A 144,179-nucleotide genomic window follows, 5' to 3' on the forward strand; every position below is an offset into this window, starting at 1 on the left:
AAGTCGACTTCTGAATACATGAGTCATTGGCGTTAAATTAATAGCATTCGTTTTGACAATATAACAGATTTTTTAAATCTTCCATATAATGCCATAATAAATAAAAATGACCAAACTAGGTTCTCCCGGGACCACCTTAAAGTGATATTTGACCTAAAAATGAAAATTCTGTCATTATTTACTCTTGTCATTTCAAACCTGTTTGACTTTCTTTCTTCGGCAGAACACAAAAAGAAGATACTTTGAAGAAAGTTTTAACTGGCCCCATTCACTTGCATTGGTTTTGTGTTCATTCAATAGAAATGAGCGGTTGCCGGCACAGTTAGGTTACCCACTGAATATCTTCTTCTGCGATCTGCACTTAGTCATACAGGTTTGAAATGACAAGAGGGTGATGAGTAAATGATGACAGAATTTTAAATTTTGGCTGAACTATCACTTTAATGTCATTTGTTTAATTGTTAAACCATGCTTGATCAACAATCTCTTGATCAATGGACCATCTCCAGAAATAACACCCCATGTTGGCCAGTGATCGCACTGATTCTAGGCTGCTGCAGTCTTTCTCATATTAAAGTCGTGTCACATCACAGACAGATGGCAGAGGGAATTGCGTTTGTGATCGGAAGGTCCGGAGTGAAAACATCAGCCCATGGACTGATGATGTGGCTCTGAGTCTATTGTGAATCGCTGCGATGTCAGGTGTGCATGATGAATTTTAAAGTCCAGGGTCAACGGCAGCAGATGAGAGATGCATCACAGCGTGAATGTCTGAAGCAGAGACACATCCGCCCACCGTGAGCTGGTGAAAATTCAATAGCCAAACACGGGCGCGCTCGTGCTGTGCCTGTAAGAGACTGTTGAACTCACCTCCTGCAGGAGCGACATTGATTCCAATGATGATGAACATTAGAGCAGAGGTTAACTCTCCTGCTGGAGCTAACAAACATCACGCTTGCCTGGCCGAGAAGGATTTCAAGTGTTCCTGCCTGCATGACACTTAAATGCACATGGAAAAAAAAGAAGAAGATGGATTTTGGACTTTATAGGATGGTACTCTTCCTTTCTGAGTCAAAGAGATATAAATAAATCACAAGAACTGGTATGTTTTACATTCTGCCTCAGGCGACACATAAAAACACACAGTTACCATAATGTTTCTCAGTAGGGATGTTCATACACAAAGAAACATCCCACAGTGCTTTTATTAAACATTTCTCTTGTTGATATAAACAATATATATATGTGTATATATGTTTTTATAAACACAGCATGCTGGACCACAGTGATAATTTACAAATGTTAAATACATATTGTAAAAAATTCTAAAAGGTCCAGTGTGAAGTTTTTTGGATGATCTGCTGACAGAAATGCAATATAATATATGTTTATTATATATAAAGACCTTATTTATTGAAGCGTTATGTTTTTATAGCCTTAGCCTGAGCTATTTCTATCTACATACACCACGCGTCCCCTTGCTTTCGTCATGTTGTTTCTACAGTTTCCCTAAATGGACAATTTGCTCTACAGAAAGCATTTCGTAAATACATTTTCTCCTTCGGCAATGAAGCGAGAATGTGATGACGTGTTTGTCATGTGTCAGCCACCGTAGTGATTTGAAAGGGAGGGGGAGTGAGTCGTTGGTTGCAAGTCACAACCTCACCACTAGATGCCGCTAAATGTCATACACTGGACCTTTAATGTTTTTATTTGTGCCTTCCTTTTGTTTTAAGGACATCGAGAGTGGATGCTTGATGCAAAATTCAGCAGTTCCAATCTTGTCTTGCGCGGCCGGATTTATAATGAATATAATGAAACAATGTCATTTTTACAAGCTATTGGATTAATACAACGAACACCTCACTCTGTTTGATATTATCAGGGACTTCAAATCCTCTTTAAACCTCCGAGTGTGACACTCAGTAGCAAGTGACGTAGACACGCACATATGATGTATCTTTAGTTTCACATTTTTCGGCACACCTAGTCAGTTTTTCTAAACTACTCCTACGTCCAAAAAAACTGCTGCGTATACCCTCATTCACTCTTCTGCACGATCCACTTGGTGGAGGGAATGAAAACGTGTGAGTGAATTCTGACACTGAGTGCACCAGAAGGGCTGCAAGTGCCATCTTCTGTCGAGATGTGGCAGTTCATTCTGTGTGACCCTCACAGTGGATGGGTAGCATCTATCTGTTGAGTGTATTATGTGTACACTTGTTATTCTAGTACATCATGTGATCAGATAAGTGCACTCCATAATGTCCACTATGATTTCAGACAGTCTGTCCTCTGAATAGTGCTCATATCAGGGGTTATTTTGGACACAGCAATTAAGATCAGTCACATTTTGTAACATAGTGATGAGGGCAGGGTTGCAACAGCCATTCGTAAGTTCTTTCTTAAATATGAACGTAAATTACTCACTATGGTACTCTAGTACACTTGTAATGAACTCTGTGCGTTATTTGGTTGCACCATTTTTGTCTTAAGGGAAAATGTGGATAGGAGTTCGTAAGCTCTCCTTAAAGTAATGCATAGTCGCATAATATGATGTTTACCTTCAGTAGTCCAACAGGCCCTTTCACATGACGTCGTCACGCATGTGTCTTTACTTCTGCTAGCGCCTCAGAATGGACTGTACCAAGTGCTTTGCACAACTGCCACAAATTCATCAAGATGATGTACAATTTGCTGACAAATTTTCATTATCGACAAAGTCAGAGCTCGATAAAGGATACAAATCGTTCGTTGAACAGTACGTGTTTGATTATGAAGTGTTTTGTTTTATTTTCGTGTTAGCGAAGGTGCTAGAATAAGTACTTGAATAACTGGTCTGTCGTTTTTCTCACTGTTGTTAAATTCCAGTGCCACAGCAAAACAGAAGTTCTTCTTCTTCTCCTTGTTTGTTGCAAGACGGATGTTATGATACACTGCTTTGTGAAAAGGCGGAAGTTACATCATTGTAAAAAGGGCGTAGGGCAGCCTTTAAATTTGTGAGATAACGCTGTGATTTTAAAAACCTTCTTGATTTAAATTTATTTAACATCACATAATAACGGTAAAAATATGTTTTTATTAAATAGAATACTACCTAATCATGAATAACATACTTGGTATTTTATTAAATATTTCATTCAACAAGATTAATAAACAAATGCAGATTAAAAACAATACACCCTAATAAAATCATAGTAAATGACATATAATACGGATTATTTCCTGCCGACAGCTAATGAAATATCAAGAAGATGATTGTTTTTTAGATGCACAACACAGGCAGACACACACACACACACACACACACACACACACACATGGAGGCGCAAGGACTGGTTCTTCTAAGAGCCGCTATAATGTTATGTCATCACATAATGTTCTCTGTTTTAAAAGGTGACTGTAAAAGTCAACATTATCATATGTGTTAAGTATTGAAGAATATAGAGTAAAACAAGATCTAATTCGGTAAATTCAGTGAGTGCTATTTTATTCCTACAGTAACTCCTGAGAGGAGGCTTCCTTAAATATTTATTTTTCACATAACGCTACGCTTCAACTTAGTTGAAATGTGCAACTCAAAAATATTTAGTAGTTTGGAACTTGGAGCCCTTTTAAGTTTGATTGTCAAGTATGTCTTAAAACATTTTGACACTAAATTGACAAATGCATTAATTGTTTTCAGTTTGAGATCAAAGCTGGATGCCACACACAGAACTAAACATGGCTCATGCCACAATATAAACTGTTTATTAGTACACTGTTAAAAAAAATCAGGTCGGCTGAACAAAATTTAGCAGTGACTTAAATCTACATTTTTCACTTTTGCACAATATTAATAAACCGCTAAAGTAATATCAGGCATTGAGGTCAAATGAAATGACCGTTAATGTTTAAAAAGTCTCTGGAATGTTAGCAAAATTTGTTCAAATGGAACTTCGCCAAGACATCCTCAGAACGTGTTCACAAAGTAATGTCACAGTGACCAAATGAAGACGAACTGGCGATGTCGTCAGAACGTACGGTGTTAGCTCGGTTGGCATAAACAGTAGGCTTTTATTCTATAGTTGCCGTTTACTGTTGGGTAGAAGACTAACTTATGAATCATATGACAGTAACTGTAAATCCCTGTAACAAAAGGTGCAATCCTGAGATTGCTAGTAATCATGTCATCACTTCTCCTCAGGTTTTTGTTTTCAGGGTTAGCACACACAAAGAGCTGAGACAGAGGGCGAGAGAGGGACGTTTTACCAAGATTTCTGGGAAAATCGATTTCAGGGTTTGACATGCAAAGGACATGTCCCACAAAGATGCTGTCTGCACTCACGTCGGACCTGTTGAAATATGGCTAGAAGCTTTTAGCGACCACAGATTCTGCAGAATTACACAAGCACGCTTTGGACTGCTGAGTAAATGTGTTTTTGACAGGAATGAAAAGTGTGCGTAGGGTCATTCTGTTGAAACAGACGCCACCTTTTGTCATGTTTTGGATGCTGGCTCATACAATAGCATCAAACCGGTTGAGCATTGTGTTAACAGCACAACTGCAGCGGGTGCAAACCTAGGGAACACACAAGTAGTTTAATCAAGTGTGCTATTAGTATACTTTTAGTATGCCGAAACTAAATAAGAAAGTACTGTGCTCTTCTTTGTGTATATCTGAGTGTCTAAATCAAGCGTCAAATGATTTTACCGCTTGTGGCCACTAGGGGGCCCCCAAGCTTGCAGGGCCCTATGCATTTGCGTGGTGGTTAACAACGCTACTGCCAGCACTGAAGTAAACACTTTCTGATCTCCAGCTGTGATCTATCAAGGTATAATTAATAGAGAAGAAAGTGGAAGCTACCTTACAAGACACTTTGACAAATGGAAATATTCTGGGCAGCGTGACTATAAATACCCAGAAGAAATCATTACGGTTTATCTAGTGTCCTGTGTTTCATTCACGACAGCGTGAAGCATTTACCTCAAGGGTTCACAGAGGACACACAGTATCCCACATTCTAGAACTATTTTTAAAGGTGATGTTCAGTTAACATAAAACTGACACCATCGCATGTACTGCACAACAATAAATGTCACGGTAACATACTGTTACGAGGCACAAAACAAAGCGTGTTTCTGTTGATTTTTCGATTTTAATGCCGATAAAAAGACAAATAACTGCAAGCGGGAGCACAGATTCGGCTCATCTTTACGGTTGTATAAGAGAATAAAAATGTTGGATAACATGCAACCATTATGGCGAGCTGCAGTTTAAAGCATCTGGCAGAGCTTGTGTACGTGGCATTGGCCACGTTGAGACCGTGTGTCCAGATCGAGTGGGCTGGCAGTGGAATAGTTCACAAGGTCAATGAGATAAAACACAAACAAGAAAACTCAATACAGTCTCTTGACCTCAATGAGTGCGATTCTCAATAAATGCTTTATGGTGTTTCACTGTCCGAATGCATCATGATGTTACAGCGCTGTGGGTGGTTGGCGTGAAATTGCCAAGTGTCTTTCACACATCACTATGCATTTGCGAGGTTGTTGTGGGAGGTTGCATTTAAAGAGCCCAAGTCCTCATGATATTATGGTCGCTTAAAATTCCATCTCTTAGTTTACGTTTAAATTTAAGGTAGTTGTGTCTCAAAGAAGATACTATATATACAATATATCATCCTCAGGTTGTTCAGCATTGACTCCCATAGTAATTCAAATAAATGCTATTAGAATATCTTCGTTTGTGTTTAACAGAACAAAGAAATGGAAACAGGTTCTTTAAAGGGACCTTTTTCCCTGTTTCGAAGCTTTGAGTGTGTTTTTTGGGTGTTTAATAAGGGATATTCATGTTTCTAGTTTAAAAAAAACCTTTGTATTCAACATATTTCAAGTCCACCGCTCTCTCTTCTCTCGCAACGACTGGATTTCTTCCGGTTTCTTTCTTCCTTCAGAAGCGCTCTGATTGGTAAAGCTGAGTCCTCTTCCCTAAGGAAGGTCTCACCCATTATTTGCCGTATTCCTTTGGGCGGAGGTTATTAAAAGTACTCGGAATACTGACATCATGTACCCGTGAAGTAGAAGGCTGTAGTCCGATCCAGCCATTCTCTGTAGTCCTTGAAAGGCAAATTCAGACAATATCTCACATGAAACTGAACTTTGAGCGTTATCGTTTTGCAGGTATGATTTATGCTCTAACAGCAACATTACACACTAGCTAAAGGTTGAAAAAAGGGATTGCATCGAACATGTCCTTTAAAAGTACCATCTCTTTCCTACATTTTTAGAATCTGACAAACCTTTTTTTGCCCCAAAGAACCTTTTATGAAACAGAAAGGTTCTTCATACGTTAAAGGATTTTTATTGAAGGAAAAGGTTCCTCTACACTCTGAAAAATAAAGGTGCTTCAGAAGGTTCTTCGATGCCATAGCTATAATGACTAAAAACTCACGCACTGGTGCTTATTTAATAGAAAAACAATATAAATATAGTTTTCACAAAAATCTTTGCAATAAAGCACATGTGTTTTGTATAGTTGACAGGACATGTGTGTTTGTTTTCTATTATCTTTCTGCATTTCAGTTGCAACCCAAACTCTTTTTAAATACAGTAAAATGTGGGTTGACCTTTATGAGATGAAGTCTGAGGGGATGTCAGCTTTTCAGACGACGTCCTAAAGCTCTGCAGTGGAAGTGAGTGGCGGACAGGTAAATAGGCTGGAAAAAGCTGATGCGACAGTCTGTTGTGATTTTAACTCCAAAACATGATTGTTCATTCGCTGCTGGGATTGTTCCAGACATTATCACGAGTCTAGAACGCTGTAAGAGCCTTGACCCTACATTGATTGCATGAACTTTGACCTCCTCTTCTCAAGGGTCGAGAACTCATTCCCACAACCACGTTATACATGAGAGTTTTTCAGTGGACGCTTTTGGTTATGTGGATATTTCGAAAATACAATTTCTTTAGAAAACTTCTCACTGGTTTAATTTGTGTCCTAACAATCTCTAACACTATATATACACGCAATACAATCATCGCAGGAGAATATGCATTTCAGGAGAAATACAAAATTGAAACTATCACATTTGAAATGTCAGAATACAAATATTTTAGGTGATATTTCATCCCTTACAGTTTTATATTAAGAATCTCTTCACTCATACGCTCGTTTCCTTTGTATTCAATTGCAAGTTAAAACTTTGCGCAATGCTCCACCTGGTGGACACTGTTGTTATTACAAAACAAATGATACATCACAGAAAATCATTTTCATCAATATATTGTTTGTTTAAATAAAATGGAAAAGCTGGATGAAAGTCATATACGTGAAATAAGATGAATGTTAATAAGTAACAAAAATATGAATAGCAACAGCCATTACAAATTTGTGCAGACAGTAGGGATTAAACAATATCAACATACCACAGCACGATAATACCTCGGTATACACGCAACACTTCGCAATATTTAAAATGACAAATGACATGGAAACGTGCAATAAGCATCATCTTTTCTTTACCCTCTAATCATAACCGTTTCTTTCAGGTGAGTTATAGTATGAGATGGGTCAAATGACTTCAAAAATACCTTTTATAAAATTGCACTTGTTGGTCCTGAAAAAAGGTTACAACTATTATTTTTTTGTAACAATCTGTCAGGTCCGGAAAACCTTTCGTTTCATAAAGTCACGTGAACACAATCTTAATCTTTTTATTGCGATTATAGCAATAATTCTGACATCCCTTGTAGAAAGTACGTGATGTATGAATTTAAACTAGTTTGTTCCTCATTCCTAAAACACAAATCGCTTATGTGAATAGCTTCTAAAGCACGAAGTGATGTAAAACTGACTTGACAATTTCAATTCTGCAGTCCTCCGCACTGGTGGCATGTCAGGAATGAGACCTTACAGGAAATAAAGGATTTATAATTATGTATTCAGTAAATCACATTGACCCAAAGCCCCAAAGGTTCAGTGATGAAAGTTTTTGTTGTGGCACATTTATAACCTGTACACTAGGGGGAGACAATCCATACTATAGTCATTCTGACAGAGTCTGAAACTTGTTTAATTTTCATCAGGCGTGTTTTCCACAGTCAAGTTATTTTTCTCAAATGAGAAATTTTAATAGTGATGCGTGTAACTGTCAACAGATTGAAATCAGGATTCCTTTAACGTGCATAATCCACAAAAAGCTTTAAGCGTTTTAACAGATTTGTTTTTATTGACAAGTGCATTACTTTCATGTAAAGGCAGTATTTTGACTGATTCAACTACAGTCAAGAGCTTACAGCAGAAAAGCAAGAGCTCAACAAACAAAACTTGCATCACACATATGATTCCCTAACAGATAATGAACACTTTAATAACAGTTACAGCTGCACAGGACAATAGATGATCATTTTGCAAAGTCATGAGCAATCCAATAAAGGGGTGAGGGACGATATAACTGGCCAACAATGGAAAAAAAAAAACACATCTTTGCATATATAAAAAAACCCACGTGAACCCCTGGTCATCGTCACTATCAGTTGTCAGTGTCACAGTTGACCTCTTTGGTTTCCCGATTTTTTCTAACCTCTTCCAGCTTCTTGTCCTAAAAATAAAAGGAGACGTTTTAGCCGTCTAAAAATCAAATAAACACATTTAGACACAGGACCATCTCAATTACCTTCTCTTTGAACTTCTCATTCATTGCTGCCATTCTTGCGGAGCGGTTCTCCTTGTTTGCCTCCATTTTCTGGTTCAGCTTCTCCTCTGCCATCTTACTGAAATTGTTGTTTTCTTCCAGAGCTTTCTGAAGCACCTCCTTCTCGTGCTCACGCTTTTCAGCCAAGTGCTTCAGAACCTCCGCTTCATGAGACTGGAGGTGAAACGGATATCTTTAGCGTTACATCAATAGACAAAACAAAATACCATTCCTCACAGAACTTTAAGTGAATTATCTACAGAAAAGGATTCAGATATGCGTTACCTCACATTGATTACAACAATGCGAAGAAGAATTTACGAGAGTAACAAGACGGAACCCAGTATGCATTGCAGGATGGGAAATGTTAAGCGGTAATCATAAGGTTTCACCAGCTTGATTTGTGCTAATGTTTTTGTCAGTTATCCGTTTAGCGATGTGAAAAGCTGATGATTATAATTATTCCAGTGATGATCAAATCTTTATTATTCTGACATCCGTGTGCGTCTCAAATTATTTCATGTCTTTTTGCAAATTAGAGAAAGAAAACATGCAATGCCTTATTAAAATAGAAATGCAAGACAGCACAAGTAAAATTGTCTTGTTAATGCAATTTATAAATTAAATTACAACAAGTTACTTAATGAACTAGTTTTTTTTAAGGTAACACTCCATCACCTTGCAAGTCAAAGAAATGCATCAGTTTAACACGCACACTTAACCCACAAACCTGAGATCTAAATATGACCACATGCCAGTATAACAATTGCTTTACACGGACCACATCATTTATTCAGGCTGCAATGCATGCTGGGAACAAGAAAACCTGTAAATCAGCATCATCTTCCTATACAAAATGACTGTCAGACTAGTTATTATCTGTGACTCAAAGGATTGAAGTTACAGGCAGACATATGCTTGTGAAAAAGATGAAGGGATGCACCTTGCGTCTCTCCTCTGCAGCCTCTAGTTTCCTCTTGATCTCCTCCAGGGAAAGATCCTTCTTCTTAGGAGAAGCAAGAGGGAACTCGATCTTGGCATCCGGGGCGGGATTGGAAAGGATGACCTCAAACGCTTGACCTGAGGCCCGCTTGTCCAGCTCCTTAACCAGGATATCTGAAAATGAGAGATTTCGCCGTTTATCTCTGACATCAAACGTTATTAACTTGATTTTGCACAAACACAGAATGCTTTCTTACCATCTAAAGCAGCCATTGGCACAGAAGACTACTGGGTCAGTATGTCTGAAAGAAAAAAACACTTTAAAAACAAGGGAACCAAAGAAACACATGAAGCCCTAGCAAGAATCAAATTGAGGCATAAGGTAGCAAACACAAAAGTAAAGCCGGACCGGATCTGACGTTACGCAACCCCACATGCAGTACAGCACACATCTGTGTGCGCGCGCACCTGTGTTGACATGTTCTTAATTTGGCGCGAAGGTTTAGAGGTTCGCGGGTAACCAAACAAAAAACAGGCGCGTATTCTTCAAACACTAAACGTCGCGTGCACGCCTGAAATCAAACATACGATATCCATGTGCAAAACATTTGATTCGGATGAAATGAACCCGATGTCATTTCAATCCGAATCTGCGTCTTGACGCTTTTGTTACAATCAAAACATCGCTGTTGGTTTAGATGCAAAAACAAAGTGAGTCAGAAACTGCCTCGTGCACAGAACCGCCGTGCTCGGACTACATCTGATGTTATCTACACTTCACGATCACAACAACAATCCACACTCACTGAAATAAGATCAATAAGTAGAATCTACTCAAGCATTCAGACAATGTACATATTTTAGTCAACGTCTCGCTAACAACAGACGCATTAACGTAACGTTAACTTACATTCGTGAACAACACTTACGTTACATAACGAATGGAAACATGTCAAACGCGAGCAAAGTTTACGTCATTAAAAACAACGTTTCAAGAGATTAACACGATTTTTCCAAACTATTTCTGCACACTATCAATGGGACTCTGACACGATTAATCTCTTTAACTAGTCACGACAAACAGATAAAAGTCTGTTATTCACCGTAATAGTGAACTCGAGCAGATGCACCGAAAAGGTGAAAACGTAACGCGACAACTGCGCTTTAATAACAATAAACATAAACCCCATAAACAATGACACGCACACAATAAAGTTCCACAACACCTGCGTACAGAAAATCCATCACACATCTCGAACAACAGAGTCTATAACTTCACGTTAAACACAACATTACACGTTAAACACAACATTACACGTTAAACACAACATTACACGTTAAACACAACATTACACGTTAAACACAACATTACACGCAAACCCACCTTACAACAAAAAGTAGAGATCCGATGATCGCCGCGCGCTAGTTCAGTTCGCGGATAAAAGGATCGAATGAATAACGCACGTCACGTTCTCGGCTTTTATTGGCTGGCGTCACAGACCCGCGCGCGCTTCTGGGTAATGTATTGCAAAACAACACCACGTTGACTCGTTTTATATCCATCTTTGTTAAACCTTGCGTAGAGGGCAACGTTAATAGATCGTCTTTATATTTTATTATAGTTAAAGTTAGACATGAATATCGGATGCCATTTCTATAGTTTTTTTATATATAAAAAGAATATTATACGTGGTTATAATATGCTTACGGTACAGTTGGATAATTGTAAATTTGTGGGTACAAGAATGGTTCGTTTTCATAAAAGGTGTTTTTAAGTTTCTGATGGTAATTTATTGCTGTCATAGTGTTTTTTCTTCACAAAACAATAGTTGACAAATAAAACGGGCAGATTATTTTTAAGGTGACGTGTTGCTTCTCTGATGTGTCGTGAGATCCACCAGTTTGTGCAAAAGCTCAATTATCCCGCCAGCATGATGCCAGAGAATGTTCTGAGGAGTGTCTTTCACCTTTTATTGGACAAAGGAGATCATTTTCAATATTAAGATTTGACGTTGATGGCGAGCCATGACATGTTACAAACCTCAAGATTGGAGGTTTTATTTTTCACATACACGGTTATAGAATGTACAACCAGCAGTGAAATGCAGGTCAGATCCGCTCCAAAGACAGTGGCATTATCATAAAATACAAACACAATTGAAAAATATAATAGTCTATTTTTAACAGTCAAACAAAGCAGGCAATGCTTGTACTGTCCGTGACTCATTTCTGTTGGTCAGATATCAAACGTGTGTGTGTGTGTCTGTGGACTTGGTTTTTATATGTTAGTGGGGACCTAAACCTGAATGCACACCAACTGATGGGGACTCTTGTCACTGTGAGGACCAAAATTGAGGTCCCCATGGTCCCCAAAATGTTTTCTACGATCTTTAGGTTTGGGTTAGGGGATAAAATCTACAGCTTGTACAGTATACAACTCATTACGCCTATGGACTGTCCCCACAGAGATAAGAAAACATACATGTGTGTGTGTGTGTGTGTGTGAGTCACTGTTGGCAGATGATCTAAGAACCTCAAGCAGAATAAATGTTGAGTTTTCTGATACGTTTGCCGTGTATTTTAATATCCATATAATGCATTTAACACACTAAGAGACACACTAGAGATTTGGGTCCCTTTTTGTTTTGATGCTGACTGTAAGGAAAGTTGCACCTACTAACTTTGATGAGTAGATGTTAGTAGACTGTTTGTGTAATATCTGCTGTCCTCTAAAGACATCCTTTCTATTCTGCTGAACCTGTCCTAAACCCTGACCTTAACCTACAGTAACAATCTCCTAATACTGAAATCAGCGTTAGCATGTAGTTGCAGAGTTCCTTCAAGAGGACCGTCAAAATCAAGTGAGGCTGGGAGGAGGAAACTCTTTCTGTTGATGGTTCATTCACAATATCTCTTGAACAGCAGTTTATCTTACAAAACACCACAGCTGATTCTGAATATTTGCTGAAGAATTCTGAATAAATGTTATAGAGCTGATAAAAGGTAGTGATCCGAAAGAAAATCAATCTAGCATTGCTTTAATGTGAGTGATTGAAAACACATTGGTTTTCAAAATTTCAGGAATACACAAGGGATTGGTGTGTTCTGAATGCCCTATCAATCACTTGTCTGCATGTAAGTCAATGTCATAGTTTACTTTAGTTTACCAAACAAACTTTAAATGAATACAAAGCAAATAATATTGCATGAAGTTGTGGTTGGGTGGAGGGCTAGGCGGAACTAAAGCATGTGCGTACCAATAAGGGACTAAGAAAAGTTGTTACAAAGTGGATTTTCATGTTCGAAAAAAACTTTCTGAAACCTACAATATACAAACACTGGGGGAGTGTATCCAGAACAGAAATACTAAGTCATATGCCCATCTCGATTTTTGACAAGTTGACAAGTTAAAAGAGTCATATGATGCGATTTTGTGTTTTCCTGTATCTTTGGTGTGTTTTTCATGCATATATTAGACACGTAAAATTGCAAAAAATAAGCTCTCTAACCAAAGGAGGTGTTCTATTTAAAACAAGAGGCTCATCCAAATCTGCCTTAAACGCCTCGTTTTGACACGCCCCTACATTCATCAGTTCGTGAGAAGAGTTGAAGAGCACCGCCCAAAATGTATACGCAAAGAAAAAAGTCGTGTCTATTGCCTCTGGGGTTTTTTTTTTTCTTGCTCCCACCATGTCTTGGAGACGCTGTGTGTTTTGATAAAAAAAAAAAACTTAGTTAGGTTTCACTTGACATTTCATTTCATCTTTAAATACGGTTTTAAGAATTTTCTACGGACTATTCAAACGTAAACTTTTTGTCGCTCCTTTGATCACAAAAGCAGAAATGGTTTTATATTCACGAGGCTGAATCCATCTGGAGCTGGATTTAGCCTCGTATCCTCTGGCTGTTCTCTCCTGCGTGATGTAACACCAGAAAAGTTAAAATGTTCAGTTACTATGTCCCCACTGGATGCAACAAATGCCTCGTTATAATGTATTTCATTGACTTTATCGTGTTGCGTCGAGAGACACAGCGTCAAAGGCAGCTCAAGGAGTTAGCTATAGTTAGCTAATTGTTAAACCTAATAGTTTTTAAGAATAAAACCTTACCGATCTGTTACGCTCTGCTGGCAAAATTTATTAATCCGCTTGGTCAAATGCATTTTCTGGATCACATTCAGGCTTGAATTCACTCAGTACTGTTTTTTAAATAAATTTGAATGGTAATGGGCGTTACATTTCCGCCACATGCTTGAGATATTCGGCCAATCACAAAGGAGCAACAGTAAGGCACGGTATGTGAAAACTATTGTGTTTTTTCAATGTAAACGGCGCAAACACACTGTATTTCACCAAATACACACAATAGTGTTAGTATGAGACATCCAATATGACCCCTTTAAGAATGAGAAGCCACATTTTCAACATCGTAAAGAATTCAGAATGCATGAAACACAGTTGCATCCCTCCTTTAATAGTCAATTTTAAAGTTATCAGTTCTCCGGTTCTATGAGTTCTCAGACATCACATTCACTTCCCAAAGCAAACCTTCCTAATCTTTTGGAAATGAAAAGTCAAGTGGAATATTCCAAAACATTATGTTTTGAACAGACTTTATTACTGTAAATAAAAGACACATTTTAATTTCACACACCCATTCGGATAGTGTCATTTACACAATGTATTTATTAAGTGCTTGTGATTTAAAAAATAGGCTATACACTGATTTAATAAAATGCAAAGTGACAGATGTTTTACACAATGAAAAAATGATGGGTCATATCAACTAATGCTTGGGTCTCATATGGACAGGTTTGTCCATTTCAAGTGGGTTAAAAACAAACCAGCGCTTTTAAGTGTGAAGTTCAAAGAACCCTTGAACTATGAATCCATCTAAACTGAGTCACTTTAGCTTTTCAAACTGTAACAGATAAGTTGACACTATGGGTTTAAAGCATTTTACCTGCTCGGTTACTGTAATGTGCGCTCAATGTATTTGACAATATTTTTCTTCACGTTAGAAGAAGTACAGACAGGTCACAATAATGACTACGTTTAATAAAAGAGAGTTTTATGAATGGATAAATACCCTTCATTCTCAGCCAATCATTCTTTAAAAGCACATCACACAAAATTCACTAAAGGGTTTGAAAAAAACAGGTTGTTTCCTGAATGAATCACTAGCTGAACATTAATTCTTCTGCATAAATTGGCAGAATTCAATGTTATTGACAACATCTTTAACAGTCATTTTTAACATTTACTGTGAAGAATTAACAAAAAACAGCAAAATCGATAATATATGAAATTATTAACCCGCAAATGCCGAACATCCCAACCTAATTTTACACTTTTTACAAAAACGAGTTGCATCTTTAGACTTTGGATTGCAGATCGTCCCAGCGAGCTCAGTCTCGTATCCAGATCTCCACGTCTGTCATTTCTGAAGCTGTTGTCTCACTAATGTTATAATAGCTGTGAGCAGACGTCCATCTCAAGCTGCTGAGAGGCAGAAGGTGACATTGAAAGCTGTGTGTTTTTCAGACTGTGTTAGCAACACTACTGACGGTGCCAGATTCCCCAGCAGCATATCTGCGGATGACACGCGCTTACACTGCTTACTGTCAATAAACATATCACATACTGTATATGAGCTCATGCACACAAGACTCCTTCAGAAGTTTGTAAAGATGATAGAAGGAATCGGCCTCTATCAGTCAACAGCTGAACTGTCTTGCCCGTCCCTTTTATTTATAGACGCATACATTTTTTCTGTATACACACACACTTAACACATGTGTGTCCATATCAAGTGAGAGACAGGGGACTGGACAGTATGTGTGTTCTCAGAGTGTGTCGAGGGATGAGGAGTCATCAGTTCTCTAGCGTCTGCAGATGACGGGACGTCCTGTGAAGATGGAGACTGAGGCCCTCCAGGACCATCTGCAGAAACAGAGACGGAGTTCAACACATGACAGTCTAACTCATTATGCAAGTGTGTTTTGGGGTTGTGCATGTGTTAGTGAACCTCCCAGACCCGTGAGGGAGAGCTCAGCGAGTTTGAGCGGCAGGTCGCAGGGGCTGACACCTGCCGGAGAGCCCAGGATGTCAGGAAGAGCATTACGTCGACCCGACCGACCTGACGACGCAAAGTCCAGCACCGGCTCCACCTCCGTCATCTCACCCCTGCCCTGAGAGAGAGAGAAGAAATAAAACAGTGCTGATCTTAAAAATACTCACTTGTAGATCCTAACACACACGTGAATAATGATGTATTGAGAATAACGTATAATGTTATGTGTTCAATTTTGGATGTTACTTTCTGATTCTGTGTTTGCTCTAATCTCAAGGGACGAAATGCATTTTTCACTCGACCATCGCAACAGTGGTGTTTCTATGGTAATGGGTAAAAAAAACCTCTGCTAGACAAACAATTTGATCATCCTGTTCTTTCCTGGCATCCTGTCTGGATCTTCTTATTAACCCTCCGCCCGCTGCTCTTACATCTAAACTCTTTACACTCCTGACCGTGTCTCAGACATCCTCTGTGTCACACACAACCCTGATGTTACCGTATATGCAAAAGTATCACTTCTGGATGAACGGTTCCATAAAGGAGCTTTAACATCCAAATAACTTTTCTGCTTCACAGAAGTGAAACTGTGGTGGAAAAGGTCCTTTAGATTATAAAAAGTAAGAAAGGGATGGTTCTTAAAAATGTTCAGTCTATTGGAGCAAACAGGGCTCTTGAATGGAGAGCGCAGTCATTGATATACACGCTCACTCAAAGACCAAATCCATGAAGAGAAAAGGTCTTAACAACAAACTGAACTGAAACATAAAGGATCTGGTTTTATATCAAACCCTGCAAAGGTAAAATGCTGGAACACTTTTCACATGTACTTACTATAGTAACAGAAGATTATGTAATATTACGAGCAAACCAACATTAAACAAACTCTTTCCTATGTACATTTTGTTCATTAATATCACTCACATGGGTTTGAGGTCAATTCAGGGATGTTAGCATACAGAAAATGACAAAATAATTTGTCCAATTAGTGAGCATAGCACAGTGTATTTTTATTATTTTACAACAACGTAACATTGTGTCTTTATGGTGTTCAAACGATGTTTAAGACTTCCCAAGGCCTGGAGAAGTGAAGACTTATATTTAAATAAATACCTAAATAAATACCTAAATTCGGCAACACGGAGACATGAGTAATGCTGATCTATGTATCAGTGTGTAACTACTTTAACAAAGTGTAAGTTATTCAGGCTTTCACAATCATGTTATGTTAATGTGATTCATTAAAAGATCTTTGATGACTGTGTCTCTATTAATAGAGTATTACAGCATGTGACCCAACCCCTCCTTCTGCTTCCATGACAACCGCCTCATTATCTTCATGCGGGTGGGGAAAAGTAAAGTAGCTTTTAACTGTTCATTTACACAGAAATGGTCTTTCTTCGGATAAATGTCAACTTAGTCTTTTCAAGCTAGCATATATTGTTGGAGTCTAATTCAGAAAATATTCATATTTGACCCAAAAATGGGTAAAAGCAATCCAGCTGTTTTGGTTGTAACAACCATTGTATATTCAGCTCCACTGTTGCTGTGGCAATGCACACAAGATTTTCACTTCATATACACTCATTGGACGTGACAATAAAAGTGAATTAAATTGACTCAGTAGTAACCCAGATTTTAGCAGTGAATTTGCTGGTCAATTATGCACAGTTATTGTATAAGTTGAACTGCCTTCATACTGATTTCAATCATGGTTATTCAGAAAGTGGTTTGTAAGGAATACTAATAACATGTGATTTATCAAACAGATAATCAATGATAATTGGCTGATATTTTGAGATCTTTGAGACACTTATCAAACTCTATCTCGCCTGTCACCAGCACAGCTTCATCTAGTATAATACATTAAAAGGGTCTCATTGATCTCCGGATAGATGTTTAGTGAATTAAAAACAGCTCTTTCTCTCTCTATGGACAGACTCAGGAAAGGAATGAGCCACTGAAAACCCTTAAACAGTTTGTGATTAATACACGATAACTGATTATATGCTGACGTATATGATTGTGTATAACCCTTAATTTGATCAAATGCAAGTTCCCGATTTTATATTAACACAATATTTTGAGCAGAATTTTAAACATAATCGAAATTCAAATAACCATTAACAAATTTTACACTGTAAAAAAATTACTTGAGTCAACTTAAAATAATAAGGCAACCTATCACAAGCACGATTTTGAGTTTACTCAACAGAGAAGTCCACCCAACTGAAACAAATTATGTTTAAGTCATAAGTAGTCAAGTTTACCTAATGAACAACTGAACAAAATATTTTTTGTTGGCTGAACATAAATAGAGAATAAAGATTAGTTATTTATTAACAAACAAATGTATTCGTCTTTTACTACAAAATGTGTGTGTCTTCTGCCTTAGACAGACCACAACTTTGATCTAACCAATGTTTAAACAGTTCAAGTTATGTACATTTAAATCTGCAGGGAGGTGGGTCATGCACTTAAACCTCAACCTTGGCACCAATCAAAACCATCATTCATTAACAAAACTCTAAACTCCACAGATAACTAGTAACAACGATATATTAAAGCATAAATGAAGCCAGTAAGAACTTAAACACTAATCTTTAAAAGCAAAACAAATTAGAAACACAGAATTGAACATGCTGCAATGCATCTCGGGAACTTTCAAACTCTTGCAATACTATTTGTTCAGAATACACTCTTTAGTAAGTTGGGAAAACTTCTGACACATTTGGTTAAAAAATTTAAAATCAATGTCCAGTCAACAAAATAATCTTAGTTTGAAACACGTTTAGTCTTATTTTGTTCAGTATATGCAAAACAATAATTTGACTCCTTCAACTCAAAATTCTATGTTCACCTTTTAATTTTCATGTTTGTAGGGAGAATTTTAAACATACATTCCTTTATGTAAATTGATACAAATGGAATGTGTTTGTCATTGAAAAATAAAACATAATTTCAAAATAAAGACTTCAACCCCAACAAAGTGTCCTAATCGAATGTAATGTGACGGACTAAAACTCTTAATAACTTGGACATAATGTGTTATGGCTTCCTAAACAGTTAAAATACAAATAAAAAAACTGTATTTATCTTTTATTACATCATTTGTTGGAAACTCAACCAATAGAATGAAAGAGATGTCATATTATAAAAAATCAGCATAGCTCTAAGATTTATATATTTTTTTATTGTGATGAATCGTTCCACAAGACCCTGGTGCGTTGTCAAAACATTGCTCATATGGAGGGTTAGGGTTTTTTAAAAACCCTCAACCTAAAATACAAACATTGACCTTGCAGTGTTTGAGCAAGATGAGGCGGACTATTATAAATTCTTCATAACTCGTGATTTTTAACTCGTCTGGCAGACAAAGCAACAGATAAACAAATCTTAAAGGCTTACATTGATTAAAAGACCCAGACATTTGTATTAATCAGATAACATAAGATTAGTGGGGTTCTTTTTTGAGGTGTGAGCCCCTAACAACCGATCTTAATGCACTTCAGACCACTCAGAACATCTTAACCACCACACAGCAACACAATAGCAACCGCCCACTACACCCATAGCATCATAGTGACTCTTGTATAAAAACCTTAATGGCTGAATATGATTTTTGAGCCTCACTTAAAAAAATGGAAGACACAAAGGAAGATATTTGGAAGAATGTCAGAAACCAAACAGATCTCATCCCCCATTGACTCCCATAATTATCTTCCCTGTGGCAGTGAATGTGGGATGAGATCTGTTTGCTTACTGACATTCTTCCAAATATTTTCCTTTGTTTTCAGCAGAACAAAGAAATGTATACAGTTATGACAGAATTTCAGTTTTTGTGTGTAGTCTGATAGCTGAAAGGTCATTAATAGCTAGCATACCAAACTGAAAGAGGGAGACAGAGAATGGTTTAAAGATGATTCAATGTCTTGTCAAGGTGACCGCTGAGACAGTAAACACAGAGACACTCTGAGCGTCTAACAAGGCAATGAAACGGCGTGGGCTGACTGTTACCCATAATACCAAACTTAGACATATTACACAACAACCACATGTTGCTGAATCAAAAGTGCACGCATATGCCTGTTCTCTTCTGCAGAGCATGATAACTACATGTCCAGATCACCGGCCGCTGCCGGGAGGATAGAGACCAAACCAAAACATGAGGAGATATCAACTTATTTGCTCTGTGGTGACTTCATTTAAAGAGATTATTCCAGAAAGATATTAAGATCTGAATGCTTAAAGGAGTAGTTCACCCAAAAATTATTATTTATTATATATTTTTTTTCTTTCTTGATTTCTACAAATGGAGGTGCAGTCATTCTTTACTAAAAAATTCTGTCAGCTGCAGTAAATTAATTTGCATAAGAATTTGTCATGATCATGACGAGATGAGAATCGTTGATGTTTGTCATCACTGACATCAAAATGAGCGTGACATGTGTGGATGAGACAAATGTGATTTTACAGACCATGAATCGCTCATTCTGCTCCTCACACGATCATATAAGAGTTATCCAAAACAAAACTGCATGTGCGTTTCGTCATTATTAAAGACATTTTTGAGCATGAGAGCTTGGTTCTCATGCTATAGTGATGATTATTGGATAGAATAAATGTACAGTTTAACAACGCGCAAGAAACACTGCATAACATTATTAATGTTTATATAATATCTAAATTGTTCTGATCTGTCATCATAGCTGAATCTTAATGTATACATGTAATATGTATACTTAATGTAATATATCCTTGTGGTTTTGGTCTGCTTACTTGTTTGCATCAGCTGTCATTGTAATTTTATTCGGAGGACAGTATTCACATACAGTACTGTACTATATACTCATTTTAAATCAGAAGTTTGGAACAAACATAAAAATGAACTAACACTAATCATTATACAATTAGATTTACAGTATATTATATATTTGTATTAATAGTTTCACTCACCAGTAATGAGGAGCCCTAAGAAGAGATGAGTTTCACTTCTCTATTCATTGTGTTTCTCTCAGACAGAACAGGTTTGTCTCAGGGCATCTTCAGTGTGTGTGTGTGTGTGTGTGTGTGTGTCATTGAGTGTGTGGAAACAGACCATACCATCTTTACCACTTCAAAGGGGAAGACAGAATAAAATCTGATTGTTTTTTGCCCACAGAGCTCCTCCTTGATCTATTGCACTGCAACTTTAATAGCTATGTCTATAATTAATGCACACTTAAGTCACTGCACTATTGTATAGTCTATATTCTTATCTGTTCATAACCACCTGTACATTAATGTTCACAGTATATATCCTTCTGTATATATTGTTCATAGTACATATCGACTGTCATATTTTCATAGAACATTCCTTCTGTAAAGTTTTTTTTTTCATAGTACATGCCCATTGTATAGTATTTTCCTAATATTGTATTCTGTATTTATTCACACTGTATATCTGCACTTGCTAATTTTACTTCTGGTTAGACCTAAACTACATTTCGTTACACTGTACTTGTATATGTGTAATGACAATAAAGTTGAATCTAATCATCTAATCTAAAGTGCAACCAGCATCCAATCAAAGAACAGCTGAAAATGAGATACAGTTTAGTGAGGATAATGAAAGTTAGAGCTCAGACACATCTAAAAAGAGTGTGATTTTACAGTTTTTCACGATTACTAAAACACCTTTTTCTCCCAACTGTAAACATTCTCGTAACTATACATCAACTTGCTAACCCACACAACGTCCTCATTTTGCAAAGGTTTGACTATGTTCTCATTCAGAAAACACAAACTCTATATAATAACTATAATATAATAAACTATAATATAATGAACTGAAGCGTTAATGTAAACTCAAATAGCACACATTTATCCATCAGTGACACACCAATCAGAATCTCAGGATAATATCAATAAGTGCTCAAGAAATAGTGCTATGTATTTGCATCCTAGAATCATCTACAGGGCTTTATTGTAAACATTCCATATAATTACAGCACACAGTAACATAAATTTACAATAATATCAATAGGCTCATATCAATAGGAACACAGGTAATTGTGCATCCCAGAATCATCTACACATACAGTATAATTACAGTACACACTTTATAAGAGAGAAATATTAATATTCTGTATCCAGTAAACTCAAGCACACATACACCCTAAAGTTTGTGATTATCAAGTTTATTAGAAGCATTTTTTATATGTTCTGTATTTTTGCAGAACTTAGAGACGACTACTTTTTTAAAAACTTTATTGGTCTTTAAAACGGCGGTTAACAGGTTGCTAAATCAGACTTCCGACGTTAGATGTCATCGAGCATATAAATGCTCACATGCGTGCAAATGTCTAAAATCATTGTTGGGGATTCATTCAATGAGTCATTACTTACCAGGGAACACTTTTTTAATAAAGTTTGAAAGATTGTCGGAGGCTAGTTGATGTTGACTGATGTTGACAGTGTCGAGAGTTATTACAGTTTTGATTTTAGTTTATTTAGTTTTATTAATATTTTCAAAATATTTTTAGATGCTTAGTTTTGTGTTAATTTAAGTTAAAGTTTTATCAATTTTGGTATATGCTTTGTTCAGTTTATCTTTAAAGATGAATTATTTTTGGTTTTTGTTTAATATAATAATTGTACTGTTTTAAACTTAATTCCTGTTTATTTTTGAGGCAACATTAAACATTTTCCTTGAGTTGAGTTTTTCCAATCATTTTTAAGTCAGTGTTTTATTTGATTTCAATGAACAGGAACATTTTCAAAGTTTGAGTTTTAGTAAACACCAAATCGTTCATATTTTTAACTTTTTTAGCGATTGTTCCGGCATATATGGCATGACGGTGAATGGCATGACGCTGAATAAGTAAATGTGTAATTTTTATGTGAACTTATCCTTTAAAATACTCCACAAGTCACTTTAATCTTGATCAGAATAATGTGTGTCACTTATATACTTTAAAATATAGTCCACTGATGTTTATCCACTTAAAGGTGACCTATAATGGAAAATTACTGATCATAAATGTGATGTCACAATCTGCAAAAACTCTGCCCACTGGACGTCAGCATAGACCTCATCCCATGTGTCACTAGAACATAAAAAAATATTTAAATGTTGACTGTAACCGTGTGAATAAAGAGGGTCACCCACAGGACACAGCGCACATCTATGCATGAGCTTAAGTTCAAAGTCTACTGCTTGTGCAAGATTTTAGTGTGATGTTTTGTTTCATTTTTATTGAACAAATACAGTTTGGTAAGTCGTGCCAATCTTGATATCTTTGCAATGCCTCTGCAGCTGTATCCATCAAGACTCAAGACTACAGTCCTTTAAATAATTGAAGACAGATATTTCTGACATTACTTGCAAAATCACAATTCAAACTGACATTTGCTTTAATATATATATATACATGTATAGTTAAAAGGAAAAAGTTTGTTAGTTTTGTTAATGCTCTGATTGGCCTAAAAGAAAACACAGAGAATACAATAACTAATATTTAAGCGCATATATATGGAAGCAAATAAGAGACATAATGTTTTGAAATTTAACAGCCTATGAATACTTGATTTTGAATTATTTTACTTTGGAAACCATGTATCTGAATTTATTTGTTTCGAATTTCCCTTTATGAAATTTAAATATTAAAATTCTTGATTTCCAATTTAAAAACCTGAATTTAATACTCACAAATTCAGATACAAAAAAAAAAAACTTACAGAATTTCAGATAAAATACATTCAGATTGATCAAATTTGATTGCTCTTATTAAGATCTCAAATTTCAAGTTAATACTTTTCAAAGAAAACATCTGTCTAATTCCACTGCTCAAATTCAGATCAAAAAATTCAAGTTAAATATTCACATGGTAACATCCGGGCTCCGGTAAGTTTGCTGTTTATGTACAATCAGACTCTACAGAACAAAAGTATGTTGTTGCTAATTATTTTTTGGAACTATTATTATTATTATTTTCCGACGTCGGTTCGGTTCATTGGTTCGGTTCATTGGTTCGGTTCAATTGTTCGGTTCAATGGTTCGGTTCAATTGCAGACAGGCTCTGGGCTCAACTGTTTTTCCTATCCTGGGTAGCCCGGATGTTACCATGTGAATATTTAACTTGAATTTTTCGATCTGGTTTTTAAATTGGAAATCAAGAATTTTCATATTTAAATTTCGTAGAGGTAAATTCGAAACAAATAAATTCAGATTCATGGTTTCCAAAGTAAAATAATTCAAAATCAAGTATTCATAGACTGTTAAATTTCAAAACATTATGTCTCTTATTTGCTTCCATACATATACTGATAAAAAATACTTATTTTTAAAAACACTGTTAATAAAATCTTTGCAATTGTTTTGTAAAATCTGTCATTGAGGTGGCCTGGCGTCTCATTGCCTTTACAATGTTTTACCAGAGGAGGGCGCCAGCACGCGCTCACCAGCTGTGCTCTTGTCCATCTGGAAAAAGCCCTCATTTGCGTTAGGGTTGCCAAGTCTGTCGTTACTACACTTCATCGAGTTAAAGTTGGAAGATTTATCAGTGGTCAGTGATGGGAAGTTATTTATGAAAACAAACTGTGTTTATAATTACAGCGGTAATTTCAATAATAAATGATGTGTACTTAATAACAGTTACATTAGTTTAGCTATAGCACTTATGATATTTGGATGGGGCTGTATGACTACATTATTAGCCCACATTGGTCTTATTTTGTTACGAAGACCTGGCAACCCTGTTGTCACGCTTGACTCGCTATGTAAGAGCCACAAATGTAGAACCTCAAAAGTAGGATAAAATATTCGACTAATAGCATTAGTTCCGAGTTAAACTTCTTCTTCTCCTGCGGCTTTTGGTTTCGTCGGCGGTTGAGTTTAAACTGCTGAATGAATCACATCACAAAATAAAAAACGAGTGAAAGATGATATCTCGCGACATCTATACTTTAATTGGTCAATATTTATGTCAATCGTAAATGGTGGCTGCTTCTCGGTCGTTACTGGCTCCTGTAGCTGTCACGCAAAATATTTGCGCTGATTGGACGGTAATCCCTTTTCCTGTTCTGAAGCCGAATGATTTGTCCATCGCGCGTCCAATAGTATTTAATCTAGTAGTCGAGAGGCGGGACTCTTTTACACTCTACATTCAGACTGGCAGCGCACTCCAAAAAGGGGCGGGTCATGTTAAGGAAATTAGCTTCCTAGTTTTTTGTTAACGAAACGGCGGTGCAGATGGCGACTAAAATCACTCAATAAAACGAATATTTTGAACACAACTAACTTAGTTCCATGGTTACAGATACCCCGTTAACGGATGGACGTGTCTGTGGATTTAACACGAATTCGCTGGATCTAAATTTCGATTTCCTGGTGTCTCGGTGTGGAGGAGACCTGCGCTAGTGTGATGATGACTGCCGAGCTGCTGCTGTCGGACCTGGACAGTCGCTTCTGCGCTGATAACCTGCTAACCAGCGAGGACTGGGGTGAGTACTGCGTTAAAACAGCAGTCAGTGCTGGATGACTAACGTTAACTTTACCGGATCACATATATTCCCCCCCTCCCCCCTGCATGATGTCGATCAGTGTCTGGCTTCATGGTTGAAGTTTGGATCTGTGGTTACAGATTTGTGCTGGAAACTTAAACGTTGTGGGTTTAAACAACACGTAGATTCATTGTTAAACTGACATGAATGTATAAACGTATCTGGATGAAGATGCTGTTCTTCTAGACGAAAGAGAGAGAGAGAGAGACTGAGAGAGAGAGAGAGAGAGAGAGAGAGACAGAGACTGGAGCGCTCCCGGATGTAGTTGTTTACTCGTATTAAACGCACATTGCCTGACTAACAGTTCACACATTTTCTGAAAGACCAGTTTAATGCACACTGTAATCTTACACTGTAACATAAGTGGTGTTTTTTGACCAGTCAGTGTCGTTTGAGGTGTAAATATCAAAAATATAATTCCTGCTGAAAACACAACAAACCATAGAAAAAACAACCGATTTATTTGTTGATTGGAACATTTAATGCTGTCTGCTGGTCTTTTCTGGGTTCTGTTGGTGGGACGTTATCTGGCAGATGAGAAGCCATATAACACCATTATCTTACTGGAATACATTTCAGAACACACCATGTAAAATAGGTTTGGTTTTAAGAATACACGTCTGATGATTCATATAGTGCTGTATGTATATGTGTAACGTGTTAGTGTATTTGGTTGGTTGTGGCAGCTGTATCCATTGATAAAGCAGGTGGCGTCTTCAGATACGTGTGGGTCTGTCAGACTCCACAGACCTCAGGACTAGGGCTGTCACAATTATTAAATGGCTCATATGGTGCGAACACGTCTTTTTGTCTGTGTTGTGTTATAAGTTGCCCATGCACGTATAAGACACGTAAAATTGCAAAAATGAAAGTGTGGGAACAAAAGATTCATTCTATCTAAAAGAGAATGCTCACCCAGACCTGCCTGAAACGCCTCGTGTAACCACACCCCCACAAATCAGTTGGTGGTATGATTTGACTAAGACCACCCAAATGTATACGCAAGAAGTAAGGTTGGCGTACCTGTCAGTAGAATTGAAGAGGTTTATGTTTATGAATAGAACAGTTTTATGTTTTTGTGTTGATGAGTTTTATTAAAGTGACCTATTTGCTGCATCTAGACAGCAAGACCACACCATCTTCACATTTCAGAGGTTTTATATGATCTTTTTATAGTGAATGTTATTTAAAGGATTTCTACTTTTCTAAGGGATATATTTTCTTCATTGTATAAATTAGTTGTAATTAATCATTTTAATTGTCACAGCCATAAAATAGACAATTATTCGCCATAATTGCAATGATTTAATAGGCAAGTAATCGTCCGAGAAATTAAATAATTGTGACAGCCCTACTCGTGACTTGGGGGTAAGCCACAAAATAAAATAAAAATGATTGAATTTTGCCGCCCATCAGAAAAAACAATACCTGTTCTTTGGCCTGGGGGGTTCTAGCACACTATTGTGTTCTGTAACTGCTTTTCATCGTTCTACTCCCACTATTATGCCTGTAAAATGATCTCCTTCTCTGGAGTCACAGTGTCTGTAAATATTCACCTGTCCTTGGACAGCGGATGCGACATGAAAGCCGCAGCACCTGCACCTGAAGCTCCGGATGTTACTGTGTCTTCTCCATTGTTCCCTCTTTCCCTGCACTTTTTTTATTAAATGTTTATAGTATTGTTAATAAATGACTTTAAATGTTGGTTGTAATATTTTCTGTTTCAGATGCATGCCTGTATCAGTATGAGGATATGGAGGAGGGTGAAGAGTCTCGTTTCATCAGAGAACTGAGTTATGATGCATCGGTATGTTCATATTACACACACACAGTCGACTTCACAAAAACAATTAAGGCATTTAGAAATGAAAACCATCCTTCATTTTAGGAAAGATGGCAGGCACGTAGTGTTTCTTGACAGCGCCCTCCACTGGTCTGATATGCATAATAAAGCGTTATTATTCGTTTGCCCGGATCCTTGTAAATGCAGATCATTTTGATAACGCTGTCGTGTGTACATGAAACTTTTGTGAAACTTTTCAAAAACACAAAGGAAAAATGTTTCCGTTCTTTATTGTGTAAACATACTCTTAAGTTTATTGTCTTTTTTTATGAATGTTGTACGCTTGTCTCTTAGGCCTGGTTTGCACAAGGTATAAGATCACATTAATCTTTCAGTTCCATTTTGTACTGAGCATGTTTTCCATGTTTCTCTCAGATGGACAGTGATCTTGTTCTTACTCTGGACCCTGATAACCCCACGTCACCCTGGAAAAACCTGGACAACAACCACACAGGTATGAACTTGTACTGATGTTGATCAGGCTCTTTTTTATCAAACCTGACTAGTTTGCTGCTGCATGTGAGCAATAAGTGGTGCTTATAAAGATGCACAGAAAACAGCTCCAGACACATGATGATGGCACATGTCCACTCAACTGTTTTGATTCAAAGTAATCCTCTCTTTCAAAGTCCTCCCGTGTGTCAATGAGTTCAGTCATGAGCTGCATGTTTTTAAGATGTGGATTGTGAAGAGGATATATTGGCTGTTCATTCCAAAGGACTATGACCTGCAAACATTCCTGTTTGATGATGAAAAGTTGCTTGTTTAATGAGTAACAGCTGGGGGATACTTCTAGTGATGGGCCAGTAGTCGGTGTTGCAAGTGTTTGATGATGGGCAGTTATCCATCGATTACATTACTCGGCCATCCTTGTTTTTCATTTTTATGTAAACAAAACACGCTTCATGTGCACAGCGGATGCAACAGTTTGTGAAGCGCGTCAGCTTGTTGCAATCGCGGCACAGAAAGCAGCAGGAGTCATGTGATGTCAGTCAGGCGTCACCGATTGACAGGTCATAAACGCTGACGAGACCTTCAGTTTAACGTTTCATTTCTTTGTTTGATGCAAGAGAATTTGTACTCCTTTTATATCAAATATAATACTAAAGCAGGAAATAGGCACTCGTTTTAAAGTATGGGGAAAATCTGAAGATTCAATGGGAATGTTATGTCGCCATAATTCAGTCAATGCTGAACGTCATTGGGTAGATGGGTAGTTGACAAATAAACCTCACACGTGTCCTATGGTGCTAAATGGTAAAAAGATTGAATTGTTTTACTAATATCGTGATGCAATCGTAACCGTAAACTTAATACCGTGTTCTGTATTGAGCGTATCGTTACACCCCGAGTCACATCTCTATATCTGTGTTCATGACATCCTCTGCTCTGTCGCATGTTATATCTCGTGTTTATTCGTAGGTGAACCATCAGTAATGAGGGATGATATGACAATAACACAGCCTCTCCCTGTAGACCTGTGTAAGTCACAGTCGGCTCGTTTCATCACCTGTCATACGTGTGTCCAGCTATTAACATCTGCCTACAAACAATGTCATTTTGTGAGAATTATTGTTCATACCGTTATAACAACATTATTTAAATGTGATAATATAAGAAACTTTTTTCATGAGAGAGGTGATATTGTCAAATTACCAGTGTAGTAATAGTTTAGTGAAGATTATTACTGATGTGTAATGGTCTCTATATGTGTGTACATTGCAGTTTTCCAGGTGAAGACAGAACCTCCATCACCCTCGTCGTCTCTGACCTCCGACAGTTCCATAGCGTCCTTACCTGAACCTCAGGTACACACAGCTGTGCATGAATGGTCACTCCTTCACACACCGCCATTTAAACTACTAATGCATTGTGGTCACATGCGGATTATGTTCGGTCAATGCAGCTGAAGTGATCGTAGCACCAAATATGTAGGAGCCTGTTTATACCTGTATTGCATTAACTCAAGGTCTCATTCGTGTTTCTCTCAGATGACGGTGAAAAGCGAGAACCCCCCCACTCCTCCGTACATGTATGGAGACGTTCTGTCGCCGCCACTGGCCGGCGTGGAGGTGACGGTAGCAAGCATCACGCCACAGCATCAGGCTCCACAGGGCTGTATGTTAACCTTTTATATACATTGATTTTTAGTAATCATGATTAAATGACACGCACAGCGTGTGATGTTCTATTTTACATGTGGTAAGGGAACACTCAGCACATCATGCTGTCTATAATGTGGAATACACAGAAAACATCAACACGGGCATCAGGTCACACACACAAAGCTCCTGTAGTCATTCATTCACACGCAGACTGACTCTTTTATAGCACGTGCACATTGATCTCACACAGTACAGCCTGCTTCACTTCCTGTCCACGGTTAAACTCGTCAACTTTAACACCCTTGTGTCTTCACTCACTGTTGCTAAAACACAACACAAATACACGTTTCTCAGAGATGTTTATTTTTAGTAGCGGGCGAATGAGCCGTCCGAGCATGTGTCAGCATCAGTTTTGCTCTTTAGCTATATACGTTTCAAAATTGACAGCCATGTTAGGTGGTGTGAGAAGTACGCTACACTCTGGTTTGGACACACATGCAATCTTAAGTGCTGATCACGTGTGAAGTGGGCAGACAGGACAAGCCACTCTTTCCAGTATGAACGACTTTTACTTTCCTGAGTAACATGATACAGAAAGCTCTTCCTGTACACACTGATGTGTGTGTCTGTCATATGTGTGTCCTGCTGTGATCCAGCTGTCTGCTCTTGTGCAGGATATCTCAATAATCAATCACTGTTGTCATTATATGACTTTATTTCTTTTGGAACACAAAATAAGGTGTTTTGAGAAATGTCTGGGTGGTTTTGTGTTCATACATTGGAAGTCAGCGGGGTCAGTGTTGTTTGGATTCCAACGTTCTTTAAAATATCTTCTTTCGCTTTCTGGAGAAGAATGAAAGTCATACAGTTTGAAATGACACTCTCTGGTAGTTGTTCCTGATGAGGAAATAAACAAATACATGCTAAATTGGGATAATGGTGGTTGCCTAGTTCGCAAATAGTGAATGTAAATGATGTGATAAACAAGTCTCGCATTCATGAATTGCATGTCAATGGAACAATTTACATAAGAGTTTACACAAAATCGTTAAATTTTTACATCACAAGTGTGATCATTGACTCGCTTGACCTTTTTCTCTGTCTTAGACGGTGTTCAGTGTGTTTTTCTTTATAAACGCATAACTCTTGCTACGGACACACCTGGCGTTTACACTACTCACGAGTTTTCAACCCCCCAAAATGGAGACTTTTGGAAACATTTTAGTTTGAAAACTCCCGGGTTGCGTTTCTGTGTAAACGGACAAAAATGGAGAGTTTAGAATACGCAGGCGTGGTTTCCCACAATCACTTACGTTTTTGTACTACAACAGGGTTATGTATACACCACCTTGTTCCTTATGTGATGCCTGAGGTAAAAAACTCCCAAAAGCTCCAAATAAATTTGTGTAAATATTGGAAACATGTACAATATCTCACAGAAGTAAGTCAACCCTTCACATTTTTGTCATATTTTATTGTATCTTTTTCAACACTGAAGAAATGACACTAGTAGTGAGTGTACAGCTTGTATAACAGTTTACATTTGCTGTCCCCTCAAAATAACTCAATTATTGATCAATTGAATCAAAATGAACACAGACATTAATGTCTAAACCGCTGGCAACAAAAATTGAGTACACCCCTATGTCAAAACGCTAAATTGGGCCCAATTAGCCATTTCCCCTCCCCGGTGTCATGTGATTTGTTTGTGTGTCAAGGTCTCAGGTGTAAATGGGGATCAGGTGTGTTATATTTGGTGTTATCGGCAACCAGGTGATGAGTACAAAGATAAGTGTCAATTCTTTCAGTGTTGTCGCAAGAAAAGATATAATAAAATCTTTACAAAAATGTGAGGGGTGTACTCGCTTCTGTGAGATATTGTATATCTGGACTATTACACGATCAACCTTGTTCTATCAGGTATGGCAGGATTGTTTTTATTGGAGATTAATTCAATTTTTATTTCATTGTCTTGTCAGTTCTTTCATCATCAGCGACTTTAAAGGCCAGCAGCATTTTGAGCAGCAAACCTCGATCCAGCCCAAACCTGTATGTGTGACCCAGAGCCCGAGTCCAGCTAAAGCTCTCATCCTACAGAGTGTCTCTGTACCGCCCATCGACCAGAACACAACACCTGGTGAGCAACGTTCTCAAACTCCTGTTAAACCTTCATAACGGAGGTGCTAAGAGGGTCTCCCTTGGATCCATTTTAAGACTCACAAACACTGTTGAAAAAAATTAAAATATGAAAAGTATTATAAATATTTGAAATGTGAACGCTTTTGTCGTTCTCTGCAATTTGATTGGATGTATAAAAACAGCCGTTGCATTTGGCAATGAAACTAGCAGAATTTGAAAAGAGAATGACCCACATTGATAAACTCTGCAGTACTTCATGAAAAAAATATGCTTTGTAATTTATTACTTCACTGGGAATTTAACAAAAATTTGACTATTTAACAAACTAGGACGTAAGAATTGAATGTTCATGCACACAACTGCATAAATGCACACATTTAGTACACGTTTACAAAGGTGTTCTGAACATGCTGTGTGTCTCCCGCAGTGGTTCTGTCTCAGTCGGTTTGTTTGGGTTCTGCTCCGGCTATGGTTAAAGTGGAGCCGTTACCTGCCAGCATTCCTCACTGCACCAGTCCTTCAACACAACAACCCAGCATACCCATTATCCCAGCATCCACCCTGCCTGCCAACAGCTGCAATGAATTTGATGTAAGTGTGCATTTCTCTCACGTGGTCCTCACATTAAAGGAGCAGTTCAATCATCATTTATTTACCGTCATGCCAACCTGCGCGTATATGACTTCCTGTAGCTAAACACAAACCGTTTTTGTAACCCCAAACAACACAAACATCCATAATCTAAGTAATACATACACTTCAGTGGGTTAATAGATGTGTCCTGCAAAGAAACTATGGGTTTGTGTAAGAAAAATATTTATACGAATATTCAAATTTTGGTGTGAGCTTTATGATGCGCTTGAGTTATGCGATGTTATGGTTATGATGGGAATTGTATTGGTTGTAATGGAAACAAAAAGTCTCTACTGGTGTATGTGTTGGGTTCTGTGGACGAGAATGTTAAATCATACTGAAATAATCTACAAAACACACTACAAAAAAATAGGTTTTTAAAAAAACCTTATGGTTTCAAATGGTGTTTTTTTCAGCGGGGTAGTCAAAGTAACGTAGAAGTTGTGTAACGCATGTATATAACAAATTACTTTGTAATGACAGTAACTAGTAAGTAAAAAATTGAGCTAACCTGCCCAACACTGTCTAGTAGTAAACTGACAAACTACATAACACTAAAATATACTTACTGTTATTGACCAAACTAATTTTTGCTATAGTGAGGTTCCAAAACACTATTGAATCTGCAAAAGGAGGAATCTAACTGAATTTTACCATAGTAAATAATAAAGTAGTATACTACTGTACGTGGACAAATATACAGTATAATTATTGTATAGTAAAAGAATGGAAATCACAGAACTAAGAAAAATTTATATTAAATGATATGGCCCTAATATGCCCAAGTGTAACATAAATGTCCTTCATCAGTAACCCAACAAATAAATTGAAATTAAAAAATTAAAAACACATTTTGAGTAATCGCTGAAAATACATGGTATGGGTATAAATTAAAAATGTTCTTTTCTGCAAAAAATCCTTAGGATGTTAAGTAAAGATCATGTGCCATGAAGATATTTTATAAATGTACTACTTTAAATTAAGGTGATTTTCTCAATATTCTGCTTTTTTTGCACCCTCAGAATCCATCTTTGTAAAAAACAGATAGTGTCCTATCCTTACAAACCATATCTCAATAGCAAGCTCATTTCTTCAGCCTTCAGATGATGTAAAAATCTCGATTTCGAAAAATTGACCCTTAAGACTGTTTTTTCGTCCAGGGTCAAATATCAAAGACGATTTATACTTGTGCCATAACTGTATGGCCTGTCTTATAAAGCTTGAAACCTCTGTAGCTCTGTAGTGCTACTTGCAAAAAAAGTAAACGTACCGCCCTGACTAGCCCTGGAAATGATTTTCATATTCTGGGTTTTGTATTAGAATGTGAAGATGCTTGAAAACGTAATGTTTCCATCTCAGGTGAAGGTCCTGAAGAGACAGCAGCGAATGATCAAGAACCGTGAATCAGCCTGTCAGAGCCGGAAGAAGAAGAAAGAGTACCTGCAGAATCTGGAGGCTCAGCTCAGAGAGGCGCAGATGGACAACGAGCGGCTGCGGACAGAAAATCAAGCCCTGCGGCTGCGGCTCGCTTCCAAAGAGGTGAGAGAAAAACTTCTGCCACATCCATCAGCCACTTCTACGGGATTATAAACTGTGTCTCCGATTGTGATGTTGTGCGTTTTGTGTGACAGGCGAGTGAATCTGGCAACAATAAGAGAGCGGTGTGTGTAATGGGTTTGTTTCTCTTTATCACCTTCACCTTCGGCCCCGTCAGGTAAACGCTACAGCCACCAACACACATACAGGCCTGCTATACGAAAAGTGTGTGAACAAGATGTTGACGGATACAGAAGTACTGATTTGGTTTGTGTTACAGTCTCAAAGACAGAAGTCTGGACACTGGCTTAGAAGACACAGCTGTTCCGCTAACAGGAAGACACCTGTTAGATTTCCAGAATCATCAAGAGTTGAACATGAAGCTCGTGAGTGAGAGATCAGAGAAGACGGAGGGAGAAGATCAAGAAGAACTGGACAAAGAGTCTGCAGAGTCGTATCAGTTCAGGTACGTGACTTCACACGCACTCGCTCTCATTTGTGTGGGATCAGCCCGAGCGACCGTCTGTTCTCACTGCAGGAATCAGAGCGGTGTGTTCAGCGATGTGAAAGATCTGCTTCTGCAGGATTTAGATCGATACTTCTCTTCACCCGACTGCAGACAGTTCAATCGCTCCGAGTCGCTCAGGTGAGCACAGGTTATCCTCCGCATCACTTCCACATGCCACGCTATGGTTTTCCTCTTGACGTCTTCATCCTGTTGATGTATTTCACAAACGCATCATGTTTCTTCTGGGTTGTGCTCACGGTGTCAGGTTGGTGGATGAGTTGCGCGGATGGGTCCACAGACATCAGATCAACCGCAAGTCTGGCAGAAAACCGAAGATCGCCAAGAAGACTAAAATCGCTCAGGTGTGTTGACGCGAGCAAAAGCACATTTCGGACACAACCATTTAATGACTCCATGTTGTAGAAGAATCAGAACGTCATGAAAACTATGAAGTTACAATTTTCTTTATTACATCATTCTTATGAATGTTAAAGGGATACTTCACCCAAAAATGAAAATTCTGTCATCATTCGAGGTGTTCCAAATGTGTATAAATGTCTTTCTTCTGATGAACACAGAAATATATTTAAAAGAATGCTTGTAACGCAACAGACCTTGACCCCCATTGAGTTGAGTTGAAGTCAAAAGAAGATATTTTGAAGAATGTAGGACAGCAAACAGTTCTTGGACACTCTTGACTACTGTTGTATTTATCCTACTATGGGAGTCAACGGGGGTCAAAATCTGTCTGGTTAAAAGCATTCTTCCAAATATCTTTCTCTGACATTTATACAGATTTGGAACAACGCAAAGGTGAGGAAATGATGACCGAATTTTCATTTTTGGGTGACGTATCCCTTCAATTGTATCAAAACCAGGTCAGCACACTCTGGACATCTCATGAGTTCTTAACTGTTCTCATTTATGATGGACAATCATTGGCTTTGGCCTCACTATCCAATATAACCCTTGTTGATTTTTTACACATTTTTATAATGCACATTTGTCCATTCACTTTCAAATATGTCAAGGGCTCAAATGTCAGAATATCATTTTTGTAATGGTTCTGATAATAGACTACATACTTACAAAAACTTAGGTTTTTATATAGCCACAGACAGAAATAAACTGAAATGTGTTATTACAGGAAGCTGGTGTCACCTGTACTCTGTTATTGTTGAGTTACATGCAGCTACAAAAATAATCTAACATAATGTGTTTTTCCCTTTCATCAGCAGAAAGCTCAGCAGAGGAAGACAAACATTTCCAGGTACCTTCCCGTTCAGGCTCATCGTTCAATCGAAAGGTAACTATCAACTTCCAGCAGCCTTTGAGCAAACCCATTCTGAAGAGACGTCACAGAACCGATGGAGAAATGTTGTTTGTTTGGGCTTTTAGTCAGTTGCAGGTGTTGCCGGGACCAGAGATCAGCTACAGTGATTTTCTGGATGCTATTGATCGGCGTGAGGACACTTTCTATGTGGTTTCATTCAGACGGGTAAGTCCACCGATGAGTGTTTGTATTGAAACTGTAACCGAACAATATGAAACATGTCTTTGGCTTTTGTAGGATCACCTGCTGCTGCCGGCCATCAGCCACAATAAAACAACAAGACCCAAAATGTCTCTGGTCATGCCTGCCATGGCCATCAACGGTGAGTGATGTACTTGAGTTTAGTTTAAAGGGCTCTGTCATCACCCTTGTGTTTGTGACGTCATACCTGAACGCAAGTGATATTGATTCTACTGTAGCTAAATGACCGATTATGAAACCTCATCATTTTTTATACTTATGATTTGTTTGTCTGTGTGCAGATTCTGTGTATAACTCATCTCAAGGCGGTTATGAGATGATGATGCAGGTGGACTGTGAGGTCATGGACACCAGGATTATCCCAATCAAATCCTCGGTAGTCCCGCCCTCTCTCCGAGACCCTCCCCCATCCCCGCCTCCTCACCACAGCAACCACACCTCCCTCCGCAGCAGAAACCCCCATTCCCATGGTAATGTGCCGGCGAGGCGGAGGGGAATGGGTTATTTCATCAGTCAGGGCGGATCTGTTTGACAGGGTACAATAATGGAGGATATACTCTGTTAAAAGCTGAGAAAACTGGGGATTTATTTTTAGGATACATGCACATTCTTGATATTACAGTTACAAAAAAATGTTATGAATGTACCCTCTTAAAATCTGATCTCAATACACTTGAAAAGAGTTCACAATACAGCACTGAGACAAAAAACTTTCTCCAGACCATCAAAACCAATTCATTGCACTTAATGCGGCGAGCACAGCATCTTTGGGATGCATACGGAAGTTTAGCCCCAGCCTCGTTCATACTTTTATCCCCTATGTGATTCATCATCTACTGTCTTTTTTATACGTTCTATATTTTTTACAGATTTTTATTAAGATTATTTAAAAGAATGAAATTGAGTTAGATGTGTCTACTAAATTCATTTGGATATCATTTTGTGTCTTTTCTCGCCCATCACAGGCAGTCACAAACCTACTGTATATACCGTACTCTGCTTTCCTCCGTTTCCTTGTTTGCAAACATCAAATCTCTGTGCGTGCTGTCCTGTTGTCAGATCTAAATTATTTCAACACTGTCACATGAATTGTTAGATATTCAGGAGCAGATTTGTGAATGAAGGAGCTTGTGTTTGTGTGTGTGAAGGAGCTTGTCATTGGACAGGCTGTAAGAATATTCCCTCTTTTTGCATGTTGTGTTGTTTTTAGGATTTTATGTTTTGAATCTTGAACGACACTCGAATGTGTCGCTACTTGACACAAACCACTATCATTTTAGTTCCCTTTATTAGGGCTTACAGCTAAAGTTTTCAATCTGAATGAGAAATGTAAAAAGATTAAATAGCAGATGTCATATGTCATCTATTGCTTCAGTATTGGTCAATTTTTTACATCACTGATTTTGTTTCATTTATCATGCATCATTCGATGAAGTCAATTTTTACCAATCCAATACTATTTATGTTTGCGACTGATTTTAGATTTTGCTAAAGCTGGAAGAATTTGTTAACAAAGTGGTTTCGGTGATCCAAATAACATACTGTAGTACTCTTTCCATCAGCTCTTTTATTGAAATGCTTTCATAAGTAAAGGGACATGATGTTTGATGTTCATTTAGCGTTTCGAGAATTTTCTGTACAATTATGATGGGATGTTTTCATATTCATCCGAAACATTCCCAAGATGCTCTCGTACTTCTGTTTTCTGTGATGGAGCAATGGTGTATGGACATTTAGACCTGCTTTTTTACTTTTTTATTTAAATGAGCTTTACAATAAAAACAGGTTTGTTTTCTCTTCCTGACTGTATAAAACGTTTGAGCTTCATTTGTAGAGAAGATAATAAATTTGTTAAACACACAGTGTATTGTGTTGTATATATAGTTATCTGAAAAACTCTTTCAGCTGTGATGTGGTTTTGAACTGAATATACATGCATGTTATTTTGAGAAGTTTAAGATGAAGTTTTCTATTTACACATCTGATTGAGAATAACAAACGGGTTTAGTTCAGACTTTATCAGTTAATGAAATGCAAAGGCCGCTCAGTTTTTTGAGTTTTTATAAATACACTCCGCATTCATTTAGTCGGAATCTGTACCAGATATCATCCCACCAATAGAACCCAACACACGCTTCCATTAAAACCAATACAATTCCCCATTCAATCCAATGCGGCTTGACTGACCGCATTGTTATTCCATATTTTGCATTATTAATAACTTCAAATATTATTTAAATATGAATGACATTATGAATGAGATTGTTGAAAGGACTCCATAGATAACATGTTGTGAAGTAGCTGATGTCCAGCAGAGGGCGTTCAGCAGAAGGGAGGCAGACTGTCTTAGTAGCTTAAAAAAGATGTTATAGCCAGAGGAAACAGAAGAATATTTTCCTTTCTCTCACTTCATGTAGAACTATTCTTTTAAGGTTGGTATACTTCTGGATGTTGAAATAACTGTGAGTGTCACCAACATCATGCAATTCCTGATTTCAACTCTGAACCCGTGGTTCATACCTGACTGATGAATTTGCACATGGTTTATCTTAAAGCATATTAGAACACCGCATATAAATATTAAAAACTTGCACCACATGCATGCATTATCACTCCGTAGACTGACGTGGAAGTCAGGAAATAGTTTCTTAAAAATGTTTTTTGTTTCATTGTGTACAAAAGTATCATTGTTAAACAAGTGGGAGCATATTTTATACGATGTCTTTCTGCGCTTTGAATCTTAGTTGTGTTCCAAAGATGAACAGAGGTTGTGGAACGACTCAAAGATGAGTAAATTATGACAGATTTGTTCTGCAGATGGTCCCTTAAAGTCATCAAGCTCCAAAACAGTCCATCATATGATTTTGGGATTTGGGATGGGCAATCCCATCACCTCCTTGGCCTGCAACCTCATCTCCTCTACTGGCGTCATCTCTGAAGTCTCCATACCCATCTACCCCGTGGTCTTCAGTTCCACTGTGTCCGTCCTGGTTTTAACCCCGCTGAGTCCAGTCTCCAGTCCTGTCTACGCCCTCTTGGTCACCTGATCTGCCAGATCCATGGTGATCGGTGTGTCCTTACTCCTCTTCTCCATGGTCCTGATCTCCCCTCTCCTTTTAAACGGCTTTGAGTGCTGCCTATTATTATTTAAGCGCATGTGTAGCTACCACGGCAACAGCGTTTCACAAAACCAGTCAGAAACTGCACATCTTGTCCAAAGACCGTTTGGGCTTTTTGTCAACAGAGTTTCACGAGGACTCTTGCAGCTGGCAGGTGCACATTTTGGCTTGGATAGTCTGAGTGATGGAATAAGAGACAAGGACACACAAGAAAAGATGTGTGCCGGAGAAACCCTATAAAGTTTGTTATGATCAGAGATTATAAATGACAGTCATGAGGCTCAAAGTGAAGCCTGCAATGTAGATTAATACAAAAACACACAAAAACACACAAAAACGTGAATGTGTCTAGTTAGGGTGGAACAGAAACAGATAATAAAGTAAAACGGCACAGTGGAGCTTTGCGTTTGCAAAAACAGGCTGTCTAAAAACAGATCAATGCTGTACTTCTTACTGAAAATTGTGTGGATTATCTCATCGGTTTGTTCTAGTTAATGCCTCTCTCATTCAAATAAACCATAGTTGTATTGAAGTAAAAATCCAGTAACCGTGGCTTTAAGTAAGTCATTAAGCCTGGTTACACTTTATTCAAAATAACAACATAACAGAATGAGGTGTTGTCAGTACAACAAACAAATATATATGAAAAATACTAAATACAGATTATATTCAAGACAAAAAATATAGGAGCCAAGGATCTGTTTCAATAAACAGAACACAACTTCACTGGCTTGCCCAAATCACTTGTGTCTGACGTCTGTGCTGTTCTTTAATAGCTCTATAACCCCAAGAAGGGAAATAATCATGCTTCACTTCACAAGACCATGAAAGACGGTCCAGCACTGCTGTAATCCATTAACACTTTCTCACAACCATGGCTTTATGTGTCACCTATTGACCTCTGATATAAAGAACAGTGGCAGTGCACAGAATCTTTAGAACCTGTAAAATCATATGGCCCAGGCTCAACAAGTTACGCATACTGTGTTCAAATGGTGAGAAATTGTAACCCACATTCATGTCATTCTCATAACGCTGAATAGTACAAACTGGGAAATGTTACTAATTGGCAAAACAGCTAGTAGGAATGTATGAGTTTTACTCTCACTGAGCCAAATCAATCACCCAACTAGCACATTTGACATAATCACAGTCAAAAAAATGGGCCTCATCATCTAAGCACTTAAAGCACTTACGAGGTAAATGACCTGGGGCAGGATTCACAAAGCATTCTTAACAACTGCCATGTTATTACTTAACTGTCAGAGCCCTTTTTGAGCCTACACATGAAAACGCATGTTGGAATTAAAATGGCGGTAACTCATGAATTCTTTTGAATACAGACTTAAGGTTGGTCTCATTTGAAAAAAAGAAAAGTAGCTGATTTTTGCAAAAAAAAACCACACACACACACACAAAAAAATTAAAGGTATGTTGTTAGGTTCATTGTAAATTATATATAAAAAAAGTTTTATTTTATTTTAAAAATACATTCAAAATATACAGGTCGCAAAAGGATAATAAAAAATCTAAGCACACTCTTCATAAAAAGTTATCAATAACTCTCCCTACATAAATTATAAAAAAACACCAAAGACATCTGTATTTAAGAGTCTTAAACCTTTCCAATGATATATAGTTAGTCATGATTCGATTAGAATTACATGCACAATATTGATGCAAACTTAGGTGTCCCGTATACGGAACGTGTGACAGTTAACAGGCTACATTCTAATTTAAGAAAAAAGTGAGGAATGGTATTGTAACAAGATTCAGTCTTGCGGAAGAAAGGAGGCGGAGTCGGCGTCGCTGGGAAAGCGTAAGAATCGTTTTTATTTACTACAATACTTCCGGGTTGTAGACCCGCTCACTCAATAACACAATCTCTCTGGTTGTGACGAATCTTTCCTTTGGGCTCGGACACTCCTAGACACCTTGTCTCTCTCGGTCCGTCGATGTGCGCTTTCCCAGCCTGGTTTCTCTCTCTCCACTCTTCTCCTTTGTCGTGCCTTAAATGCGTCTCCTCGCCAATTACTAGAACAAGAAGCAGGTGATTTCACTCTAGCGTTGATCTGCTTACTCACCGTCATACTCCCGACACGCCCCTCTGCCGCAGACCGCGCTAGACCACGCCCCCCTTTCCACATACCCCCACCGCCCGACTCAGGCCGAGGCCCCATCCGGCCTGTAGCCTCGTCCCCCCCCCTCCGGGAGAGAAAGTCGGCCACCGCCATCTGAGTCCCCGGCCTGTGGATCACCTGGAACTTGAATGGTTGCAAAGCAAGGTACCAACGAGTGATCCGCGCGTTGGTGTCCTTCATACGGTGGAGCCATTGGAGGGGCGCGTGGTCCGAACAGAGCGTGAACTCCCTCCCCAGGAGATAATACCGGAGGGTGAGGACCGCCCAGCGGATCGCCAAACACTCCTTCTCTATGGTGCTGTACCTCATCTCCGCCCGTGACAGTTTGCGGCTGATGTACAGCACCGGACGATCCTCCCCCTCTATCTCCTGGGACAGGACAGCGCCCACGCCCCTGTCCGAAGCATCAGTCTGCAACAGAAAAGGGAGTGAAAAATCGGGAGCGTGCAATAACGGTCCGCCACACAGAGCAGCCTTCACTTGGGTAAACCCCTGCTGACACTGCTCCGTCCATTGGATGGTATCTGGTTCCCCCTTTTTAGTGAGGTCAGTCAGCGGGTCGAAATTGGCCAACCGTCTATAATATCCGCCAGCCCCAGGAACTGCCTCACCTCCTTTTTGGTCTTGGGTCTCGGGGCGGTGGCAATAGCTGCTGTCTTATCAATTTGGGGACGCACCTCCCCGTGACCCAAGTGGAAGCCCAGATACCTTACCTCTACTCGCCCAACCGCACACTTCTTCGGGTTAGCCGTCAGCCCCGCCCTCCTCAGCGAACTCAGGACCGCTCTCAAGTGCTGCATATGCCGCTGCCAATCATTACTGTATATGATGATGTCATCGAGATAGGCTGCGGCATATGCCGCGTGAGGTCTGAGGATACGATCCATGAGACGCTGAAATGTTGCCGGGGCTCCGAATAAGCCGAACGGAAGCGTGACGAATTGGTGTAAACCGAACGGCGTAGTAAAGGCTGTTTTCTCTTTGGATAATGGAGATAGGGGGATCTGCCAATATCCTTTCGTCAGATCCAATGTCGAATAAAAACGAGCCGTACCTAGCCGGTCAAGTAATTCGTCAATTCGAGGCATTGGATAGGCGTCGAACTTCGACACCGCATTCACCTTGCGATAGTCCACACAGAACCGGACCGAGCCGTCGGTCTTTGGTACTAAAACTATCGGGCTCGCCCAGTCACTTTTGGACTCTTCTATTACCCCCATGTCCAGCATAGCCTCTAATTCCTTCTGAACCACAATTTTTTTGTGTTCAGGTAACCTATATGGGCGACTGCGTACTACGGCACCCGGTGTTGTCTCAATATGGTGCTCTATGAGATTCGTGCGGCCGGGCAGGGGCGAAAAAACATCTGAAAACTCCGTTTGCAACTTCGCAACATCCGTGAGCTGGGAGGACGAGAGATGATCTCCGCCTGGTGCCAGAGCGAGTGATTGCACCTTGGTGTTCGTCTCTGGCCCGAGATCATCTACTCTAGTTACTGTCGTCGCCAGCATCACGTCATTTTTTTAGGAGGTTGAGGTGATAAATTTGATGTGCCCCGCTCCTGTCCGACCGTACTACCTCATAATTGAGATATCCTATTCGTCGTGTGACCTCAAACGGCCCTTGCCACTTGGCGAGTAGTTTAGAACTGGACGTGGGGAGTAATACAAGCACTTTCTCTCCCGGTAAAAATTTACGTAGTCTGGCTCCCCTGTTATAATGCCGGCTTTGTCGTTCCTGTGCCTGTAACAAATTCTCCATAGAGAGCCGCCCCAGTGTATGGAGTTTTGTTCGCAGGTCCAGGACATACTGAATTTGATTTTTGCTCGCGGAAGGTCCGTCCTCCCAAGCCTCTCTTAGGACGTCTAAAACCCCGCGGGGTTGACGACCATAGAGAAGCTCAAAGGGGGAAAACCCCGTGGAGGCTTGGGGAACCTCGCGGACGGCAAATAACAGGGGTTCCAGCCACTTATCCCAATTTTTGGCGTCTTCGTGTACGAATTTCTGGATCATGGATTTTAATGTGCGATTAAAACGTTCGACCAGCCCGTCCGTTTGTGGGTGATAGACGCTGGTCCGAATCGTCTTAATGCCCAATAATCCGTACAATTCGCGGAGTGTCCGTGACATAAACGCCGTGCCTTGATCTGTGAGAATCTCCTTAGGGATCCCCACACGGGAGATTAAACGAAACAGGGCGTCCGCAACACTGATTGCTGAGATATTGCGTAACGCCACTGCCTCAGGGTATCGGGTTGCATAATCGACGATGACCAATGCAAATCGATGCCGGATCGCTCTAATGGCCCGATCAGGTCCATACCAATTCTTTCGAAGGGGACCTGAATAAGTGGAAGTGGGCATAATGGCGCCCTGGGAGTGGCCGGTGGGTTTACCAGCTGGTATTCAGGACAAGACGCGCACCACCTACGCACGTTCTCATGAATGCCCGGCCAAAAAAAACGGGTCGTTAGGCGATTTACAGTTGCAGCTTGACCTAGGTGCCCTGCCATCGGATTACAATGAGCCGCCTGGAAAAGCATTTCACGACAGCTTTTGGGTATGACTAATTGGGTTGTATCTTGTTTTGACTGAGTGTCCTGGGTCACTCGATACAACCTGTCTTTCAAAATAGCGAAATACGGGTAGGATAGGGTCTGCGCAGGTTGGAGAAGCTGTCCGTCGATTGTACGGACCTGTTCAAACGCATGTTTGAGCGTCTCATCCTGAGACTGTTCCAGAGGAAAATCATCGCCCTGAGAGAGGTTTCTCCTGTCCACCGGGCTCCGTTCCTCTGAAACTGTCATCAGAGGTCCCGGTTCAACTTCTCCGACCTGAGCGACCGCTCCTCCCCGCCGCACTTGGTTACGCCCAGAAACATCCGCACATAAATGTCCCATTAATATTGAAAACAATGGCCAATTCGTCCCCAAAATTAGCGGATGTCGGAGGTGCTCATTAACAGCCACCTCTATCCTATGTTTTTGTCCCCGAAATTTTATGGTCAGCGGCACCAAAGGATAGTTCACGATATCCCCATGTACACACCTTACCTTAACCCCGCGGCTCGTATCCATTGCCCCGAATTGCATCAGGCTTTGGTGGATTGAGGTTTGGTTGCATCCTGAATCAACCAAAGCCTGATATGTACCCCCCCTTATACTCACAGGTATCTGGTACAACCCGTCCTGACCGAGGGCAGCCTGACCTAGGAAAGGGAACAGGTCTCGTAGAGAGAGAAGGGAGAGAGGGAGAGTTCGATGGTAAGGCTACGCCGGCCCCGGGGCACGCCACCAGCTGGTCCTCCGCCAATTGGATCGCCTGGGCCAGCATGGTCGGGCGGTGACATTGGACCCATTGGGAGGTTTTCCTGGGTAACCTCGCCACAAACTGCTCCAACGTCACCTGGTCGATGATGGTCTCGACGGTGCTAGCGTCGGTCATCAGCCATCTGCGGCAGGCATCCCGGAGCTGGTGAGCAAAGGAAAAAGGCTGTGTCCGATCCCCGAACTCCAGAGACCGGAACCGCTGCCGATGCTGCTCAGGACTCCGACCCACTCGCTCGAGAATAGCCTTTTTGAGGTCCGCATACCTCAGCAGGTTCTCGATGGGGAGTTGCTGGGCGGCCATCTGGGCTTCTCCGGACAGCAGCGGGATGAGACGGGCAGCCCATGCGTCCTGCTGCCAACCTGACAGCTCTGCGGACCTCTCGAACAACTCGAGGATGGCTTCCGGCTCGTCCTGGGCTCCCATCTTGTGCAGCGGTATCGTCGGGGATCCAGTTGGTAGGGGACTGCCTTGCTCCTGGCCCAACCAGCTCCGGAACGCATCACGGTCCTCCTGTTGGGTTTTTACGAGAGACTGGAACCGTCTCTCTTGGTCTTCTCGAAGTGCCAACAGGGCCTGATGATGTTCCTGATGGAGGCCGGCAAGAGAGCTGATGACCTCCGCGAACGGCGATCCTGAGGGGGGACTCTGCATTTTGGAGGCGGTCCTTCCTTTCTCCCGGGTTTCGGCACCACTGTAACAAGATTCAGTCTTGCGGAAGAAAGGAGGCGGAGTCGGAGTCGCTGGGAAAGCGTAAGAATCGTTTTTATTTACTACAATACTTCCGGGTTGTAGACCCGCTCACTCAATAACACAATCTCTCTGGTTGTGACGAATCTTTCCTTTGGGCTCGGACACTCCTAGACACCTTGTCTCTCTCGGTCCGTCGATGTGCGCTTTCCCAGCCTGGTTTCTCTCTCTCCACTCTTCTCCTTTGTCGTGCCTTAAATGCGTCTCCTCGCCAATTACTAGAACAGAGCAGGTGATTTCACTCTAGCGTTGATCTGCTTACTCACCGTCATACTCCCGACACGCCCCTCTGCCGCAGACCGCGCTAGACCACGCCCCCCTTTCCACAGGTATGTATTCCCTGAAAAAAACTTCTTAAGATTGATCTTAGGACAAAAATGAAGAGGAATCCAAATTCTCACAAAACAAGCTGTCGTAAATATCATCTTAAAATTAAGACCGCCTCAAGGTTGTGAGCCTTAGCCAACGGTTTGACGGGTTTGGTTGTTTTACATGTGACGTGTATTGTATTGTGTCAGAATTATAATTTTGATGTTTTCTTGCCATTAAGAAATATTTATTTTGATATAATATGATAAGGTCTAGCTCCTTTCTTTAGCTTTCATTATTAAGAACTGAGTGCGTTTTACATTATTCTGAGACAAAGTGACTCGAAAGTGTAACAAGTATTATGCCGTTGGAACGCAAAAAAAGTATTATAATAAGTATTTTTTTAAATGCAATCGTAAATGCCGTTTAGAATATCACATACTGATAAATACTGGCTATATAAGAATGTGATGTGCTTGTTACACATGTAACGTTTATTGTGTAGATAAACATATAGTTACCACACAAGGAAGCGAGTGTAATTATTTTATTCTTTCAACAAAAATTAAGATGTTCTTAAGATTTTTTTTTGATAGTTTAAAGAAATGTTTGAGAATACCAACATTCTTATTTATCTTAAGAACAATCTTATATTTTGTCTTGAGAGCAGTTTCGTGAATCCGGCCCCTGGTCAACACATTCGTTTGTTGCAGTGTAATACATCATGCCATTCTTCGAGATCTATTTGTCAGCATCATTAGTCATAAGTTAGTAGGGGTGGGATTCGATACGCGATACAGGGTTCACAGTACCGATAATCACAATGCGCCGATTCTGCGATAATCGATATATTGCTTGGCAATTCTATAACAGTACATCACGACATCTGTAAATGAAGCGAAAAAAGGATCTATTAGATGAGCATCTTTAGTGTGTAGCTTTACAAAAAAATCTGACTTCTGAAATACGTGTAAATTAGCTTTTTTAATATGCACGCGCAGATACCTGCACGAGGACTGTGGGTGAGAGAGAAATCGAGAGTATCGAGTTTTGAAAACGTCTCGCGGGCTGAAATGTTGCAATAAATCGTCATATCGTTTTTTTTTCTCACCGCTAGAAGTTAGTATCGTTTAGGTCCTATTAGCCCAGCCATTGTCGCTTTATGTAGATCAAGAAACTATTTATAAATAGTTGAGTGCCACAAAGATCAGTTCTAGACCCTCCTCCCTTTCCATCCTTTTCCCATGCACATAACAAAAAACTGGAATAACAAATCCAACTCTGTAACTTTACAGACTGTATTAATGACTGTATCAAAGATTGAACTCCAACAACACGGCAAACATTGCCAGTGAAGAAATCCAGACTCCATGCTCCAAAGTGAAGACCATGACGAGCACATGGCACCAATAGAAATAAAAGGCCATGTGCTCACCATAAAACAAAGGACAAGACCCAGAGCTTGAGTTCAGATCCTGACACCAAAGACAGAACCCAATCTGATAACTAACTGCATTGTCCCTGGACATTAGTGTGATTTAAACATCATGTAATTGAATCTGTTGTATTGGAATGTATGTGTGCATGTGTACTTTTGTTGCATACAGAATCAGCACTTATAGCACTGAAAGGTGCTGCTGATTATGGAGTTTGTAGTGGAAACAAGCGGATTGAGGATGTGCGTGCTACAGGCTTGCTGTGTGCTTGCACATTGAGCTTAGTGGTTTTATCTCTTAGCTTGTGGGAAATAGCTTTTTCCTAAATTGTTTTTTCCTAAACTTCCAGCGGGAAGGGAATTTTAGGAGCTGATTGATCGGACTTGGTCCGATCAATATATATTCAGCACCCAGAATAAGACAGACATTCACCTGGAATCCATTAACCTGACAGTTGTGTTTTGGGGTCTTTGTACAGTCATGTGTCCACTATAAAATGGGGTTCCCTTCAGGACCAGATGTTCTGCAGTGATGTCTTTTACAGCTGTTCTGAAATATGAATTTATAATCTAACTCAGGCAGACACCCACATCAGAAAGAGGTTACAGATTTATACACACACTGAGACACACACATCAACTTTGCCATTGCCATAATCAATGACATAAAACATTGTCTGTGTATGATCAATAATTTGAAAATATTCAAAAAAATAATATTCCGTGACATTTTAAAGTTTAATACACATCATGTACAGCATACTTACATATGTCATTTGATAACTCCACATTCTTTACATATTTAAGATATTCTACTTAATCAAATGCAAAATTGATGAAAAATGGTGGACATTAGGTCAAATGTCTCTCATTTCAGTAAATGAGAGACACACAGATTGGTGAAACTGAATCATTATTATTCTCATTGGTTCTTCAATATTTCATGACAATTTGTCAAATGTGTGTGTGTCAGGATCCTTCCTTCCTGTCCTGAGTTTTCGAGGCTTGTGGACAGGGTTGTGACAGTACCAAGTCTTGTGTGTGTGTGTTCTGTCTTGTGTGTGTGTGTTCTGTCTTGTGTGTGTGTGTTCTGTCTTGTGTGTGTGTGTTCTGTCTTGTGTGGAGACACATATCGGTATGTTTTGACATTTTTGCGCGTGCGGTCCTGTCTTTCATTTAGCTCCGCCCCCTTGCTTCTCCGTTAGTGTCCCTTTAGTGTTTCATCTCTCTCACCTGTCCCATTACCATGCCACCAGTCTCCTTTAATGTTAAGCCTTGTCACCTGTCCTTCATCGTCCCTGTATCATTATCCCTCATCAGTGGTTCCCTTTATATAGTCCTGTTCTTTCCCCGGTCTTTGTCAGTTCATTTCTCTATTGTAGATTCCCTTGTGCTTCCCCGCTCATATTCTTATGGATTACGTGTTTTCCTTAGACTACTATTTCGTGTTTGGATTTATTATTTTGGATTATTCTTCGTGTTTATTTTATCCCCCTTGCTGGAAGTATTTTAGTTTGATTTCTTGTTTTGTTTTGTACTGTTTTCCCCATCGTTGGTTTTCGTTTCGGTTATTAATAAACGTCTTTTTGTTTAACCCTTCACCTGCCTGCATTTGGGTTCTGTCCACTGACCCTGACGGTGTGGTGACCAAAATCGCAATATAAAATGTTAGGTTATATCAACCCAACGTTGGATCAAAAATGCACAAACTCAACCGTTGGGTTATAAATGAACCTATGCTGGGTTGTTTTAACACGTATGGTCAAATATAAACATTTTGTTTTTTAACTTAACTCAACTAATGGGTGTGTACATTTTTCACTCAATTATGGATTAAAATAACACAATAATTTAGTTGTTTGTTTACATTTCTATATGTCATGTACTGATCACTAAATAAATCTCTCAATATTATTGGGCTTCTCTCAAAAGCGTGGGCTTTTGCTTCAGAAGACATTTATAAAAGGCACAGTATGTAACTACTAGACGTCACATATTCAAAACAATGACAAATGCATAACATTGTGCTAGTGGTACTACAGATACGTTTTATGATGTTTGTTTGTATTTTTTGGAGCTTCAAGAACCTGAAATACTTAAAAATGTAATACACCCCTGGGTTGGCATCAGAGTAAATTATGTTCTATTATGCAAGGGGGCGCAGAGTTACTGCAGGTGGGATCAGCAAAACTAGAGAAAGGGCACTGCTGGAAGGAGAAACGTTCGAGAATAACAACTTCAAACTCAATATTCAATCTTTTAGTTGTAAAGACGTCCACAATATGACATCCCTCTATGTCCAAACCTGTGAAAATAAGGAGCCGTTATTTTCAGGTCGCTGAAACACGTCCTAAATATGACGTCCCTCTATGTCTAGATTGGTTGAAAAGCGAAGGGTGAAAAGCTCTCCTTTCAACAAACTGAATTTAACCTTGTATGTATTCATTTTATTATCCGATTCATGTAACAATTACTGTCAAAATAAGACAACTGGCAAAATGAACCAAAAACATTTATTTGTTGTCTGTCAGAACAGAATATCTTGTTCTTGGTCAGGTCTCCACAATCCAGGTGTTTGTACCTGTCTTTCAGGAAGACATTTTTAAAGACATGTTTAGCTAACTCCTTAAATCATATTTTGGTGAAACTACCAGTTTAAATACGTTAAGGTAAAGACATATTACATTATATATGTTTTTTGCAGACATTTTTTTAACAGCCTAAACGTGTTATATACGCAAGACATCAACTTTACAGGATAATGTCCTTAGATTAAATACAGGCGGTAATAGTGTCACTTAAAATTTGTGTTTTAAAACTGTTGTAAACAAAAAGTCAAAATGCCTTCAAATTTTTCAATTCTAAGTTGAAACGGCATCCTGTAAATGGCCTCTGGTACTTTTGCCTGTCAATAAGCCACAAATCCATCGCAACAAACCTGAGTCTGTTACACACGGCACAACATGTGGCATTTTTCTACTAAATGAAGCTAAGGTTTACCCCAAAAAACAGCACTGCAAAACACAAAGTTGGATGTTTAATTTATTATAAGTGTAAAAATGTTTTAAAATGATGGCAGGAAAAATTAGTCAACGAACGTGGTGGACCACCATAGTGTACTAGGAATGGCTGCAACTTTTCTGAGAATCCAGGAATACGTTTAGTGCTGTTTCATAGTGAAATGCTATAGATGAGAAAGTTCCTGTAACCGACACTCAAGAGACCACCTCACCAGCCGTTTGACAAAATTATGCAGATTTCCAACACAGTTGTGATTCTTTAATTATTCAATTATTCATGTAAAATTACCGTTTGTCATTCCTTAGAACTTAGCCTAACCTTTTCTAAACTTGACATACACATCTGACATATGCTGTCATGAATATTTCTGACGTTTCAGTGTGTGTGGAGAACTATTCTCTCACTTCCACTCCCACCGACAACATTGCTAAGATTCCGATGCTATTTTTCTGAATGTTCAGCTTTGACGCATTTTATCAAACACAATGGGAGGCCTTCACATTGGGAATATTTCTTTGTGCTTATATCTGACAATTACAGAGCAACACCAAGAGAGAAAACCTGCTCGGCCTGAATCATCTTATAGTACTTTGACATTCCGATAATATTGATGCTGATAAATACTAACAGACAGTAAATCAGAATAATTCACATTATTTAGAATACTGCATAGACTCAGTGACAGTTTTGTCACAGTTTTTGACTTTGATTTCTTTATTAAAGATGTTTCTGTTAATATGGATATATTTGACAATTGCTGTGAGTATGCTGTGCTAAGTTAAAAACAGATCTTAAAAAAAAAAAATTGACACATGTAAAGAAACCACTCCTTTTCACTACTTTTGCAGTCAGTATTGTGTCATTTTTTTACAAAATGGAGGCTTGGATATATATTTTGATTTAGCAATAGAAAATCTGTTTTTTTCATGAATTTAATAGGGTTCAATTCATGATGTTTTTGCCATACATCAGCACAAATGCCTTGTCTCTTATTTCACACTAAGCCCTTGAAATCCACCCTTTGGTAATGTGATGGATATCAAATGCACTAGGTGACTATACAGTATCAATTATCATACATTAAAAAAGCTAGGGCTGTCAAATGACTTATTGCGTTCAGAATAAAAGTTAACATAAGATATGTCTGTGTACTGTACATATGAATTCTGAATTTTTAAACACATACACAATGTATATATATTAAGGTAATGTTTACATCCATTTAGTTATGTTTACCAACAATTACAATTCTTTATGAATATATTTGTCCTTAAATAGATGCATGTATGTGTGTTCTTATAAATAGAAAATTAATATGGACAGTAAACATGCATATATTATTTAAACACTAACGTTTATTCTGGATGCTGCAGCCCTATTAAATAATGAAACAGGAAGTGTAACAAACTGGGGTCGGTTATTTAATTTTAATAATACGGTACAAGTCGGGGTCACGGTGGCTTAGTGGTTAGCACGTTCGCCTCACACCTCCAGGGTTGGGGGTTCAATTCCCGTTTCCGACTTGTGTGTTTGGAGTTTGCATGTTCTCCCCGTGCCTCGGGGGTTTCCTCCGGGTACTCCGGTTTCCTCCCCTGGTCCAAAGACATGCATGGTAGGTTGATTGGCATTTCTGGAAAAATTGTCCGTAGGGTGTGAGTGCGTGAGTTAATGAGTGAGTGTGTGTGCCCTGCGATGGGTTGGCACTCCATCCAGGGTGTATCCTGCCTTGATGCCCGATGACTCCTGAGATAGGCGCAGGCTCCCTGTGACCCGAGGTAGTTCGGATAAGCGGTAGAAAATGGATGGATGGATGGATACGGTACAAAACTGTAAAATTACAGAAAAAGCCAGCAAATATACAAGAAAAACAATCCAGCAGACAGAAAATTTCTTTTTTTTACGGATTTGTTTACAGTGCAGGAAAAGAGGTTTTCTTAATGGTGTTGTCAGTATTGAGATGCTGAAATGTGTCATTTAGTTATGGGAGAACACTTTCTCTCCTCCCCTTCAAAGGTCATGTTTTTCTTTTTCCCTCAGCCTACTGTTTTCTACCCCTTTATAAGATGAGCACCACCACATGGTGTGTAAAAAGGCTAAAGAATAAAACTCCTCACCTGTCTTGTAAAGTTTGACGGTCTCTTTTAAAGTTTTTATCTCTGTACTGTCTGTTCTCAGTCTTTCTGTCTGTTGGTCTGTCTATCATTGGCTTTCTCACTCTCTCTGTTTTGCTCTGCGAGGAATGATGGCCAACAGTCTCCGTTGATTCTTGATGTTCTTCCAGTCTGTGCGTTTTTAAAATGGACAAAGCAGAATTTCCCCTGGAAACCTCCATCTGCCTTTTACTACAGCCAATGGGCAATTCTATTAATGGACATGAATGGACTTTTGGAGCTTGCTGAGGTGCTTATAATTTGCAGGATTATAAAATGTGTTTAAAGCAGTTTTGAAGCTTTCAATCAATGTTTCATGGAAATTCTTGCCATGTTAAACCAAAACATCTTACAAAAAAAGAGATTTCTACAGGCAAGTAGGGCATCAGAAATGCTCATCTATGGTTGACTGACCAAAAAATATCCAGTGTAACCACAATTCAGTGCTTCATTAAATCTGGTTACATCTGTTACACAGTACCTCTTATAAATTAACATAGATGCATTGGGCCCTATTTTAACGATCTGAAACGCAAGTGTCAAAGCGCGAAGCGCAAGTAACTTTGTGGGCGGGTCTCGGCGCTGTTGCTATTTTCCCGGCGGGATAAATGGCTCTTGCGCCCGGCGCAAATCTAAAATGGGTTGGTCTGAAGTAGCTTCATTATTCATAGGTGTGGTTTGGGCGTAACGTGAAATAAACCAATCAGAGCGTCATCCAACATTCCCTTTAAAAGCAGGTGCCCAAGTTCCATTATGGATTGCTATTATTATGGCGTATTTACCAGGCGCAAAAATATGAGCACGCTCAACTTAACTGGTAAGTTGAAGACTAAAGTTTTTAATGTACTTACATTATGGTAAAGTTGATTTCACAGTCTTTTTTTTCAGTCTTTCAGTTTTTTCAGTTTTTCAGTCGATTTTTTTTCCTGGTTCTTGACGGACAAACCAATTTGTCAGATGTCCTTATATACATATATGTCTTATTGCCACTATTGGGCAAACAGGTCTGATCCTTAATTACTACAATTTGCCTGAATAATTTGTAAGCTAGATTTATGCCTATTTTTTCACATCTTCGTGGCACACCACAATGATTTCCGTCATCTCATGTGTTAATATTTTTTTAGTGTAACAATTTATGATTTGCAAAAATAACTGTTGCATCTGTGTAGATTACATGAGCAAAGTGTATGTGCGTTGTGCACGCTATACATTATGGTCAAGCATGCGCCCCTAAAATAGCATAATGAACAACGCGCAACGCGCCACTGACTTTAGACTAGGTTTTTTTCTGGTCAGTGGCGCAATTGTTTAATGGAACAGCAAAATAGCACCAGGGATTGTTTGCGCCGGAACACGCCTCCTTTTTTGCGCTGAACCGCCCAGGGAGCGCAAGTTCATTCACTAGTTTAGCGACGTGCTTCTGTGGAGGGAAAAGCCTTTTCGCGGGTGCAAAATAGGAATGACACATGCGTCGGTGTACAAAGTCAATTGCGCTGGGTGCAAGATTGTCTTACTTTTGGATGAATAGCCAACATAAAAAAACATTGAACACTGAAAACACTGAAACATCATACTCAAGTCAAAGTACCATTACTTCCCAAAAAATGTAATGCGAGGACAGTACAAGTACCTGTCCTAAACATTACTTAAAGTATGAGTAAAAAGTAGCCCTTCTTAAGTACTCAAGAGGTAATATTATGCTGTGAAAATTAATACACTTTACACCCTGCAGATTAAAACTGTAGTTTACAGTGTGTTTCTCTATTATGGATGTACTTCTCTATTATGGATACTTGTATACAAATGTATAGGATGATCCAATGTAAGTCGCTTTGGATCCATCTGCCAAATGCATAAATGTAAATGTACTCAAGTATAAAAAAGTGTGAAAAAATACTAATTTACAGTAATTTACTTTACACCACTGACTGTAATCCACTGGATCCATCTGCAAGAAAGCAGTAAATCGGCTGTCAAAGTATAGACCTTTCCACATGGTCAATGAAGCTAACCTTTTTCAGTCCTTTTGATTTCCTCGCCATGTGGCAGTCATTGTGTAGGACTCTAGGAAGACAGGACTGGTAGTAAGTGTTTTTGTGGGTAGCTGGGTTAGGTTTATGTTCATCATCTTAAGCCTTCCTCTTCATCTTTTTTTACATTTCCCAAAACCACATAATGCCCTTTTGGCAGATTTTGGAGAACAGGACCTTATCATTGTATGCTGAATCTTGCTGACAGATATATAAGTCAACCCCGAAGATATATCCTTTCAATGAAGTCTTGCCTTTTGACCAAACATGAGAATATGGAGAGAACTGTGTCGTGAGTTGCATGCTTTGTTATATTTTTTGGTCAAAGTGCAAATAAAGTTGGCTTCAGGTGTATGTAGCATAGTTTTATCTGTGTTACCAATCCAGTGGAGCACACATTTGATTCAAAAGGCCATTGTTTTTGGATGGTACAGAGAGTAAAAGATGTCCTTTTAGTCCCAACCTCTGACAAAGAAAATCAATATACAGTTTAATGCAAAATGTAAAGGACCCATATGGAACATGGTTTTGGGATCTTTATTTGTTTCCTTCCTACGCACCTGGGTTTAACAGATGGACAACCCATATTGCAATATGTAACGTGTTCTACCTCACAACATTAATATACCCTATCAGAGAACCCGGTCAACTACAGCATTTCTGATGGTATAGATGTAGATGGCAAAAACACAAATTGTTTGAAATGTTAAAGAGGCAAAACAGATTTAACTTATCCAATCAGGGCAAAACCATGTCATTTTGTATTAAATGAAACCAGGTAAAAGTGAACCGCTGATAAAGTGGGAAGGGCCAAAAGCAAACATGCTGGGATGAATGTAGTTGTGATCAAAAACCCTGCTGACCTAGGGGACTACCAGTCACTACTCTCCTCTTTCTCTGCTAGTGTTACCACAGCAAAACTGTCTTTCTATACCACCAAGGTAAGCAATGCACCTAACACTCGACAGCTTTTCTAGACAATTAACTCTCTTTTTTGCCCCAATCCTCCCCCGCCCACTTCGTCATTGACTGCGGAAGACTTCGCTGTATTTTTCACTGACAAAACATCATCCATCAGCAAACAATTCTCGGTACCTCAGACCTCGGGGTCACCTCCCACACTCCAATCATCGAACTCTCCTCTTTCACCCCACTTAAGGACACAGAAGTCAGCAGGCTTCTCTCCAGCCACCCCACCACCTGTCCCCTTGACCCAATCCCCTCCGATCTCCTTCAGGCTATATCAAGCACACTCACACCTGGACTCACACACATTATCAACACCTCCCTGCTCACTGGCACTTTTCAATCCACATTCAAACAGGCCCAGGTCACGCCCCTACTGAAAAAAACAACATTGAACCCTTCTATTCCCGACAGTTACAGACCTGTCTCTCTCCTCCCATTTATAGCAAAAACACTTTAAAGGGCAGCTTTCAACCAGGTGTCTTCCTACCTATTCCAGAATAAACTACTGGATGACAAGCAGTCCAGCAGTCGGTCCTGATTCTTCTAGACCTATCTGCAGCATTTGACACTGTCAATCACCAGATACTGCCAGCAACCCTGTCATGATTAGGAATCTCAGGCTCTACCCTCCGCTGGTTCAAATCCTACCTCTCCGACAGATCCTTCAGGGTGTCATGGAGGGGCTCGCTGTCCACTGCTCACCACATGATCACTGGGGTCCCTCATGGGTCGGTGCTTGGACCGCTGCTTTTTTCCATCTACACTTCATCCTTGGGTCCTGTTGTGCCGATGACACCCAGATCTACATCTTATTTAACCTACACGATACCACTGTAGCAGCTCGCATTACAGCCTGCCTCGAGGACATCTCAGCTTGGATGAAAGGGCATCACCTCCAGCTGAACCCTGCCAAGACAGAACTACTGGTGTTTCCGTCACACCCCACGGTCCAACCCGATCTCAACATTCATCTTGGCAATACCACAATCACCCATTCCAAAACACCCAGGAACCTCAGAGTCATATTTGATGAACAGCTGTGCTTCAATGATCACTTTGCAAAGACAACACGGTCATGCCGATATGCCTTATTCAACATTAGAAAGGTCAGACCCTATTCAACTGAGCATGCAGCACAACTCCTTGTCCAGGCCCTGGTAATCTCAAGGTTGGACTACTGCAATGCTCTCCTTGCTGGTCTTCCTGCAAAGGCTGTCAAACCACTTCAGCTGGTTCAGAACGCAGCAGCACGCCTCATCTTCCAACAGCCCAAAAGGGCTCACGTGACTCCCCTTTTCGTCTCTCTTCACTGGCTACCGGTTGCAGCCCGTATCAGATTCAAGTCACTGATGCTTGCCTACAGGACTGTCACTGGATCTGCACAGGCTTACTTCCACACTCTCCTGCACTTCACATCCCATCAAGATCCCTGCGTTCAGCAAACCAGCGGCGTCTTGTATTGCCTTCTCATAAGGGCAGTAAATTGCTCTCCCGCTCGTTCTCATTCACAATTCCTTCCTGATGGAACATTCTGTCTAACTCTGTCCGTTCAACCACATCTCTCACAGCATTTTAGCATGTAAATGTAAATGATCAATGTGACGTTGACTTTGAAAGAAAAGCGTAACAAAAGAGGAAAGTCCATTAAGGGGTCAAGATTTAGGATATATGTCATCCACAAGGCCCTTCCACTTTTGTTATTGTGGATGGATCACCATGATCTGGGTCTAGTTCTTCCCCCTCACTCTGCTGACTCCTAATGTTTTTCTCCAGTCCTCTGTCCCCAAATTGCAAGACACTGAGCTTCTGTCAAAGTTTCTTCTTTTTTTTGTGTGTGTTTAAGCAATGTCATATTGTCCTGAAAAAAATTGTAAATCCTGTTCTGGTTGATGGATTTTGAGGTACATTCTATAACTTTCTTTTAACTTCACGTTTGGTACCTAGTCAATGTTTGTTGTTGACTTTTTCAGGGCAATGCTTCATTAATGTAATGCGACTAGGAGAACTAGGCCTATTTTCCACCATCTTGCTCAAAGTTCAGTAATAGAAGATACAAAAGAAACATTGTCTACCTTCTAGTTGTACACAAATAGTTTTAAAGTTTACGTGAACCGACAATGATCAGCTCCATAAAGAGGGCTGATTTAACACAGTCAACTTAATTAAAGGTTTGCTAGGTTTGATGAGCAAAATACCATGCTAGACATCATTGAACTTCATGACAATTTTTTTTTTGTTTCTTGATCATACGCCACTAAGTTAGGGATTTTAGATTTTCGGGTGAAATTTCAGAATTGCCCTACACGTTGTAAATGGTTCTACGTCAAGCCAATGCTTACCTGAATAACATAATAAATCCAGTCATTGTGCCTCTGCATGAGCAACACAGGCCTGATTTCATTTTCATGGACGACAGTGTCCCAGCTAATAGACTATGTTTACATGCCCACAAATCATTTGACTATTTCCTATAATCAGAGTAAGGACTTAATCGCAGTAACAAGTTCAAATGACATGAGAACATCTCTTTGCTCCCGTTTACATGAATGTTTTATGAGTCTGAATATTTGCTATAACAGCACAAACGATGATCTCAAGTACAGTAGGTGTGTTACTGGCTAAAGTTTTAATATATTTGCATCAAAAGCAAAACACAGTTATGTATCTTATGGTAATTCAAGTCCGGTTACCTTAGCAAATTATGACATATACCACATGAAAAAACTGCAGTATACAGTACTATGTTCACTTTGGTAAATTGAAGTAAATGTGCTATTAAAATATATTAAAATAAACAAATATTATGTTCTTTTTAGATGTTATTGTGACGGGGGTAAGAGACACGACACTCACACAGCGCTGGTTCGAGCAACCCCAGTGGGGAATTTATTATAAAGTAAACAATACTTAATATATATTGACGATATCTGGGGTGCCCGTAAGCTGCCATCTGCCGATCCGTTCTCGTCCTCCGTGCTTCCTTCATACAGTCTCTTCCTCACTCGCTCTCACTCGGGGGAAGAGAAGACACCGCGTTAGGCGTTTTGGAGCCAGAAACCCGCAGCTTATATGCCCGGCAGCTAATCAGCGTCAGGTGGACGCAATCAGCGTCAGCTACCGGGCCGTTTCCCAGGCGACGCTGATCCTGGACCTGCGCCTCGCCACATTCCCCCCCCCTAAGCGTCGACCTGGTTCCCAGACGCTCGGGAAAACGATAGGGGTGGGAGGGGAAATGTCGCCTGCCAGTCCGACCCATACTGACAGGCTGGAAGATGGACGGGATCGTTGGCAACTCCATGCGTGGGACTCCCTTCTAGGCCACACTCTCGGACGGCTGGGCAGCGACCTCTGTCGGCTAGGCAGCATTCTCCGGCGGCTGAGCCGAACTCCTTGGCAGCTGGGCCACGCTCTCTGGCGTCTGGGCCGCGCACTCGGTTGGCTTTACAGCCCTCTCCGGCAGCTGGGTTGCTCGGTCGGGCGGCTGGGTAGCGGTCTCTGGAGGCTGGGATCGTCCCTATTTTCGGGCCGTCGATCTCTCTCCCTCTTGTCCTCGGGTTTCTCCCTCCTGGACCACGGCGAGAGAGAGCATATCCGTCCTGCTCCGGGGCTCAGGAAACACGGTAGGCAAGACCCTTGCACGAGTCGGTCTCTTTCTTCCACGCCCGCATTCTCCACCAGTGTGACGGGGGTAAGAGACACGACACTTACACAGCGCTGCAGTTATGTAATATGTATACGCGATTTAAAAACACTGTATTTTCCACATACCGTGCATGTTTGTATCTCCTCTTTGCTCCGCCAATCTGAAACGCACAGATTTTTTACAAAGCTCATGGGTCTGAAAAGTAAGGTGTGCTCTGATTGGCCAGATAACCAGTGCATAGTGATTGACGGAATACTTCAAGCGTGTGACTGAAATGTAACGACTCTTTTCATATCTGGAACATCAGGTTCCTCTTCAATTGTACTGACAGGTACACCACCTTACTTGAGTATACATTTTGGGGTCTTAGACAAATCAGAACACCAACTGATGTAGATTTGTGGGGGTGTGGTAACACGAGGCGTTTCAAGCAGGTCATCGTGAGCATTCGCATTTAAATAGAGCATCTTCTGTTCCCACACTTTCGTTTTTGCAATTGTATGTGTCTAAAACATGCATGGGCAACTTATTACACACCGAAGACACAGACCTTAAAATACGACAAAAAAATTGTCAATTGTCAAATCAAATACTTCATTTAAAACAATTATTCTACAATAAAATAATACTATAAATGAATTTTAATATAAATAAAATAAATTATAAATAGTTCTATTTTTAGACACTATCCAAACATAGACCGGAAGTTAACTGGGGGTCAGGCGCGCGTGTCTGATGAAGCGATCTATAGAACTGGATCTTCCCCTACAATCTTAAAACCATGCCCCTTTACTAGTACATGTAAATGAGTGTGAAATAACTGAAAGCTTAACAGTATTTTTTTTAAAGGACAATATTTTATTTGTCCTATCCTCACTCTGCATGAAGAAATGTAGAACTAATCAATTTCAGGAAAGAAAACTCCACTGTTTTGGGACTGTTTTAAAAGCCACAAGTTGAGCAAACTGATGAAATATGAGTTCAAAGACATAAAAGATTCAATCTGGTCATTCAAAATATGTAAAATATCAGATGTTTTCCATCGAAAAGTACCACCCAAAAGGGACCAGTAAAGCACATAGAACTACATCAGAGAGAAACTGAGGGGGAAGTGAGAGAGGAAAAATTCTTCAAGTATGAGCAAATTTTATTGCCCTCCTCCCCTCTTTCTCTCACTCTCTTTCTCTTTTTCTATCATCCTCTTTCTTTTCGAGTCAATCAGTAGTCTTCGAATGCAGTGGAGAAGCAGACAACTGACTGAAAAGAGCATCACAGACTCGCCAGGTAAGATCTGTTACGATCAAACACCTACAAGACCAGATGGCATTTATTTCATATTCAGCTATGCATTATTAACAAAGGAAAGGGAAAAATATCTAAAATATGTTCTCCCTTGTTTGTTTATTTATTGAAAGAATCACTTATCTATCCACTGCTAAGGATCGATATTCTAGATGCAGTTATTGATTTACCAGTTTAATCAGTCATTTTGAATTGTTGATGTGAAACAAATTAAAACATAAAGAGTGGCATATAGAATTATAACAAATGTTCAAAAATGAGTTTCATACAACATCACACCCTTAATGCTACAGTGGTGTGTAGAAAATGAGTTACAGTTATCAAATGAAATATTAGTAACTAAGCATGTTTGTTTTTATGCTTGCATCATATTTATAAGGCATCATATATATATATATATAGAGAGATTTAGAAGCTAGAGTTCTGATCTTGTCAGACAACGGCAGTCACATATGCCCTGCAGTTAATATTTTATTTGAAGAATGTGCAGTATATTACACTAGACTGTTAATATGAGTGAGTTTCTCTCGCAAAATTATTCCAGATTTTGGACTGGTCTTTTATATTCTGGAATGGTCATAAATATTCAGAATAACATAAACGTTATAAATGCTGATGGTGGCAGAAGCTATTTCCCATGAAAAATACTTACAAAAGCAATTTTTTGGGTTGATTTCCCAGAAATTGAAGTGTAAATATTATGACATTTAAAAATTGATACATTATTATTTTAATAAAAACCTTCTTAATGCAAAAATGTGAAAGACTAAAAAATCTGAAATAATTAAAATTTAAAAGATGAATAGGAAAATAAAAAATACATTGAATAAACAAATATTTTTGTTTGGTACTGAATTTGATTTTGAATGACCTTTTCCTGTAATGATTATTATATGATTTATTTTTAACATTTTTTTATTTATGCATTCATTTTTTCAATACATTATACAACCACATAAATAATTAAGAGATAATTTCAAAGACCACTTTCCGATTTCTGAATGTACTATCTATGTGTTAGGTAAAATTATTATTTTGGGTTTATTCTGTGAACTACTATCTTCTAAATTTCAAACAAAAATATTGTTTCTATTTGCATTATTTGCAGAAAAGGAAAACTGGACAAACAAGTGAAAACAAAATAAAAGATGCTCTGTGTTTTTTTAGGCCGCAAATACTGCAAAGAAAACAAGTTCATATGTGACCCTGGACAACAAAACAGTCTTATGGGTCAATTTTTTAACTGTAATTTTGTACAACATCTGAAAGCTGAATAATTAAACTTTCCATTGATGGTTTGTTTAGATAGGACAATATAGTCAAGATACAACTATTTCAAACTCTGAATCAAAATGTTGAGAAAATGGCCTTGGAGTTGTTCATCTGAGGCGCTGTAGCAGGCCGTTGGTAAGAAAAAAAGGGTTTGTTTTAACAACCACTGTAATGACATTGTGGAGAGTAGATGAACCCAATTGCGGAAATTTGAAACTTTAAATCGATACCAAACTTGAGTGGGTAATTCCCATATAACGGGCAGCAGCGAGCAATGTTTGTAGACGTGTTTCTGGACATTTTCATTTGTGATTTTGATGCATACACTCAACAAAGTAAAGTTTTTTAGGCTATATTTATGGTAGACAATTGATAAAATATCTTTATGGTACATCTTAATATCAATTTTAACCCTAACAATGTTTTATTGGCTATTGCCACAAATATTCCCCTGCTACTTTTGTGCCACAAATGCCGGTTAGATGAAAACCTTGAACGATCTCTTCATTATTCAGCGCGGCTATATAAACTGTACATATTTGTACTTGATTCTGAACATTAAACTGAATTGATAAAGGATTAAACATGTTAAACACATGACCTTATTGATCATAAACATATACAGTATACCACAGCAGACTGTTGACACTAGTGACAGACCATTTTGAAGCCGCAGACACCTTCCTGTCCTGAGGCACTTCCTGATTCAGTTTTTCTTTTATTTTAAATCAAGTCTTAAAGATGTTTGTTAAACATTATGATTCGGTTTTAAATTAAGTTTCCTTCGGTCATGTTTTCATGTCAACGTTTGAGTAGTATTCAAAAACTGAAACAGGAAGTGCTTCTGGACCAGTGTTGTTTATCTTGCAAAATTGTCCCTAAAGACTAGTTTATATAATTTGTTAAGAGTTTCTTATACATTTTTATTTGATATTGGGTTTTCTAACGTTTGATTGGAAATGTCTTCTGAAGGAAGAGGATGTGAGATTGTTAAGGGGATTTGAAGCCCTCCATTCAACCTCAAAGATGTAAATGAGAAATGTATGCTGTCATGATGATGTTTTGAGGTTGTGTATGTGTGTTGAGGTGATCTGTACACATTTATTCAGTGTGTGTGTGAGCAGATCCCTAACCCTCTCATCAAAAGACACAAGTGATTTACAAACTTCCTCCAGATTGAAGTATTTGCTCCCATCCAGTATGACCTCATTTCCCGTTACTTTCACTCATTCTTTCCTGATCTCTCTTTATTAGTCTCTTGGTTTTTATTTAACTCATTCTCCCACAGTAAAGTTTTGTAGCGGCATGGTTACGTGATGATAACAGATGTTTATGCCATTATACTTTGACAGACTCTCAACAATGTTTATTTTTGGAGCATGGATTTCACAAAATGTTTGTAATATTCTTTAATATCCTGGTTCATGTTGACATCGGAAAAAAATTGTCCGTAGGGTGTGAGTGCGTGAGTGAATGAGTGTGTGTGCCCTGCGATGGGTTGGCACTCCATCCAGGGTGTATCCTGCCTTGATGCCCGATGACTCCTGAGATAGGCGCAGGCTCCCCGTGACCCGAGGTAGTTCGGATAAGCGGTAGAAAATGGAATGGAATGGAATGTTGACATCGTTGGATCTTGTCGTTTCTGCAGATTCGTCAGCTGCACATTCATGCTTTTAATTTGGAAGTTTATCACGTCCCAAAGGTTCTGTATTGGATTCAGATTCAGTGACTGGGAAAGCCACAGAAAATCCTGTTTGAGACAGCATTTGCTTAAAGAGTAGCAACAGGTAGTCTTCAACAGTTATCGATTGAATTGAACTCAGTTCAACACCCATATTATAGTTTTGGAGTAAAATCATAAATTGAGGTCAACCATGGTATTTGTAAAAAAATATAGGAGTAGAGATGGTAATCAATCTGCCAACAAACAACCATGGTTACCAGAAACATTCTTACAATACAAACCATGTTTACTGCACTTCATTTTTACAACTGAATTTTCCTAAGGGTTGTTCCGGGCCACATGTTTTCTATTGCCAAATCTTCTTGTTTTTCTTTAGTTTATTTCATTTGCCATGGAGAGTTTTGTCCGTGTCTGGATGTGTTGAACATGTTTTGTTGTTTTGTTGTGAGGGTATGGCTTTGGTTTCATTTTCATTGACCATGTTCAAGTCTGAATGCAATCTTTGTCCAATTTGGGTTGTGTGGATTCACAAAGCCTTCTGTCATGGGAATGAAAAAACGAAATCAAATTGCACAGTTAATTCACAATAAAGGTCAAGGAAGTGAAGACAACAGAGTAGATGACCACTCAGGTGAGTAGATCCCTGATGCATAGTTCTACCAGAAAGACTCAGAGGCCAAAGTTGAGTATACAACATTTATTTGACAGCTGATAGACAGAATATATATGGATATAATAAGATGGTAACAGTTCTTTGGAGTAGGCCCTGTCCGTGGCTCGCATCCAGAGGGCCAAGAAGTCCTCCACTTCCCGCCTTGAGATGGTAAGGCGGGGGCGTAGCCAACCCCAGAGAATGATCGTGGGCTTACCTCTGGAGCGGGGCCTACCCCCCCAAAAGAAATGATTTCTACTCACCTGCTGGTTGGAGTCTCTAGCAGAACCTGCAGAACGATATTAATTGCAAATGTTAGTGATAAAACAATTTACCGGTCGCGAGTAACACTGAGACGGGGCCCGATAGGCCACAACATATACACGAGGCCTCGATGGGCCACAGCACTGACGAGGCTGACGAGGGGCCCCAGTGACAGAGGTCCCGATGGGCCTCAACACTGACGAGGCTAAGATAGGCCACAACTCTGATACATAGCCCGGAAGGCACGACACTTGAGACAAGGCCGATGGGCAGCAACCACTGACAAGGCCACGATGGGCCACAACATAAAAACGCAGCCCTAATAGGGCACAACACTGAGACGAGGCCCGCTGGGCCACAACACTGACAAGACCCCGAAAGGCCACGACATTATGAGGTCCATCCAGCCCCTTCTTTTTGACAAGGCCCCGACGGGCCACAACCACTGACAAGGCCGACTAGAGTCCCCAGTGACAGAAGGCCTGCTAGGCCACAACACTGACAAGGCCGCGATGGGCCACAACATAGGAACGCAGCCCTAATAGGGCACAACCCTGAGATGAGGCCCGCTGGGCCACAACACTGACAAGACCCCGAAAGGCCACGACATTATGAGGTACATCCAGCCCCTTCTTTTTGACAAGGCCCCGACGGGCCACAACCACTGACAAGGCCGACTAGAGGCCCCAGTGACAGAAGGCCTGCTAGGCCACAACACTGACAAGGCCACGATGGGCCACAACATAGAAACGCAGCCCTAATAGGGCACAACACTGAGACGAAGCCCGCTGGGCCACAACACTGACAAGACCCCGGAAGGCCACGACATTATGAGGTACATCCAGCCCCTTCTTTTTGACAAGGCCCCGACGGGCCACAACCACTGACAAGGCCGACTAGAGGCCCCAATGACGGAAGGCCTGTTAGGCCACAACACTGACAAGGCCACGATGGGCCACAACATAGAAACGCAGCCCTAATGGGCCACAACACTGAACAGGCCTTGGTAGGCCACGATACTGAACAGGCCTTGGTAGGCCGTGACACACCACCACCAGTATTTGCAAGATTTACCTGGATATTAGACGGATAGGCTCGTTGAGCTGCCGTGATGGTAGAGGAGTCCGGTCTTATTAAGACTCATAAGCAGAGGATGACCATCTACCTGTCCATTTAATGGTTCCCATTGGACTTCCGCGTTCTACTGCGGTAGTACTTGCTCTGATCCTGAAGGAGTGTCGGTATACAGGAGGGGCACACATCGAGCTGACGCCTGGATCTTGACCGGATGAGGCTTGTTGAGCTGTTATGAGGTTTTCCATTAGAATTCCGCGTTCAGCCCGGTTGTGGCTGCTCCGATCCTTGATCTTGACTTGAAAGAGCTTGTTGGACTTCCATGATGATTTTGGAGTCGGGTCTTATGTAGGGTTTAAATGCAGATGACAAACATCTGCGCACCAGCTTTGTTGAAATCCTCACTCTGCAGCTTCGTAGTTGCTCCGATCCCAAAGTATTTTCAGATCGTGGTTAAGCTTCATATTACCGTGATACTTAAGTAGAAGAGTGTTTTTGCAGTGTATATGTGGCAAATATACAACGCCAGCGGTATATCCTTGAAAATGTATATTGTGACTTGAGTTGCTGATCCTTCAGGGTTTAACTTATGCTTTCATTTTCCCAAAACTCAGAGGGTATTTAACCGAATGTGTGAATTAATTCCATCAAGGAATAACGACGAGAATGTTGCGCTGAAATCCTGTCATGAGTACTTAGCTTTAGGTTACGAGTGTATAGATGGGGTTAAATATACTTAAGTTCATCATGATTCTTGAATTAATGCTGTTGGTATACGACGTCAAGCATGGAATGCCCTTAATGTATAAGGTTCGTACTCCGCTCTTGAAAGTCTTAATCGTTACTGGATCATGGCCTGGTTTGGAACTTCTTTCCAACGAAAGACGATTGACTCTTGACTGCGAATAAGCCATGATAAACGATGGAATAAAACAATGTGAGACCATACGGGCTTTATGTGGCAGGCTATAATGAGAAGCATGTCGGTACAGATTCCGGACTTCCCATTTTTAGCGAGTACCAACTCCTGCCATCAGGAAGAGAATCATGATTGATCTTGAAGGCATCCTCGATCCGCTTTGGACAGAGACAAGGATCTTGTTGTTGACTGACCTAAAACGAGAGGTGTGTTAATATCATTTGCACCAGACAGCCCCGTAGCGTATTAGGTTGAATCCCTCTCGTTGTGTTGCGTGGTCTCATGAGTGCGATACGGTTTTTACAAGAGCACTAGACAAAGCAGCTTGTTGTGAAGAGTTTGCTTGTCTTTCTGTTCCTTTGTGTATGACGCCGATTAAGGCACGCCACTCGTTCACTTAGGTTCCTATAGTGATTGAACTCATTCCGGCTGCATGGAGTTCATATAGCCTGTGTCTAGAGACAGGTAACTTCCTATATGGCATGAGTCTAGCTTCAGCAACTGCAGAGTTATATTTTCTTTTTGGCCTAGGTGTTTTGGTTACCTAGGCGAAATGGCATGTGGAATTCCAGCACCGTGACATCGAATCATGTATACAGATTGTATTACGTCGAACAACGATAAGTTCGTTCTGCTATGTCACGTCGGCCCTTTAAACTTATTTCTGTCTTCGCAACGACTGAAAAAAAAAAAAAAAAACTGAATTACCAAATATCGTGACGAGACTAGAACAGATGGAGCAGCGAACGCAAATGCGCAACTGCTGAAACCAATCTTTGCTCCTACGACAAAATGTAAATATATTCGTTTAACCGTGAAAATGCATGCTGCTCATACGTGGATTTTTTTTTTTTTTTTTTTTTGGAAAAAGGCAACCACAGAATCTAATCACTGACCGCTCTACTTGAACCGTGAAAATACTACTACTACTACTACATTTTTATTTACAGGCGCCTTACTGACACCGTACACAAATAGTCACAACGGTCGTCAAATACAACAATAATACGAGCTAGATATAAACATGGAATAAGCAGGCAAATGAAATCACAGAAAAACCAGCCTAAATATGTTTAAACGAGATTTACAACCTTAAATGTTTCTACTTCGCATCCTGCGGTATTGAGTTCCAAAAGTGGGGAGCTGTGTGACTGGAGCTCGAGAATCCATAGCTGTGCATGTTCGAGGAAGAATAAGATTAGATGCAGAAGATGATCTGAGAGTGCGAGTGGAAGTTGGGATTGATGGAGTTCTAGTAGGGAGGAGCCGTGGCTGTTTAACGCTTTGTAGACAGGAGGCTTTAAATTTAATTCGAGATTTCACCGGACCCGGTGCAAGTGTTTTAAAGTGGAAGTAATATGCTCAGCTGTAGAAGTCCGGCAGATGATTCGTACGGGAGAGTTTTTGAACCAGCTATAATTTGTGAAGGAGTTTTGATGGCGAAAGTAGGCCTGTGGCCGCTGAAGTAAACGTAGTTTTCCCGTATCATGCTATTAATCCGCTGTCATATTTGAACACCACAGTTTAATGCATTGAAGCATTATTCAACGTGCCATGATGACGAGGCCAAGACAAAATGCCATTAGAAGAGAAGTTGCGGACTGATCGACTGTCACGATCACCATGCTGGCCATTAGCTGAACGGCCGCCAGAAAGGGTAAGCAACAGAAGCAAGAATACCTTACCTGTTTCCTGTATTAGTTGGTAAAACATGTGTGAGGATTTACGTCTCCTTGCTGCTCAGCTGTTCCGATGTAAACATGCGCTATGCACGCCAGAACATTTGTGATGCCGTCGCATCTAAGATGTATTTAAGCAAACATACCAGCACACGCGTTAAAATGCGTAACAAACTCGTACATGATGATTGCGTCTTATGCATGCTTCGAATCAAAGGAAATTGGTGATAGCTTAAGGTACAAACGCTGCATAGTTGTTTCAAGTAAACACTACGTATCGCTGAAGCTTGTATATAATTCCAGAGATGCCTTTGAGAGCTTCGACCGGTTGTTGATGAAACGCCTGCCGTGCACAGTAGAGGTTTGAGCGACGAGTTTGTTAAACAACCAGAATTAACTGAATCCCAAACGTCTTGGAAAGCAAGTTGCTGTATGAGCTGGAAGAATCGCGTCAGAGTAGCTTAGCATGAATTAGCAATAGCCGTGTACGCATAAATTCATGTGTGTAACATCCTGCGTAACTGCTGAACGAGCGTGCGAATCACGTAGCTCCGACTGCGGACATAGGAAGGGGTAAGTGGCGATCTTTTATGTTTCATGTCGGAAGGTGATTGGTTGGTGGTTGATTGGCAATGAGTGATACAAGATTGAGTCTTCCTGGCAGAACTTGAGCTGAAGCTACATTTCCACGAAACACTGCACCATTCCAACTCCAAAGAGAACTCCAACGGTAGCTAGATATTCCCAGTAATTCCAGGTAGATCCCCAACAGGTTTGGCAGAGAGACTAGAGGAAACACACGTGAGCAAACAAACCATCTGACAATAAGGCTCAGCAACTATGAAGGCGGCTGATAATCCACAACAGGTGCCGCCATGCTGATTGGCCCGTCAGCACCCAGGTTTTCAGGACAACAAGCGATAGGCATGTGAGAAAACCTCAGGAATGAACACACACATCTATGAACCGTGACACCTTCTATACACTTTCTCGGTCAACACAGAGTTTGATCCTGTGTTCAGTGTTGCAAAACAATTTTAAGGGAAAGCTGTGATGACATTACTTAAACTGAGTGGCAATTCCTTAAACTGAGTGGCAAATTTATATTACACTTCTTAAGTTAGATTTTTTTAAGTAGGCTAATATAAACTGGTTGTGTGTTGTGACTTTGTGTAGTTATTATAATACAACACATCACAATAATTGTATTGTTATAAATTGTTAAATTATTAAAAATCCAAATAAATATTGCTACATTTTTTGCTATCCATTTTTAAATGAAAACCCAAGTGATAACTGAAAGGATGATAATGATAATAATAATAGTATTATTTACGAATGAAAATTAATTTGTATTTGTGTTACTTTAATATGTATATTTTTCCAAATACATATAACTTTTTTATATAAATTCCTACTGTAATTTATTTGAAGCACTCTGTTTAAACTGCAGAGATACTTTAGAGTTTTAATGAGACTTGATATCTGGTTATGGTTTACTCTTCCTGACAAAAATTTTGAAGCAGGTAAGTTCTGGAGCTCAGTGGATGGTTTATGACATTTGTTCACTCTGGTTAAAAATGAACCTGAGTCCTGTTGGCGATGATCGCCTAGTGGTTAGTGTGTCGACACAAAGGGACTCACGGCATTCCAAGTTTAGTTCCTGTCTCAACAGTCCTTTGCTGATCCTGTTCCTCTACCCCCACCCAATGCTTTCCTGTCTGCTCTTTACTGTACTGTCGCAACAAAAGGCTTAAAAAGCCCCTAAAAAGTCCCCTGAGTCCTTACCTCTTCTTAACCTTACCCAGAGCCATTGAGTGAGAGATTAGCGACAACGGATGTTCAAAATTTTCATGGGTCACGTGTTTCATAGAGCCTTCAGATAGTTCCAGGAAGTTATGTTTCTCTTTAAATGTTTAATTTCTTCAATTTTTCAGTCATTAAATGACTTGCGTCTTTAAATGGGTTAAAAACAACTTAACCATGCATTACTAGTAACTTCCAGGAACTATTGAGAGCCTCCATGAACTGCCATTGCAATGAAAAAAACTGTTCCATTGGAGTCAACGAAGTTGATGCGACTCTCTCTCTCTGTGCCTCTGCCCTTACCTAACCTCACTGTGACACTTTTGGCATGAGAGGATGTTGACGTTTGTGAGAGTTGTTTTTCTTTATTTGATCTAGAAGAAGATATTGGAGCTGTCAGGTTTAAAGCATTTTTTATTTAAACTTGAATATAAAAATTCATCCATTTACTTGTGTTCCTGGTGTTATGTTGCATCATCATTCTGAATCATGTCAATGTCAGACAATGTCACCAATCTTAATTGTTTTTCAACCTCTCAATTTGTCTAAAGGAGATTACTTTTCATCAGCTATTCAATTGCAGGCGGTTTTTCTCATCAAATATCCTGTTTGACTACAGTGGCTCCAAAAAATATATCCAGTGATATAAATACATGGCAAATTCCAAACGAAAACTTTCCAGTTGATTCCATAAAAACTTTTATGAGTTTTATATGCCATAAAGCACCCAGTACCAATGCACAAAGATGAAGTAATCCAGACACAAGTCATCCAAACACGTTCCTTCTTCAACATGTTCTTATCCAAGCATGATTGGAAATATTTGTGCTTCCCTCATTCAAATTTGAGACGGCAAATTTTCGAGACAAAACGTAATTTTACGTGAAAAACAATTATTTTATTGGTGCCCCAGCTGCGGTACCCTTTTTTGCTACTTTTTAAAGTGTATATTTATTATTTATAAGTGTTTATTATGAAACTATGCATTAATAATCTGACTGCCTTTTTGTTTGAAACAGGTTGGGTGATTCACATCACCCCAGCATTTACAAAAGAGGTCCTTTTCCATCCATTGCTATTGAGGTGTTGCTATGGAGTTTCTTTTGCCTTTTCTGCTGTTGGTCCTGCCACGCCCTGCCCTCTCGAGTCAAGATCTCCATTCAGGTACACAACGCACTTCCAGAGACGTCAAACCCCAACCAATCAAAGTTATTATCACAGACACGTGTGCACAAGATGGGGCCAAAGGTAGAGAGATAGACTTGGATCCTGATAATCCTCTGGTGTTGACGCATCAAATACGTCTGGTGCCGGGGTCAGGACAGGGCTGTGGTCAATCTGAGGTGGACATTGTAGCCATGCGTGAACGCATTGAAAGACTAGAAAAGGAGCTGTCTGATCTGAGGGAGAAATGTGGAAGTCCGGAGGGCTGTTGCAAGTCGCAACAAAGCAAAGGTAAAGGTCTACTTCTCAAATTCTCATTAGCTGTAGAAAACTATCAATGTAGTCACATAAACTAAGATTCTAATGAAAATGATTTAGTTTCTCTTGTAGAACCAACATTTGGAATGATCATAATGTAAACCCCTCTAACAGGTGCAGTGTGTACTACGGAACGACCAACCACGGACGAGTGTCCAGATGACTGCAATGACCAGGGTCGCTGTGTAGACGGGAAGTGTGTGTGTTTCCCAGGATTCAGTGGGCCAGACTGCGGCATTGCTGAATGCCCAGATGACTGTAACAACTTTGGCAAATGTGTGAACGGACAGTGTGTCTGTGACCCAGGCTTCAGCGGTCCGGACTGCTCCACCAGCAAGTGTCCTGATAACTGCAGTGACAAAGGACGCTGTGTTAATGGCAGATGTGTGTGCAACCCTGGGTTTACAGGGCCCAGCTGCCAGACACAGAGCTGTCCGGAAAACTGTAATAACCACGGCCGATGTGTGAAGAGCAGATGTGTGTGTGATGCAGGATTTACCGGCCCTGATTGTTCGGAGACATCTTGCCCAGAGAATTGTAATAACAGGGGACGCTGTGTGAATGGACAGTGTGTCTGTAATCCTGGCTTCACTGGGCCAGATTGCTCAATCAAAGCTTGTCCAGAGAACTGCAGCAACCACGGACGGTGCGTACAAGGCAAGTGCATCTGTGAGAGTGGCTTTACAGGCCCAGACTGTTCATCTGCATCCTGTCCTGGGAATTGCAATAACCACGGCCGATGTGTGAAGAGCAGATGTGTGTGTGATGAAGGATTTACCGGCCTTGATTGTTCGGAGACATCTTGCCCAGAGAACTGTAATAAGAGGGGACGCTGTGTGAATGGACAGTGTGTCTGTAATCCTGGCTTCACGGGGCCAGATTGCTCCATCAAAGCTTGTCCAGAGAACTGCAGCAACCGCGGCCGGTGCGTACAAGGCAAGTGCGTCTGTGAGACTGGCTTTACAGGCCCAGATTGTTCATCTGTCTCCTGTCCTGGGAATTGCAATAACCACGGTCGATGTGTGAAGAGCAGATGTGTGTGTGATGCAGGTTTTACCGGCACCGATTGTTCGGAGACATCTTGCCCGGAGAACTGTAAAAAGAGGGGACGCTGTGTGAATGGACAGTGTGTCTGTAATACTGGCTTCACAGGGCTGGATTGCTCTGTCAAAGCTTGTCCAGAGAACTGCAGCAACCACGGCCGGTGCGTACAAGGCAAGTGCGTCTGTGAGAGTGGCTTTACAGGCGCCGACTGTTCATCTGCGTCCTGTCCTGGGAATTGCAATAACCATGGCCGATGTGTGAAGAGCAGATGTGTGTGTGATGCAGGATTTACCGGCCCTGATTGTTCTGAGACATCTTGCCCAGAGAATTGTAATAACAGGGGACGCTGTGTGAATGGACAGTGTGTCTGTAATCCTGGCTTCACGGGGCCAGATTGCTCCATCAAAGCTTGTCCAGAGAACTGCAGCAACCACGGACGGTGCGAACAAGGCAAGTGCGTCTGTGAGAGTGGCTTTACAGGCGCAGACTGTTCATCTGCGTCCTGTCCTGGGAATTGCAATAACCATGGCCGATGTGTGAAGAGCAGATGTGTGTGTGATGCAGGATTTACCGGCCCTGATTGTTCTGAGACATCTTGCCCAGAGAATTGTAATAACAGGGGACGCTGTGTGAATGGACAGTGTGTCTGTAATCCTGGCTTCACGGGGCCAGATTGCTCCATCAAAGCTTGTCCAGAGAACTGCAGCAACCACGGACGGTGCGAACAAGGCAAGTGCGTCTGTGAGACTGGCTTTACAGGGCCAGACTGTTCATCTGCGTCTTGTCCTGGGAATTGCAATAACCAGGGCAGATGTGTTAACGGACGTTGCGTGTGTGAGAGTGGTTTTACTGGCCAGGACTGTTCTTCCAAGGCTTGTCCCAGTAACTGCAATGATAAAGGCAGATGTGTTAATGGTAAATGTGTCTGCGACGTGGGCTTCGCTGGTCAGGACTGCTCTGCCAAAACCTGCCCCAACAACTGCAGTAACAGAGGACGCTGTATGAAGGGCAAGTGTATTTGTCGTCGTGGTTTTACAGGGTCAAGCTGCAGTGAGTGTGAGTCCGGACTCACAGGAGACAACTGCGACATCGGTGAGTAATACACATCTTTTACACATTACTCACTGTTTATTTACCAAGAAAGCAACATGTTCTTGCTTTTTGAATGTTTAAATACCATGAGGTATGTTTATGGTAATCCTTTAGTAGCGTGCTATTACCATCTAAACATCACTGTCTGAGCATCATAGGAACGATTAAAGTAATAATTATTTTTATGGGAATTATTTAACATTTTAGACAAACATGCAAATTACATGAAAAGCTGCTTCTTTTAAAACACCAAATGTTTGTATCCTTTCTTAAATAAGTTGAGCAATCCCACTTCATTAGTCTGGACTTTTTCAAATTTATCCAAGCATTAAAATGATATTAGTTTTTAATTTCCTTCAGGAAATGTCATCCGAATTGTTAGCAAACCCCTTAAAAAATCTCCCCAATATAAAAGTAAGAAAGTAAAATACTGTAAATAACATTTAACTTACTCAATTTTACACAATTACTGTACTGTTGATTTGCATTTGTTAAATAGAAAACAAAAAATTCTCCCTTACAAATTTTCTAAATTTCTTATTAATTGGATTTTCTTATTTCATTTGATATTCATTACCACCACACTGCTTCACAGATATAATATTATATAATACATAATTATTATATAAACTTTACTATTGTGGGAAGGGACAATTCAACCTAAAATGAAGATTCTGTCATCGATTACTCACTTCGAGTTGTTCCAAATCTGTAAAATGTCTTTGTTGTGATGAACACATGATATTTGGAAGAATGCTTGTAACCAAACAGTTGTTTGCCACCATTGACTCCCATAGTAGAAATAAATGACAAGGGTAGTCAGAGTGCCCCAGAACGGGTTGTTTTTGTACATTCATCAATATGTCTTTTTGGAGTTCAAAAGAACAAAGCAATTTACAAAGCCATTTTTCCTACTTTCGTAGTCAATGGTGGCAAAGAATCTTCCAAATATCTTTCTCTTGGTTAATTTATACAGATTTGGAACAATTTGAGGTTGAGTAAACGAAGACAGAATTTTCATTTTTGGGTGAACTGTTCATTAAATGATAAGTTTATAACCTTTGTCATGTGATTAGCATCAACATTTTCTAGATCTTTGTTTGTGCTTGGATACAGATGTGTTGTTAAGATCAGACTGAGGAGTTTCGAGATAACTCAACAGATTTTTTTATCATGTTTTTTATTATGTTATCATGTTTTTATTGTGTTTTATTGTGTTAGTTAGCTGTATTTTTTGAGTATGATGGCTTGAATCAAAACAAACCAACTGCAGTTTCATTGATATTTATTGGAATGCACAAAAAATACATGATATTTTATTTTTTAATCAGAGTTATCTCATTGGAACCAAACTCTTTGATTGTTACGCTGTTGACAAGTTAACAAGATGTTAATTTGAATGCGAAATGAGAGGGTAATATTTTTCACATACGTTTTGCCATATAAAATATCAATTATTGGAACAGTTTCCTCAATAAATAAAGAAAACATAGAGCCAGATTAGATCAAATATCAGCTTGATGCTTTCATACATCTAAAGGGGGCTTTTAGATTAGATGATTAGATTAGATTCAACTTTATTGTCATTACACATATACAGGTACAGTGTAACGAAATGTAGTTAAGGTCTAACCAGAAGTGCAATTAGCAAGTGCAGATAAACAGTGTGAATAAATACAGAATACAATATTAGGAAAATAATTTACGATGGGCATGTACTATGAAAATATGACAATCGGTATGTACTATGAACAATATATACAGAAGGCTATATACTGTGAACATTAATGTACAGGAGGTTATGAACAGATAACAATATAGACTATACAATAGTGCAAGTGACTTGAGTGTGCATTAGTTACAGACATTAGCTATTAAAGTTACAGTGCAGTAGATGAGTTAATGTGGTTATTAAAGGTACGGTGCAATACATGAGTAGATGCAGATATACAGTTACAGTGCAGTAGATGAGTTAATGCAGTTATTAAAGTTACAGTGCAGTAGATGAGTTAATGTGGTTATTAAAGGTACGGTGCAATACATGAGTAGATGCAGATATACAGTCACAGTGCAGTAGATGAGTTAATGCAGTTATTGAAGTTATAGTGCAATAGATGAGTAGATGCAGTTAGTTATGCGATAGATGCAATAATGCAATAGATGAGTTACAGTGCAGTAGATGAGTTAATTTATATTCCATATGGAGGTGCTCAAATAACCTGCACACGTCCCACATAACATTTCACCCGGTTATAATAAGTACAGCAGTGGGTCAGCAGTAATCAGCAGTCATTTCTTCTTCAAGTTGAAACAGATGGCTTACAATGGGAGCGATGTATCCTACTCTGTGTCTTCTACAGCACTCCTCGGTGTCTCACATCTCAGGACCAGAGAAATCACTGAATCATCCGTCAGTTTGTTCTGGACACAACCAGCAGTTCAGTACGACACCTACCACATAACCTTCACAAGCATGGTAAGAAAGCACACATCTGCACAAAGTGTCACACCTTTACAGTATGACTCCCTTTTTGAGTAGAACACTATATTTACATTTGTATTTGCCAGATGCTTGTATCCAAAATGATTTACAGTGCATTACAAGGTTCAGTTTTATCATGCTTTATACAACAATACATATACATTGTCCTTCTTTGACGTGCGCTTTAAATCAAAATTGATCCTATTTACTTCTTTTCTGGCCATTTCGATCTTTTAGAATGTAAGTATTTCCTCCAGACAGGGGTGTAATGGGGGGGATTAGGATTATGAGGGAACACATACTTTCGGGGGCCCCCGCGGACACCTGCATCCGCTGTACTTTGATTTTCACATAAATTACAGTAAGTAACCACAACTGTGATGTAAGGTTGTTGATTCTTACATTGAAAAATTCTACATTAGCATAATAGAGCGTCATGACTTTTAAAATTTGAAACACAGTGGTTTCATTCTGAGTTTGGCACATGGCACATGGATGAATTATAGCTGTAGATGTTGACCAAGTAAAACATGAGGTCATTTCCATGGTCTCAGTCCACCATAAAGTAATGACTTATTATGATTTAGTTAACCCTTTCCAAGGTTTCACCCTGAGATGCCTCTAAATATTGAAGGAGTTCATATTCTGGCCTTTTATTGACAGCATATTTTTGGATTGTTGGTTTAAAGCACATGTGTCAAACTCAGTTCCTGGAGGGCTGCAGCTCTGCACAGTTAAGATCCAACCCTAATCAAACACACCTGTTTCAGCTAATCAACATCTTCAGGATTACTAGAAACTTCCAAGCAGGTGTGGTTTAGAGCTGGTTGGAGCTAAACTGTGCAGAGCTGCGGCGCTCCAGGAACTGAGTTTGACACCCCTGGTTTAAAGGGATACTTCAGCCGCAATCAGAAACACAATTTCCCCATGTCTTACTCACCCTCAAGGCATCCTAACTGAATATGTCTTTCTTGAAGAATAATGCAGTCGGAGGTATAATACCACGTATCATTGTGAATGGGGGGCAATTTTTTCTTAACAAAGGTCTTCTGAAGCGAATCGATGCATTTGTTTAAGAGAAATATCCATGTTGACAGCGCTATTAATGACTTGAGTCAGTCCTTGGCTGCGCGTGAACCAGAGGCTTGTTTTTCCAGCCAATTATTCAGGCGTGTCGTAAGTTTTTGTTTCGTTTTGTTCCAATACCGTCTCTGTGCTGAAGCTCTCGTCCCAATAATTTTCCAGAAAAACAAGCCTCAGGTTCATGTCCAGCCGATGAATGACTCAAGTTAGACATTATCGTTAATAGCACTCTCAATATGGATATTTCTCTTAAACAAACACATCGATTCGCTTCAGAAGACTTTTGTTAAGACCACAGAGCCGTGTGGAGCAGTTCTTTAATCGATGGATGCACTTTTTGGAGCTTCAAAAAAATGGCCCACCATTCACTCCAGTTCTATTGCTTGGAAGAAAAATGGTGCGTGGTATTATAACTCCGACTGCATTATTCTTCAAGAAAACCATATTCACTTAGGATGCCTCAAGGGTGAGTAAAACATGGGGATATTTTGTGTCTTGGCTGATGTATCGCTTTAAGTCATTCATTTCAAACAGAGATTTCTATCTGTTGTTGTGGCTTGCGTAAACATTACAACATAAATCCGTCAGCTCTTCATAAATGAGCTTTCTCAGGCTGAAAGTATGCTCACTTAATAGTGCGTGGCACACAACAGAACGTTTACAAAGCTCCAAAGGAAAGAGAGTTTATTAACGGTACACCAGAGAACTGTGAGGTTCTGTTCAGACGGGCCGTAAATGCAGAAGTCAAAACTGATCTTTATTAGTTAGTTAACTGTAGATTCAATGATGGCATACACATTGTATATAATCAGTAATAACAATAAAACTAAAAATAACACAAAAAAAATGTTTTTATTACCACAAATTAAAGAGTTAAGAGTTAAGAATAAAATCGCTCACAATGGGAAAACAATACTGTTGACCAGATGGCAGCAATTCAAAAGAAAAAGCAAAGGGTGTCTCTTATCAGTCACTGTTAATGTTATTTGCTTTATTTATACTCTCTCTCTCTATAAATACTTTCTATACTGGGCAATGAAGCAGCTTTGTTGCCATTGTAACCCTTTCCTCTGTACCTCAGTAGCATTAACCTACCAGCAAGTATTACAGAAAGTCATAACGCTATGGGCCCTATTTCAACGATCTAAGCGCATGGTCTAAAGCACAGGGCGCAAGTGCACAAAGAGCGTGTCCGAATCCACTTTTATCTTCTGTAAGGACAGGACAAATGGTTGGTGCGGCTGGGCGCATGGCCCAAATGGTTATCCATGTTCTCTTAATGAGTCACGAGTGTGTTTTGGGTTAAATGTGCAGTAAACCAATCAGAGTCTCATCTCCCTTTGCACGCACGTCATGGTGGATTCGCTATTTACATGGCAGAATTTTTCTAGAGGTTAAAGTGAGCGAGCAGACCATCTACAGGACAAGCCAGATTTTTTTATTTATGTGCAAAGTAATAATCATTGTATCATAGATGATAATCATAGATACACAAATGAGCGCAATGGCATTTGCTATATATACAACAGTGTGCATCAAGTAAAAATGAAAACTGCGTCAGGCTGAAACTGGCAAAAAACACCTGCCGCTGCATTGCACTAAGTTTATGATAGGGCCCTATCAGTGATGGCACCATAAAACAAGATATGCTCTCCGTTAAATATAATGCAAAATATTTGGAATAATCATTATTTGTATAAGCTCCCCATTAATATGTGTAGGATGTAATATTTCTCCTATCTCCTTTGTTTTGAGTTAAAGATGATTTCTCTGATTCCTCCCCATTATATACTGTAAAAGACTCACAATACTGTACTTGATATTCCGATTCATGAACGTGCTGTGACAATGCACATTTTATATATAAAAAACAGAGATATGACACATCCCTGAGCAGATGCCTTGTTCAGAATAGCATCCTCTGCCCATCTGGAAGCTTGATATGTCTTGTATCTACAGTATAAAATGCTGTTTTTAAGTGAAATACTCTTTAACTACACATGGAGTGTACAGTGTCAAAGCTGTAACTCGCACGCATTCTACTTCAATGCATTGACACAGCATAACATAAATACATTTCTTGTATCTTTGGGGCCCCTTGATTCTGACCCTGCTTGATGAATAAAAGAGGGGCTGTTTTAGCTCAATTTGATGGCTTGTTTCTGTAAGTAATTGTCCGGCAAGAAACACATGCACTCAATATGGATCTATCAATGGAAGACTGCATTAGACTCATCAGATGCTTTGGGAATGAACTAGGATGTTGTCGAAATATGTCAACACATGTTGAAACACTTATTTTCGCATGCAACGTTATTTAAGCATTACAATCTAATCCTCAGGATTCAGGAAGCCTTCTACAAGGCTTAAAAACCAGCCAGTCTAAAGAGCCATTGAGAACGAGAATTTCTAGATGATTGCAGTGAAACCCTTTTTTTGTTCCAAAGTGATGTTTCATTTAAAGGTTTATAAATAATGCTGAGATTATATGTTGTTAAAGTTATCAACATTTATTGCTTATTTATTGTCAGAAAGTACAATAAAGTACCTGAAAGTACCTGGAACACACTGTGTGTGTGTCTGTCCATATCCCTTTATATGGTTTCTCAGAAAGGGCAGTAACTTTGTTTTGGAGCTTTGGTTCCCACAGCAGATTTTTCAATACTTAAATTGAATGTACTCTAGTTTAAAAAGCACACTGACCAAATCACATTTGAAAGTTCAATCACATTGATAAGCTAGACACGGACACGAGACTAAAACAACTCTGAAAAAATCTATGGAAATAAGCAAAATTGTACAGATATTTGAGAATGGTGTCAGTTTTTTGCATAAATAACTTCTGACGAATACATTGAAAAAGACACAGAGCAGCCATAGACAATGAAAAGGGCACATTTTTCCACACAAAGCATGAATGGGTGGGAGTAGGAAAGACGGAGGGAGCAAGATTTTCTCAAGGATTGAAGAGGAAGAATGTAATGATGAACATGAGAAATTGCAACGAGATAAAGGAAGAAGGGAAGGGGTAAACAGCACCAGAGAAGGGAGCGGTAATGAGACAGATGCTTGTTGCTATGGAAGCTGTAAACATGGTCAAAAACATCCCAGCAGCCAGAGAGGTGACATCACAGAGCAGCTGCTATGACACATGCACGAGAGAGGAGGAGGACAACAACAGGAATAACAGAAACAAGGACGGATGGACAATTGATTCAGCTTTTTAAGTTAATCACAAACAGAAGATAAATAACAAGAACAAGACGAAAGCCAAAAATAAAATGCATAACTGAGCCGCTATAGACATCCTGGCTCTCTTGGAACCTAATTAAATTTCATACAAGGAACAATTTTTAATACTAAAGACTTAATGCTGGAGAATGTGCTTTCCAAAATATGACAAGAGTGGTACTTTAGTTTTACTCTGTGGAATACTTGATTCTCATTGAACAGTCACAGCGTTCCAGAGTTTGTTTTCCCCTCTGAAACCAACCGGTTCTATTTACAGGTTAATGTATCACTCCGTTGTGTCTTTTCCCATGTCAGGATTGTTACAAACAATCGAATAAAACGTTTCAAATTAAAATGTGGCAAGTAGCCATGTAATGAGGATCATGTATGTACAGCCGTTTGTAAGTGCAAAATAAACCCATCATGTCAGGGTCTTGATCACTCTGTGGGGGTTTATCTCAGAACAACAGGCTTATCCCATACATCAGTGGTTCTCAGCCTTTTCAAGGTCGTGCCCCCACTTAAACCCATTTAAAGAACTGGGATAACATGGATATATACTGCATATAAACATTCCATAAGGATCAATCTGCCAGATTTCATTGATTTTAACACAAGCAAGAGTTTATTTGGAGTTTATAATACAGATGTGTTGTGGTGTCATTTGCCTGTTAAAAATAGCGCTTTACATCTTAAGTAACTGTCAACAGCTTTAACAGCCGTCCGAGTTCAGAAATATATGAAGAGAGAGAGAGAAAGAGAGAGAGAGACTGGCACTTATTCTGAAAGACAAACATACTTATGTGATCTATCTGTGCATACTTTGTAGATATTAAGCCAGATAATTCACATTGAAATGTAAACCTTGCTTTAAAAGACTTAAAGTATATTGTGTATCCCATTATTACCCAAGCATTGTTTCATTACACTTTGTTTCTGGATAAAAGCGTCTTCCAAATGCATAAATGTTCCCGTTTAACTACAGATGTACTGTAGAGGTACATTATTGTTAACATTAGTTATGCTGTAAATTTTTATATCACACAATTATTACCCCCCCACTCCCACAGAAGGGTCATTTTAAAGGGATACTCCACCCCTCAAGTTATTCCAAACCTGTATAGATTTTTTTGTACTGCTGAATACAAAAAGCCAATTTGAAGAATGTTACCAACTCATTTATTTGGGACATCATGACTATCATAGTAGAAAAAATATGAAATGGTAGTCAAAAGTGCCCTAGAACTGTTTGCTTTTCTAACTCATTCTAAATATCTCCTTTTTTGTTCAACAGATGGTACAATAATTTTTCCTACCATGGTAGTCAATGATGTCCCAGAAATGTCAGTTGCTAATATTTTCCTGAATAGTGTTCATCAGAACAAAGACGTTTAAAATCTCCTCTTTTGCATTCTCACAGAAAGAATCTAATCAAAAAATAAGCTCTAAGATCAGTGGACTATCGACCACATACATTCAGACTGGACTAGCCGCAGGACAGGAGTACACGGTCTCCTTAACCGGAGAGAAAGAGGGTATGATGGGAGCAGAAACCACAGCGAAATTTTACACATGTGAGTATAAGTAGCACGACTGTAAGTCTGTTTGTATTCTGTGAATTTTGAAGATTTTAAAATAATGATTTCCTTAATCAACTCCCGTACAGTGATCTCTGGCCCCAAAGACTTGCAGGTTGTGAAGACAACCACCAGATCAGTTGTTGTCAAATGGGAAAAAGCACAGGGAGAGATTGACAGGTATGTCCTCTCCGTTACTCCAAATAAGACTTCAGACAGACTTCCAGAGGTGCCCAGAGACTACCTGCCCCCGGAGAGAGACTCGGCCCAAATTGATGGCTTGGAACCGGGTAACTTATATGACATCTCATTAGTGGCTGAAAAAGATAGCATCCGGAGCCTCCCAGCAAGTGTACAGGCGACTCCTGGTGAGTTCACAGGAAGAAGAATTATAGCAAATTGATATATTCTTATTGAACTCCTGAACATGGAAATGTAAATACTCTTTTTAACAGCTCCCAAGATGATGTGGAACATTGCATTGTGTATCTAATTAAGACAATTTATTTAAGAGGCTTTAATGTTATATTTAATAACAAATTCTTAAACGATAAAGCCAATTGGAAAATGTCAACTTTTAAACAAGTTGCAAACAATGCAATGTTAAACTCTCTGCAATTCACACTTACTTGAACAACACTATTCACCACTGACACAGTAGCCATTAGGAATGATAATGTACCATTTCTCAAAAATCTAAGTGATACTGAAAGCACTAAGTAGGTAGTTCAGAAATAATACAAGGTAATGTGAGCACATAGCTTTCAAAGAAAAGTCATTATATTATTGAACAATTTACAGCGACCAGACAATGTGAATTCAGGTGAGACCAGTCCTGAAGAGCCAAAGAGAACCAAATGCAAGGTTGAAAGTTACTTGAATTTTTTTTCCTGATGTTTATTTTGGAAGAATCATTTCTTTCCCTCTCAGTGACTGACCAACCTGCAATTTCAGAAGTTCCTGTTCTACTGAAGCTTACCTTTTGTTTTTTCTTTCAGACAATTGTAATCTTCTACTGTTTTCTACCGAACATTTAGTTGACCAAAGCATATTGATTCACTTTGCAAATCAAGGTCAAGTGGAGAGGGACCATCACAGTGCCGTTATTGGTCTCTTGACCTAACCTGTGCATTAATAGTGCCCATTTTTCAACAGGGTTACCTTCTCGTGGTAGGCCATCAAGAAAGGTGTTTTATTTTCTAACATATTTGTCTTGAAATTCTAAACTTCATTCATGCCTTCAGGCAACACCTCAAAGCCTGCAGACAGGATGACTATGGGGACTGTGACCATGCTGGAAGATGCGGATGCTGGAAACAACGAAAGAAAAAAACCAATGCTAAATCACAAAAATAATCAGGGATCACAAGTAACGGCTGAAAATCCAGAAAGGAAAGCCAATATTACCAATCTAAAACCAGGCATTCTGCTTGGACCTAGACAAAGAAGACCATTACCCTTAGGAAAATATAGGACATTACCAAAACCTGGTATACGCCCTGGCTTCATAAGAACACATTTAAATTCTACCAGGATAGGGCTGGGAGGAAGACAAGGGGTTGTGCCTTCTTTAAACAAATCTGTAATATGGTATCCAGTGAGACCACAGAGCTCAGTTGTAGACTTAACCCATCCCATTTCTGGTACTAAACCAATATCACTGATGGCAAAAGAAACACGACGTGATAAGGAAACGCATTTTAGAAAGGAATCAGATGAGAGAATTGGAGAAGCCCCTACAAGCCCCACATCTCTGAAACCCAAAGCCACATCATTCACCACGCCACAGACTTTCACCAACTCAACAGAAGAGCCAACAGTCACAACAGAGAAAAACCTTACAGTCTATATAAATGGGACAAAATGTGTAAGAAAGGTTTTGATTGGTTACAGGAAGATACATGGAAACACAACATCTGAAGGAAAAAACCTAACTGTTATAGTTGGCCACGTAAATGGAAATGATCTTTTACACAGACTTCTTACAGGTGGGTCTATAGTTGGTGATCGGGCGGTTAAAGGGCTGGATGAGTCTCAACCAACAGCTGAGACTTCTGAGGCCAGAAGGAGTGTGAAAGAGAAAGCAGGACAGAAAGACATTGAAGCTGATGAAGAAGAAGAGATTGCAGGTGTAATAAATACCAGCCTTTCTTCAGCAAGACAAGCTGAAACAACCCGTTATCCCATCCTCACAACCACATCTCTTCCACACCTTCCTACATCACCTTATTTAACACAACCGAAAAGAAAGAACGAATATGAATTAAACGTTTTGGCAGAAAGACCACCCGGGAAAAAGACATTATCCATCCCTAGACAGCCATCTCGGGCACAGCCCCTGGGTCCAGCTTCCACTGCATTAGAGGGAAGACCTTTTAAATCAACTTCTTCATTTGTGGAAACACAGAAAGAAAAGCGTCCATCTTTGCCTAGTCCAGTTGCCTCTGGGGTTTCAAAGGAAGCTCTTGTAGAAAAGGAGCAAGGATCCCAAGCTTCAACTCCTAAATCTGTTCAGAACTCACCAAGTGAAAGTTCTTCATTGAGTCTTAGAGCTCCCATTAAAAAAAGCACTGAAAAGTCAAACGAAGGACCCGATAGAGATGGTCTGATGCCATTCCAACGCAAGCCATTTAGGGACTCCCTTTCTCGTCGTCCTTTTGTCAGTACATTTCAGAACCGCTCAAGACAAATTCTATCACCACCTCAGTATCCCTCCCGAGGTTCCATAAGGCGACCTTTGATCCGAAACAACAGAACCATCAGTTCTATTCAACAAGTAAAACCTGCCATCATCACTGAAAAACAAAATAGTACTAGTATTCAGATTAGACCAAACACAATACTTAACAGGAGCAATGGAACAGCTAATAGACTGGCAGCCAACAGAATGTCTCAATTTAAACACAGTGGCACCACTCAAATAGCTCCAAACATTAGTGAGGATGGTAGAGGAAACGCTGATATTTCTTTTTCCACAGACCATTTACCGGAAAATGAAAATAAGCCTCATGAATATAAGTTGAATGAAACAAGTGACTCCATTGAGCATGTGAGGGTCAATAATGTAACATCAAATGGGTTTGTGTTAAAATGGGGAGCACCAAAAGGAAAGTTTGAACAATTCATAATCACTCATACTAAGCTTGGAGAACAAAACAAAGAAGAGCATGTCGAGGAAGAAGAGAGTAAGGAACCGAGTCATGTCATAGAAAGTGGAGCTAACATTAAGAAATTAACAGCAGTTCTCCCCGGATCAGCCCGCTTGTTTCACATGATAAATCTCAAACCACAGACCAGATACTCTCTGTCCATTTTTGGAAAGGGACCTGCAATTCACTCCAAAACTCACAACCTCACCGTACGTACAGGTACCAAAAAAACAAATGTCAATACATAACCTTTAATCTTTCTGTTTCGTACCCATTTGGTTGTTACTAGTTTTATTAATAACTTTTTGTGGAAGTATTGTTGAATATTTTCAGCTTTTCAGCACTGTTGCTTTCCCTGTCGTCCAGTGTGCAACCCTTGACTAGCAAGAATTTTTAATCAAAGTCAAGTTCTTTGAAGCTTTGATTAAAATGCAATGTGTAAATATTAATAAAATGTGAGTTTAACATCTTTGTTGAAAGCGCTAACCTTTGTGTCCATTTTTGTGAACAGTGTATGGACTACATACTGAGCAACTAATAAAAAACTAAACGCCTAAACTAGTAGGCCTATGCTTACTAATAAAGATACAGTAGTTATTAATAACAAACCCGTTGTTAATAAGTTTTCAGTTAGTCATTTAGACCCCATCAGTGTGTTACATAAAGGACAGTTGTTATTGCTATTGTTATTGTTGTTATTGTTATTGTAAGTAAAACGAGACAGGAAGAGCTTGTATCATGTCAGAAGAATATAAATATCACACTGTCAGTAGTGTGGCACTAAACGTAATTTGTAAATAGCCATTGGACAGATGCATCTTCAGTTCACTGAAACCGAAAATTTGGAAAACTCCTGCCAGGGTGAAGATTTTCAGAAACTCTGGTTGTAGCATTGTCATGTAGTCACCAAAACTGGGGTTTCTAGCGTACCGAAACCTTTTTTTCAGGCTTCTTATTTACCAACATGGGTTTACAGTTAACAACATGGGGTTAATCCAAAGGCAAAGGTGATTAATCAGGCAGTGAGTCAAATCCAGGAACCATGCAACCAAAACAAGTAATCGTAGAATAGATATCCAGACAGAATCATACACAACAAAACCGGCAGAGAATGTAGGGAAACGCTTGGTAATGCAGATATACTGGCAATACCTCGCAATGTGGTCTCAGACTAAATAGTCACCAAACAGGAAGTCAATACAGAGGCAGCAGAGGGGTGGAACGGAGTAAGTACTCGGGTGACAGCTCCCTCTGTTGGCTGGGCGTTACAGCAATATATAATTTTGTGGGCTGCCCCTTCACCCTTTATTAACCAGTTGCCAAGTATAACTGTTGCGATGATTCGCAGTACCCAGATGAGCCATGTGTTAAACCGGGTTCAGATTGTAGGGTTTTGGGCTGTCCCAGACAAAAAATTACAACCGTGAGGATTTCTGTGGTAGCGGCTCCTAAGCGCTGGTCCTACGTCATACAGTGAGAGAGACTGAAAGACGCCGTTGTCAGGGTCTTGCGATCAAAGACAGTGATCATTCGCTGGCAGTGTCAGAAATGCTGCTTTATCGTACAACCTAAGCCTACTGATTAGCCAATAAAATGCAACATGAAACGACGTATTGATCAACACTACATGGCAATAAAACGTTTTCTAGCTTGTGCCGTAGCCAAGATACAGGAGGTGCATCATCATACAGTGTACATGCATGTTATTTTCCAAATTTATTAGATCCATGTAGTGCAGTTTGACCTGTCATGATATTATAAGATCGCCAGTATCGCACAGTCTGTAGCAGGCGTTATCATTTTTCAGTTGGTTAAAATTGGGAAATCGCATAACTCGGAATGTGGCGAATCACCAATCAGAAATAAATAATCCAGAGAGCCATGTAGCGACATACTTCATGCGTCTGTTAAAATGGTGTTAGCATTGGCGTGTATCCTTTTTTGTTTATCTTAGTTTTTAACTGCATGCCAGTATGTCAGTCCACTCACAGTTGTCATGCAAATGTGTGTCATGGATATCAGCATAAAAATGTTTCACCATAATATCGTGTTTGTTCATTTAATAATAACTAGCCAGACTATTCTCAATAATGATGGTTTAAATGTAGGTTATTTCAAATTTGTTCATTTCATTTCAAGCGTAGTTTGTTCAAATGTACGAGAATCAGATTTACAGTACCCTTACAAACGTATAGCAAAGTATAGTAATCGTGGTTTTACTACAGTAATCATGGTGTAAACATGATTTTTTCATTCAAAACCATGGTTATTTTGTGGGAACCATGGTTCTGCTACAGTACGTTTTTTTAATGAGTCCACCCCCCTAGAAACTCCGGAAGATGATTACAAAATAACGTATAACTTTTTAATGTAAGGCTTTACAAAGATACAAGCTGCACATTTCTGTATTTAAACGCTAGGGAACGATTATCATCTAGACTTCCATCAAAGTCAGTTACTGTACATGTGGTTTTTGTTTCCTATTACAAACTGAGGAATTATCAGATTATATACCGTGGTTATCAACAACATTCCCCCAGATATTGTTCAAACGTAATCCAGAACACTGTCTAGACTTGAGAGGATGCTAATGGACAATACATCTGTTCAGTTTTGGTACAAATGAGGATATTCATGAAACAGTCCTGCTCATCACCATTTATCGCTGCTTTAATCTTCTTTCACCCAGGGTAAAATTACAGTCAGCCACCATCATGGCTAACCTCAGCACCCACACCAAATCCAGGGTAAGACTATGGTTGCCCCCCAAAATCTCTGCATCAACCAATAGAAAATTTTGAACAAAGAGTAACCTGATCAGTCTGAAAACATCCACCCCCTCCCTATTGGCCAAGAAAACACAAATTGTGCTCTTTTAGATGTGTTTTAAGATGATATGACTTAACAAGCACCGATTTTTTCTCAGTGTCTTCACCGCCTCATTCACTTCCTCTTTGCATTTCTCTTCCTCTCTAGGACCAAACGAGTAGCATCAGCATCATAAATAACATCATGCTTGTGTTTTCTTGCTCCTGGGCAGGATTTCATGTCACTCATTAACTGTGACATTTCTGTGGGTGTCTGTATAGGCCGTGGCCTATATACTGTATATATGTTTTGATTGCACATATATACTGTACTTGCGCTTGTGTTTTTTCACTGACAGTCTTTTATTTTCAAAACATGTACGCAGGCGGTTTGTCACAGAGATGAACTGTAAATGCAAAAACTATTTAACAAAAGTTTTTACACTTTTTCAATTGTCTTTTTCAAATTGTTTTCTCCCGACATTCTCAATGTTTGTTTCTTGTTTTCCTGTTGTTTTCCTTGTTGTCTAATTAGTTCTTCTATTATTTCTTTTTAATTATTTCTTTTAAAGGGGTCATGTTTTCAAATTGTACTGATGTTTTGAAAAAAGTAGCTCTCCTTCTAAGCGTCTGCAACTTTTACACTATTTGGACTACGCAGATAAAGACAATGTCAACAAGACCTATTACCTATTAACAAACCTGGCCTATCCAGCCATCAAATAATTGTTGGAAATATGTAAATATTATTCTTATTAAACACCAGAAGAATCTGGGCAAAGGGATAGTTCACCCAAAAGTGGAATTCTTTGCATCACTTGCTCACCCTCGTGTCATTTCAAACCTGTATTTGACTAATCTTTTGTGTTTTGCAAAAGAAAGTATTCGAACTTTGGTAACCAAACGACATTGGACCTCATTGACTTTCATTGAATAAACACAAAACCAATATCTCGAAACATCTTCTTTTGTGGTTCACGGAAGAAAGAGCAATAAACAGGTTTTAGACCACATGAGGGTAAATGAATGATGACAATTGTTTAAATTACTTTTTCATTTTTGTAAACTTTCCCTTTAACAACTAGAATTATTTTATGATTCTGGTATGCAAAGCTACTGGCGATTTGGTTGCTTAAAAACTGTACTGGACTGGCAAACCTAAACCTTGCAATTATGAAATCATTGTGTTCTGAAAAGCAGGTGTTGAATTGACTCAGTGCTCGTGTTTGCATTCATGCGCTTTCATGTTCTGGCCTAAAAGTGCAGCAAAGCTGTTTCTCATCGCATTTCAGGACAAACATTTACATATTCAAAAAAACTTGAATTGCTACGAGAGAGGGTGACAACTCTCATGACAAGCCAAGGCTTTTATGCATCTTGGAAAATGATACGTTTATAATATGACTCCTTTAAATCTGCCTCTTTCTCATCTGTTTCTGTTTCCTTGTCTTGCTCTTCCCACAGATTTATTTTATTTTTTATACTTGCACATTCAGGTCCTGAGCCTCCATCTAATCTTGCATTCAGTGATGTGACCGACAGCTCTTTCACTGTGTCCTGGACGAAACCAAAGAGCAAGTTATCTGGATTTAAGATCACTTACACTCACGTCGAGGAAGGTAACAAATTCTGATCCACCAAGTCGTAAAAAGTCATCTTGATCTTGAATGAATATGACATGTGATTTTCTGGTGATGTGATGGCAGGTGAGCCGATCTCAGTTAGTGTGGACTCAGAAACGGTCAATCAGACTCTTTCACCTTTGTCACCTGGCTCCACCTATGAGGTGCGTGTGATGTCAGTGCTGGGACAAGATGAGAGTGATTCAATAAAGGACACTGTAACCACTTGTAAGTTCACTCGTATTCATTTAATATTAATATAGTAAAACAGCGGAGAAAAATGTGACTGATGGGTTGTAGGATTGATTCATGATCTATCGCTACATACGTTCCTATAGTGCCTGACCCACCAACAGACTTGAGGGCCATTAACATTACAGACAGCAAAGCCCTGTTGCTGTGGAGACCTGCCCTGGCAACCATCGATCATTATATCATCATGTATAGTTCTGAGACAGGTATGTAGTATCCTATATTGTTTTAGGGGATAGTTCAAAAATGAACATTCTGTCATGAATTCCTCACTCTCTAGTTATTCCAAACCTAAATGTCTTTGTTTGAGTGAGCACAAAACACAGAAATGTCTACAGATTTGGAAGAACTCGAAGGTGAGTAAATGATGACAGAATTACATGTTTGGGTGATATACTGTACAAAATATACTGTATTGATATGAAGCGATTTTTCATATTCATTTTTTACAGTTGTTCTACCTGTATTTTACATTCGGCAATGTATTTAATACAATTTTAGTATTTACGGAAATGTCTAGAAAAAAAAGGGAAAATGTAGCGGTAATTTTCTGCCCGTACTTTATCCAGTTTTTTTACAGTAACTGTAGTAAATTGTTAAATATTATAGCAATTTCCTAAATAATGTTAATACATTGTATACTTCAAACCCCCAAATCACTATAGTGTCTAGTCTTAAGTATAGTTTATTAATAAATAAACATTTAAGGGGACTGTTCTTGGGTCTGTATTAGAGTTTCTGACTCTACAAAGGAAAAAGAGGAGAAAAGAGGTCGTAAAGTGTCAGTATCAATTTCCACATCTCAGTAGACCAAACCATTTTGTTAATAAAAATGGAAAAACACATCAGTTTTTTTTCTTTCTTGCAGATGTAAAGAACAAAAACACCAAAAACACCAAGTTTTTTATGAATAGGCTACCTGAAATGAACAGAAAATAAAACTTTCTCAAGACGGTTTCCATCCTGAAATTTGACATTATTATTAATATTCCTGAAAAATGACACTGCCGTGTTTTCCCCTCATCTCTCCATAAGCTCCTAGGTCTGGAATAACCATCAAAGTATCTGGCAATGCTGCAGAACAACAGTTGGAGGCCCTGCAAGCTTCCAGCGAGTACAGAGTGACCCTTAAAAGCCAGATGAGAGACCTGAGCAGCTCTGAAGCCACCACCGTCTTTACAACATCAAGTGGTCAGCTCAATTAATTCATATTTAAAAGAAGTGATATGAATATGAGCTTGAGGTTTTCTCAGAACACACAGGTGTCTTGGCAGAGTAACCAAACATTTAATTTGATCCCATTAACATTGAGCTGTTGGCATTGTTGAATGTCTTGCTTAAATTATGCAGCAGTCAGCTAGTTTACGTCACTTCTTACAAAGTATAAGAATATGGCCCAAGGGAAGATTTAGGGGGCCGCCCTGGTGCCTAATTACTCTACCTGAGCTCCTCCCTGGTGCCTGATTCCTATAGCTGAGCCGCATTTTAAAGTGCTTAAACTTCTCTTATCTTGCTCTGTATGTGGCAGGTACACCTGCTGGTAACCAAGCGGACGGTCCTCAGGATCTGAAAGCCAGTCAGGTGAAACCTCGTTCTGCAGTGTTGTCATGGAAACCACCAAATTCCGCCGTTACCAGTTACAAACTAAGCTATTACACAAATGGCCAGGACATTAAGGTTAGATTTACACTGATCTTATAACAGAGAGGTCCGTTTCACTCATCTAACATAAATGTGTGTTTCTCCTACACAGGAAGTGATTCTTGACCCTACTATCAAAGAGTACAAGTTAAGCCGATTATACCCAATGTCGAAGTATACAGCTCTTCTACAGGTGGAGAGGGGTGGTCTGTACATGACCGCCATCTCTACAGAGTTTACCACTGGTATCACAGTTTTTTAAATCTTCTGTATGTCTATTCTATAGCCGTTATTTTTTATTTTATGAACTAATTGTTAAAATATGGAGTTGTGGTGTGGTAATGTTTGTAGCTATTTTTGCTAAACTGTCTTCTTTAGATAAAAAGCACTACTTCAATATAATCTCCTTATGCTTCATACAGTATATTTCCTTTTTAATTTTGGGGTAAATTTACGACCCGAACATGGTTTTCAACATAATAACGCCATGTGTTCTCCACAGGGAATCTCCGCTTCCCGTTTCCCACTGATTGTTCCCAGGAACGGCAGAATGGTGAGCTGCAGTCTGGCATGGTGGAGGTGTTTCCTCAAGGGAAGCAGGGAAACCCAATGATGGTTTACTGTGACATGGAGACCGACGGAGGAGGGTGGACGGTACATTACATCTGATCAAACTGGCAGAATCCATCCTGACCAAGAGTTGTGTTTTAAAAACACGATATCTATGAGCAAAGAAAGAAATCATGTCAGTCATGCAGTTGAGTACACTCTTAACAAAAGGTGCTTCAAAAAAATCTTAGATGCCACAGAAGAAAGTCTTGGATTGAAAAAGAACCTTTATCATCTGAAGAACCTTTCTGTTTTCCAAAAGGTTCTTTGTGGCGAATTTTTTTGATGGTTCTTTAAAGAACCTTTGATTGGACGGTTCTTTGTGGACCAAAAAGGGTTCTTCTATGGTATCGCTGTGAAGAACCTTCTATGCACCTTTATTTTTAAGAGTGGACTTGAGCTGTCATGACGAGTCACTCTGCATTCAAACTTTAAATCTTTAAAAAGATAACTTTTTATCACTGCCGTAGAAATGTACACTCTCATTTATACAAATAATCCATGTGAAAAGCTTTAAAGCATTTTCTATTAGATTCCAGTTACACACTTTGATATTTATCCATCCAACATTTTACAAGACATTAGTAACTGTAAGTATTTAGTCTACAGGGTCTGATATTAATAAATCAGCTTAATTAGTATTCAGTATGTTTGTGTATTCAGGTCTTTCAGAGGAGAAAGAATGGAAAAACAGACTTTTATCAAAACTGGCGTAATTACACTATTGGATTTGGAAAACTGGATGAGGAATTCTGGCTTGGTGAGTGAAGCAGCTGTCACACACAAACAGAAATGTTGGCATTTAGATTTCTCTGTAATAAAACAAGGCAAAACATAGTGATGCATTAAAAAAAATATATATATAATATAAAAATATAAAAGAAAATATAGGACTCATTAATGCTGGGAGAGGTGTACAAAATTTGAGAAAAGTTACAGATTGCTACTTTAAGGTTACAGAGGCAAATTGATGTAAATCAGATATAATCTCTGCTGACCTCTAGATTAAATAATTATTAAGATTAAAATGTTTATAAATCCTCTTATTTTCATATTGGTATGTGTCTTCTGTCTTTGCATAGGAAATGACCATCTTCATAACTTCACTGTAATGAGCCCAACAATGCTGAGAGTGGACCTTAAAGCAGGAGACAAGTCTGTTTATGCTCAGTATTCCTCTTTCTCGGTGGACAGCCGGAAAAACAGCTACGCCATCAAAATATCTGGGTACAGTGGCACAGCCGGTGAGTGCTTTATAAACAATGCATGTACAGTATGTGTGTGAGTGATGGGTAAGATGGAATCGTCAAGAGGAAAAGACACTGGGATGTGTGGATAACTGGAAGTTCCTTACGGCTAGCACAATTTTTTTTACGCGGCTGCACAGAGTTCAGATGAGATCATACCTCTTCGTGATAACAGGCTTACTGATGACAGTGATGATGAGGGCCGGATTAAGGTGGTCAGATGTGTGAGACCCCCCTTTACTGGAAATATGTATGTAGTGCCATATATGGTCCATACACAAATAGTAAGGTGAACTTGCATACACACACACACACACACGCATTGAGACGGCAAATTAAGAGTTTGGTTCCAAAAAAATGTATTGTTTAAAAAATTATGTTTCTTTATTGTGCATTTCAATTAATATCAATCAAACTGCAGTTGGTGTGTTTTGCTACCTAACAGCTAACTAACACAACAAAACACAATAAAACATCATAACATCATAAAAACATGATTTGAGCCCTTATTGGAATTAAACTCTTCAAATACTACAGTGTGTTTCCTCCACATTCCATCAAGTCATGGACCACCACAGTAAGAAAACCACATAGGTCAAATGAAAAGTTGAACATTACATATATAAACAAGCACAAGGCCCAGTCAGTGCTTAGAAGCACCTCTCTAAATATTGATCCAGAAACACCGGCAATACATCCAAAACTAACATCAACGGAGATGTAAGTGAAAGAATACCAAATATTACCCTCTACCATCACATGCAACTACAAAACATAGTGAATAGTACAGCCCCTCGGCTAAAAACATGATCACAGATGATTACAGAATAAATAAATGTAGGAAAGTTATTGCAAGGTATTTTCAGTGCATGTGATATATATAGCCTATTTTTTAATCTTCTTTGTCTTTACAGCAAGTGCGACCTGTGATTGCTTAGCAATGGCAGACGGCAGGAGAGTTCTTTGGGAAAAAAAGAGAAAAGGGCACATTTTCCGTGTACTTTGAGAAATGTGAACAGCCCCTAAAAACGCCTCGGCAGATCTTTACTAGAGACACAAACTACTGTTCCGTAAATTAAACTGTGTTTAAAAAACAACCATTATATAATGTATGTCATTGTGGAATAACTTTCCAAATTCCCGGAAAAAAAAAACAATGACATGATAAGTTAGGATTCCGCAGCAGGTGCTTGAGCCGTAGCACCGCTGTTAGCCGCTGCATGCTTGCAGTTCTTCTGCTGCTATCTTGGTCACGTGTTCTTGTAACCTTTTTGCCATATTTGTGCCCCACTATCATACTTTCTTTCAGACGTTTTGCTGTTATGCCATCTTGCGATAGCAGCGAGGTGAATTAAAACGATTGACAGGATTTTAGCGACAGCTGATTGGGCAGATGCGACCCAAATGTTTCTCATGGGCCAAAGGGGGTCTTTTTTTTCACGCTGAAGTAAATTTAAAACAAAAACATTGTGTGGCCATTCCCAGGACCCTGCCCATCAGGGCTAAGCCTGCGCATTAATCCGCGCCTGCAATCATACAACGTTATATTGTGACGTTTAATCAAACAAAATTAAAAGAATACTGAGCCTACACCAATTGCAGTTTAATAGTATAGGTCACACTGTAGAGTTATGTTTACCACTATTATTAAGCAGCACATAATATATTGAATGTTTCAGGGTGCTTCTTTATAACTAAAATGTTTGTGTATTTGACAAGCCCCCTTTCTTATCCACTTCATTTGCTTTTTAAAAACGAAACACCGTACAAACATCACTATGGCCGACTTGACGGATCCTTTTTTCGGCAACAGCAAATCTTGCCGATCTGTCATCAGTGCACAGCATGACACAGAACACATCCTGGGACAACTCAGGCCGATTTTCAGACGGAAAGAAGTTGCCCCAAAATAGGGCTGTACTCCACAGAATGTGACTTGACGCTGATTGAGCTTTAATTTCAGAAAAAGAACGTCAGTTTAGAATGGTGACAGCTAGCGTAATACTGTGGTTGCATGTGATCCCTCGTTTTGGAACTTTCCCCCTGGTGTCTTACTCTATATCACACTAAAGAAGAAACCACCCCTGGACACTGTGTCTAAATGTCTTCGTACCCCCTGAGATGCACACAGAAGTGGAGCGCCATCTGCTCGCTTACTAACAAACTTTTACTACTGCATCACAGGCTATCTGTCTATTGCTGTATGTTAATCTTGCTTGTGCAGTTTTGTGTGCAGGATGATAATAAGGTTGCACAGTAGATACAGTAGATTTAGTTTCTATCATTTAATCCACTTGAACTCTGCATTTGTTTTTGTAAAGGTGATTCATTGTCATACCATGACGGATGCTCCTTTTCCACCTGGGACAGAGACCTTCAGGCTATTATCACTCGCTGCGCCATGTCTTACAGAGGGGGCTGGTGGTATAGAAACTGTCATGAGTCCAACCTCAATGGTGTTTATGACACAATCACCAACCACCAGGTAAAATATTACTTTATTCGTATATTATAGAAGTCATGTGATGATGTTTTTTATTAACATTCGGAGATGAACGCTCAGTTTGACTGCTGCTCATCCTTTTGAGATGTGGTTCTGATCCGCTGGACATTTAAAATACTGCACTATAATTATGCACATTAATTATACTTTTGATCTTGCTCAAACAAATCATTCAGGAGAAGCTTGCATTCCAAATCAATAAAAAATAAAATAAGTGGTATACTGTATTGCTTAAAATAAAGTTGTAAAGAAATATTTCCAAACTTTATAGAAAAGCAAGCAACTGTATATCGTTTAACTTTGTTTTTCTTGGGAAGTGTCCTGAAGAAGGGAAGGTTTAAAAAGCAGATTTTTAAAGACAAACTTAAAAATTAACTCCAAAACAAAACAGTTCAGGTCAGAATAGGAGGCTTGCTGACGGTAAACAGAATAAGCATCCCAGCAGGGCAAGTGGAGCCCGTGCTTCCTGGACCAGAGAGTAAAGAGACAGGAGAGTGAACATCTGTAAATGTGAAGAAAAAGAGGGATAATGAGGGTGGAGAGAGATGAAGCCAAGTAGTCCAGGGAGAAAAGCTGGGGGCAAAAAGAAGTGGGAAAGAGGTAAAAAGGAAAAAGAACAAACTGAAAAGACAGAACAATTTCATTGGCAACACAAATTCATAAGGGAACAATGAGGCGAGTGAAACACAGGGATTCAGTATAAACAAAACACAGATTTGACTTGAGAAATATGAAAGATGGTACCCACGGATCGTGGCTAAATGTCTGATGCATAAGGCACACTTTCATGGAAACACTTCAGCACGTTTTGACATGTGTGTCACGTTTTTTAACGGTCCACCTGGAAACAACACAAAGTCGTCTGATTGAAGAAGTAAGCTGTCCTGTTTACAAGGGTTGTAATGAGAATTCATCATGATCGATTAATTCTTAAAAGTATGCGAGGTTCACGGCATAAACTTAACATGATTGTTGTTGATGTTAACTTTTGACATGTTCGTGAATGGACAGCAGTCTGTTACTGCGGGGACATTCCTATGCCTCTAATCATGACGCAGCACAAAACGAAACATGATTAGTTGCTTTACCTGTCGATCATATGGCCTATTGGGCGGGCCTTGGCCAAAGAAAGCGAGCAAAGCTCCCAGAACCATCAGTATGAAGGTCTGGCAACGTGAGAATAGGGTGTACCCAACCAAACGAAACGAAGGAGGACCTCCGTGATCCAATATGGTACATTGACCTGGGTGCTAATTTGCTGGTCTGAATGGCAAGTCCTTGGTAAAAATGCAATCACTTAACATACATAAAAGAGTGCAGTTCCAACGCTGTTCTTCAGGTGCATCTGCAACATTAGACCAAAGCTTGGGCAGATAGCAGCATCGGGTTCCTGTAAGGTAAACAAAGGATGTTGAAAGCCAAGGGAACATAGTACGGGAGACATTCCAATAGCTGAGACAAGCAGCGAAGTGAGGTTATACTCAGTTCACAAAAGATTGCCTGATGCCCAGAGGAAGAAAGCTTGCTCTGTGTCATAAATTCTGAACTCCAGGCTGCAAGTCCACTTTCCTACAAAGTTTAGCTCTTACTTTGATAAAACATGCCTGAACAACTTAATTAAGATCTTCAGGATTACTGGAAAGTACCAAGCACATGAGTTTGATCTGGCATTGCAGCTATGGAAAGCCATTTGGTGACAGACAAGGAAAAACCTTGTGACAGACTTGGGAAGATCAACATTGGCCACGTTGGAGAAGCAGTCCCCCACAGTCATGGTGACAGTGTTGCCCTTTGAAATGGGCAAGAAAAGGAGAAGACCAAAAGAAGACATATATGGCTCATTGAACAGGGCATTTAGTCTGGCAGAAAAAGCCCTGTCATGTCTGACATACCAGCTTCAATGTACCCAGACTATGAGGGAAGCAGAACTTGTATGTCTTTAAGTATGACCAATAATGATTCTTGAAAATGTTTTCGGTATCCTTAGTGCCCTAAATCCATGGGTGTATCTTTTATTAGTTTTTCTGGATCTGCATGACCCAAGTACTGCTGCCAGGCCCACTGCCGGCTGTACAAGCTGTTGTGTTTTGTGTTCAAATCAGTAAAACATAAAGGGTGGTTTCCCACACAGAGATTATTTTAAAACAGGAGTAGGCCTAAGATCAATGAGGAAATTTAAGTAGTTTAACAAACATGCCTTACTAAAAAACATAACTTGTGTGCATTTTGAGACAACACAAAGGCATATATTTTAAGTCACAGGGGTATCAGCTAAGAAATCATAGATATAGAAAAAAAATAGTAACAGCTGCCGTTCATCCCACAGCGCTGTCGCAAATGGTTAAGGCAAAACCTCTGATTAACATGGAAAAGATACCTTTTATCCCGTGTCACCGCCTCCAATCGCGTTTGGTTAGGACACGGTGTTACTCTAATCTATTGCACTCCATTACAACAGATGGGGAGGAATACAGCTCTCACTATGGCCGCTCTAGCAAAGGAAGTCCCACCCGCCAGTGAAACGAGCCAATCATCAATCAGTATTGACTGAGCATTCTCTTGGATGGGACTCTTGTGAGGCACTTGCCAGCCTGTGCACATGCACTGCATTTGAGGCAATCTCAAAAAAAGCTTAGCAAACCAAAGTTATGGTAGAGTTCATGTCACGTTTAATTATTGATAGGATATATGCTGTTGAATTGTGATTTTAGAAAAATATGTCTTCCTCCATTGAAGTAGATAGACTGTTGATTTGTTTAGTACACATCACAATTACATTTTTACTGTGTTGTATGTATTCATAAAATGATGATATTGCATAATCCTGCATGTTTTTGTCTCTCAGGGAGTGATTTGGACTGATTGGAAAGGCAAAGACTTCTCTATTCCCTTCACTGAGATGAAATTCCGGCCAGCTTCATTCAAGCCCTGATTTCCAGGATAAACGGAACAAATAAATGAGAAAAGGACACTTCATTAATGCCCAAAATCATACACAATATACAAACTACATCACAAAACAAACACTCATGCAACACACCCCCAAAACAAATGTCTTTTATGCACATATAACCACAAAGATATAAGCTAAAATAAAATATCTAAGGGCCATAAAATCCATTTATCTACAGCACTTATAATATATTGTACAGTCTATAGGTTCTCGGTTGTCTGTGCTGTCAGCTATAGAAAATATTATGCACTGTCTCCTTCACTATAGGAAGTTTTAGATCGGATGTCACATATATCAAAATTCATATATAGTGTTTCTATGATGTATGCACTGTATTTCAGAGTCAAATTTCATTCAATAAAAAGCTGAATGTGGGTATGTGTTTTTTTATATAGTTGGTCTCATATGCATATACAGTTGGGGACAAAAAAATTACCACTCTTGGTAAATAGTATGAGCAAAGAATACTGTGAACATCTTTATTCATCGTTTCTCCTTTTCTTAAATGTACCAGAATCCAATGTTTCATTGAAGTAAAACAAATATTTTGAAATAAATGTTTTCCTCAAAAGCACACTGGCCATAATTAATATCTCCCTTTCTTTTAATTCTTTAATTCTTTCAAAACAGCTCTGGGTCTTCTCTTATAATGTCTGATGAGGTTGAAGAGCACATAACAAGTGATGGCGTGGGCTCTTGTGTGTCTTATTGCCTCATTACACTAGTTTACATTATGAAACGGCGTTAGCTGTCCCTCACACGCTATCCTTGTGCATACAGTTTAATAAAACACTACTGGGTGCATTCCTGGAGCGGAGACTACTTTGAGTTTCAAGTCATCTAACATGTCCATAGTGGTTGTAAATAAATGGTCAGTGACAGTGTAAAACAGAAAGTCTACCTGACTGCAGCTTCTCCTGGTCAGAGTAAGGAACCTTAGATTACTTGCACATCTGCCCGTCTCGTCGTGAGACTACTGCACACTGCTGAAATCTTCTAGACGTGGTTTTGGTTGCAAGTTGGGATGTACATATGGCACTACATCGATCGGCAGGACCATGGACCATCCATCCTTGCTGGGACCTCCAAAACGTTGCACGCCTTGAAAAGGGGGGAAAAGATAATAAATTAGAAGACACGGACTTGTGTTGTTGTCTGTGCGTGTTTTCTCCGCCTACTGGCCACTCTTTGAAGTACATTTCATTATTTCCCCACAACAACAATAAACTCACATACACTATTGTACTCTATAAATCAAATGAATCTTTTAACCATACAGTGCCCACCTACTCAAAAATAAAGTCATCTCACCTTTTCACGCAGAGGTCTGCATTTGGTGAAAATATGAAAGTATACTTTGTCTGTTAAACAGATACTTGAAGATCCAAAAGTAACTAATAGTACCCGAAAATAACTTATCGAATGGTTCTCGTAAACAGCGTCAACAAATTCTAAGGCAAGCTCGCCCAAGGGTCAGGTGGCTGTATCTTCGCAACAATTTTGTGTATTGACACGGAACTTGGTATCATGACTGGCACATCTTGTTACCCTCACACTAGTGTGTTGGTCATATCTGTGTTCAGGAACTTAACATCAGAAATGTCCACATGTGTTTCCTTTAGTGAACTTGTAGGACTAGACCAGGTGTGGCGAACCCGCGGCTCGTGAGCCCAATGCGTCTCTTTGACTGCCTCTTTGCGGCTCTAAAATCATCCATCCACAAGTTCTTTCGCATTTTTTGTTTTTTTAAATAATTTTAAACTGAACCGTATACAAATTAATTTTGAAATAAAGAAATTATTTTTTAAATAATTTTTGTACTTAACGTCATGCGCAACTAGCGGCTAGCCTCATCTAGTTCGTACTGTAATTGTCAATCATAATGGAGGAGTCAGGGAAGCGTACAGATAAATGCAAATATGTAGATGAGCTCAGAACATTTCAATCTGAATGGGAGGATTTATATATTTTTGTTGAAAGAAACGGAAAACCCTTCTGCTTTATATGCCAGACTTCACTGTTGCATTTTAAGGCTTCAAATCTTGAGCGCCACTCCATCCTACAGAGGGCCGAGATTTCCCAAAGGCAGTGAACTTCGAAAGCGCAAGGAAAAAATGCTGAAATGCAGTCAGAGAAGCAAACTCCGCTCTTTCGGAAATTTACCAAACATTCAGAGACAGTCACAACATTAGCATCATATCAGCTGGCATGGAATATTGCGCATGCTAAAAAGCCATACAGTGAAGGGGGCTTCATTAAAAAGTGGCTCAATGATGTTATGGATGTGTTTTGTCCCGAAAACAAAAATATGAAACCCTCGAAAGGCGACCTTCAATTGTCACGACACACTGTTGAACAAAGAATATCGGACATTAGTAACCCTGTTGAAACAAATTTATATTCAGATCTTCAGAAGTGCATGTATTTCAGCATTGCTGTTGATGAATCCTGCGATGTTCAGGATAAACCACAGATGGCAATATTTGTTCGGTCTGTGTCACAAGACTGCACGATTAAAGAAGAGCTTCTTGACATTATGCCACTGAAAGACAGGACTCGTGTCATCGATCTGACAGAGACACCGATGACAGCGGTTGAGAAAGCCAATCTGCCGTTATCAAAACCAACCGCAATTGCCACGGATGGAGCCCCCTATATGGTCGGATCTAAGAATGGCCTTGTAGGGTTGTGTGAAACTGATGACCGTTTTCCAGATTTTTGGAAGTTTCACTGTATTATTCACAATAAAAACTTTGTGTCTAAAAAACTAAACTTAGACCACGTAACAAAACCTGTGCTGGAAATTGTCAATTTTATACGCACACATGATCTTGTCACGGTGTGACAAATGGTATATGGAACTTATTCCCGTTGAAGCCGTGTTTCCGCTGGGACACTTTGAGTGTAACACCGGTCCCAGGCCTGTGTGTGCGTCTGTTGCCATGACAACCCCAAATGACCGATTGGAAACAGGTGTGGGGAATTTACCTTGGGGGTTTGAGTGAGGTCCTGTCAGCACTTGAGAGAGTATAAAAAGCAAGAGAAAGAGACTGTCGGGGTGGTTCTCTCCCGTGAGAAGTCGTTTTATCGAGTGGTTGCAGTTATTGGAGTGCGGGTGAATGAAGAGGAGAGTGTGGACGAATGAAGAGGAGAGTGTGGACTTGATGAGGGACTCGAGGGCAACAGAGGGAAAGTGAAATATCCTGTTTGCATTGGAGAGGAGCTAGGTAGTCGAGAACTGAGTCTCGTAATTGCATGTATTCGACACTGAATTGGATGTGGTTTGGAGTGTGTGGAGCACGATCATAAATGTCACCGAGTGGATTGTACTGATTCATTGCCGACCTCCTGTCTCTTTCTCCATCATAAATGGTGATGTGAACTCTGCCTGTGTTTGTGAAGAAAAACATCCCGAAATACCCTTTGCAGCATTGATGAACGCGGCCCCCTCGGACAGAGACCCAAGGGTGAGTGCGGGCTTTAAATTGCACGTCGTGAAGTGAGATTTCAGTGCCTAAGATTGACGTTTCCCCCACCTTATATGCTAGAAGTGGAATTGCTGTGTGTGTGGAAGATACATTCCCTTTGCCGTGCACTCTCCCTGTGCTACGCTGGTCTACTGTCAATAGTGAGAGTTCTGTGTCATTGCTCTGTTCTAACTGAGTGGATGTTGAGGAATTATCATCTGGACTCTGAATTAACCCCTCTGTTTGAGTGAATAAGAGACGAGATGCCTTGTTGAATTGTTCGTGGTCTGTCTCCGTAGAAGTCCCATTCATCCCGCTGACGTTGAGTCTGCTGTATTCCTGCAACGCAGCCGTATTGTGAGAAGTGCTCACTCCCTTCTATGCACATGAACTGTATACCTTGTGTGAAGCACCCTTTCTGTCTGCTCCAGTAGAGGTCCCGTTCAGTCCATCGACTTTGAGCCTGCTGCAACCTGGGAGCCCACCTGTGTGGGGAGAAGTGACTGTCCCTCTGCTGTGAACGTAAAGCCGGTCCGTTCTGTCTGGAATATCCACTTCATCTAGGCCAGAAGAGGTCTTGCTCAGCCTGTCGACTTGAGTCTAGGGAATTCCCGCAATTCATCTGTATCGTGAGAAGTGTTCGTCCCCTTCCAACTCATGTGAACCGTATGCTTACTTGAAGTATCCCTTCTGTCTGTTTCAGTAGGAGCCCTGTGCAACCGGTTGACTTCGAGTCTACTGTATCCTTATAGTCACCTGTGCTGAGAGAAGTGGCTGTCCTTCTGTTACGAACGGGGTTGGTACACTTTGTCTGGAGTATTCCTCTGTTCCAGTTTCTGTGCCTGTGGAGAGAGGGAGGTTGAAATTATTCGCTTACCCTGTAAAGATTCCCTCGCCACCCCATCATCAGAGTGTGAATCTGCTGTATACGTACCTGACTGACGGCCATCTGCTCCGGATCTCGTACCTGTGAAGGAAGGGAGGTTGGAAATATTTACTTACCAGAGAGACTTACCGGGCCGTTCGCCTGTTTACTGCACCTCCACCTGGGAAAGACCTACCTGACAATTTACCTGTCCACCGCCCCATTCACTACAGGGCCCGCACTGAGGAAGAGAGCGGGAGAGACCCTGGTTGTTGTACTGTTCACCTTCGATTCCTGAGGGCAAGAAGGAAGAAGATTTTAGACTAGGATTTTCAAATTGCTTTTACTTCTAAATAAAACTTGTTGAAATTTTATTCTGTCTCCGATTTCTCCCTCTGATACGCTCCTCGAGGTGGTCCTGGTTCAGGGGTGGGTGTAGTCCGGCTTGACCCATCCCGACCTGTGACAGACTTTTGGCGTAGTCGGCAGGGTCTGCCTCGAGTTGAGCGACCAGAGGTGAGATAGCAGAAGAGGGAGAGCCCGGGGTGCGGCAACCGGTCATGCCGATCTTCATGGGGGCTCCGTGGGCTCCGAAGTATGGAGGCCCGGGATCTGAGATGAGTTTGTCGATGTGGAAGACCCAGGTAGAGTACCTGGCAGGGCTTCAAGGTTTGAGCGCCCCACAGAAGGTCCAGTTTGTTCTAAACTCCTTGGATGGAGAAGCGAGAAGAGAAGTTCAGGCGGCTCCGGAAGCAACCCGAGCAACTGTCCAGGCCATTTTTGACTTCCTCACGGGACAATATGGAGACGCCACCCCGGTAGCTGTTCTGAGAACGAAATTCTTTAATTCTCGGCAAGGCCCTCGCCAATCTGTTCGGGCATTTACCCTACAGCTGCGGGAGCAGTTTTCTAGACTTACGGGGAGACAGGATCATGGCCTGGGGGGCGAAGAGGCTCTGCTCCGAGATCAGTTTTTACTGGGGTTACGGGAGGGTCCTGTGCGCCAGAGTCTGCGGGTGCAATTTCGACGAACACCGAATCTGACTTTTGAAGAGCTTCGACGAGAAGCGCTGGCCCTTGAGCATGATCATGCGGAGAATGTAGATCCCCCCAGCTGTCTAGCCACGAACGTTGGGGGCACCCCTTCGACTACTGTGGCACCCGACTGGAAGCAGGCCCTACGGGAAGAACTGAAGAGAGATGTGCGGGAACAAATGTCTGACCTGTCCAAATCTTTTATGGAGGAGCTCCGTCGAGAACGCCCCCAGTTGTCCTCTTTACCGCGGGAGCGGACTTACTCTGATGGGAATCGTCCCCCCGACCGCCGTCCATCCCGACCTTCGGGCTCTCGATTCCAGTGGGATGAACACGGGCGTCCCATCTGTAACGGCTGTGGAGAGCCGGGGCATTACTTTCGTCAGTGTCCTGCTCGACGTGCATCGCAAGGGGGTTTTTAGAGTTTCCGGCCACTGTGGGTCAAGTGGTCGGGACCCCCTCATCAGACCCCTTCCTACCTACATCTTTTAGGAGCCGCTTGGTGGGCTGTTGCCCGGTGGTGGTGGTTCAGGTTAATGACCAGGAAGTGCAGTGCCTTTTGGATACAGGCTCCCAAGTGACCCTATTCACCGAAAGCTTGGCCCATGAGTTGTTTGGCACCGAAAGTCGACCACCTGCGGAAGCCCCCTGGTTGACGCTACGTGGGGCAAATGGCCTCGACATCCCGTACGTAGGATATCTTGTGACCGATCTGAAGATTCACGGGGTGGTAGTGTCTCAGAAAGGAGTGGTGGTCGTACGAGACACATGCCTGGGGTCTCATCGTGCCCTGATTGGGATGAACGTCATTGCAGACTGTTGGGAGGATTTGTTTCGGAGTAGACCGGCTCGGGCAGTTACAACATCGGCCGGCCAGGAGTGGGACCGCATCAGGGCTGACTGCCGCCGGGTATGTCTTGCCGAACGACAGGGGGATAGGGAAAGCACGGGAAGAGTGGCCTGCCGTTACGCCTTATCCATTCCAGCTCAGAGTGAGGCTGTGGTCTGGGCCAGGTTGCCCCCTCGACTTTATAGTCCGGAAGAATGGGTCATGGTGGAACCTCACGAAGATGGTCCCAAGGTGGAAGTCGCTCGAGGATTGGCGACTGTTCGGGGGGGCCGGGTCTCAGTGCGGGTCAGGAACATGAACCCCTTTCCTGTGCATTTGTATCATCACCAACGGTTGGCCCGAGTGACCTCAGTGAGACCCCAGCAGGTTCGTGAACAGGGTGAAGTTAATTTCAATCGAGTGAGCCCGACAGTGGTCGAGGTGGCCCTGGCACGAGCTGGTCCGGAGGCGGGAGAGACAGGAAGAGGAATGCCTGCCCACCTGACGGGGGAGTCTTTACGGGGTGAAGGACTAGGTGAAGAGCAATTGGGACAACTCCAAGAGTTCTTGAGGAAGTGGCAACACTTGTTTTCCACTCATGACGAGGACTACGGTCGCACAGATGTGGTAAGACATCAAATCCCAACTGGGGACGCTGCACCCAGCCGAGAGCGTTATCGACCCGTGCCCCCGACCTTATACTCAGAGGTCCGCACCCTTTTACGAGGGATGCTCGACAAGGGGATTATTAGAGAGAGCAGTAGCCCTTGGGCCGCCCCGATAGTGCTGGTTCGAAAGAAAACAGGTTCCTGGAGGTTTTGTGTGGATTACCGAAGGCTGAATCAAGTAACCAAAAGAGATGCTTTCCCGTTGCCTCGAGTTGAAGACTCTCTTACGAGCCTCACACAAGCCACCTGGTATTCCACTCTTGACTTGGCCAGCGGTTATTGGCAGGTGCAGATGGATGAGCATGACAGGGAGAAGACAGCGTTCACTACCCCCTTCGGCCTATATGAATGGGACCGGATGCCGTTCGGCCTTTGCAACGCCCCCGCCACATTCCAACGGCTGATGCAGCGTTGTCTAGGCAACCAACTGATGGATACCACCCTTGTCTACTTAGACGACGTTATCGTCTACTCTCCAGATTTCAAGTCCCATCTTGAGCACCTAGAGCAAGTCTTCCGCTCTTTAGAGCGATATGGGTTGAAGCTCCAGCCAGACAAGTGCCAGCTTTTCCGAAAGGAAGTCAGATTCCTGGGGCATGTGGTGAGCGCGGCAGGGATTTCAGTTGATCCGGAGAAGGTGGTGGCAGTACAGGAATGGGCTGCGCCCAAGACGGTGCGCCAGGTCCGTTCGAAGCCTGGGCTTCGTGGGCTACTATAGACGATTCATTAAGGATTTCTCTAAAATTGCTAAACCGATCAACCAGTTGCTGGGAGGTACGGGAAGAGTGCGGGGGCGAGGGTCCCCTTCGATCCAATGGGATCCAGCTTGTGAAGCCGCCTTCCAGAAGCTCAAGCAGGAACTACTACAGGCCCCGATTCTAGCCTATGCCGACTTCACACAACCCTTCACTTTGTACACCGACGCTAGCCATCTGGGCTTGGGGGCCGTTTTGGCACAGAAGCAGCAGGGAGAGGAAAAGGTAATTGCTTATGCAAGCCGAAGTCTACATCCAACGGAGAAGAATGACGCTAACTACAGTTCTTTCAAGCTTGAGTTGCTGGCAGTGAAATGGGCGTTGTGTGAAAAATTCAAGGATTATTTATGGGGAGCCAAGGTACGGGTCGTTACGGACAATAATCCATTGGTACATTTGCAGACTGCTAAACTGGGGGCGGTGGAACAACGCTGGGCGGCACAACTGGCCAATTTTGACTATCAGATCCAGTACCGGCCAGGAAGAGAACATACTAATGCCGATGTACTATCTAGGCTACCCGGTGAAGGATCGGCAGGTCAGGGACCGGTACCAGAAGCGGGATTCGACGAGGGATTGATGGTGGGAGTAGTAGAGGCACCGGGGCAAATGCCGGAGGAACCCCCCCCTTGTTGGGGGTGGGACCCGCAGCGATGGAGGTTGTGGCAGGGCGAAGATGGAGATGTAGCGTTGGTTCGAACGTGGCTAGAACAGAAGGCCTGGCCTGAGGGTGCGGCTCGCCGGGCCCAGACTCGGATTGTACGGGGCCTGCTGGGACAGAAGGAGAGACTCTATTTGAAGGAAGGTGTGCTGTGTAGGGCCATTCAGGACCCAGGTCGGGGCGAAGAGGTCTGTCAGATCGTGGTCCCTGAAGGGCGTTGTCAGGCGTTACTGGAGGCATATCACTCCAGGATGGGACACCAAGGGCAAGAGAGGACATTGGCACTGGTGAGACGACACTTCTACTGGCCTGGGATGGAAGGTACCACGAGGACTTACCTTCAGAGGTGCCCCCGCTGCACGTTGTTTAAGACCAAGAAGGAGGCACGGGCACCGCTGGTCCCGATTCAGGCCAAGGCACCGCTGCATATGGTGGCCATGGATTATCTGACTTTGGGACGGCCAATGGATCGGATCCAGAACATCCTCGTGGTAACCGACTTGTTTACCAAGTACGCTTGGGCCATCCCAACTGTGGACCAAACCGCCGTCACTACTGCCAACGCCCTCTGGAGGTATGTGATCCAACCATTCGGATGCCCGGAAATCTTCCACTCAGACCAAGGAACCAATTTTGAGTCTAGGGTGATCCATGAGCTGTGCCAATTGTACGGATGCAAGAAGACCCACACGACTCCCTACCACCCCCAAGGGAACGGGGGGTGTGAAAGGTTTAATCAGACCCTATTGAGTTTATTAGGAACCTTGGAGAAGGAACAGCAAGGCCATTGGGTCGACAGGCTCCCGGCGATGGTGCAGGCTTACAATAACAGTGTGCACAGTACCACCGGTTACGCTCCTACTTACCTGATGTTCGGCAGACATGTGAGACTTCCAATGGATATGCTTCTGGGGACCACTGCAGGAGAAGAGGGAGGTAGCTTGACAGATTGGGTGCAGGGACACCACCAACGCCTCCAGTCGGCGTACGAACGAGTCTCTGACCAGATTAATCGAGCAGCGTTAAAGAATAAGGGGTTGTATGACCGGACGGCTCGAGAGGCACCGCTACTGCCAGGGGAGAGGGTGCTGGTGCGGGACAATCGCCGACAAGGGAAGGGAAAGTTGAGTGACCGGTGGGAGGCTCAGCCGTTTGTCGTCCAGCGACAGCCACACCCAGACCAACCTGTATATGCATTGCGACCAGAAGGAAAGGCAGGCCCCGAACGGGTGTTACACCGTAATTTGATTCGCCCTTGTCCAAACTATCCAAAATGTGTTGTAGAGAATCCACCGGTCGAGACGTCCGAGATGCCCCTGCTGGTGGGATGGGCGGTGATTCCCAGAGGCCTAGGCCTAGGACCACGACCTGAAGCACCTGTTTCCCCACCTCGTCGGTCCCAGCGAGAGAATCGAGGTCAGCCTCCAGCTAGGTATGGAGACTGGGTGTCTGGAGACCGTTCTCGGGACTAGAACGGTTTGGCGGGGGGGTATGTCACGGTGTGACAAATGGTATATGGAACTTATTCCCGTTGAAGCCGTGTTTCCGCTGGGACACTTTGAGTGTAACACCGGTCCCAGGCCTGTGTGTGCGTCTGTTGCCATGACAACCCCAAATGACCGATTGGAAACAGGTGTGGGGAATTTACCTTGGGGGTTTGAGTGAGGTCCTGTCAGCACTTGAGAGAGTATAAAAAGCAAGAGAAAGAGACTGTCGGGGTGGTTCTCTCCCGTGAGAAGTCGTTTTATCGAGTGGTTGCAGTTATTGGAGTGCGGGTGAATGAAGAGGAGAGTGTGGACTTGATGAGGGACTCGAGGGCAACAGAGGGAAAGTGAAATATCCTGTTTGCATTGGAGAGGAGCTAGGTAGTCGAGAACTGAGTCTCGTAATTGCATGTATTCGACACTGAATTGGATGTGGTTTGGAGTGTGTGGAGCACGATCATAAATGTCACCGAGTGGATTGTACTGATTCATTGCCGACCTCCTGTCTCTTTCTCCATCATAAATGGTGATGTGAACTCTGCCTGTGTTTGTGAAGAAAAACATCCCGAAATACCCTTTGCAGCATTGATGAACGCGGCCCCCTCGGACAGAGACCCAAGGGTGAGTGCGGGCTTTAAATTGCACGTCGTGAAGTGAGATTTCAGTGCCTAAGATTGACGTTTCCCCCACCTTATATGCTAGAAGTGGAATTGCTGTGTGTGTGGAAGATACATTCCCTTTGCCGTGCACTCTCCCTGTGCTACGCTGGTCTACTGTCAATAGTGAGAGTTCTGTGTCATTGCTCTGTTCTAACTGAGTGGATGTTGAGGAATTATCATCTGGACTCTGAATTAACCCCTCTGTTTGAGTGAATAAGAGACGAGATGCCTTGTTGAATTGTTCGTGGTCTGTCTCCGTAGAAGTCCCATTCATCCCGCTGACGTTGAGTCTGCTGTATTCCTGCAACGCAGCCGTATTGTGAGAAGTGCTCACTCCCTTCTATGCACATGAACTGTATACCTTGTGTGAAGCACCCTTTCTGTCTGCTCCAGTAGAGGTCCCGTTCAGTCCATCGACTTTGAGCCTGCTGCAACCTGGGAGCCCACCTGTGTGGGGAGAAGTGACTGTCCCTCTGCTGTGAACGTAAAGCCGGTCCGTTCTGTCTGGAATATCCACTTCATCTAGGCCAGAAGAGGTCTTGCTCAGCCTGTCGACTTGAGTCTAGGGAATTCCCGCAATTCATCTGTATCGTGAGAAGTGTTCGTCCCCTTCCAACTCATGTGAACCGTATGCTTACTTGAAGTATCCCTTCTGTCTGTTTCAGTAGGAGCCCTGTGCAACCGGTTGACTTCGAGTCTACTGTATCCTTATAGTCACCTGTGCTGAGAGAAGTGGCTGTCCTTCTGTTACGAACGGGGTTGGTACACTTTGTCTGGAGTATTCCTCTGTTCCAGTTTCTGTGCCTGTGGAGAGAGGGAGGTTGAAATTATTCGCTTACCCTGTAAAGATTCCCTCGCCACCCCATCATCAGAGTGTGAATCTGCTGTATACGTACCTGACTGACGGCCATCTGCTCCGGATCTCGTACCTGTGAAGGAAGGGAGGTTGGAAATATTTACTTACCAGAGAGACTTACCGGGCCGTTCGCCTGTTTACTGCATCTCCACCTGGGAAAGACCTACCTGACAATTTACCTGTCCACCGCCCCATTCACTACAGGGCCCGCACTGAGGAAGAGAGCGGGAGAGACCCTGGTTGTTGTACTGTTCACCTTCGATTCCTGAGGGCAAGAAGGAAGAAGATTTTAGACTAGGATTTTCAAATTGCTTTTACTTCTAAATAAAACTTGTTGAAATTTTATTCTGTCTCCGATTTCACTCTCTGATACGCTCCTCGAGGTGGTCCTGGTTCAGGGGTGGGTGTAGTCCGGCTTGACCCATCCCGACCTGTGACAATCTCAATCACAGACAGTTCCGAAATCTCTTTGCTGAACTTGATGAAGATCTTCCATCTGATGTGCTTCTGCACTGCACTGTGAGATGGCTTTCAAGAGGTAATGTTCTTTCACGTTTTTTTTAGCTTTTGAATCCAGTGAAGCTGTTTCTTGCAGAGAAAGAGAAGAACTATCCTGAGCTGCATGACCCCCAGTAGATATCAGATTTGGCATTTTTGGTCGACATGCTGCATTATGTGAATGGACTAAATGTGGGTCTTTCAAAATCTTCAGCAAAGTTTTAAAAACAGATTATCTGATTTACGGCAAAAAATACATGAGATTACATTCCTTATCAACCCGTTCACTGCTGAAACAGACTGTTTGAAAGCCCCTTTAGTGGACAATGAAGCAGCATCTCAGCTTGAAATGATTGGACTTTCTGAGGATGACAGACTTAAGTTTACTCTGAGGGAAGGAACCGTGGAGTTTTGGAATATGGCGCCAACTGAGATATCCCAATGTCAAACAGGCTGCACTCAAACTGTTGTCAATGTTTGGGTCGACTTACATCTGTGAATCACTTTTTTCCACACTGAAACAAATCAAATCAAAGCATCGCTCTGTTCTTACTGACAGACATGTGAAAGAGTTACGGCGAATCGTCACAACTGAAAACAATGTTACAATATCACACTAATGTTAAAAAAATAAGGGTTATAAAGTCTTATTTACGTTATTTTGCGTAAAAAGATGTCCCATTGATGTGGCTTTTTGCAGTTATAAGGTATAGTCTTTGGCTCATCATGCCAAACAGGTTCGCCACTTGTAATTACTGCTTGCAGCTTGTTACAGCCCCGCCCCTTTTTCTTCTATTTCTTCTGTTGTGAGATCGTAGGGACAGAGGACCCTTCTTGATGGGCGGGACTCCTGTGCCTTATGGGCAGCACCTGTGGCATTCTATTTATGAGGCTTCTGGCGTTTGGCTAGTCCTCTCATTTTCGCTTTGTGCTTCTTGTTTGAAGAGTGGGATTTTGTGTTCCCAGTAGCTTAAGGATTGTTATTTTTTCCATTCCTTAATATTTTGACTCTAGACATTATTAGTTAACATTTAACATTAGTTTATCAAAAAACGTTTTGTGAAGTGTCGTCATTATGTTGTGACGTTGAGCTGGGTCGTAACACAGCTATATTTCTTATAAAGACTTTCAAGCAGAGATGTGTAAAGACCTGTGGTATTGCGAAGGCTTTTTACGCTTGCACCTGTGATACTATGGTGAAGGCTTTCCAACAGAGAGACATTGGAGAGCAAGATCATCTTAAAATCAGACATGTAGGAGGTTGCTTTGATTCAAATCAGTGTGTGAGAAACATTGGTTTTGCTGTTTGTCAGAATCAAAGAAATGTTATTGTTGTTGTTCTAATATGAGTTGTTTAAAGGAGTTAAGCTTTCATAAAGATTTCATGCCTCCATGAACGGCAAGTTCAAGGGCAGAGCAATGCAGGAAGGGGCGTGTTCCTTTTGCGTAGCAAAATTTCAAATAACAACAACACTTTTCAGAAATCGATGACACTGCCTTTAAGCAGGCCTCTGCCTTCTTTCTATTAGCTACACTGGACAGATAACTACTCTGAAAAAAACACTAAATACGTAGCTCCTGTAGCAGATTATTCAAATATTACCTTTTTCAGAACATTTTTGGAGCTTCATTTTGACTTGAGACAGAGATCTTGTGGCACCAGACGGATTTCACTTTTTAAAACAAGTAGGTTACTAGTCAATATGTAGTACAGCATTACTGTAATCTTTAGAAATGAATGGCTAAAAAGGTCAATATTCAATTTTGCATCATAAGAAAGGAGGAGAAGGTAGCATAAAATATAAAAGATGTATTATATATTAAATAAAGGCTGCCACATTAATATACTCACACATTTACTCTGTCAGAGATTCTTTGCCGAGCCAATTCTCTTTCCTGTGTTGTTTTTTAACATAGTCTCCATGGTAAATTGCATTTCGGTGATCCATTGAACATTTGCCAGTAGGAGGTTAATTAAACTAACTCTTATCAGGTGTTTTGGGAACTCACATGATCAGGGTGAGCAGGTTTTGGGTTAACCAACGGAGAGTTCAGGGTTTAGCTGACGGTGAGTTAACTGTGCTTTCTGCAATAAACCCCAGATGAAAGTATCTCAGGAGACCGGAAGAAAAGCAAACATTGGATTCGGACATGACTTAATGCCTCCCTGCCTCAAAATGCTGTCTCCGCAGGCATCATTTTATAGCATTTGGACGCAGCCCTCCTGTGGAAAGGAGGCCGCATTCCAAGGGTCCTTCTTACTTTTCTAAAACCAGACAGCCTTGATGGCCGTCAAAAACCGCCTCCAGATGATGCAGCCTTCGAAATGAGATGCATCTTTTGTTTGTCTTAGACGGAAAACAAATTCTGAGCAGCACATCACAGTTAAAAGTTAACCATGTTTTTTTGGTGCATTGATTACTTGGGGCAAAACCATGGTTTTATTACAGTAACCATAGTTCATTATGTTTTTTACAAATACCATGGTTTTCAAAACCATGGTTATTTTGATATAACCATTGTTTTACTACAGTAACCATTTTTAACAAAAATTTCGTAAGGGTAAAATGTTAGGAAGTACAAAAGCTTAAAAGTGAGGATGTGCAAGAAATTCAAACTTTCACAATACTGTACATTGTTTTATTTGAATTGATCAATCAGCAACACACCTTTATATTTATATGCAGTATTTTGCAAGCTCTGTGTGTTCCTGTAACTCCGTATATTGACCATTGCATTAGCAGCTGTTGTGGGTTCAGCAGGTGAGTTCTTTCAGTCGACAAAGTCATTATCCCTACATTAACTGGGCAAAAAAACTGAGTAGACTAGTACACCCACAGTCCATCTAAACACTTATATCCCAAACAATACTAACCCTGTATATTCAAGCAGTCTAAGACAGGGATTTGACAACCACATCCCCTCTTATCATGACACCATGGTCTCCATCAGCATCAAAAAATGAACATCAATGGGGACAAATTTGAGACAGTGTGCTGGACATACGTTTCAGCAACAAATGGAAACAAAACCTTTCGTTCAGACGCTTCTGAGGGTCAAACAGCATGACCATCAGCCACCACAGCAGTTTCTATACTGCTAAATCGTCCACAGCTCAGAATGAGTTTGTTCATGCTGTTTCACACAGTGAAATCTGAGAATCAAGAGAGATTTTGTTATAAATCCCTGCTGAGGCATGTAACAAAAAGCAAAAGCAAAAGGCAATGTCATTAGATCAGGGTGGTGAGACAACAAATATCCGGTCCCAAGAGATGACAAGCAGCTTCCCAGCAAACATTGGGACGTTTAATGACCGTTTAAAAGACATCAGTCCGACACATCTCATCACAGTTGAAAAATTGTTCCATAATGCATGTTGAACAGACGTTAGAAAATGTGAGCTGTAATTGATGTGAACTTATTTAGAAAAAGTAAGATTATCCTACGACTAAGTTTGAAATACATTAAAATATATTCAAGATTGTATTTTACATGTATTACACGTTATTTTACTATAGAATAATTGTCAATAAACGTTACTAATAACACTAGAATAAACTTCTTTAAGGGTAGCAAAAGGATCTGATGAGAACAGCATATCATGTGAGAATGTCCGCTGAATACAAAAATAAAATTACATAAATATATAATAGACAAGGAACAAGAGATTTGTTCAATGTTATAAGGCCAAAATTACCTTGAATTACATAGTATAGCGCTCCTTTTTAAGTTGCCCACCACCCCTCATACTGAATTTCACTAAAATGTCAAGCCAAATATATCCCTTTCAAATATATACATTTACTTCTTTGTTTGACATGCCTTTCTAAATGGTCAATGAGTTGTCAAAGGCCTGTCTTGAAAGACCAATAGTGAATTGTCATTTGGAGCCAAGGAGGGTGCAGATCAGAAAGACATTTTTAAGAGATACAGATAGTAATAACACTGTAAAATTATTATATATGTCATCCGTGCTTCCATTTCCACACTCATCAAAAGCGCACACATCCGCAGAGACAACCTCAAAAGCTAAGTAATGTTTCTCCAAAAATGAACTTGCCCTTGTACATAACCTGTTATCTTCAGAAAGTGAGTTGCTATGGTTACTTATATACCCAGAAATGTACCTCTGTTTTTGGTACCGAAGTTGAGGTTATCAGCTAACTTACCCTTTAACCCGGGTATGTCACCTAACCAGCTTTCTGGAAACAACCTGGTTTATGGTCTTGCCATGTAATCTTCTGTCCTGCACGTGACGTTTATTTGTGTCTTGTCCAGTCACCAAGTGTTGTGAGTAGTGACTTTTCCTTCCTTGTGGGTTTTTGTCTCATAGGCTTTGCTGTATTTTTCCCATTTTAGTAATGCTGTCTGTGGATCCTGACTTTACAATAGCTGGTCCAATGTAGTTATTAACAAAAATCGATAAATAAAAAATAAAATCTTCTACATGTAATCTTAATATATAATTAAAAAATATGTATTAAAAATATATCCCCTAAACGATTGAAATAAGCATTTTAGGAATATTTTTTCCATTGAAATTCGATTTCCAAATTTTGGACCAGATCATGTAAAATCATTTTTGACTCTAGTTTTCGTTGCTTCTGAAACCAGATGAAGATTTGTGCACTCATTTGAACATGGGACATAAGAGAATACAGGAGAGGGGACAGAGAACACTTTTTTGCCCCATGATGCAGGTTGGCCCTGGATCAAAATCCTGTTGGTAATCACAAAATGACTTTTAAACTTTGTTGAATTTTACTACTGTTTTTCAAAGCTGTTTAACTATTTTGAGTCCTTACCGGTAAATGTTACTTTTATTTTGCACATTTGATTTATCTACATATTTATACACTTATCATTTATTTTTGGAGGATTTTTCTCCTCGCAGTGGGACATGCCCGGAACACCTTCCCGGGAAGACATCCAGGGGGCATCCAAAAAAGATGCCCGTGCCACCTCAGCTGGTTAGGTGACATACCCGGGTTAAAGGGTAAGTTAGCTGATAACCTCAACTTCGTTACCAAAAACAGAGGTACATTTCTGGGTATATAAGTGACCATAGCAACTCATTTTCGGATCTACTCTGAGCTCCTCCCGAGTGACCGAGCTTCTCACCCTATCTCTAAGGGATCGCCCAGCCACCCTGCGGAGAAAGCTCATTTCGGCCGCCTGTATCCGGGATCTTGTCCTTTCGGTTATGACCCACAGCTCATGACCATAGGTGAGAGTAGGCACGTAGAAAAATAAAATCATTAGGAAATTAAGTACAGATCGTGTTCCATGAAGATATTTTGTAAATTTACTACCTTAATATAGAAATACTTTATTTTTGTCAGTGGATGTCCTGCTTCAGTGCCCCTAATTAACAACTTGAAAGACAATTTTCTCAATATTTGGATTGAGAACTGTTTTATCTCAGCCACATATTGTCCCATTCTAACAACTCATACATCAATAGAAATCTTTATTTATTTAGCTTTCAGATGATGTAAAAAATCTCAAATTCGATATAAATTGACCATTAAGACTGGTTTTGTTGTCCAGGGTCACGTGTGTAATATTTAAATAATTTATTTATTATAAATATAAAACCTAACGAGTACACTTTTAATGTGACACATCTAAACTGTAGTCCTGTGCAGTTCCTTCATTGGAGTGAATGAAGGTGGAAGCGATCATGTGTCATAAGTGAAAGTGAAAGAAAAAAGTTTTCGGCCATTGAAGTCGCTGACTCACCGACATTTTCTCTAACAGACGAGGAATCGCATAAATCGATAGATTATAGTGTTTTACTGGAGCCTGAAGTCACTTTAAACATCGCGTGAAAGATGATGAACACATCGAGAAAGTGGCAGAGCCCGAGTGGTGGATTTTCTTTTGAAAACACGCGCAGGTGAGACGTGTTTCTGTCATAAAACCTGATGTCATATCTACAGCGGCTGTTAACCATATTCTTACATTTTGGATTCGTTAATGTTGCGGATTTGTTTTATGAACATAACACCAACCTAATGTATAAGGGACTCTCTCCCTCTCTCTCCTCTAAACACACTCGTAATTCTGAAGGGGAAAAAAATCTGTTTTTCAAACATTATTTTGATGAGGTGTATGGGTTTAATAACTAACGTGAGTAGACAAATGTAACAAGTCAAATTTGTCTTTCATAGAAATGCTGTTCTGGAGACAAGCTTATCCGAGAAGGGTTACAGTGCACCAAAGGCCAGGAAGACCGGCACCACTATCGCTGGCATCATATATAAGGTCCGTCATGTCAAATGGCAGTTTATGTGGTTGTGTACGTTATGTAATTGTGAATGAAATAATTGAGTCAGGTCTCTAGATCAGTGGTCCTCAAACGTTTCTGTTGTAAGCCCCCCTTTGTGTAAGGTGCATCACTGCCCCCCAAATAAGACTTGTCCTCATAAAACTTGTAATTGAACCAAAAACATATTCAGTTATACAGTGCAGGAACATCAATTCTTATTTTTCTGATGTTTGATTGCATAACATTTATGATCAATTTCTATATTTCATAAAATGCCACAAAATCTGCGGCCCCCCTGGATCCACGGTCCCAAGTTTGGAAACCACTGCTCTAGATGATCGTTTAAATATAAATACTGTAAATGTGACCTATATCGTAGTGGCCAAGTGGTGTCAAGGGCTGAAATATTTGTATTAGACATCTTATTTGGCAAAATGGCAAACAACAGCGTATTAGTGAATATGTTTTTTCTGAACATACAAAAAAAATGCATAGAAATATGAAAAGCTTGCATGAAATAAAGCTAACATTGACCACAGCTTCATTTGTTAAATTTGTTAATAATTTGTCAACATGTTGTATATTTTTAAAGATTATTATTACAAGGAATGCTGAATTATATAATAAACTGAAATATTTTAGGATGGAGTGATTTTAGGAGCAGACACGAGGGCCACGGATGATATGGTCGTTGCTGATAAGAACTGCATGAAGATCCACTACATTTCCCCCAAAATCTAGTGAGTGTATCACATCATTTGGTTGCATATTGACAGACCTGAAGTCTTGACAGAAAGTTGATTGAACTGCAACTGGTGACGTGAAAGTTTTGCTGTTGTTGTTTTGTAGCTGTTGTGGTGCAGGTGTGGCAGCAGATGCTGAAGTCACAACACAGATGATGTCATCAAACGTGGAACTGCATTCGCTCAGCACCGGACGTCCTCCTCTCGTAGTCACCGTGACGCGGATGCTTAAACAGATGCTGTTTAGGTAGAAATGTGCTGCCTATTCAGTCTTATGAAGTGACAGTGTCAAAATGATTAATACTTTTAAATAGTTTAATGATTTTCAAATGCCTTTTACTGACTGGTCAGACACAACTGAGTGGTTGTGAATTGTAGTCATAGTGGTTATAGACTCACTGCGGGTCTCAGCACTCAATCAGGATTAAGTGGTGCATTAGAGATGTTTTACTAACTTTTTGTTAAACTGCTATATGAGGAACGTTAATTGCTTCTTTTTATTTTTAGGTATCAGGGGCACATTGGTTCCTCTCTTATCGTTGGAGGTGTGGATGTAAATGGTCCACAGCTCTATAGCGTCTATCCTCACGGCTCATACGATAAGCTTCCTTTCCTTACCATGGGTACGCTTTATTATATGTGTGTGTGAGTTTGTGTGTGTCAGTTCATTTATCTCAAAATATTGTTGAATCTTTACAGTTTAACAGAATGGCATTGATATTTTAGGGTCTGGAGCGGCTGCCGCTGTATCTGTATTTGAAGATCGATTTAAGCCAAACATGGAGGTGAGACACTTTTCTTTTTTACTGTTGATACTGTAGTCCCTTACACAATAGTTTCAATTTGATTTCATAAAATGTTGCTACAAAAATGAATGATCACCCAAAAATGATTATTCTGTCATTTTTCACGTTGTTTCTTTATGACTTGTTAACGGCTGTGGAACAAAGAGGAAGACAAAATCGACAAAAGCATATAAGAAAATCTGAAAACCAGGCTCTTGTTTTACCCAGTTTCACTACAATAAATCTACTGTGATAATATTTTGAATTGTCAGGTCAGATTTGGCTGGAAACTACAGGTTAATGTCACACTTCCTCAAGTCTTTATGTCTTGTATTTATCTCCATTATGTCATTTGGAGCAAAAGTGTGCTCTATAAAGCAGATATAATATTCTTCATGAAGCTGCTGAAAAGTGTCATTTATTTTACAATAACCAACACTCTTTTAAATGAATGCAGAGCCTTATGGTCTGCAGAGAACCCTTAAAACTGGAAGACCTAAAGGATGTTTAGATGTTTTAGAGCTTCAACATTATTCTAAAAAAGCGGAATAAATAGTGGTGCTCCTTAAAACGCAAACTCTGAATGCTTGTGGTTCCTGAAAACTCTTTTATTAACACATGATGTCAGTTAAAAACTTTTAGCACATGATTGATGCACGTAGACCACACTGCTGGAAATCCTCTCCTGTTTTCTGACCTTTATCTCCAGTAATATCGTAAATATTATCAAATTTATTTAATGATTTATATTCCATATTTACACAAATTTACAAAATCTTGCATATCCACTGAACCTGGAACTGCCCTTGATATCCTTTGACTTTCATTGAAGGAAGCAAGTTATATGTTTGCAGTATCGTAAGGGCCAGTTAATGATGAAAGATTTCTTGGATGAACAATTGCTTTAAGAAAGAACATTTATACCATTTTGAGAATCTCAATCAAACACTTTCTGTTGCTGTTTGTCAAACCCATATGTTCATGAACTGTCTGGAATGAACGAACAGCTGGAGGAAGGAAAGCAGCTGATGAGAGATGCCATCACTGCAGGAATCTTTTGTGATCTGGGATCTGGCAGCAATGTAGACCTGTGTGTCATCACAGAGAAAGGTGTCGATTATCTGAGGGGATACGACCAGCCCGCTCAGAAAGGACAAAAGTAAGACACACAGGAAAAGGCCTTATGCCATACAGACCTAATCATTTCTTAAAAAAAATGTATGCTTATTAAGAAAAATGTCATTAATAATTAAAAAAATGAGACTGTACAGGTTTTAACCTTCTGAATTTAAAACATTCAAATTGTTTTAATAACAGCTTATCATTTTAATGAAAATGTTCTTATCTTTTCCAATGCAACAGGGAAGGCACGTACAGATACAAGCCAGGCACTACTGCTGTTCTCACAGAGACTGTAACTCCATTAACACTGGATCTTGTGGAAGAATCAGTTCAAGTGATGGACACAAAATAAGCCAAGAGCATCTGTGCTTGAATCAGTTCCCACTTCATTTAGAACAAAATGTCCTTTTATACAGTTTGCTTGGTAACATTAAAGAGTTTGATCCTTTGCAATAGCGTCTCTTGCTCTTTATTTATAGCCACGCCATCTCTTTGCATTCAAATAATTGAAACACTTCAGTTCACACAAATTCAGCGGCCGTCATCGATTATGTGTTTTACAAAGAGTTATTATAAAAGTATTTATTGGTATACATTTTATTTTCCAGTTGTAACTCCAGCTATTTTATCAATCCTTAGAATGTTACGATGTTCCAAGCACTTTTTTCCAGGGGTTTCAGAACAGCGTAACAGATATTGAATCATCACAAGCAACTTGAAGAGGAAAACGAACCAGAAGGCTGTCAGTGTTTATTAATGCGTTGTGTTTTTCTATTTATTTATTAGATTTCAGTATATACAGTTGAAAGAAAAAGTATGTGAACCCTTTGGGCTTACTTGGATTTCTTCATAAATTGGTCATAAAATCTGTTCTGATCTTCATCTAAGTCACAACAATAGAAAAACACAGTCTGCTTAAACTTATACCGCACAAACATCATACGTTTTCATGTTTTTATTGAACACAACATGTAAACATTCATAGTGCAGGGTGGAAAAAGTATGTGAAACCCTAGACTAATGACTTCTCCAAGAGCTAAAAGGAGCCAGGAGTCAGCCAACCTGGGGTCCAATCAATGTGATGAGATTGGATGTGTTGATTAAAGCTGGCCTGTCCAATAAAAAACACACACCAGTTTTGAGTTTGCTGTTCTGAAGAAGCGTTGTCTGATGTGAACCATGCCTCGCACAAAAGAGCTCTCAGAAGACCTACGATCAAGAATTGTTGACTTACATAAAGCTGGAAAGGGCTACAAAAGTATATCTAAAAGCCTTGATGTCCATGTGTCCACGGTAAGACAGATTGTCTACAAATGGAGAAAGTTCAGCACTGTTGCTACACTCCCTAGGCGTGGTCGTCCTGTAAATATGACTGCAAGAGCACAGCGCAGAATGCTCAATGAGGTGAAGAAGAATCCTAGAGTGTCAGCTAAACACTTACAGAAATCTCTGGCACATGCTAACATTTTTGGTGACAAATCTACAATAAGGAAAACATTAAACAAGAATGGACTTCATGGGAGGACACCACGGAGGAAGCCACTGCGGTCCAAAAATAACATTGCAGCACGTTTGAAGTTTGCAAAAGAGCACCTGGATGTTCCACAGCACTACTGGCAAAACATTCTGTGGACAGATGAAACCAAAATTGAGTTGTTTGGAAAGAACACACAACGCTATGTGTGGAGAACAAAAGGCACAGCACACCAACATTAAAACCTCATCACAAATGTGAAATATGGTGGAGGGGGCATCATGGTTTGGGGCTGCTTTGCTGCCTCAGGCCCTGGACGGATTACTGTCATCGATGGAAAAATTAATTCCAAAGTTTATCAAGACATTTTGCAGGAAAACTTAAGACCATCTGTCCGCCAACTGAAGCTTAACAGAGGATGGACGATGCAACAGGACAACGACCCAAAGCATAGAAGTAAATCAACAACAGAATGGCTTCAACAGAAGAAAATACGCCTTCTGGAGTGGCCCAGTCAGAGTCCTGACCTCAACCAGATTGAGATGCTGTGGCATGACCTCAAGAGAGCGATTCACACCAGACATCCCAAGAATATTGCTGAACTGAAACACTTTTGTAAAGAGGAATGGTCCAAAATTTCTCCTGACCGTTGTGCAGGTCTGATCTGCAACTATAGGAAACGTTTGGTTGAGGTTATTGCTGCCAAAGGAGGGTCAACCAGTTATTAAACCCAAAGGTTCACATACTTTTTCCACCCTGCACTATGAATGTTTACATGTTGTGTTCAATAAAAACATAAAAACGTATAATGTTTGTGCGGTATTAGTTTAAGCAGACTGTGTTTTTCTATTGTTGTGACTTAGATGAAGATAAGAACACATTTTATGACCAATTTATGAAGAAATCCAAGTAAGCCCAAAGGGTTCACATACTTTTTCTTTCGACTGTATATATTTCTTGTTTTTGAAATGCTTTGTTTAATGAAACGAAACTGCACACGTTTCAAATAACAGTAAAGTTTGTGATTATAAATGTCAGATCAAGAGCTGTGTGAGGTGGTGTCCTGTAGGCTGCACTAGTGCTTCTCAACTCTGATCCACAACATCCTTTTTCCTGTCGACTTTAGCAGCAGCTCTGATGAAACACACCTGAACAGACTAATCGGTGTCTTTAAGAACATATGCATTCAGTTTAATGCGATGCTGTGCTAATCTGTCGGTGTTGAAGGATTTTATATATTTTATCTGTGTTCTATATGTTTTATCTAAGGGTTTATATCAATTGCATTTTCTGTGTGTTTTTTCATTATGATTATTACTTATTACGGCTTACCTGATATAACATTGCATTATTTTACTATGTTGAGTAGGGTCTCAGAGTTAAGGGACAATATTAGTGCAAAATGGTATTTTCAACAGGATGTGGGGGTTGTGTGTGTGTGTGTGCAGCATTCCAGGCAGGAAAGGAGGACAGGAGAGTATGCTACACATCAACGCACATACCCATATAGCGTGGGGTCTAAGAAACAAAGTTTATGTGGAAACTGGGTGGGGGAAGTGTGTTATCTTGCAGGTAGTAAAAGAAGAAGGGAGTAGTCTACGAAAATATCAGATGAAGCATCACTCCATTGGACACAAAGAAAGCAGCAAATGTGGAGGCGCTCAGGGGTTGGCCACGGTCCGAAGCAAGCTGGAAGATACACCTACACATACACATATAAAATGTTGTAAACCATTGAGGCGGGGCAGAATCTCTGAAAGGCATTGTGTCTGAGATTGTCCAGCGCGCTGTTTCTGATCAATAAACTTCAACATTTGTTAGAGTTATTTGAGCTGCCTTCCTCTTCAATTTTTGACCACGCAGGACAGAAAAGTCCATCAGTGTACAGTATATCATTAAAGTACAGAGAGACCCATTCAAGTGCCGTCTGCACCCATTTGATGTTTCATATTCTCCTCAGACATTTTACTGGGTGTTTGCCACGGGGAGCGTGTCCAGAGCGCGCCTCTGCGTGTTCACGTGGGAAAGTGATGTCAATGCATTCGCTCAATAGTTCCCGGAAGTTACTAGTAACACGTGGAGCTGCGGCTAAACAGACCAACTGAGGTTAACTTTTTACCCCATGAATAAAAAACAGAAAAGGAAAGAAAGAATTTAACAATTTCATAAATTCTAATTCATAGAATTTAATAGAACACATTACTTCCTGGAACTATCTGAAGGCTCAATGAATCACGTGACGCGCGAAATTTTCGAACTTCCGTTGACGAAAATCTCGCAAAGGCTCTGTGGTATATTTCTACGGAGCCCGGGAGAGGACATGCGCGGTTCACTTACTTTTGTCGTGGCCACGAGATATTAACTCGTGGGAACGTGATATTATGTTGTCGCCACGACATCAGCTTGTTGTGGTAACGACATCCTTATGTTGTGGCCACGCGATGTGAAGTCGTTCCCTCAAGATCCTATAATGTGGGAACGACATCCGTATCTCGTGCCCACGACTTCTTATGTTGAGGGAACGACATCCTTATCTTGTGGTCAAGACTTAAATGCGTGCGCGTCTAAGCACCTGGAACTATCAGAAATAGATAGGACTATCATCATATTTATTTTTAATTAAGATATATCGCTGAACTTATTAAAACACACACATTCGTTTCCTTTTAGTCGTTTTAATTTTTTCCTGTGATAAATGAATAGGTTTAATTGCGATATGTCTGGGCTGCACGAACATGTCAAAAGCATATTTTTACATTATTCCCCTTGATATTGTAATTATTAAGAATGATTCGTTTTTACATTTTATAATGATTTCAAGGCTCCAATTTCGGCGCGGGATTGCGCACAATTTAAATCTTTTTAATAATGCGAGATGTTCCGTCACAAGTGTTTCTGGCCTATTTGCTTCATCTCGGATTAAATAGTGAAATAAACCTACTGACGCGATTGAAATGAAATCAATATGTGAGACAGTCTGTCTATATAATTTAATTCCACAATCAGCGTACCAGTCTTCTCTGTCTTTAAATTCAAACTGGCCCATATTGCTTTAGAAGTACTGCGCTTCTGGAGCATTCCGGCCGCATCTTGTCCGAAAAGCAAGTTATGAGCCGATTTCATAAAGAGATCTCGGATAATTCATGCATAATGTGTCCCAGGACTTGCCTAGGAGTGTAAAATTATCACGCAAATGTGTTGCAAGATCGTTTGATTTTGGTTCAGACTGCCAGTGATTTTCTGGAATGTGTGCGCGCGTTCACACACATATCGTAACGTTCCCGCAAATATACGTAACGTGTAATGTACTGTATTACGTGCTTTTTTTGATGAACGATAGGGCTGTCATTCTGAATGAAATTCTCTTGCGGTGGTTTAGGTGGCTCAATAGCCACTTTCCTTATTGCCAAATATAGGCCCAAATACGATTTATTGTTGGGTTATTATTATGTAGTATATGTTGTTGCTTTTTAAATGTTAAATACAATACTTTTCATTTATAAATGTATTGTTAATTGTAGAACAACTAAGACCAAATAATAATAATAATTAAAATAACAATATCAAGGGGAATATTGTAAAAAATATGCTTCTGACATCCCAGCCATATCGCAATTAAACCTGTTCATTTATCACAGGAAAAAATTAAAACGACTAAAAGGAAACGAATGTGTGTGTTTTTAATAAGTTCAGCGATATATCTTAATTAAAAATAAATATGATGATAGTCCTATCTATTTCTGATAGTTCCAGGTGCTTAGACGCGCACGCATTTAAGTCGCGGCCACAAGATAAGGATGTCGTTCCCTCAACATAAGAAGTCGTGGGCACGAGAAACGGATATCGTTACCTCAACAAGCTGATGTCGTGGCACAACATAATATCACGTTCCCTCGAGATAATATGTCGTGGTCTCATCATATTATCACGTTCCCACGAGTTAATATCTCGTGGCCACGACAAAACTAAGTGAACCGCGCCTGTCCTCTCCCGGGCTCCGTATATTTCAGAACACCTCGGTGCTGTTTTATTGGACCGTGGGGTGGTGACGTCAGCGGGTTATTGATGTGTGACCGGAACTGTCTGTGAAAGTGAAAGTAAGACAGACGGAGAGAAACACCCGGACAGGTACAACAACATAATCTCATTTTAAACTTCACAAATACATTTTATTAAATCAAACTTTATATCTGTTAACATGAGTTAATGCGACTATAGTTAAAACGAAACGATGATAAACTGTATTTGTATTAACAACATTAACAAAGATCAATAAACGCTGTTAATAACACATATAGTCATGATAGCTCGTGTTAGTTCATTCATCAACTAAACTCTTACTGTAAAGTCTAACCAAAGATATTTAAGATATTTAATAGTGTGAAAGGCTCTTTGTTTCGTGTCTCTCAGGACTAAAACACTATAATAAACTGACATTACAGGATCATTTAAGCGACTGCTTGTTGTGCATTTGCTCACCGTATGTCTTTAACTTCTTTAATTTGATCAAGTTAAAATCTTATTAATGTGAAACACTTCAACTATTATGTTATTTGAAGCTTATCTTGACAATTTGCTTCATTCAAATGACTTCACTACAGGTGAACACAGACACACCTGTTTCTCAAACACACAACCAGGAAACTGGATTGAGAAAGTGAAAGTGTTGTTGAGCTGTTGGTGTGTGTCAATGAGAAGAAATGGCAGAAGCGAGTTTTTCAGAGGATCAGTTGATGTGTTCAGTGTGTTTGGATCTACTGAAGGATCCAGTGACGCTTCACTGTGGACACACTTACTGTATGAGATGTATCACAGACTGCTGGGATCAGGACGATCAGACGGGAATCTACAGCTGCCCTCAGTGCAGACAAACCTTCAGCCCTCGGCCTGTTCTAGGGAAGAATGTGGTGTTTGCTGAAATGGTGGAGAAACTGAAGAAGACCAAACTTTCTGATGTGTGTTACGCTGGAGCTGGAGATGTGGAGTGTGACGTCTGTACTGGAAGAAAACACAAAGCCATCAAATCCTGTCTGACGTGTCTGAAGTCTTACTGTCAAACTCATCTTGAACGTCATGAGGAATTTCTCTCTGGAGATTCACACAAAATAGTGAGTGTGACTAGAAAACTGAAGGAGATGATCTGCCCTCAACATCAGAAGCTTCTGGAGGTTTTCTGTCGTACTGATCAGCAGTGCATTTGTTTGATGTGTTTGATGGATAAACATAAAAACCACGACACAGTTTCAGCGGCAGCACAGAGGACAGATGAAGAGGTCTGAAGTGAAATCACACACTGTTGTAGACTCTCAATGTTCACACATCATCACATGACCTATGAGCTTTATTTTCTTTGTCCTTCAGAAACACTTGAAGGAGACGCAGAGAAAGTTTCAGGAGAAGATCCATCAGAGAGAGAAAGATGTTCAGGAGCTGAGAGACGCTGTGGAGGGTCATAAGGTTTTTCTTTTTAGATTAAACTTTATTGTCATTATGCAGAGTACAAGTACAGAGCTGATGAAATGCAGTTAGCATCTAACCAGAAGTGCAAGAATATAGTGTTATATACACATGAAAGTGAAGCTAAGATTTACAAAATGTACAGTGGAGTTGCTATATACAGTATTGAGCAGAGAATATACAGAATAAAAATAGGAATGCAATGTAGAGATTGTATGTACATTATGAACAAAGCAATGTAGGATAATAAATACACATTATGAACAGCAGCAACGTGAGAAAAGTGGAAATAAATACATTTGGATGAGTGTGCAAAAGTATTGTTAAAATGTATTCTATGCAAATAACAGTAGTGCAATGATATTTCTTCAGAATGGTTTACTGTGCTTTGTAGAGTAACAACTTAGACAGTTTACAGTGCGCTAGTTAGAACAGTGTGCAGTCAGTACAAAATATGAGTAGTGCAAATACATGTATATAAAGTAGGTGCCGGTTAAATTGGTGGAGTGTCGTTCAGAAGGGTCACGGCCTCGGGGAAGAAGCTCTTCCTTAGCCTGCTAGTCCGAGAGCGTAGGCTCCTGTAACGCCTGCCGGATGGAAGGAGGGTGAAAAGTCCATCGTTCGGGTGAGAGGCATCCCTGATGATGTTTCTTGCCCTACCCAGTTAACTGGGCGCCCATGATCCGTTGAGCAGTTTTCACCACCCGCTGGAGTGCTTTGCGGTCAGATGCGCAGCAGTTGCTGTACCATACTGAGATGCAGTTTGTGAGTATGCTCTCAATGGTACAGCGGTAGAATTCCACAAGGATCCTGGGATTCAGGTGAACTTTCTTATGGCTCCGTAAGAAGTAAAGCCGCTGCTGTAACTTTTTGACCAGGGTGGAGGTGTTATGGGACCAGGTGAGGTCATCAGAGATGTGGATGCCAAGGAACTTTAAACTCGACACACACTCCACTACAGCTCCATTGATATAGATGGGTTTGTGTGCATGACTCCTAGTGTGCCTGAAGTCCACAATGATCTTCTTTGTCTTCTGGGGGTTTAGTTCTAGATTGTTGGTGGCACACCGCACAGCCAGGTGCTGCACCTTATCCCTGTAGGCTGACTCATCATCATCTTTGATCAGACATACCACTGTGGTGTCATCTGCAAATTTGATTATGGTGTTGGAGCCATAAACAGGAACGCAGTCATGAGTGAATAGGGAGTACAGGAGATGGCTCAGTACGCAGCCCTGTGACAAACCAGTGTTCAGGGTGATGATGGAGGAGGAGAGGTTATCTAATTTAACAGACTGAGGTCTGTTAGTCAGAAAATTTAGAATCTAATTGCAGATGGGTGTGCTGATTCAAAGTTGGCTGAGCCTGGAGATCAGTTTGGAGGGGATTACAGTATTAAATGCATAACTGAAATCTATGAACAGCATTCTCACATGTGTGTTTTGACTGTCCAGGTGGGTGAGAGCAGAGTGAAGTGCTGTTGAGATGGCGTCCTCTGTTGACCCATTGCGGCGATAGGCAAAGTGAAATGGGTCTAGTGTAGCGGGGAGACAGGATTGTAAGTGGGATGCAACCAGCCTCTCAAAGCACTTGGCAATGATGGGGGTGAGTGCAACCAGACGCAAGTCGTTAGGCACCGAGGCAGTGGAGTGTTTTGGTACTCGTACGATGGTGGAGGTTTTGAAGATAGTAGGGACAGTTGTTTGGGCCAGGGACAGATTGAAAATGTCCGTGAAGACCTCAGCCAGCTATTCCCCACAGGCTCTAAGCACACGACCAGGTATTCCCTCATGACCAGCTGCCTTCTGTGCATTCACCTTACGCAGGAGTAGAGTTAACATCTGATGTGGATAGTGTGTGAGGCAGTTCACTGGGTTGATGTTCAGCTTTGAGTGAGATCTCCTTATTATGTTGATCAAAACGAGTATAAAAGTGATTGAGCTCATCTGGGAGGGAGGCAGAGCTGGAGGGGGGCACAGTATTAGATGGTTTGTAATCTGTGATAGACTGTATGCCTTGCCACATACACCGGGGGTCTGAAGAATTTAAGTGTTCTTCAATCCTCTGTTTATGTGCAAGTTTGGCCTGGCAGATACCCTTCTTCAGGTTGGCTCTGGCTGAGCTGTGAGCTGTAAGGCTGGCTCTTGCTTTGAGTAGTAGGCGAACCACTCTGTTCATCCAGTGCTTCTGATTGGGGAACATTTTTAATTTTCTTTGTGTGGTCACCCTACCCACACATCTGTTGATGTGCTCCAAGACAGAGTTGGTGTAAGTGTCAATGTTAATCTGAGAGTTTGTGGTGGCCTGTGCAGCAAACTCACTCTAGTCTGTGTGCTGGAATTGATGTTGAAGAGTGGAGTCAGCACCTTCCAGTCAGATTTGAACAGTCCTTATCGTAGGTTTCACACATTTGATGACCGGGGTATACCAGGGGGAGCAGGAACAAAGAGAGGTGGTTAGACTGACCCAGGTTGGGGAGGGGTGTGATTTTGTAGGCATCAGTCACATAAGTTTAAACGTGGTCCAATGTTTTGTGTCCCATTGTAGTGCATGAGACATTTTGGTGAAATTTAGGGAGAGCAGATCTTAAAGTGCAGTGATTGAAGTCCCCAGCAACAATAAAGGCTCCTTCCGGGTCCAGGGTTTGTAATTTGCTAATAGCATCACAAAGTTCTTTCATAGCCACTTTAGCATTAGTGTCCGGAGGTACATAAACTGCAACAGCAACAATTCAAGTTTACTCACATGGTAGATAGAATGGCCTGCACCTGATAATCAGGAACTCCAGATCAGCAGAGCAGTGGGTATCAACAATGACAGAGTCTGTGCACCATGATTTGTTTACATAAATGCATACTCCACCACCCTTGTTTTTACAAGTGGCTGCTGCTACTCTGTCAGCCCTGAAGAGGGAGCGTCCATACATATGCACCACACTGTTTGGGACATCGTTGCAGAGCCATGTTTCAGTGAAGAACATAACGTACATTGGCAAGGAAAATGCTAGGCAGAGCTGGTCGATGTGGGTTTAGTCTAAGCTTAGCACGCAGCCCTCCACACGTTCCCCTTTTTTGTTTACGGTCTCGACATCGAGCACTTCCGGTCGGTGCGAGTGATGCGCTTGTTCGCGGTGATCTCAGTAGCTCCGGCGAGAGTTCGCTGAAGTCAAAAGGATGATCTAAAACTATGTTGGAACACCGTTTGTTGATGTTCAAAAGTGACTGTTTACTATAGCTGTAGTATGCATAACTGAATCGCACGAACACGAATGAAATAACCAGGTAAATTAACACTATTTTCCGAAATCTGGTAAGACGCTGAGCCTCGCGATGTGTTCGCACCGCCATCTTAGATCTTAGAATGTGTGTGTGTGTGTAACTGTAATGTGTGTGTGTGTAACTGTAATGTGTGTGTGTGTGTGTAACTGTAAAGTGTGTGTGTAACTGTAAAGTGTGTGTGTGTGTGTGTGTGTGTAACAGCGGTGAGTGTGTTTTTGTGTTTGTGTGTGTGAGTGTGTGTAACTGTAATGTGTGTGTGTGTGTGTGTGTTTGTGTGTGTGTAACTGTAATGTTTGTGTGTTACAGCGGTGTGCACAGACAGCAGTGGAGGACTGTGAGATGATGTGGACTGAAGTGATGTCATTGATTGAGAGAAGACGCTCTGAGGTGACACAGCTGATCAGAGATCAGGAGACGGCTGCAGTGAGTCGAGCTGAAGGACTCTTGGAGCGACTCAAGCAGGAGATTGATGATCTGAGGAGGAGAGACGCTGAGCTGGACAAGATTTCACACACAGATGATCACATCACTTTCCTACAGGTCTGTGAAGTCTCTTTCATTCATCAACATTACACTGACAGTCTACACAACATCATAGATTGTGTCACTATTGCTTGTTTTCATGTGAAGTCATGATGGGATTTGTGTGTTTATTTGATGGTGTAGAGTTTTCAGTCTCTCTCTGCACCTCCTGAATCTCCAGACGACATCAGTGTCACTTTCCTCTTTTCTTTTGATGCTGAGAGAGAATCTGTCCGTCAGCTGAGAGACAAACTGCAGGATTTCTGCACACAGCACATGAGAAAGATCTCCGGTAAAACACTGGACATCTGACATCATATTAGAATGACAGTCCAGTGATATCATGAGATTGACACTGTTTCTATCTGCTGATTTCCACAGTCACACACACCATCACTGAGCCCAGGATCAGAGAGCACTTCCTACAATGTAAATAACACACAATAACACACACACACACACACACCTCCTCTAGAAGATCATCTCTCTGAACAATGAAAGAAAACATCAGCAGAGTTGATCATCAATCATTCAGAATCACACACTTGATGAAAATACATTCAGTCAGAAGAACATCTGGGACTCCTGACGTCTAGAGTTTCATATTTTATAAACACATATTCATCTTAACATGAGTTAAAAAAGCATTCAAATCACACAGAGCTTCTTCAGGACACTCATACATGAATAGTTCAGATACCAGACATTGATCAGATGTTTATTTTCATCTTTATATTCATCATCCTGTAATGTGTTTGTTCTTCCTCAGATTCTCATCAGTTGACTCTGGATCTAAACACAGTGAATGAATATCTCAGTCTGTCTGAGAGAAACACAAAGATCACAAACACTGGAACACCCCAGCAGTATCCTGATCATCCAGACAGATTTAATGTGTATCAGGTGTTGTGTAGAGAGAGTGTGTGTGGACGCTGTTACTGGGAGATTGAGAGGACTGGTGTGAGTGTGTGTATATCAGTGTCATATAAGAGCATCAGGAGGAAGGGAGGGAGTGAGTGTTGGTTTGGATCTAATGATCAGTCCTGGAGTTTGATCTGCTCTGAGTCCAGTTACACATTCAGACACAATAAGATTGAGACTAAACTCCCTGTAAAGATCAGATGTGATAGAATAGGAGTGTATGTGGATGAGAGAGCAGGAATTCTGTCCTTCTACAGCGTCTCTGACACAATGACCCTCATCCACAGCATCAGCACCACATTCACTCATCCTCTCTATCCTGGATTTTATGTTTATAATAATTCATCAGTGAAACTGTGTGATCTATAGATTATAGAGAGATTCTACACGTCAGATATTAACATGAGTAAAATCTGCCTATATGAGGTGTATAAACAATTCCAGTTTAAAGTTTGAAATCATTTATTTTATTACTTTCAAAAAGCTACTCTTAATGTAAATAATCAAATACAGAGTTAATGAAAAGAACATATAGACAGACATAACAAGCGTTTCATTAAATATGTATATATATTATACAATATTAACATATGATGAGTAAATTAAGAAGTGATTTTTGCTTTGCTGACTAATGTAGTTAACTGATGTTAACCAATGAAATCTTATTGTGAAGTGTTAAAGAATGCAATATATCAGATAAAACATGTTTAGACTGTTTAAAATGATGATAAATTGGAGAAGTCATACTACATATTTGGCATAAGAGACAAAACTGTGACGAGGAAAATGACCCTGGACATCTACAAGAGATCTGACAATCTGCATGAACAAAGTGACGTATCAGTGAATACATCTGATCGCTAAAGATCAGTTTGTTTGTTAGAGATAAGATGAGAGAGTTCTGTGAGGTTATTGTTGTCTGCTCTGCTAGATTGACCAAATTCTTCTAGACTTTATACTTTAAGAGACAACAGACAGGACTGCTCGCAGAGAGATTGATCAAATATTTAAATTCTGTGTCAGAAATGAACATCTAAGCATGTACTCTTTCTCAGAATGAGTCAAATTTAACTTCTTGTTATGAGAAGAGGATTCCTGTTCAAAGAAACGACTCGCATCCCTTTCTACACCATTATGTATCAACAGATCAATAACACACCGAAGGTGCTTTTCATCTTAAATTGAACACGACCACTGACCACATATGTAAATCACTTTTATTAAAACATTTCAATCTCAAATTCCTGAAGATCTTAAACAGTTAAATCTTAGTGACAGAAGTCTTAATGGCTTTAGATAGAACAAAACTCAAATCTCGCAGACAGAGTGCCTGAGCCCACTGTGACATGGATCGCCAGCACGGGACAGAGCAACCGAGCCTACAGTCGCCCTGGAGCTAGAGCCCCGAGGCGAGATTGATCAGATCTATGAGCTGGCAACATCGCCTGCCGTGGGAGTCTTGCCCCACCCATACTCTCGCAGGTGAGGGTGAGCTGCAAGATGCCTCTGGACTATTTGACTGGTCTAATTAGATAGACCTTTGGCTGCTCCCTTCCCTGCTGGTCCCATCCAGCATGTCTACGTCCCCGCCGGTCCCGTCCGGCCCACCCCCAGCAGCCAATCTCCACTCACCATTCCCCAGGAAGCTCCTGCCCTCCCTCTGCCTCCATCAGCCCGAGAGTCAGCCCTGGAGGTGTTGGCGACTGGTGACCCCTCATCGAGCCAGCGTCGTTGGGTCGGATGAGCCTCTTGGTCTCCAGCTGCCAACTACCCCTGAAGGACAGTATCCCATGTCTCCACCCTCAGCCGTCGAGACCCATACTCTACCTTGGTCCTCCGACCCAGCAGCTACATCTCAGGTCCTACCTCCCTCACCTTCGCTGTGGCCCGTCACCCCTTCAGTAGGCACCCTTGTCCCTCCAGCTCTGCCTTGGTCAGTCATCGACCATCCGTCCCCTTGGGGCTCCTCTCCTTCTGCTACGACTCGTCTCTCTGCCCCTTCGGCTCTGTCAGGCTCTTCTTTCCCTCCAGCTCCGCCTTCATCCTCCTTCACTCTGGCTTCGCCGTGGTCTTCCGGATCCCCGCGTGAGCCTTGGTTGCCTTAGCCATCGAAGACGCCTCATCCCTCCAAAGCCTCGGTGTCACCTTCCCGTTGTCAAACCCTCGTCCACCGCCTGAGACCCCTCCCCTCCTCCCCTGTGGGTTCGTTGTGGCGCGAGGACCCACCTGCAGGAGGGGGAGGTGCTGTAACATCTCCACCGCTGTCTGCCAACTCCTAAACACTTTCACCAGTGTTGGAGAGTAGCTAATTACAAAAAAAATTCTTCAAAATGCTGCAGTTGAAAATCCATAGTGTACATATATTGCAGGATGGCCCCAAATGAAACCCACCATCCGTTTTTCTACTTATTTCAAATAATGTTTCTATAATCCATTTTAGTGGAGAATCGTTTTCCAAAATGCTTTCAAAAACCATACTTTACCTACTTAGTACCTGTTCAAATCCATGGGTACTGTATTAAAACCATGATTTGCCTATATTAATCAATACACACAAACATTTTTACAACCAACAAAAACTTGGCAAATTTTCGTAAGACTACAAATTATAGACAAACTACTAAATTGCATGAACGGTTTTATTTGCAGGATAAAGGTCTAAAAGGCATTACATAATAAATAATTAAAAGTTAAAGATAGAGACATTTTTTTTCACATTATACAGCAATAATAATGCAAACATTCTTAGAAAAAATGCCTCAATTATGACAAAAACAAGATATTCTAAACGTAAGAGAAGAAATATTTTATTTTACCTGGAATGTACCGTAAACCCCTCAATAGCCGCGCATCCGAATCTAAACGGCGGCTGGTTTGACCCGCAGTGATTAATTGCTCGTGGCCTTATCTGTCCAAGTTCTTGTCTCTTAAAGATGCAAACAGTAACGGTTACACGTTTTCATGTATTCGGTTCAAAATCAAAAAATAAAACGCAGTCTGCAGAAGTCGAAAACTTCAAGCACAAATGTAAGGAAACACATACAGGTGAGTTATTTTGCCCTACATTTGTTCTTTCTGTCTACATTTTGCAAACTTGAGATAAATTTGAGAACAAATTTAACTTGTGTACTGTGTAGTTTACAAAATAAAACCACACTGAAATCAGAATCAGCTGCTTTGTAACAATGAAAATTGTAAAAAGCGCTATATAAATAAAGTTGAGTTGAGAATCGCAAAACATTTTTTCTTAAAATATTTTTCATTAACAATAATTCAGTTATTCGTAATATACAATGACACTCTAAAATTAAAGTAGTTTCAAAATAAATGAATTAAAATTTAATCAATAAATGAATTAAAATTAATATTGTTATAAATGACATATAAAACAAATGGTTAAGCTATATTATAACCAAACACAGATCGGAAGTTAACATTGTGCCAGGCTTGTGCATCCGAAGAAACCATCACAGTTCAACTTGACAAGTTTTTTGTGAAGACACCTATGGCCTGTGGTGTACGTGTCATGTTTAGTTTCAGCAAACTCTTGAGTTTTCAAGCCCAAGAAGGTGGGTTGGTTTTGAACGGGTTTCATTGCCATGGTAACTTACTGCTCTGGAGCAAGTTAAAAAGAGTTCACCGAACTTGAACTTTGGAACATAATTGGTGCTTTTCAATTTGCAACCTTGTTTCCTCGCTCTTTCGTCCTCCATCCTGTGACCCAGAAACCGATCGACCACAGCCATCTTTAAGGACGTCTCAGTTCTCTAATTGCACTGGGAGGAGGCGAGGATCAAGGAGAGAGGAGGCTTTCTGATGAGTCATGAGCGAGGATACACATGTGTTTCCTTTGCGGAAGTGTTTTATCCACTATAGTTAAACCTGACGCAGCATTGTCCAGGTCACTGAGCTGAAACGTTTGGAAAGTTTGAGCTGTGAAGCAGTTGTTTACCGGGCCGTTTCTCCATTGGCGTGGACCAGCTGAAAGACGCAGTTTGTGAAGAACGGAGCGCATTTGATGGATTTATTCTGAGGTGTGTAGCAAGACTTTAGGACCAAGGTTTAAAAGAGTTTTGAAGCCGCTCTCAACACTGCGCAGCGGCCCCTCTCCTCCTCATCGGATTATTGGCTGTTTCCAGCATTTATGCTGTGGATTATTCCATGGATACTCGTCGGGCACACATCATCTTTTCATCCACAGACACCCGGCTTCTGGGTACTAGCTAAAGCTAGCGCTAGCTTTATGCTGGCGCACAACACCACAGCTCTATTCTACCGCCGACATCCACTCACTCTATAACCACCACCGTTCGGACTGCATTGACATCCTCCGAGAAACTGGACTACTTCCCCTATCCTCCTTACAGGGGCTCTGGTCGTATGTTCAATTACAACTTTTCAACCCCAAACTCTATTCCATCCATCTGGTCCTGTTTGCGCACTACAACTTTATCATTACGTCATCACAAAAAACGATGCGCGCACCTCTCTAATGTTCGCCCCCTTCCCCGGTCCTCTCAACCCATCACGAAGCAACATCACCTGAAACTGGCTTTGCTCAACACCTGCTCACTCAACAAAAAAAGCCTCATTTTATATGAAATCATAACCGACAATAACCTGAATTTCCTTTGTATCACAGAAACTTGGCTCAAACCTATGGACTATTTCTCACTCAATGAAACCACACCCACAGGATATACATACATGGAAAAACCCTGTTTTGAGGGGCGTGGAGGTGGTGTCGCTGCAGTGTACAGAAAAGGCATTAAAACATCGACCATCTCCATCCCTGCTGCTGAATCATTCAAACACAACTCTTTTAAACTTACTGTACACTCCTGACCTGCACAAAATGAAATCTTGTCAGCGTCAGCTTGAAAGACTCCATAGGAAAACTGTATTAACTTTTCATCAACAATCCTTCACAGATTACCCTCAGCAGTATAAGGAAGCTCTTAATGTAAATGTCTTATAAATCAAATTAATATTTTCCTACACAGTTTATAAGATATTTAATAGTTTTATTTTATATATGTTAAAAAGACATTATAGTTCGACAATGTCACTTTGTCTGTTCTGCTTTTATTTTGAAAAGCGCCGTTTTTTTTTTTTGACGCTTAATCTTCCCGCTACACTCTTTTCACTTGGTAGTGCTCACGTTTCGTCTGAAGAACGGTAAAAACTTACAACCATTTTAGTTATTTATCATGCTCATTCATTTGAATCTTGTAAAGATTGCAAAGAGTTTACATGGTGATTTACTTTATTATTTTGTACTGCTCGTACATGTTATTATTTCTAAGAGCTCCGAACTGTGATGGTGTGTCGGGCTAAAGAGCATGGTAGCTGATAGCAGAGACTCTTTGAATTAGCGCCCTTGGAGAAGCGGAATGAAGTATGAAGGAAAATGTGTGGAGTTTATATTATTGTCATAAGGACTTAAAAACATATTTTATTTCATTTCATATTAGTCATTTGTTAAAATGATTTGTTTTGTGTGTAAACATGATTCGTATGTGAAGCTACATAGGAGCATTTTGTATTTCCTCTGTTCTTCTGTAGTTTTCACGGTGTTCATGGTGCATGGTGCTCGTGGAGAGGAATAAATAAATTGACACCCGTTTGAATCTCTGCGTCTTGATCAATATAACAAAGCGGCCGCTACACTTAATACTACAAGGTCCACCTACTACTCACGTCTCATACACTCTGGTTCCACCATCCCCAAGGCTCATTTTGCCACAATAAATAAACTTCTCAAACCCAATGGCAATATCACCAACTCATTCACAACTGATAAATGCAACTACTTTCTTTCATTTTTTCAGACCAAAATTGACACCATTTACAACAACCTGTCCTCGTCTTCCGTCCCCATTGTCTGCACTCCCACTCCATCATTTGTTCCTCCCCGTTACACTTCTCAGTCCCTGTCTCAGGTCTCCTCTGTGTCGCCAGGGGAGCTGTCCAAAATCGTGACAGGAATAAAAACATCAACATGTGCCATGCCCCATCCCACCTCATCAAGGACTGTTTACCAGCTATTTCCACACTCATCACTGAAATCACTAACTCCTCTATTTACTCCGGCTCAATCCCCCCTTCACTCAAACTCGCTTTCCTTAAAAAACTTGGACTCAACCCCAACATCATCTCAAACTCCCCTTTCTGTCTTAGATACTGGAATGCACTGTCGCCAAACAACTCAAAACCAACCTCTGCTCAAATAACCTGTTTGAACCAATTCAATCTGTTCGCAACACAGCATTGAAACAGCCCACCTCAAAGTCACCAACGACATCCTTCTCTCCGCAGTCTCTGGTCATCTCACCATCCTCATTCTCCTGGATCTCACTGCCGCTTTTTGGCCTAACCACACCATTCTTCTCTCCCTCCTCAAATCTTCCCTCGGCATCACTGGCAATGCCCTCTCCTAGCTCAAATCTTATCTCACCAACAGACAACAGTTCATCCACATCAAAAACTGCACCTCTTCCACCGCTCCACTGTCCCAAGGCGTCCCCCAGAGTTCGGTACTTGGTCCTCTCCTCTTTATACTATACCTGCTCCCTCTTGGCAATGTCATTTGCAAACATGGTCTCAACTTTCACTGCTATGCCGATGATGTTCTGCTCTACAGATCCTCTAAATCCATCATCTCCACCTGAAATCCTTGATGCACACTAATTTCCTTAAACTCAATTGCGACAAAACTGATTTGCTCATCATCTGTCTGAGATTTCTCTGTTGCTGCCCCCTCCCTCTGGAACTCTCTCCCAAAACAAATCCGTGACTGCACCGACCTTTCAACATTCAAATCATTGACACAGACTTTAAAATTGCTTTTAATGTTTAGCTTAGTTTGATCTGTTTTTGGTGTTTTTACTATTTGATGTTGTTTTTGGTGTTTTGTTGTTTACAGGATTCTATGTAAAGTGTCTGAGTATTTAGAAAAGCGCTTACAAACAAAATGTAGTATTATTATTATATTCAAACATGCATACATTTGATAATTAAATATATATCTATTTCAGACATCCGTCCATCCATCAATCCATTTTCTTCCGCTTATCTGGGGCCGGGTCGTGGGGGCAGCAGTCTAAGCAGGGATGCCCAGACTTCCCTCTCCCTAGACACTTCCTCCAGCTCTTCCGGGGGGACACCAAGGCGTTCCCAGGCCAGCCGAGAGACATAGTTCCTCCAGCGTGTCCTAGGTCTACCCCCGGGGTCTCCTCCCGGTTGGACATGCCCGGAACACCTTCCCGGGGTTGGGGCTCGTATGCGAGCGCCTGGTGGTCGGGCCTCCCCCCATGGGGTCCGGCCGTGCTCAGCCAGAAGGAGCGACGTGGGGCCACCCTCCCGTGGACCCACCACCTGCAGAAGGGACCGTAAGGGGCCGGTGCAAAGTGTATCGGGCGGCAGTCGAAGGCAGGGGCGGAATCTATTTCAGACAGTTCACTTAATATAGCTTTATATTAATATAATTCATATTGATGTATAACATATATTTGACATACCTTATATACATTTCTGACCACTTTTTAGCATGTTTTTAAATGATTTTATTGTGGTGGGGATTATGAAGTCTGCCTTAAGTATGTATTTAACTTAATTTTTTTCTTATTAATAGCCTATAAACAAGTTTACATACAAAAAAGGCATTGAATAAACAATATTAGGCAGACATAATAGCAATTACAATATGTAACAATGCGTTTTTACATTAAGTCAACAATCATTAATAGCAATAACGGATTTTTTTTTATTAAGATATAATCAAATTAACTTTATTCTTTATATTTTCAAAGTGCAATGTGTAGTCATCATTGACATCGCGTTGAAGTGACGCTAAAGGGGGCGAGGATGTGCCATTTCACTTCTTTTAATTCCTCCGTCCTCGCTTCTTTTCTTTGTTCCCTTCCCTCATATCCTGAAGGGGTGGAGCATGCGTAACTTTTTTTTGTTTCTTAAATTTTTATATAATTTTTTATAAAAATAAGGCAATTACATTTTAAAATAAAATTTCTAAGAAAAACAAGTGCACAAACGAAACAAAAAAGGAACTGCATTTAGAAATACACCCATCCAATTACAAAATGAAAGATAAATAAATAAAATAAGATACAAAGATAGGGAAATAAATCTATTAACCTACATAACACCAGGGTCTTCTAAAAACTCAAATTATTCAACCAATTTAAATAGTTTCCTTCCGACTTTCGGTTTAATTTTACTTGAAGATTTAAAGTAAATCCAAAATTCATTTTGAAAGATCAAAAACAATGGTTTTGTTTTAAGGCACTTACACTTATGAATATCTAATTTCCCCAAAATAAGGATATTGTTTATCAAAAATCCAAAGTTTAACTCTTTCATAATAACTCCAAAAAGTATATCACTTTTGGAAAAAGCCAACAGATCAATAGAATTCTTCAGCCACTCATACAAATCAGACAGAAAAGCTCTACTGTATTCACAATCTTTGCAGCGGTAGCTTGCGTTTCCGGACCTGTCGTATTTGCGTGCGTATGAATCGAAGTCAGTGGAGAAAAAAGAAAGTTGTGACCGCAGATTTTTCTGGGTCAGAGATCGCAGACCAAAACTGGACCAATCAACTGTGAGTATAGTGACATCTGACGAAATAAAGCCACTCCGCTTTTATCTGAGTTTAAAGTGATATGAGGGAAAATCTTTTGCTTCTAAGTGTTTATTTGTTTTGTATATTTATCGATTATAATTATGTATAATTCAAAACATATTAATATTATTATTATATGAATGAATGAGGCATTTATATAGCGTTTTATTGTGTATTGCTGTACACCCAAAGCGCTATACAATCATATGAAGGGGGTCTCTCATCACCCACCACCATATGAGTTGATAATTCCTATATTAATTAATTATTATTAAACATAGAAATTTAAGTATCTATATATAAAGATTTTTAAACACGAAGCATACCTATATAAATAATTTAAGATCCGTTGATTCGGCATTGATTTAGTCAATAGCTGCCTTCTCGAACTTTCACCGCATCTGTGTTTATTCCTCCCTTGTTAAAAATCGTGTTTCAATTTATGACACATTTTTCACAATGATCTTGATGTTCCGTGTGATTGGCTGTTAGCCGCACGTGTCACACTTTCAGGCGCACGCGCCTCATCAAACTGGAAGGCTGTTATATAAAAGGACGCTTAAAAAAGCGGCGATTAAAGCCGCTGACATGAATTAAACACCTGACATGAATGAACAGAACTCATCAGTCACCGTCTGTCTGAGTTGACAGAGAAGGTTTATATCAAGTGTTGTGCAACAGCTGAACTTGATCTATACCTGGTTTGTCTCGTTTTGTCAACTGTAAATTTCGTGCAACTGACAAAATTTTCTTCAAAAACCCCGATATAATACCCATATATACCTGCGTGCTGAATTCTGTTGTTCATATTTGAATTCTGTATTCACTGTTTACATTACTTAAAGTGTGCAATAGACATTTTTCTATTCTTAACTCAGTCACAATGCCTCACACTTCTGCTGCAAAACCGATTCATGTGCAACAACGCAGCTCTGAGATTATCTGACCACATCAATGCAGTTGTGCACATCTCTGCACTGACATGACTCTATGACCTCGTGCATTCATCTATTGCGCTGCAGTCAGCCTACACAGCATCCAACATGTGTGCTCTCGCATTTAACAAAAGAAGAAATGACAGGAGGTCCATCGGTTCATCTTTCTCTTGCTCAAAGTGAGGACGTGTGTCTTTCTATATGCAATGATCTGTGTTACAAACTGAGGAGACTTTGTCTATAGTGTAAGACAGGCTCAGCACAAAGAACATGATTTTACATGATTTTCTCAAAAATGAAACGTCCACAATCATAGATTAGTTTGAATGAACTGTATGCATTTATATTAAGTACCTACACAACGACCATCAATGTGATTAGTATGTAAATGTGTGTAATATGAATCCCTTCATATAACATCCGCCATTGCATTGTCAAGTGACCTGTTTGTTCATTGTCATTGACCTACTAACAACCGCAAAATAGAAATGTACTGTAAATAAAGCAACTACATGGAGTAAAGTTCTTAGTCACTTTTCACTTTTTGCATTTGGTGTTCTTTTCATAACACAAGTGTCAATGTGACACAGAAGTCATCAGAGGATTTATTGAGGATTCAAGTTACTCACTTCACACACAGATGATTTTACTTAGAATATTTGGCACCTTCCGATATGAGGTAGAATCTCATTTAAGTCCCGAAACACATGACGAGACTTGATGACGTACCCTCAAAAACAGTTCCATTGACACTTGGACTTAAAATCAGAGATTTACTTCAACATGGGAAGTCTTTCACTTTTTACTCGCACCCATGTCAAGTCAAAAGGTCTGACTTTCTTTCTTCATCGAAACGCAAAAGAAGAGTTTAAAAGTGTTGGTGGGCAAACAAGACTGAACACCATTGACATCCATTTATGAAAAAAAAACACAGAGACATTTCTCAAAATATCTTCTTGTGTGTTCCACTTAAGAAAGACTCAGATACAGGTTTACTTAAATGATGATTCACTTTTTTAGCAAACCATAAATTTAAATGCTTTGAAATGTTTAACATTTGAAGGAGGATTGAGTGAAGAGGTCTCTCACTAACCATGTGTGTTCATTTTCTTCTTTGCGTGTGCATGTCTGACTCACACATGATTTTGTGTTGTTAAGAACACTGGACTATAGAGAATAGCTGAAAGTCATTTGCAATTTCAGACCAAACTATCTGCAGATGTGACTTTAAAGTGTTTACAACAAACATTACACAAAATAAACAGTGAGGAAAATAAAGGGTAAATGTTCTAATATAAATAAAATTTGGTCCTGTAATCTCTGGGAAACCATCAATTCATAGAGGCTGTGATGGATCAGACAAATATACTAATGGTTTAAATTAAACTGAGAAGGGTATCAGTGCGGTTGGTTGACCTTTTAATTTTTCGGTTTTTATACCGTGGTATATGGTTTTGGATTATTGTTTGTCGACACTGTTGACGTTTTTGTTTTCAATGTATCGAATATAGTTTCAGGATATGAGATAACCACTTTTACATAAATGAAACAACGCCTTGAATTGAACAAGTCGACAGAAATAAGTATGTTTGTGAATGTGTGGGCGTGCATGTGTGTGTGCTTGGAGCGCGAGCGCGAGCGCGCGCATGTGACTGCAGCAGCACTTCCGCTCTGAGAGACACGCGCGTCCACGGACACAAAGAGAGGTACACGAGCCTTTAAAACCTTTCATTTACTTCACAACGTTACGATAAGTGATTATGTAGACTGTTGCGCACGTGTTGTGCGTTAAAACTATTAACGTGTCGATATTAAACGACGGATTGATTGATCTCAGATCAGACACATCGATGCGTTTACTTTGTTTTTTTACCGCATCCATCTGTCGCTCGTGTTAGTCTCGTGAATATGAGGTTATATTCACATTTAATCGTGTAGATGTGACTTTGCTGGTGTTTTGGTGTGAAACGTGTCGTAATGTCGCGCGGGGATCGCGTCGCGTTCATGTGGAGTTAAAGGTCATCGAGACAAACACATCGATATCGCGTTACATCTATTAATCTCCAACACTTCATTACATCAGGACAGCGTTACAGTGATTAATCGTTACACGGACCTTACAGCGACTAATTGTTTATTTGTGTTTGTTTAATTGTTACAATTGATACATTTATCGAGTGTTACATGGTTTCATCTTTACACATTATTTCATGATTCGTTGTTGCATCTTGTTTGTCTGCTGCAGATCGGGAGCATGTCGGATGAGGACTCGCGTGCCAGCTCATCCTCTTCATCATCCTCATCGTCCTCCGGCCATCAGCAGGACAAAGACACGCCCGGCAGAAAGAAAGAGAACCGAGTCAACATGAGCAAGACCTCCAAACTCCTGTCCACCAGCGCTAAGAGGTGAGAAGACATCACCAGGTGTCTGTGTCCTAAACCCACAGCTACACACACAGGCAGTGTGTTCACTGGTGTGAGACGGACCTCCAGTTCATGATCAATCCTTTCACTTGAGCTTCAGCCCCTGAGTGATCCCATCACCACTTACACCAAATCGTAAAAAAATGGCATTGCTTTATTTCAACTGTTCTATTCTCTGAAACGCACGCACAGGATTGTGGGATATCATTAGCACACAGGTTACATCTCACTGCCTACAAAAACTGAGCAGATACAATAGGTGTCACAGTAGACATCTATGTAACCTATTTTTTCACATTAATGTTTCTTTATGAAGTTTAACATGCTGAATATGAAATTCAATTTTTTTTATCATCACAAAAAACTTTTTTTTTTTATTCTTTGTGGTATTCTTACTTGAATGCAGAACTGGTAAGGTTCAGTACTGGTTCAGTACAGTTTAACACAATATTAACAGAAAACGAGTCGTCCAAAACTTCACAAGTGTACGTTTTCTGTCTTTGATGACTAATACTGTCCTCGCCAACCAAGTTCCAGACGGTCACCCATCATCGCTTCATCCCACTGTCCCTGTGCTACAGACATTTCTAGAACGTTCCGACGGTGACAATAGGAAAATTGTTTTCGCAATATATAAAAAAAAAAAAAAAATTGTTTATTTGTAATACACCGTTTACTTGAGCTAAATATACACTAAAACATTGACATCACCACAATAACAGAATAATATACAAGAATACAGTCAAGTGTATCTGCAATTTGTTACAGCGAGCTCTAAGACAAACACGGAGTATAGATGAACCTTTCTCAGTGTAATGAACACAACTGATTGATGATGAAGTTCTAAACTCATAGAAATCTTTTGACTGTTGTCTTTCAGGATTCAGAAAGAGTTGGCTGACATCATGTTGGACCCTCCTCCAAACTGCAGGTAAAGAAAAAACTTCCTCACACTTCTCTTGAAGAACTGTTTTCATTCATTGTTGTTTGCTGTCTCTGTTGACTAGTTTGTCTAGTTATGGGACATGTGACATATTTATGTAGAAACCCATAACTCTGGTGATCTATGTCCTCTTGTTAAGTTGTGACGTAACCAGTGCTTCCCAACCGTCTTCATGTCCGTCTTCTCGGGGGGGTTAAGAAGCCTCTCTGGCCTTTTGTCTTTAGAACAGTATTGTTTTTGCTAGTTTGACAGCACATCATGATTGTATATTCGTGTTGCTTGTTGTGTGCCTTTGGCGTGTGATGGAGCAGATTGTGTGCGCGCGTGTTCCTGATGCATCACATTACTGCCTGTGTGTTACTGTGACAACTTTTGAAAGTATGTTAAGACATATTTGTTCATCTTCAGTGAAGTATTTGTGTTGGAGTTGTGCAGAAATGTTTTCTTGTGGTGTCACTGAGATGATTTTCAGAGTACTGAAGTTCACATCTGTTGAGCTCTTATTGGCTCATATTCAAAGTGATAGTTCACCAAGAAATGGAAATTGTCATTTACTCACTCTCCGGTTGTTCCAAATCTGTATAAATGTCTTTGTTGTAGTAACATTAATACATTTATACTGATTTGTAACATCCCGAGAGTGAGTAAATGATGATAGAATTAAAATGATTGGGTGAACCGTTCCTTTAAGTATGAATCACAAGTCGACCGTGTAGTTTTAATGAGGTAAGATGCTTCATCAATGGCGTCTGGTCTTTAAACGAAGACCAAAACATTTAATGATTTAAATAATCAGAATTCTAATGTAGATATGTCACATACTTGATGTGGTTTTGTGCAGACCGATCAAAGTATTGTGAGAGAGTTTGGAGTGTTGAACCTTCACACATTTAACACACATCAGAGGCCTATTGCACAAAGCTGGTTTGGGTTTATACTCGAATAAGTTTGTGTTTAGTTTGAGCATACTCTGAGATTTTGGGCTCAAGAAGGTGGATTGGTTTAGAGCGGCTGGTAACTTAAACTACACAGC

The 144,179-nt window shown here is 40.4% G+C and overlaps 7 protein-coding genes across 14 annotated transcripts in view; 5 read left to right on the top strand and 2 right to left on the bottom strand.

Moving 5' to 3' along the window:
• Positions 1-8,182: 8,182 nt before the first annotated feature.
• stmn1a (stathmin 1a) lies at positions 8,183-11,100 on the bottom strand. Its single transcript, XM_056741293.1, has 5 exons — positions 11,002-11,100; positions 9,875-9,919; positions 9,619-9,791; positions 8,658-8,849; positions 8,183-8,582 (listed from the first exon to the last, which is right to left on the bottom strand). Exons 2-5 carry the CDS (start codon positions 9,888-9,890, stop codon positions 8,514-8,516), a joined length of 450 nt encoding a protein of 149 aa, XP_056597271.1. The 5' UTR covers positions 9,891-9,919; positions 11,002-11,100; the 3' UTR covers positions 8,183-8,513.
• Positions 11,101-14,339: 3,239 nt separating this feature from the next.
• Positions 14,340-20,743, bottom strand: LOC130415914 (cAMP-dependent protein kinase inhibitor beta-like). Of its 2 annotated transcripts, none has more exons than XM_056741918.1 (3): positions 20,646-20,743; positions 15,654-15,807; positions 14,340-15,559 (listed from the first exon to the last, which is right to left on the bottom strand). In XM_056741918.1, the coding sequence occupies exons 2-3, from the start codon at positions 15,793-15,795 to the stop codon at positions 15,405-15,407; spliced, it is 297 nt and encodes a 98-aa protein (XP_056597896.1). In that variant the 5' UTR covers positions 15,796-15,807; positions 20,646-20,743; the 3' UTR covers positions 14,340-15,404. The 2 variants fall into 2 exon arrangements, with proteins under 2 accessions (XP_056597896.1, XP_056597897.1); XM_056741919.1 differs by having other exon boundaries at positions 15,654-15,802; positions 20,646-20,675.
• A 4,117-nt stretch (positions 20,744-24,860) lies between these two features.
• atf6b (activating transcription factor 6 beta) lies at positions 24,861-37,390 on the top strand. The gene is given in 18 exon segments (XM_056741982.1): positions 24,861-25,172; positions 26,960-27,039; positions 27,451-27,529; positions 28,498-28,557; positions 28,801-28,883; positions 29,067-29,193; positions 31,160-31,210; positions 31,213-31,317; positions 31,747-31,910; positions 33,312-33,491; positions 33,584-33,666; positions 33,769-33,954; positions 34,027-34,134; positions 34,262-34,358; positions 35,235-35,302; positions 35,395-35,494; positions 35,567-35,651; positions 35,812-37,390. Coding segments are annotated over 18 exon segments (1,986 nt in total). The 5' UTR covers positions 24,861-25,093; the 3' UTR covers positions 36,063-37,390.
• A 22,259-nt stretch (positions 37,391-59,649) lies between these two features.
• LOC130415728 (tenascin-X) lies at positions 59,650-98,227 on the top strand. 4 transcript variants are annotated; one of them, XM_056741605.1, is made up of 18 exons: positions 59,650-59,711; positions 70,099-70,534; positions 70,676-72,697; positions 75,058-75,173; positions 80,914-81,067; positions 81,160-81,438; positions 82,315-84,438; positions 88,523-88,645; positions 88,733-88,876; positions 88,987-89,106; positions 89,936-90,091; positions 90,429-90,577; positions 90,654-90,786; positions 91,044-91,195; positions 91,814-91,910; positions 92,233-92,394; positions 94,719-94,882; positions 97,746-98,227. In XM_056741605.1, exons 2-18 carry the CDS (start codon positions 70,171-70,173, stop codon positions 97,830-97,832), a joined length of 6,546 nt encoding a protein of 2,181 aa, XP_056597583.1. In that variant the 5' UTR covers positions 59,650-59,711; positions 70,099-70,170; the 3' UTR covers positions 97,833-98,227. The 4 variants fall into 4 exon arrangements, 3 of the variants coding, with proteins under 3 accessions (XP_056597583.1, XP_056597584.1, XP_056597585.1); XM_056741606.1 differs by having other exon boundaries at positions 83,059-84,438; XM_056741607.1 differs by lacking the exon at positions 82,315-84,438.
• Positions 98,228-115,318: 17,091 nt separating this feature from the next.
• On the top strand, positions 115,319-119,004 carry psmb10 (proteasome 20S subunit beta 10). The gene is made up of 8 exons (XM_056741224.1): positions 115,319-115,529; positions 115,804-115,897; positions 116,544-116,641; positions 116,751-116,891; positions 117,152-117,267; positions 117,371-117,429; positions 118,437-118,588; positions 118,792-119,004. The coding sequence occupies exons 1-8, from the start codon at positions 115,465-115,467 to the stop codon at positions 118,901-118,903; spliced, it is 837 nt and encodes a 278-aa protein (XP_056597202.1). The 5' UTR covers positions 115,319-115,464; the 3' UTR covers positions 118,904-119,004.
• Positions 119,005-124,098: 5,094 nt separating this feature from the next.
• On the top strand, positions 124,099-140,291 carry LOC130415371 (tripartite motif-containing protein 16-like). Of its 4 annotated transcripts, XR_008905912.1 has the most exons (9): positions 124,099-124,153; positions 124,627-125,298; positions 125,387-125,482; positions 129,067-129,300; positions 129,427-129,574; positions 129,664-129,711; positions 130,052-135,381; positions 135,510-135,601; positions 137,241-140,291. XR_008905912.1 is itself a non-coding variant. In XM_056741024.1 (7 exons), the coding sequence occupies exons 2-7, from the start codon at positions 124,726-124,728 to the stop codon at positions 130,570-130,572; spliced, it is 1,620 nt and encodes a 539-aa protein (XP_056597002.1). In that variant the 5' UTR covers positions 124,099-124,153; positions 124,627-124,725; the 3' UTR covers positions 130,573-136,808. The 4 variants fall into 4 exon arrangements, 1 of the variants encoding a protein (XP_056597002.1); XR_008905911.1 differs by having other exon boundaries at positions 130,052-135,601; XR_008905910.1 differs by lacking the exon at positions 135,510-135,601.
• A 1,096-nt stretch (positions 140,292-141,387) lies between these two features.
• ube2e1 (ubiquitin-conjugating enzyme E2E 1) overlaps positions 141,388-144,179 on the top strand; it is a 6,718-nt gene continuing 3,926 nt past the window's right edge. Inside the window, exons 1-3 of the mRNA XM_056741722.1 lie at positions 141,388-141,485; positions 142,025-142,185; positions 143,084-143,134. Of these exons, the coding sequence (XP_056597700.1) occupies positions 142,034-142,185; positions 143,084-143,134 (203 nt within the window). The 5' untranslated portion in view covers positions 141,388-141,485; positions 142,025-142,033. The remainder of the gene's footprint in view (positions 141,486-142,024; positions 142,186-143,083; positions 143,135-144,179) is intronic.

This window comes from Triplophysa dalaica, chromosome 25 (assembly GCF_015846415.1).
Source record: "Triplophysa dalaica isolate WHDGS20190420 chromosome 25, ASM1584641v1, whole genome shotgun sequence".
Lineage (NCBI taxonomy): Eukaryota > Metazoa > Chordata > Actinopteri > Cypriniformes > Nemacheilidae > Triplophysa > Triplophysa dalaica.

Bases quoted from the DNA above. Each gene is read 5' to 3' on its own strand.
- stmn1a (XM_056741293.1), bottom strand. The intron at 8,850-9,618 runs GTGCATCCCTTC...TTTCACCTCCAG, and splicing joins CTGCAGAGGAGAGACGCAAG to TCTCATGAAGCGGAGGTTCT. The intron at 8,583-8,657 runs GTAATTGAGATG...TTTTATTTTTAG, and splicing joins ATGAGAAGTTCAAAGAGAAG to GACAAGAAGCTGGAAGAGGT.
- LOC130415914 (XM_056741918.1), bottom strand. From the start codon at position 15,795: ATGACGGAGGTGGAGCCGGTGCTGGACTTTGCGTCGTCAGGTCGGTCG. The intron at 15,560-15,653 runs GTCTGGGAGGTT...CTGTTTCTGCAG, and splicing joins CGCTGAGCTCTCCCTCACGG to ATGGTCCTGGAGGGCCTCAG.
- LOC130415728 (XM_056741605.1), top strand. From the start codon at position 70,171: ATGGAGTTTCTTTTGCCTTTTCTGCTGTTGGTCCTGCCACGCCCTGCC. The intron at 84,439-88,522 runs GTACCAAAAAAA...TTGCACATTCAG, and splicing joins CAACCTCACCGTACGTACAG to GTCCTGAGCCTCCATCTAAT. The intron at 91,196-91,813 runs GTACATTACATC...TTGTGTATTCAG, and splicing joins CCGACGGAGGAGGGTGGACG to GTCTTTCAGAGGAGAAAGAA.
- psmb10 (XM_056741224.1), top strand. From the start codon at position 115,465: ATGATGAACACATCGAGAAAGTGGCAGAGCCCGAGTGGTGGATTTTCT. The intron at 116,892-117,151 runs GTAGAAATGTGC...TTTTATTTTTAG, and splicing joins CTTAAACAGATGCTGTTTAG to GTATCAGGGGCACATTGGTT. The intron at 117,430-118,436 runs GTGAGACACTTT...ATGAACGAACAG, and splicing joins GATTTAAGCCAAACATGGAG to CTGGAGGAAGGAAAGCAGCT.
- LOC130415371 (XM_056741024.1), top strand. From the start codon at position 124,726: ATGGCAGAAGCGAGTTTTTCAGAGGATCAGTTGATGTGTTCAGTGTGT. The intron at 125,299-125,386 runs GTCTGAAGTGAA...TTTGTCCTTCAG, and splicing joins CACAGAGGACAGATGAAGAG to AAACACTTGAAGGAGACGCA. The intron at 129,575-129,663 runs GTAAAACACTGG...TGATTTCCACAG, and splicing joins GCACATGAGAAAGATCTCCG to TCACACACACCATCACTGAG.